General features: G+C 33.6%; 5 protein-coding genes and 2 pseudogenes across 5 annotated transcripts; 5 read left to right on the forward strand and 2 right to left on the reverse strand.

The window, feature by feature from the left end:
* Nucleotides 1-21,029: 21,029 nt before the first annotated feature.
* Nucleotides 21,030-60,932, forward strand: LOC132563405 (mucin-22-like). The gene is made up of 24 exons (XM_060228168.1): nt 21,030-21,111; nt 30,619-31,559; nt 31,997-32,336; nt 32,541-32,729; nt 32,867-33,361; nt 33,827-33,928; nt 34,322-34,903; nt 36,339-36,433; nt 36,894-37,118; nt 38,194-38,374; nt 39,140-39,328; nt 42,888-42,982; nt 44,227-44,427; nt 44,834-44,905; nt 45,004-45,121; nt 45,248-45,367; nt 46,410-46,470; nt 46,784-46,883; nt 51,743-51,828; nt 53,095-53,221; nt 54,359-54,430; nt 55,701-55,731; nt 55,910-55,983; nt 60,864-60,932. Exons 1-24 carry the CDS (start codon nt 21,030-21,032, stop codon nt 60,930-60,932), a joined length of 4,647 nt encoding a protein of 1,548 aa, XP_060084151.1.
* Nucleotides 60,933-64,711: 3,779 nt separating this feature from the next.
* Nucleotides 64,712-65,692, forward strand: LOC132563406 (alpha-(1,3)-fucosyltransferase C-like). Its single transcript, XM_060228169.1, has one exon. The coding sequence runs from the start codon at nt 64,712-64,714 to the stop codon at nt 65,690-65,692; it is 981 nt and encodes a 326-aa protein (XP_060084152.1).
* Nucleotides 65,693-72,341: 6,649 nt separating this feature from the next.
* LOC132563407 (adhesion G protein-coupled receptor B1-like) lies at nt 72,342-86,551 on the forward strand. Its single transcript, XM_060228170.1, has 26 exons — nt 72,342-72,399; nt 73,020-73,268; nt 73,474-73,674; nt 74,104-74,259; nt 74,777-74,881; nt 75,594-75,688; nt 76,565-76,753; nt 77,464-77,535; nt 78,142-78,253; nt 78,744-78,857; nt 79,325-79,388; nt 79,763-79,886; nt 80,501-80,559; nt 81,173-81,275; nt 81,424-81,527; nt 81,885-81,987; nt 82,465-82,615; nt 82,883-82,952; nt 83,193-83,259; nt 83,805-83,890; nt 84,134-84,260; nt 84,579-84,620; nt 84,969-85,046; nt 85,592-85,634; nt 85,958-86,010; nt 86,492-86,551. Exons 1-26 carry the CDS (start codon nt 72,342-72,344, stop codon nt 86,549-86,551), a joined length of 2,685 nt encoding a protein of 894 aa, XP_060084153.1.
* Nucleotides 86,552-89,642: 3,091 nt separating this feature from the next.
* On the forward strand, nt 89,643-117,225 carry LOC132563408 (adhesion G protein-coupled receptor L3-like). The gene is made up of 29 exons (XM_060228171.1): nt 89,643-89,748; nt 96,457-96,729; nt 97,298-97,570; nt 98,155-98,430; nt 100,567-100,650; nt 101,159-101,413; nt 101,652-101,870; nt 102,512-102,667; nt 103,329-103,430; nt 104,399-104,493; nt 104,757-104,951; nt 105,479-105,550; nt 106,438-106,549; nt 107,779-107,892; nt 109,303-109,366; nt 110,773-110,893; nt 111,124-111,179; nt 111,722-111,836; nt 112,058-112,161; nt 112,611-112,717; nt 113,189-113,335; nt 113,984-114,053; nt 114,332-114,398; nt 114,976-115,061; nt 115,382-115,508; nt 115,949-115,990; nt 116,416-116,481; nt 116,898-116,946; nt 117,182-117,225. Exons 1-29 carry the CDS (start codon nt 89,643-89,645, stop codon nt 117,223-117,225), a joined length of 3,597 nt encoding a protein of 1,198 aa, XP_060084154.1.
* A 1,369-nt stretch (nt 117,226-118,594) lies between these two features.
* Nucleotides 118,595-128,770, reverse strand: LOC132563410 (uncharacterized; annotated as a pseudogene).
* A 761-nt stretch (nt 128,771-129,531) lies between these two features.
* Nucleotides 129,532-138,262, forward strand: LOC132563412 (rab-like protein 3). Its single transcript, XM_060228172.1, has 8 exons — nt 129,532-129,673; nt 130,529-130,620; nt 131,503-131,620; nt 132,095-132,197; nt 132,712-132,862; nt 135,548-135,619; nt 136,386-136,427; nt 137,896-138,262. Exons 1-8 carry the CDS (start codon nt 129,628-129,630, stop codon nt 137,956-137,958), a joined length of 687 nt encoding a protein of 228 aa, XP_060084155.1. The 5' UTR covers nt 129,532-129,627; the 3' UTR covers nt 137,959-138,262.
* A 3,176-nt stretch (nt 138,263-141,438) lies between these two features.
* Nucleotides 141,439-144,179, reverse strand: part of LOC132563411 (uncharacterized) — a 2,900-nt pseudogene continuing 159 nt past the window's right edge.

The raw sequence follows: 144,179 nt of genomic DNA on the forward strand, positions 1-144,179 counted from the left end.
GCTCTCTGAACTTTTCTGTCGACTTTTTCTTTTTTCCTTGAAATAAATCACACGAAAAAGACTGGTTTTTCAGTACAGCAGGAAAGTAATTGGTTCTCTGATATACTGTAAAGTTCTTATTTAATAGTCATACTCACAAATTACTTAATTTTCTTTCAAAAAACCAAACAAGATTTTTTTTTTTTTAAATACCGTTTTAACACACGCTAATTAACAATGTTGTATCTAAATTACAGGAACCATATCGTGTCATTTGGGAAGCGAAATAAAGATGTTTCACATAACTATACAACATTTACCCGCTTTGGCCATCACGCCTCTGTCTTTAGCGACAGCGGCAGGTAACCAGGTTAAACTTGAATGTTATTTAGACAACGCGGACAAAGTCAACGTAACTGAATGGACATTCAGCTGGTACCACAATGAATTGGAAATCACGACTGGTAAAGTATTCTATAAAATATTCAAACATCAATATATATATTTATGTGAAGATGATTTGACATCAACAATGAAATATAAAAAATAATTTGAATTTGTTTCACCCTGATATTGATCACAAAATGAATATAAAAAAATACAATATTTAATACGCTCTGAGATACTGTGCAATACTACCGTGTAATTGGAACTTTTCGCTACCGTATTATTTCCGTTGAAATACAAACTGAAAGTTACCGACTTATAATCTTGCCTAACCATAGAGAGAATTCGAATCGGTATGCAAGAGGATTTTTTCTTCGAGAGCGAATATCTCAAAGGTGAACGTTTTCAGAGAAGAAATTGTCCCGAAATACAATATCGACTTTTTGTGTATATGAATTCATCAATATGTGCCTGATGATCTTTCAATAGTTAAATCAACCTACAAAGTAGGTCACGATGGCATGTTTTGCACTACATTATATTTTAAAGCCTTATCTGACATTTAATGGTATGACATTTTCAGGGATTTCAAATCAAGTGTCCAGTTCGTGTTTGACTTTTGATAGCGTTGAATCCTCCAGTGGAAAATACATATGTAAACTATGTCGAAAAAATACACCAGAAAAGTGCCAAACGTCTCGGGGGAGTAATATTCAAGTCTATAAAAATGGTATGTAGATTTTATTAAAACGAACCTCTTTTTCAGTTAGAAACTTGATTGACAACAACTGATATTCGCTACAAGAAATTCGAATTTTGGAATAGATACATAAGTGACGTTGTTAAGTTAGACACCTGTAGTAATGAGATATTAAGTATAGTAACATGATCAACGCCTTTTAGAAGGTGTCATGAAATGTAACTGATGAGATCACCCAAAATGGTAAACATTAAAGTCTGGTCGTTCGACAGCTAATACTTTTTGGTTGTGTACATTTGTTATATGAACCTTGTCAAGTAAAGGGCAATACGTATCGGATATAATGTGTTTTTCATTTTTGTAAGTATATTTGGACGTATTTCTTTTTCCAGCGAAACGTACTTGAATAGATAAAAGAAAGTCTTTTAAGAATTTGATAACCTTTGAGATATACCCTTATTTTGTTCATACTCTAAACAGGTGATTTAGTTTACAGAAACATATATTTCGTTCCGCATTATATAGACAAAATACATCGTTCTGAATATTTAGCTCCATCGAATGATTTCTTCTTTTCAAGCTGAGGCTGTGTTCTGATAATTCAATATTTTGCCACTTGAATACTTGTTCTTTTAGATAAAAAATCTTGCGAAAGGTCTGATGATCAAGGTGTCAACTGGGAGAAAACACCTGTTGGCTACACCTTAGTTAAAGAGTGCCCCGAAGACGACACCGGTAGGTATATTAAAAATTAAACTTAAGTATAATGAGGCAAATTTTCATGAACTGTCATTCCAAATATCAAGACCAACAGATAAGATAGTAGGACAGACACACAATCGAATGACAAATCTTGATACAAACGTAGAGTTAGATACAGTAGAACCAGACAATGAATTAAACTGCATCATACAGACGTTTCACCCTTCTAGAACTCGTCAGTGATGCCAAGGGCCTAAATTTTGAATTCGAGAGCCGATCGAGGAAAACTCAAAATAATGACAAACATGTTAAAATCAAAATGGGGAGATACACTGCCTCAAAACTTCGTACTTTTCATATATCTGACGAGTTTAGAAGAATGTCGAGTTATTCCGAATAGTGCTTCTATTGAAAGGAATTAAAGTGCTGCTCGTGGCTTTGTTAATGGAACTTACTGAAAACCACTGCATTTCTAATTTTGTAGTATTAACTAACTTATTCATGTGCATATTATTGTCTATTCTACTGTCTGAAATTTGAGATTACTTACTTGAAGTTTTGTCAATATTTTATTACCTATAACAGTAGGGACAGCAACACGACGTTGTCAGGAGGATGGAAACTGGGGCATAACAAATATGGTCAACTGTGTTCGAACGGAGATCAGCGACGCATCGCAGAAAGTATGTAGATAATTCATGTACCTTATCAGGAGGCAATATATGGCGTGTTTACGAGTTAATGCAGATGTATGTTAGGCAAATTCCTTGGAGTACCAAGTACAGTTAGAACAAAACTACTTAAATCAATTTAATATGTATATTTGTTATGCTCACTCTTCGTAGAATGTTCTTTTATAAGAAATGGCATAATGATGCGCTATAATTACATGCAAATTTGACTACATCAGGCTATTAACATTGCGGATGCCAATCGCAGACGGATTCGTTCTACTGAATTTTAGAAAGTACCTCTGAAATAATTTTATACTGAATTTTGCCAAAGCTTGATGACATCAAAGGACGATCCGAAGAACAGAAGCAGGAGGTTATAGGTAATGTGTTGGAGAGCATCAAAAGTGTAACGCAAGTAGGAGGGACTACGAACGACAAGACGATTTCTGCAGGAAACCTGAATGCAACAAGTGCTCTACTGGAAACAATGGTTGACATTGGCGAAAACAGCAGCACAGTTTTTGATAACAGCACTACACGAGAGGTGTGTTTTTTTCCTGAGAATTCATAGATATGAATATAGATAGAAAATACATAATGTAATGGAATACAAGATACTTGTTGTGAACTGGATGCATTCACTAGGAACACGTCTTTTCAGGTTTCACGTGTATTTGTACCTACCAATTCATGAGATGCATTTGTAAATAAAACTGGGTTTAAAAGTCTCGTTGTAGATAATTTATATGTATTTTACTCTCCGAGCAGAACTTCGTGGGAGTAATTGACGACATGCTCTCGGTGACAAACAAAGACTCTTGGATGCAAGTAAACAACAACGATGGCCAGGTAAATATTTTATTTGTGTTTATATCCACTAAAAGACAAACTCAAAAGAATCGTTAAAAAATGATCTGCTTCATTCAACTAGAACATCGAAAAATATATGTAGGCCGAATATGCAGTCTTGGCATTTAGTCAGCTGATTTCTCTTTTTCGTGATAATGAAAACACGAAAAAAATAAGCTTATGCAATTTTTACTTTGGAATGTTGTTTAAAACTGAAAATTAATGCCGACATTTGGCTTCTTGCATTGGCCCAGTATTCAAGATTGCATATAGGCAGAGTAACATCTTTGTTCCGAAAATTAAAAAAAAATGAAAAAAATCGAAAATTTTGACATTTTACCATTGAATATCTAAAACTTAACAAAAATCGCAGACATCTTTGCATCAAAATAGCAGATATAAAAACAAGAACATACCAGTGTAATAGTGATAGAGAACTTTAGCAAATGCTAGCTAGATGCAACATTTCTGCCATGCAGATTCCATCGCATTTTCATAGTTTTTTTTTCGTTTGATATCATTTGCATGTATAGTTCCCAGCAGAATATACACATGTACTGTTTTTCATGAGTATGGTGGAAAAATCGATAAAATCTCCACTGATGTTCATGATGATCAGAACTTTACATAATAATTTTTATCTAATACTGAAATTTAGACCAAAGACCATATTTTCTATTTATAGGAAACAAATTCAACTTCTGCAGGTGCCGGTAGTTTGTTGACAACCGTAGAAAAATTTGGTTCCGCTGTCGGGAAAAACCTTCAAACTGGACAATCAATAGATATTGTGAAACCTAACATAGGTAAAGCGATGAAAGAGAATTTCGTTGTTAAGGAAATAAACATGTTGTGTTTACCGATTTTTTTTATATGTATTGCTGACATAGCGTGTGTGAGTGTGTATTATTTGTGAACAGTGATGAAAACACTTACTCTAATTCTTACTGTTATTTGTGTTTGAGAAAGAGTATTTCGTTTTAAGTGAGAAATTGCAACAATGCCAAACCTGTGCAATATTTCTTCATTGTAGATTTGTTTTCAGTGTTTTATAGTAGACGTTATGTCATCGAAACATAATTGAATGGATAATCTTGTTATGAATTTATACTTCGGCTTAACCTTGATTGTCTTTTTTTTTTATCTCATTGTGTAAATTCTATACAACAAAGTTAATTATCACACAACAATAAACTATTTTTCACTGGGATTCTAAAGAGTATTTAAACACTATATCAAAAAGAGTTTAGTGTTTCTACAAAATGAATCAACTTCAACAGCACTGAATATGTGGAATATGAATGTTCAATTTACAGTAGACTGAGACTGTCTGAGTGACCTAATCACCTGAAATGTCATTTAATCACAATGTTGATCCAAATATTTGTATCCATTTTAAGATGGTTTAATTTCTAAATTTTCTGTACAACAGTTGTCAAAATCAAGAATACAGATGACGCCGAAATTAAATTTACACCAAGTAATGCGTCAAGTGGTTCCGGTATAGACTTTGATCTTACTGGAAATAAGCTAAGTAAGTATCAAGGAATACCATAAACTTCTGAGCATATAAAAATATGTATAATTACCACTAATATCACAGAGATAAATTATTGTTACATATTGATAATGAAGAAAACAAAGACATAAGTGACTTCTCTACATAAACCTATAATTAATATATATACTCGGCGTCAATGAAAACGCAACACCTTTAAATTACTGTCAAAATTTACCAGTTATAGTTTTGAATACAATATTTAATAAAATACCTAAATGTTGATTATGTCCATAACAAAATTCACTCAATGCAATCAGCACTACATCATGGGAATACTTTGGTTTCCGGTGACTAATGTCCATACCCCCAAAATCAAAATTACCACGTTCAATATCTAATGTGGCCACCATTTGCAGCGACACAAGCGCGGCATCTTCGAGGCATTGACCGAATAAGGCGTTGAATTTTGATTTGAGGAATGTTCCTCCACTCTTCCTGAAGAGCGATTTCAAGCTGCCGACGCGTCTGGGGCTGTTGTGGTCGCTCTCTCACAGCCCTACCCAATTGGTCCCAAAGATGCTCGATCGGACTAAGATCCGGGTTGCGATGTTCTGATGTTGAAGGTAGTCTGTAGTGATACGAGCGGTATGTGGTCGTGCATTGTCCTGTTGTAATAACGCTACGTTTGGGTGTCCAGCAAAGAATGGAACAACAGCAGGAGTTAAGACCTCGTTGATGTAGCGCTGTGCTGTTAGATTGCCGTCAATAATTACTAGAGGGGTACGGTATGCAAAAGAGATACCTCCCCACACCATCACACTGCCCCCGCCCCACCTATCCGTTTCCGATACACAGCAGTCCAAAAACCTTTCACCTCGACGTCGCCACACTCGAATTCTACCGTCATTTCCTCTGAGGCGGAATCTCGATTCGTCGGTGAAAAGGACGCCAGCCCACCGACGTTGGGTCCATCCTCGGCGCTGTCTTGTCCAATTTAGACGATTTTGACGGCGAATTTGAGTCAATTCGTTTCCTCTAAATGGACGGCGCGACGCCAATCCGGCTGTGCGAAGGCGACGTCTGCCATGACTTCTTATCGCCTTTCTAGCCGTTCTTGTCGCGGTTTGAAAACGATCTCGCAGGTGACTTAGTCGAATGTAACGGTCCTGGTTTGGCGTCGTCACTCTCTGTCGTCCCGGACGAGGTCGATCTCTCACGGATCCGGTTTGTCGCACTCGTTCTGCCAGTCGATTGATTGTGGAAGCAGAACAACCCATTCTCCTGGCAACTTCCCTCTGAGAAAGTCCTCCTGCCAGCATACCCCGAGCTTCGTGTCTTTCATTGTCTGTCAGTCGAGGCATTTGTAGTAATTAATGATGACAATTTAAAAAATTGATGACGGAAAAATGTCTGCCTGTAACTACAGTGTTCACTAGTAGTGACTGAGCAAGGATATAACGCTCTTTAGAGCGCCGACGTGCAAACTCATGCTTTTACGACAATGCCCTGTGGTATGACAAGGAGTTGATATTACTCGACCATTACTTCGTTAGTTTTGTAGTGCATTGTGTTGTGGCTAAATACAGCAGAATAAGAATCTAATCCTTGTTGTGAAGAATATATTATGTCCAAAATTTTAGTGTTGCGTTTTCATTGGCGCCGAGTATAGATATAAATATATATATCTAAAACAAATCAAAAATGATTTAAAAAAAAAAATTCAAAGGAAAAAACGACAAAAAAAACAAAACAACAAAACAAAAAAAAAAAAAAAAAAAAGAAAGAAAAAAAAGAAAAGAAAGGAAAATGAATAATTGAAAATAATTTTTAAAAATTGAATACTAAAATAAATGTATTATACACTTACTTTATTTCGCAGCTGTTTCCCCCATCAGAGGAAGTGTGGCAATGGTTTATAAAATAAACTTTAATAAACTCTCCTAAAAATGGGATTTTATTAAAATTTGGAAAGTAACTCGTATGGGAGTAAAATTACATGTAGTTTATATCAGTATTTAAAGCTCATCGACAAAGTCAAATCACCCTGAATTACAATTTCAACATGTAAATTGCATTCAATTGTTGTTGTTGAACGATGATTCTAAGAATTATTACACATGAAAAAAACTGAATTAACTGCATTTTCTTTGTTTTCAGAACATACAACCTTTACAGCTGCGTTTTACAAAACAATGGGAACTTTACTTCCAGCTCCTGATAGGTAAATCATGCTTGCGAATTTTAGCAAAAACAGACTTGGCCACATGAAATCGGGTTTGATAAAATGTCTTTGAAAAAAGTGATATAATTTGTTTTGAAGTACCATTAATACATTGATTAAGAAAACTCATTATATATGTGAGACGTGCGTTACATTTTTGTATTGTTCTCAACATAAAAAAAAAATCATAAATATATCTAGTTATTTTAAAACACTTACAGACCCGACGGTGTGCGTCAGGTTACCTCCCAGGTTCTGGCACTAACGTTGCACGGTCAAAATACGAAGAAGCTACTTTCACCCGTGGTTCTGACCTTTGACACGGACAATCTGACGCTAGAGGTATGTATTATATAATTTTTGAGTGAAAAACTGTCATTTTCAACGTGTTGATGAACCGTAATCAGCGAAATAATTTCTGAAAAGAAAAAAAATTCAAAGAATCTGAAAAAACCCCACGTGTTTCGCTAAATAAATACATATATGTATTCAGATTAATATTATTTTGATACATTTGAACCAAAACACAAATTGATAAATACATAAACAAATCCATCTGAAAGAGTAAACAAATGTGATAACTTGTACAATGTTAATTTAGTCACTTGTATGTGATGATATTTTGTATACCGCATATTCTTATTGATAAAAATACTAACTTATATATCATTTTAAAACACATTGACTGATGATATGCCATAATCGTTTCTCGGTGTTAAAATACCATTTTTTGTCTTTTAGTATAATCTCACAGACCAGACAAAGAAGGAATGTGTGTTCTGGAATGAGTAAGTGTTTGATAAGCTATATGACTTTCTTACCCTTCCGGAACACATGGTCTTTTTATTCTTTTACTTATTTCAGGAACCACACGTTAAACTTTCTTTTGTGCATATCTCGCCCGAGGTTTCATTAAATTTGAGTTTGAAATAAGACTTATGATACGTTTTCTGTCAACCTATTCAATTGTCATTACACAACTATCAATCAATTGACACGGTCAGCGAGCCAAAATAAATCTACCATTTATACTGACTTTCGGTTACTTTTCTTTAGGTCTTTGATATGGTATTTATTTCTGCACTATCGGATATTTCACAGAAGTAAATCATAAAAACTGATTGTTTTCCTGGGGACCTACATGAAATATTGTCTCGGAATCGTAAGGCCATGAAAGGCGCTGATTAATGATAATTTTATTACAGAACACAGGGCTGGTCATCCCAAGGATGTAGCTGGATAAACGAGTCATGTCAGTGTTCACACCTGACAAATTTCGCAGTTCTTATCAGCCCTGTACATGTTTCCGTATGTATCACTTCATAACTATTGTTTGTTGGGCTTCATCATTTAACGACAAGAAGGCTATTGTCTTAGGATTTAGGTTTTAAGTACTGTAAAATCAATCATTTTCGTGGCGATTTATTTTCGTTGATTTCTTACTTTTACTTAATTGACGAATGCATTTGCCCACAAACTAGTGAAATTATTAGTTTAAGTTAAAGTTATTTTCCTGAAGTGTCCACATTTTGTTTTGAAGAAACAAGAAGTAAAAAGATAATGGATGATTTTGCAGTAATAGGGAATGACTTTTTGTGTTTACGATAGACCTGTTTTTATCACGTTTCCCCTTCTGGAACACGTTTATTTATTCTTCATGTACTTTACTAAGATTCTTCATGTGTAAATCTTTCTTTTTTCATAATATTTCCGCTTAGCTTTGTTTTGTCGACATTTCTTTATTTATCATTTTAAGAGTCTCATTATTTTAAGATCTAAGATTTATCGTAAAGATTTTGATAATAAAAAATTGCAAGGAAAATAGCTTTAATACCGAGATTTATGTTTGTCCTAGATTTTAATGAAATAGAATTAACCCCAGTACGGAAAAAGGGACCTATTCAAGGATCTACAGAACTGCCGTTTGCGGAGCTATTGTATTATCTGTAGGTTGAATTGTTCGTAAATTAACATATGCCTGTAAGTACGAAGCTGTGAGTTTACACAGAACAATAATATTTGTACCATGTGTTTTAGGATGCCTATGTTCTCCGGATAATTAGCTTTGTGGGTTGTGTCCTGTCCGTAATATCTACAGTTACAACAATTATCATATACGTGAAGCTATGGAGGTATGTGATACATATAACACTTTGTAAAATATACTAATGTACGTGTTTATATTAAAAGAACAAAAAGCAAATTAAAATAAACTATTTCCATTATAACAATAGGAATATAATTCAAAAGTCTTATCAGGAAATTAGAATATTAAGAAAAAGAATTTTGAAAAAAAATGTTTAGAATCTGTCCAATATGTCAAATTTTAAAATTTTGATTAAATCATAAAGGCATCTCTATTACGTTAACTGTAAAAATATTTTTGCAACTGGAACAATTTTTTCTTTTTTGTTTATATAAAATAATTTGATTTAAATACAACTATCATTTAAAGGTATTTAAAGAGCGACAGAAATCGTCTACTCCTCAATCTGTGTGCAGCGCTAACCATCAGTTACATTTTGTTCCTGGCTGGAATTGATAAAACAGACTATCATGTATGTATGATTAGATGTAATGTAGCTGTTATTATCAGAGATATTGATTCATCGTAGCAACACTATAATGATATCACGGGAAATGGCATTCTTTGTTAGACTGTGACTCAATGTCATGAAAATGAATATAAGGTAGTAGTAAGTAAGGGGATTATATGAATTCAAAAAACTGTACAGTCAGCTAGGCGTAGATTTAAACTGTATTTATTTTACAACAATTGCGAAAGAGCTCTGGACTTATATTAATCACTCTTGTTGACTCGGATGGAAGCGCGTGAAGGGTCTTACAGTGGAAGGTACCGGGGTGTCTTGGAAAACCCACGTTGTTTGGCTGGTGACTCCATACCTTTTCATGTCCGTTCCGTGAATCGAACCCCTTAGGTAAAAGGTGATTGCGTTATCACTGCGCCACCCGACAATTATGTTTATATAAAGATTACAAAAGGCACACATGTTAATAATATGGTTTAACAAATATTAAGATTCAGAAACAGTGGCGCTAAATGATAAATTAAACTGCAGCATAGTGGTGCTAAGAGCCTAAAGTATGTTTAGAAGTTGGCTGAGGAAGCAGCATACAGCTCGAAATGAATTTCGGAAACTAGTCGGGGAGGTGCATTGACTACATAAAACTATACATTTCTTTGTTTCAGATACTGAATTATCAAATGAGAGCATTATATATCTGTATCTTTGCTAAGCCGTTGTACTAATGATTTCGAAAGACCTTGAAAGGTGATATGCAGGTGCCTCTAATTACTGTTATGTTTTGACATTTTTTTAAAAATCTGTTCATCGATATTTTCGAAAAACCATCTTATAAAGTTGAAATAATATTATCTGAATGATTCGCAAAAGAAGAAACCAGAAAGGAGTCAAAGCGCTTTGACAGATTATTAAGGAATTACTTTATCTGATTTTTTTTCTTTAACAAAAGGGTTTAAGCTTACAAGTGGCTTGAAGCAGATAACCATAATGGCATGACGTCATGAAATTCTTATGTGAAACCCCGTGTAATTCTACAAATGAATTAATCTTTCTATTTTTGACAGATTCTGTGTACAACGGTAGCTGCTTTATTGCACTACTTTTTCCTGGCGACGTTTTGTTTGATGCTGGCCGAGGGCATTCAACTGCTCATATCTGTAACATATGTCTTCCATTCTGTATCCAAGTTACGTTGGTTACTTCTGCTTGGATGGGGTCAGTGAAAATATAAACGACATGATGGAATTTTCAATAGGAACAAAATTTTGATTCAAGTAGTCATATTGATTGAAACTATAATTTCATAATTCTCATCATTTCACAAATAATATATCATCCTCTTGCTGTTGTTTCAATAGATGCAGTTGAATCCTCTTCAATCGAAGTATGCAAAATTGGAAAAAAATATCACATTTGATAAGTAATTTCAAGTCCATGCTATAACTTAAAATGCTCATTGATTGCAGGGTACTACCAACGTCTGTCCGTTAACAATTTGGTTTTCTTATAGGAGTACCATTGGTGATAGTTGGAATATCGGTCGGCATAACATACGATAAAGAGTACCATTCACAAGAATAGTGAGTGTTTTATTTAGAAATATTGATTGAATATGTCCGCTATACAATATGAAATAATAAGGCTATCTACTTTATTGAAAAATACAATATTCCGTTCCAGCAAGTGCTAGAATAAGCAATTTTGGAAAAATCTAATATAGGCTCTGCCTGTTTGTCTAATTTTTTTTCGCGATTTTTACAATAATTTTTGTAGACATGAAGCAAATAATCAAGTACATACTTCAGGATGTACTGTCACTTTCCTTACAAGTATGATGCTGTTTTTGAACATGCAATTTATAAATATATGTACAGTGTCGTTTTTGGAAAAGTATTGCTTTTGAGAACAATACGTCATGGAATAAACTAAAGTAAGAAAAAAATGCATGTAGCATGAATCATACACACAATAAAGTAGATTAAGCTTATTTTCATCTTTTGCCATGTTACAGCTGCTGGCTGTCCTTGTCGAACGGAGTTGTGTATTCCTTTATTGGGCCTGCTGTCTGTATCATCATGGTAAGTTTGAAAAAAAAAATTCTCATTTAACAAAACTTCACATGAAGTTCATTTGTGGTATTTTTCTTAAAAATTCAACTTTTTGATAAGATGAAAAGAGCTACTATGATTTTTTTTAGCTATTTAATTGAATACTATTCAAATGATTTAAAAATGATAAAAGGTTCTGTTGGGATTTTCTTTACAGGTGAACGTCATAATCATATTGTGTGTTATGAAAGCATTATATTCATCCCAGTTCATTGCCACAAAAACGGAAAAACAGAAACTTTTGTAAGTTGATTTTATTTTATATCACATCTAACTGATGACTGCATCAGAACTGAGAATTGTTGTTTACGCTGAAAATGTTTATGAACGCTTGTCAATTTTCACCTTTCCAGCATGCATGTGTTCGTAATTGAGTTGCATTCACTTCTAATAAAAATAATTTTAGGACTAAATCAGCCAATGACTAGGAGAGTCCCTACCAAGAATGAGACTTGGTAAAAGATTGTGACCTCTTGGGATTTAAATATATGATATATGAAGGAAATCTGGATTTATTTGGCTTTCTGAAAATGTATAGTTTTAACACATTTCAATGTATCTGGGGCTGACGTAGACAGGTGTGAAATGTCGGGATTTTTCCCTGGGACGTTAGATTCACTTGTAAACTTACGGTTGTTGACTGACAATGCAAGACGTCATTCCATCTACTTAATTCTGCTATTTTTAGCCTTTGACAGGTATATTTTCTATGGAATCCAGACAGTTGATACTTGTGTTAAACTTCAAACAGTAATGTTGCTGACGTGCATGCTAGGGAATAACCTATTGTGTTTATTTAGTTTTGTGAGGTATTTCTACCTAAGTACCTAAGTAAAATCTAAAAACAAAACAGTTTTGTCTCAAATAAAGTTCAGAAATCTATATCGAATGATGAATGTAAATATAATGTTGAATGGTATAACCACGTAACTTAGTGTCTCAGTAGGTAGCTTTGGGTAGACAAATCTATGCCACAATCAAAATGGGAAAATTTGGACTTCTCAAAGACATTCGTGGAACTTAATTTGAAAGAGTAATAAGAAAGTTCAAGTTCATTATTTCCTTCTTATCTTTATGATTTTGTTATTTTTAAAAATCTTGGTGAGCGTAATAGCATAGATGAAAGCAAAAATGATTGTGATAATTGACGTTAGTCGCTCTTTGAAAAAGTTATAAATATATATTTTTTTAAATGTAATTCGAACTAATAAATAGATAAGTGAAAACAGAAGTACTCACAAAAGCAAAAACTAGAGTACATTTTAAAGATTGAGATTAAATGAGAATGTTTTATGAATTATAGAGCGATTCCTAAACGTTGACATCAGTAATGTCAGTTTTATTGAAACCACGTCATATCAGGTGATTTCACATTGTCTAAATAGGAGTTGGAATATTGACTCAGCAATCATCCCAAACTAGTACATTAAGGTACGCACAGTGATTTGATACATACATGTTACTTGTATTCATGTATTAAACATCTCATTCAATTACTTTTTTGTAGTGCTGGCGTAAGAAGTGTCACTGTTCTTCTTCCGGTGTTGGGAGTCACGTGGTTATTTGGAGTTCTTTCCGTAAACAACGACCTGATTGTGTTTCAATATCTTTTTGCTGTAGCCAATTCACTACAGGCAAGCTGAATTTGTATATACCTGATATTTTATGGTAGAGCGGGGTTATACTTCATCAGAATCCCCATTAACTGTCATTTCTATGACGTCAAAATTCATTATAGTGGATGGTCTTGTTAGTTGCTGATTGGACACGAAGATGTTATATTCAATTAATTTAAAACGTTTTGTAAAAAGGTTAAAGGCGATTTTTGAATTGCTATGAATTATGAATCAATACTAATCAATATGAATTTTAAAAGCAAAAGAGAACATTATCACACTATGAATCGCATCTTCCCGTACTGCTGTCCATATCATCGACTTTGTTTAAACGTTTAACGTATTTCTACATGTTTTTATGGTAAACACATACATTTTCTTATATATATATGCCGTATCAGCGCGTGACCAAACCAGCGATAAAGAACAAACTAAGAATAGCCAGGAATATATATTTTATGATGGAATAAAATCTTTTTCAGGGTTTCTTCATTTTCCTGTTTCACTGTGTATTAAACATGACAGTAAGTTTTTCATTCATATATCACCCATTGATTTTGTTCCTGTTTCACTGTGTATTAAACATGACAGTAAGTTTTTTTATTCATATATCACCCATTGATTTCGTTCCTGTTTCCTGACACTGGACTTGCGTTCATATGAATTCGGTTAAATATCCAGTTGTTTTGATATTCAAGGTAAATTTTAGTCGCATCATATTTAAATATTACACACATATATATGCTTTAAATTCAAAGTAGAAAGGTAGAAATTAATTCCTCATAATTATTATTATTGAATTGTCGTTTTCATAAGTGAGATATACCAACATCCGGATTTCGTATGATGGTTTTATTCAATAACGGTACATAGTTATCATAGCCCTATGAACGCAATCACTCCCAGTTATTTTCAACAAGAAACTGTAAACGGTAAATATAGATATCATTAATAATTCATAATTAATTTATTTTCCATCTATCAACCCAGGTTAAACGAGCTTTCCAGAGGAAAATTAAACGATTTGAATATAGGAACCAGTCTTCCAAAACCGGAAGTAAAGTTCAGGTATGTAACCGCGAAATATTAGTTTCTGTGAATATCTTGTCAGTTTCATAAATGGTGACTATTTTGCGTTATCAGTCTTGTCAATTTCATATATTGTGTGATTTTTTTTAAATTATAGATTTGAATTGATATTTCTATGACTTAGTTTTAGAGTTTTGATTTGGTTTTATTTTCCTATATTTATTTGATAAATTCGTAATGACCTTTTCAGACGCTGAAAACAAAGTCTACTGATAACAGTAATATTAAAGGTAACGTAAACCAGCTCTCAAATAAATTAATATAAAGTTAACTTTTAAACTACCACACGTGTATTCGGCTCTTACGTCGTACCGTGACAGCACTAGACGTGATTCAGCTGAATAGAATTCCCAACACTGCAAACGTCTTCTGCAATATCAATTCTTAGTAACAAAAGAAAAAAAAAAAAAAAAAAAAAAATAAAAAAAAAAATGTCCTCCTGACAAAAAATTTATAATAAATATTGTCTATGTGTCATTTTATAGACTTTTTCTCACTCAAAGTATTACTGACTGAGAATTATGTATTAAGAATATATCGTGATATTCATAAATGATTTTTTTATATGTTGTAACCCAATAAGCATTCATTAATGGTTTGCTTCATGTTTAATATGTGTTCTGAACCTTAACAGTCTCCTTTCCGTGAAATAATATGTTTTGTTGTATCTAGTAGAACACGAAAACTTCCACTTAAATAATGTCTTGTTTCAGATAAGGACAGGCCATCGCTGGAGCATATCAACCCGGTATTTCATCTTCCTCGTTCTTCGATAGATCGTAACATTGAAAATTCACAAAATGTAAGTAGCATGATCGATGATCGATGATCGATGATCGATTTTAAAATCGAAAAAGATTCTGATTGGTTTAGTTAGCAACTAGCTCTCATTATTTATCTTTATTCAAATGGTTAAAAATGTGTAGATATATAATTTTATAATATTTATATTTTTAAAAATAACGAAAATAAATAAATTAATAAATAAAATGAAATAACGAGAAAATTTAATGTCATTAAAATTTTATCTGAATTAAATTTGGGACCATCATGTTTTGATTTCAACTTTGTAGCATTTGACTAAAATTACTATAAAACTATATCACTTTCTAAGATTCAATTTGAACACTATGTAAGCAGGAAAATGAATGTTCTTGTACCAAAATGTTATTTTATTGGAAATTTGTCATTCCAGGTTTTATTATCCGGACTGTCATCAACCGAGTCGCAATCATATGGCGTCGGTGTCGAAAATCGATATCAGTATAGATCTCACCTTTGACAGAAAATGGGACCAAAATATTTTTTAAAGATTATAATGCATTGATTTTTATATACAGGTGATAAAACGACGAAAGGAAAAGCATAATACTTATTTTGACAGAAAAATATCAAATGATATTTAAAAAATCTCAGAAAGGTGCGTATATATTATAATATGAAACGAGAATATGTATGTGTTCTGGTCGATGAACTATGTTTGTCGTCAATAAGATGAGAAAGAAGGACATTCATACGGAATACATTACAGGTATCAAATGTGAACAGTAATCTTATACTGCATGTCTTTCGATTTTTTTCTTTAGTACAAATGTACATTATTAAAAAAATATATATATCAGGATGTCTATTTCTCTTTGTTACCTGAATCATCACTTAAAATATATCTTATGAAATTGTCCTTGTAAAACTAAAAGTTTGATTATTTTCATAAAGACAAGTTACTAGAAATTTTTCCTAACCATGAGATAATAACGTTTTGACTATTAATTATCTATACTTAATAAAAATGTGTTGTGTTCATGCTACTGTTGTTATTTAATTGTCTCTATTAGAGAGGGAATCTGCAGTATCAATTTTTATAAATATCGCGTGTGTTTGTGTGTAGTATTAATGGAAGCGTTCCTTTTGTGAGGTACTTTTCTAACCCAAGAAATAAAATATTGTATTTCCAGAAGGAACAGAATACAGAAAACTATCTCTCTTTTTTTCTTTTTTACTTTTTTATTTATTAATCTTTTTTTTTCTTCTCTTCCTCTTTTGTTTTCAAAATAAGATTATCATTTTCTGTTATCATATTTAGGGCTTATTAATAAAAAAGCAATATTTTTAAATCGTTGTTCTAATTCAGTAAGCATTTTTTTTCTATAATGAAATTTTGAGTGTCTTTGTATATATTAAAATAAGCAACACTCCCTCATTGTAACGCGTTTTGAATTTGTTTTCCTCTACATTAAAAAAAATGTTTTGATCCACAGTTATCAAGTGTGAATATGACAAAAATTCCAGTATTGTTGGCACTTCTTAGCATTTATAACAATAAAACACACGTTGACCTACAAAAGTCATTCTATTTCTACTCAAAATCTACAATGTACTGAATTCGGACCAAAACAAGTTTACAAGTCAATATCTAATTTGTTTCAATTTATATCAAATCGATTTAAGTCCATCTTAGAGGGGAAAATGCACCAGACAGAAGCCTATATTAGACCTCTCATTAACGGGGAAATGAGACATTATGTAATATAGACTCTCATTAGTTTGCCTGCTGGTTCCGTTGTTGTGTATACCTTGTTCTCATTTTAAAACGTCACATGTTTTGCTTGGATCGACCGAGATCTATATTGCGGGTTGCGTCGATGAAGCAGATGACGCATACGCTTCCGGAACACCTGGTCTCATTCACAATGTAATTTTTCAGGAATCTCTTCGTAAATCTTTTTTAGTACATATGTTCCTCTAGTTTTTTTTTATTATTGAATTTGAGTTTGGATTATGATTATCATGACCTATGGATAAGCGAAATAACAAAACATAAATTATTTTAATAGTCGACGTACTTCAACGTTTGAGTAATTGAGAAAATGACATAATCTGATGGCATGCTGAAACCATTCCAATACAGACTCAAATTCAAAAATTCACCAGGAAGCAACAAGTAGCCAAGAGTGTCAGAAAAAACGCAAATGTAAAATCACAAAGGGTACTACTTTTCATGCTAATATTAATGAAACTCAGAGTTAGAGACTGGAAAGAGGTATCTGGACAAATATCTAAACTATTCACGGACAAAGGGTCATTACAGCGTAAAAAGGGCTAGACTTCGAAAAGAGTATCCTTAAATTCGCAGTAGTTGTATATCTATCATATAACAAATGTGTCACTGAAATCGACTGAAACGTGAACGAGGAAATATCCGGACTAGGATTTATATGCTGTTTTTTTTCTTACAAAAGGGCATAAATTAGGAAGACAAAAATCGCAGATGCATGCCCTATGAACAGAGAGGGCCATTTTGAGACGGTGTCTCCTTTAAGTAGTTGCTGGCTCCCTCACTGAACAACATACTGGAGGACCATCGCATGTCATGCGAAGAAATCAGGGTGAAATTTCTTGTCCAAGGGCACAAACACATCAGCACAGAACTGTCCATTTCTCAGCTTCCCGAAAAAATACAAATCGCCACAGAATTGTCCATTTCTCAGCTTCCCTAGAAATACAAAACGCCACATAACTTTGATATTTACCTGAGGCTACGTTCCAACAACTGATTCTACAACGACACCAACCTATCCTACGACAGCTGATCCTACAACAACATCAACCTATCCTACGACAACTGATCCTACAGCAACACCAACATATCTTACCACAACTGATCCTACATCAACATCAACCTATCCTACGACAACTGATCCGACAACAACACCAAACCTATTATTCGACAACTGATCATCCAACACCAACCTATTCTACGACAACTGATCCTTCAACATCAACCTATTCTACGACAACGGATCCTACATCATTAACCTATCCTACGACAACTAATCCTACAACAACATTAACCTATCCTACGACAACTGATCCTACAACAACATTAACCTATCTTACCACAACTGATCCTACAACAACACCAATCTATCCTACGACAACAATCTATCCTACGACAACTGATCCTACAACATCAACCTATCCTACGACAACAACTGATCCTACAGCAACACCAACCTATCCTACGACAGCTGATCCTACAACAACATCAACCTATCCTACGACAGCTGATCCTACAACAACATCAACCTATCCTACGACAACTGATCCTACAACAACATCAACCTATCCTACGACAACTGATCCTATAACAACATCAACCTATCCTACGACAACTGATCCTACAGCAACACCAACATATCTTACCACAACTGATCCTACATCAACATCAACCTATCCTACGACAACTGATCCGACAACAACACCAAACCTATTATTCGACAACTGATCATCCAACACCAACCTATTCTACGACAACTGATCCTTCAACATCAACCTATTCTACGACAACGGATCCTACATCATTAACCTATCCTACGACAACTAATCCTACAACAATATCAACCTATCCTACGAGAACTGATCCTACAGCAACATTAACCTATCTTACCACAACTGATCCTACAACAACACCAATCTATCCTACGACAACAAGCTATCCTACGACAACTGATCATACAGCAACACCAACCTATCCTACCACAACTGATCCTACAACATCAACCTATCCTACGACAACAACTGATCCTACAACAACACCAATCTATCCTACGACAACTGATCCTACAACATCAACCTATCCTACGACAACAACTGATCCTACAGCAACACCAACCTATCCTACGACAACTGATCCTACAACAACATTAACCTATCTTACCACAACTGATCCTACAACACCATTAACTACAACGAGATGTTCAGGTAAACTTAAATCTTTTTCATTTAAATTCATTGTTAAAGGTAACAAACATCTATATCATTAGAGAAATAAAAAGATGGCGACCAATTTTGATATTACCAGGCAACTTTTGGTTTAAAGAAATATTTGAGTATCGTATCTACATGTATGTATTTGTGTAATTGGTATTTGTTTACACTGTTGACTTAAGAAGTAGTATATTGCACGTTTTATCGTAAACGTAATATTATATCGTAATTTATGGTAAACGACAAAACGTGTTTCGGGTGATTTTTTTTTATAGAACTTGTAACCATAAACGGTGCATTTTCGTGGTTAAGGACGTTTTAAAATACAAGTTTTTATTGTGAGGTATGTGTCCTGTCGTTGCCCCAAAAATGTTTTTATTTTTTTTCATGTGTGGGTTACAGATCAAACCGTTCCAAGGTATTTAACATTTTACAGTATTTAAGTGTTTAACCTCAACAGGAATTCGACTGTACGACATACGGTTTCTTCTGACTTACGTCATTCAGTAATTCAGTGATAAATCGATTGATTGTCTGATTGATTTTGTGATTGATTGATTGATTTTGTGACTGATTGATTTTGTGATTTTGTGATTGATTGTCTGATTGATTTTGTGATTGATTGTCTGATTGATTTTGTGATTGATTGATTGATTTTGTGACTGATTGATTTTGTGATTGATTGATTGATTTTGTGATTGATTTTTTGATTGATTGTCTGATTGATTTTGTGATTGATTGATTTTGTGATTGATTGTCTGATTGATTTTGTGATTGATTTTGTCTGATTGATTTTGTGATTGATTGATTGATTTTGTGATTGATTTTGTGATTGATTGTCTGATTGATTTTGTGATTGATTGATTTTGTGATTGATTGTCTGATTGGTTTTGTGATTGATTGATTGATTTTGTGATTTATTGATTGATTTTGTGATTGATTTTGTGATTGATTTTGTGATTGATTGATTGATTTTGTGATTGATTTTGTGATTGATTTTGTGATTGATTGATTGATTTTGTGATTGATTTTGTGATTGATTGTCTGATTGATTTTGTGATTGATTGATTTTGTGATTGATTGTCTGATTGGTTTTGTGATTGATTGATTGATTTTGTGATTGATTGATTGATTTTGTGATTTATTGATTGATTTTGTGATTTATTGATTGATTTTATGATTGATTTTGTGATTGATTGATTGATTTTGTGATTGATTTTGTGATTGATTTTGTGATTGATTGATTTTGTGATTGATTTTGTGATTGATTGATTGATTTTGTGATTGATTTTGTGATTGATTTATTCCTTCATTCATCTATTTAAATGGATGACTATTAAAAGAGAGTATTTTCCGTGTTATCATACTTTTACCCGACCTCGAGATTCGTTTGATTTATATCAAAGGATCAAACTAGTCTTTTTGTGTTGTGCACAAGGTATCACACATGGAACCTTGGATATTGCCATGTTCCAGGGGAGCAGATGGATAGTGATCGTGGTCCATGGAATATCGAGTGAATTAATTGAATTAAACATATTTTGTTGTAAAATTTTTACAAAAGGACACAAGTTATTTCAACTTATAGCTGCCTTTCCTCAATACATTACAAAACAAAAACATCACAATATCATATCAGTTAAACGTTGGAGAAGGACATTTCTGTGGATATTGTAACGCTGGCATTCAAAGAAAACCGACGATATAGGGAATCATTAAGCGTTATAAATTCACAAAATAAATCTTAGTTTTCTACCTCCCCAAAATCTCTATTTCTTCAATATAACTTTGCTTATAATTATTGTCTTGGCTATTATTGTTACAGTCAATGAAAGTTTCGTATTGTTGACGTAAAATTGACCGAAGGAATTCGAAATTCGATCAACAAAGATGACACAGTTGTTTGAAAGCGATTTCCGGAACACAAATCCAAAGTGTTTCTATGAAATGAGAAACGCTAAAGAAGAAAAACGTTAGTAGTGATTTACATATTTAAATGATTACGGTTTCTGTCCTACAAAGTGCAGTCGTTAAAATCATATAATTTCGTGGGGCCAATTTTTGTTTGTTTGTTTATGTTTATTTGCTTTATATTTTGCTGTCATGCTATTTCGATAAATATAACTCAATAAATATACTCATTCTAATGTCAACATTTCATGGATATAAAGCTATACAGTGTATTTGGTACCATATTAAAGTTTTAAAGGTTTTAATGGTAATTAACTGTTTTAACAATAACTTATCAATAAAACGCATCATTAAAAAAATAACAACATGTAATCTAAAATATTTAAACCTTTGCTGTCCATCGTTTTTTTTTACAACATGCAGACCTAATTAAAACCATGAGGTATTTACCGAATGTCTTGTGGATATTTTTTATCACTGACCAACGATATACATTTGATTCAAATTTGTGCATTAAGATAATTTCAACTAAGGGACGTAACTCCTCAAATCAAGACAGCTAGACTTATAAAATGTAATAATTGTTTGTATTGAAGTAAGAGTATTTGTAGTTCGTCTGTCGTTGATAAGTCGACCAAAGTATAAATTATAAAGCTGCAAATTTTGATATATATGTGTTTTATTCTTTTATAGTAGTAATTGAGGCTTGCCTGCGTGGTTACAGGTTTTTCGTCTCGTTACTCTTTCCATTTCTAGGCGTGGTTTCACCAACGAAGAGCAATCAGCGTTTCCTATATCACTAGAACGAAAGATATATCTCGTTATCCGATGGACAGACAGAAAGTTACAGAAGTATCATAAACAGCTATCTTTAAGGTACGGTTTCACATCTATTTATTCAAACTTATTCATAGACGCAAACTTTTTTTTCTATCAACTTATATGCCTTATTTCATCAAATTGGATAATTAGATAGCAAGAATATTTATGAGATTTGAGCTGTATAATTCTAACAAATACATTGGATGTTTTTAAATTTTTCAAGCAGAGAAATTACAAGGAAAAAAAAAAGACTTTTGAACACGATTATTAACAAAATTGTAAAATATTTTGTTTATTTCCAAAAACTATGAAAACCCAAAACAACAACAAAACAAAAAAAAAAAAAAAAAAAAAAGAAAAAAGGGGGATTTAACATTGAGAAAAGCATTTCAAATAACGTTAATTTTCTTAAGAAAAGCATCCATGTGTTGCGTTCCTGTAGTTAGTATAAGGAAACAAAATACAAATATTTTTTCTTTTCAACGATGATGATGACGAACGTAACCACAGCCTCTTAAATGCAATATTTCATCAAACGTTAGAGTCACAAATATGTTGAAAATTGAAATGAAAAGATCACCTCCGTTGTAGATAAATCAGGTCATGTTGGAGAACGTTCTTCTAAAGTTATTGTTAGTAGTAAGCAAAAGCACAGAGCAACGAGGTGCTTTAACTTAATACGTGATTTTCGGATGTGTCATACGTCTTTAGTGTTTATAAAGTTAGATAATTCTGTAGGGTTGAGATAAAAAAAAATCTTTAATACAACTACTTTTTACAGTATGTTTACCTACCGTACAAGGTAATAAATTTAAAGAAATTTTGCCGGAAGTGCAACCCTACGAATTATGGGATATGTAAGATAAAATCAATAAATCTATATGTGAATGTTGTAAAACGGATTTTTATTTGTCTAAAGAGCTATCAAATTATTGCCTTAAAAGTGTACATTTGACGAAAATATTTTTAAGGGAACAATATTTTCAGCCAAAGGTAAGACTTTCAAACAGATAGTGATAATGTATTTTGTAGTAATACTTCGCTTTCTTGAGTTTCTAGTTCATTGTCTGCATTTAAAAGGTATTCGACCAGTGTGCAAGAATCAAAATATTACCTACGTTTTATTTTCATGTGTTTAATTTCTGATTGTTCTGAAGTTTTGACAAAGTTAAATATTCTAATGTTTAAAGTATGTTAAATAGTCACCCATTTTACGAATCGTTTCCTGATTAATTTAAATTGTTTGCTTGTAGGCTGCTTGCTATTAGTAAAGTTCACATAAGAGAATGTAAATATTTTGTAAAGTATTTTAAATATGATATCAAATCGTTGATCAATCTTTACGCAAAATCCTTCTATTCTTTTTGTGTTGGCACTGCAAGTTTAGACAAACACATAAGTATATACTGCCTGGTGATATTTTTATATAACCTTTTTGGTTACCATATAAAGAGTGAAATAAACCTCAACAATTACGATAAAATATAACACAGTTCTGCTCAAATGTTATTTGACGAGAAACGGGGCTTTGGTGGCCAGGTGGTTAAGGCCTCTGAGGGTCTTTATTACTGGGTGGCGAATTCGAGGCCTACGTGATTTAACCGCCAAGTACAGGCCGCAGGTTGGTGGGTTTTCTCGGATTACTCCGGATTTCCTCCACTAATCAAACCTGACACGTCCTTAAATGGCCATGACTGATAATAGGTCGCACAGTCACAATGAACAAATAATGAAAAGCGGTTCAACAGTTTGATAGCATGACAGTTAGTGAAAACCTTATGGAAAGAACTACCCAATATATTCTGAGAGATGCAGGTTCACAGGTTCATGGGCGCCATCCAAATCTCGTTACATGTTTTTTTCTATTTTCTTTGGCAGTACATAGTTCGATCTGATAGTTGCTTGTTAAAAGTCTGAAAATTTCAGTGGGAAATTGTAATTGTGTAGAATATACTATAACATCTAACCCTCCTGATACGTTCAAGAGTTTCACTGTAAAGTTTTATTTTGTTTAATAATGATATCGACCTTGATGTGTTTAACTTATAAATTGCCATTTATACCAACCGTAGTGATTATAACTCTTCCAATGATGATAAATAGTGGAACTTTCATGTTTTTTTTAACCAATCACAGCGGTTCTTTCTAGTCACTGCATTGCAATTCGACAACTGGAACGCATATGAAGCGAAGGTTGAAGAAATTTTTCCATTAGATAATTTCAGTGTACATTTCAAAATGGCGTCGTGTTGTTGTAAAGCGTAACGTCATAATATCTCATGAAAAAACAATTCGCTTATATTTCCAGATTAAAAAAAAAAACTTTTTGAACACCATTTAAATTTATTGTTTTAATCGATTTTTGTTTGTTTGTTTGTTTGTTTCCCTTCATAAATGTAAAGATCCAAAGGATTTCCACACAAGATATATTATACCAATATTTATCCAGCCTCTAAATCCCTATAAGAAGGATCAACATTTACATTTCAATTAAACATGTTTCCATTAGCCAATAACTTACCCAGTGAAATCGTGATTACGTAATGGGTAGCGCGAGGAAAGCGATAAAGATCGAAATTGTATACTTGTATTTTAATCAAAACAGACTTTAATCTGACACCTTTGTAGTAGAACTACCTGCTTATTACCTGTTTACATACTGACATGTTTGTTTTGGGATGGTCTACTTGGTTAATTTCGATTCACAGATATTTGTTAATGTATGAATGAAATATTAACTTAAAGCATTTTAAGGTGTCACTTTTTTTCTTTAATTTGTAGAAATGATACCCTAAGATAAAACCAAGACGATCCCTTGGATGACAAAATGTTGAAAATTTATGAAGAAAAGCTTATAAATATCAGATTATTTCTTGATGCTAATAGTGAAAATGACTTTTAAATTAAAAAAAAAGTTTGTAACATTGAACAGTTTTAATTTGTTGTGTTTAATTTTGCGATAAGAGGCCGTGTATACATATGTATTTCGTTAAAATGCATATAAAAATGAAAACAGGAGATAAAATAAAATAAAATAAATAAATAAATAAATAGACAAATAAATAAATAAATAGACAAATAAATAAATAAATAAATGCAACAAAGATTTCAAATGTAAAAATCTGCGTATCTGTAGGTATGTAGTAATCATCAATTGCTTTATCATAGGAGTGGAATCTTCAGCTTAAATAACAAATTTAATTATTCATTACGTTATATTGATGTATTTACATAAAAAATATACCTGCTATTATTGTTACAGTCAATGAAAGTTTCGTATTGTTGACGTAAAATTGACCGAAGGAAATTCGAAATTCGATCAACAAAGTTGACACAGTTGTTCGAAAGCGATTTCCGGAACACAAATCCAAAGTGTTTCTATGAAATGAGAAACGCCAAAGAGGAAAAGCGTTAGTAGTGATTTACATATTTAAATGATTACGGTTTCTGTCCTACAAAGTGCAGTCGTTAAAATCATATAATTTCGTGGGGCCAATTTTTGTTTGTTTGTTTATGTTTATTTGTTTTATATTTTGCTGTCATGCTATTTCGATAAATGTAGCTCAATAAATATACTCATTCTAATGTCAACATTTCGTGGATATAAAGCTATACAGTGTATTTGGTACCATATTAAAGTTTTAAAGGTTTTAATGGTAGTTAACTGTTTTAACAATAACTTAACAATAAAACGCATCATTAAAAAAATAACAACATGCCATCGAAAACATTTAAACCTTTGCTGTCAATCGGTTTTTTTACAACATGCAGACCTAATTAAAACCATGAGGTATTTACCGAATGTCTTGTGGATATTTTTTATCACTAACCAACGATATACATTTGATTCAAATTTGTGCATTATAGATAATTTCAACTAAGGGACGTAACTCCTCAAATCAAGACAGCTAGACTTATAAAATGTAATAATTGTTTGTATTGAAGTAAGAGTATTTGTAGTTCGTCTGTCGTTGATAAGTCGACCAAAGTATAAATTATAAAGCTACAAATTTTGATATATATGTGTTTTATTCTTTTATAGTAGTAATTGAGGCTTGCCTGCGTGGTTACATGTTTTTCGTCTCGTTACTCTTTCCATTTCTAGGCGTGGTCTCACCAACGAAGAGCAATCAGCGTTTCCTATATATCCGATGGACAGACAGAAAGTTACAGAAGTATCATAAACAGCTATCTTTAAGGTACGGTTTCCAATCTATTTATTCAAACTTAATCATAGACTCAGTCCTTTTTTTCTATCAACTTTTAATTGTATGCCTTATTTCATCAAATTGGATAATTAGATAGCAAGAATATTTATGAGATTTGAGCTGTATAATTCTAACAAATACATTGGATGTTTTTAAATTTTTCAAGCAGAGAAATTACAAGGAAAAAAAAAGACTTTTGAACACGATTATTAACAAAATTGTAAAATATTTTGTTTATTTCCAAAAATTATGAAAACCCAAAACAAGAATAAAAAAAAAAAAAAAAAAAAAGGATTTAACATTGAGAAAAGCATTTCAAATGACGTTAATTTTCTTAAGAAAAGCATCCATGTGTTGCGTTCCTGTATTTAGTAAAAGGAAACACAATACAAATATTTTTCCTTTTCAACGATGATGATGACGAACGTAACCACAGCCTCTTAAATGCAATATTTCATCAAACGTTAGAGTCACAAATATGTTTAAAATTGAAATGAAAAGATCACCTCCGTTGTAGATAAATCAGGTCATGTTGCAGAACGTTCTTCTAAAGTTATTGTTAGTAGTAAGCAAAAGCACAGAGCAACGAGGTGCTTTAACTTAGTACGTTATCTTCGGATGTGTCATACGTCTTTAGTGTTTATAAAGTTAGATAATTCTGTAGGGTTGAGATAAAAAAAAAACTTTAATACAACTACTTTTTACAATATGTTTACCTACCGTACAAGGTAATAAATTTAAAGAAATTTTGCCGGAAGTGCAACCCTACGAATTATGGGATATGTAAGATAAAATCAATAAATCTATATGTGAATGTTGTAAAACGGATTTTTATTTGTCTAAAGGGCTATCAAATTATTGCCTTAAAAGTGTACATTTGACGAAAATATTTTTAAGGGAACAATATTTTCAGCCAAAGGTAAGACTTTCAAACAGATAGTGATAATGTATATTGTAGTAATACTTCGCTTTCTTGAGTTTCTAGTTCATTGTCTGCATTTAAAAGGTATTCGACCAGTGTGCAAGAATCAAAATATTACCTACGTTTTATTTTCATGTGTTTAATTTCTGATTGTTCTGAAGTTTTGACAAAGTTAAATATTCTAATGTTTAATGTATGTTAAATAGTCACCCATTTTGCGAATCGTTTCCTGATTAATTTAAATTGTTTGCTTGTAGGCTGATTGCTATTAGTAAAGTTCACATAAGTGAATGTTAATATTTTGTAAAGTATTTTAAATATGATATCAAATCGTTGATCAATCTTTACGCAAAATCCTTTTATTCTTTTTGTGTTGGCACTGCAAGTTTAGACAAACACATAAGTATATACTGCCTGGTGATATTTTTATATAACCTTTTTGGTTACCATATAAAGAGTGAAATAAACCTCAACAATTACGATAAAATATAACACAGTTCTGCTCAAATGTTATTTGACGAGAAACGGGGCTTTGGTGGCCAGGTGGTTAAGGCCTCTGAGGGTCTTTATTACTGGGTGGCGAATTCGAGGCCTACATGATTTAGCCGCCAATTACAGGCCGCAGGTTGGTGGGTTTTCTCGGATTACTCCGGATTTCCTCCACTAATCAAACCTGACACGTCCTTAAATGGCCATGACTGATAATAGGTCGCACAGTCACAATGAACAAATAATGATAAGCGGTTCAACAGTTTGCTAGCATGACAGTTAGTGAAAACCTGATGGAAAGAACTACCCAATATACTCTGAGAGATGCAGGTTCACAGGTTCATGGGCGCCATCCAAATCTCGTTGCATGTTTTTTCTATTTCCTTTGGCAGTACATAGTTCGATCTGATAGTTGCTTGTTAAAAGTCTGAAAATTTCAGTGGGAAATTGTAATTGTGTAGAATATACTATAACATCTAACTCTCCTGATACGTTCAAGAGTTTCACTGTAAAGTTTTATTTAGTTTCATAATGATATTGACTTTGATGTGTTTAACTTATAAATTGCCATTTATACCAACCGTAGTGATTATAACTCTTCCAATGATGATATATAGTGGAACTTTCATGTTTTTTTTAACCAATCACAGCGGTTCTTTCTAGTCACTGCATTGAAATTCGACAATTGGAACGCATATGAAGCGAAGGTTGAAGAAATTTTTCCATTAGATAATTTCAGTTTCATTTTGAACACCATTTAAATTTACTGTTTTAATCGATTTTTGTTTGTTTGTTTGTTTGTTTCCCTTCATAAATGTAAAGATCCAAAGGATTTCCACACAAGATATATTATACCAATATTTATTCAGCCTATCAATCCCTATAAGAAGGATCAACATTTACATTTCAATTGAACATGTTTTCATTAATCAATAATTTACCCAGTGAAATCGTGATTACGTAATGGGTAGCGCGAGGAAAGCGATAAAGATCGAAATTGTATACTTGTATTTTAATTAAAACAGACTTTAATCTGACACCTTTGTAGTAGAACTACCTGCTTATTACCTGTTTACATACTGACATGTTTGTTTTGGGATGGTCTACTTGGTTAATTTCGATTCACAGATATTTGTTAATGTATGAATGAAATATTAACTTAAAGCATTTTAAGGTGTCACTTTTTTTCTTTAATTTGTAGAAATGATACCCTAAGATAAAACCAAGACGATCCCTTGGATGACAAAATGTTGAAAATTTATGAAGAAAAGCGTATAAATATCAGATTATTTCTTGATGCTAATAGTGAAAATGACTTTTAAATTTTAAAAAAAAGTTTGTAACATTGAACAGTTTTAATTTGTTGTGTTTAATTTTGCGATAAGAGGCCGTGTATACATGTGTATTTCGTTAAAATGCATATAAAAATGAAAACAGGAGATAAAATAAAATAAAATAAATAAATAAATAAATAAATAAATGAATGAATGCAACAAAGATTTCAAATGTAAAAATCTGCGTATCTGTAGGTATGTAGTAATCATCAATTGCTTTATCATAGGAGTGGAATCTTCAGCTTAAATAACAAATTTAATTATTTATTACGTTATATTGATGTATTTACATAAAAAAATATACTGTATGATAAAAAGAAAGGTCATCCTCATGAAAGGGGGACAAAATGTTTATTTATGGACGTAAAAAGATACTTCTCCCGAAAAAACATCATGACATATATAGGTAGATTTTTAGTAATTTAAAAATATTTCCTTAAACTTCATATATTTATTCAAACAGCATTTATTTCCTTTTTTGTGTTTTAAATATGTTTTATTGTTTATAAACAAAAGAATTGGACACAAGTCATATCATCTCATTTAGTTCTAGATGAATACATACATGAATATTTTACACTAGAATCACGTGAAAACAACACAATATGTAAATTACGAATGAGGAGTGAATAATACAAAAATAGATGATAGGAGAAGATAATAGGAGATAAGGTGCTAGGGATAAATAGGTGAGATAGGGACAGGAAAGATGTAGAACATAGATATGTATTGAATATATACATATAAATATATATGAAATGCTGTCCAACTCTTATTATATTCCTCTATTCCACCCAGTCTAAGTATCAAAGTCTCTAATATTTATTCATTCCATAACATTCCAAGTTTCGCTCAGTTCCTCCTCAGTATTTCCAAACCAATGTACTTTCATCATAGTATTGGAGAGCCAACATAACATAACAGTGAACTTTAAATACGCATATTTTAACAGATAACAATAAAGAAGATATTGAGATTTATTTCATTTCATTCAAGCATACAATAAATATGAACAGATGAATAGAATATAGAATAAGTTAGAAACAAATTGTGAAATTTCAAACACTATGATATAATTTAAAAAATATTATGAAGAAACAAATTTTAAAAATAAGTGTATAGATTGATAAATGAATAAATAAATAAAAAATCCTATAATGTGTAAACTTGCAGTATTACGTATATATTGTACAAGCGTAGATTTATAATTCTTTTTGACTATATTTAAAGATAAATGTAATTATGATTAATTAATTACTTTCTCAATTTTTGAAGTTCAAAAAAGTTGAAATTTGTTTAACATCTACAGTGGCTACCTGAAATTCGGATTTTTTCTTCTTTTTTTTTTTTTATCAAAATCAACTTTTCATTGTACAGGAATTACTGCATATTTCTATCTATTGCATGTAAACACAAATGTGTGTAACATCTTTCAATGCAAATATAGAAGTTACAGTGGAGAATGATATATCAAACAGCACCCTACAACTGTTTTATCCTAGGAGTTGTCAGTAATGCTAGGGTTCAATATTGCATATACCTAGGAAGTGACTGTGAACAGGCAAAATTGCTCGAAAGAAATGTCAAAACATATTAGAATCTAACGAAGATTTTTTGTTTTATGTTTTTTAATGTTGATTCAACTTTTGATCAACATAAACATAAGCTTTAATAAATTAATTGCATAAACTAAAACAGTAAAGATTTTAGTCTAAAAACATTTTATTTATCATTTGAGATTGGAAATTATAATATAATAATCATTTATTAGTTTGGATAATATCTGTTTGCAGATTTCCGCAAGAGAGTGGATTCAGCGATGATCAAACATAATTATCTAGCTGTGATGTTTTCGATTTTCTGTCTTACAACAACAGAGGCTCCCAAACCTGAGGCTACCACAGCTGACACTTCAACTGATGGTACACCAACAACTGCTGCCACAATAGATGTTACCACAACTGAACCTACCACTGCTGAGAGTACCACACCTGAGGTTACCACAACAGAGGCTTCCACACCTGAGGCTACTACAACTGAGGTTACCACAATTGAGTCTACCACATCAGAGGCTACCACAGCTGAAACTTCAACTGATGGTACACCAACAACTGCTGCCATAATAGATGTTACCACAACTGAACCTACCATACCTGCGTCTACCACTCCTGAGACTACCACACCTGAGGTTACCACAACAGAGGCTTCCACACCTGAGGCTACTACAACTGATGTTACCACAATTGAGCCTACCACATCTGAGGCTACCACAGCTGACACTTCAACTGATGGTACACCAACAACTGCTTCCACAATATATGTTACCACAACTGAACTTACCACACCTGCGACTACCACTTCTGAGAGTACCACACCTGAGGCTGCTACAACAGAGGCTACCAAACCTGAGGCTAAAACAATTGAAACTACCACAACTGAGGAAACAACAACTGAGGCTACAACAAGTGAGGCTACAACACCTGAGACTATCACAATTAAGTCTACCACATTTGAGGCTACCACAAGTAAGGCTACCACATCAGAGGCTACCACAGCTGAAACTTCAACTGATGGTACATCAACAACTGCTGCCACAATAGATGTTACCACAACTGAACCTACCACACCTGCGACTACCACTGCTGAGAGTACCACAATTGAGTCTACCACATCTGAGGCTACCACAGCTGAAACTTCAACTGAACCTACCACTGCTGAGAGTACCACACCTGAGGTTACCACAACAGAGGCTTCCACACCTGAGGCTACTACAACTGCTCAACAACTGAGTTACCACAACTGAACTACAACACCACAACTGCAACTACCACTGCTGAGATATAACAACTGAGGCTACACAACTGAGGCTACAACAACTGAGGCTACCACAACTGAGGCTACCACAACTGAGGCTATCACACTGAGGCTACCACAACTGAGGCTACCACAACTGAGGCTACAAACAACACTGAGGCACAACAAGGCTACCACAACTGAGGCTACCAACAACTGAGGCTACAACAACTGAGGCTACAACAACTGAGGTACAATGAGGCTACAACAAGTGCTATCACAAGAGATGCTACCACAACTGAGGCTACAACAACTGAGGCAACAACAAGTGAGGCTACAACAACTGAGGCTATCACAACTGAGGCTACAACAACTGAGGCTACAACAACTGAGGCAACAACAACTGAGGCAACAACAAGTGAGTCTATCACAACTGAAACAACAATAACTGAGGCTACAACAACTGAGGCTACAACAACTGAGGCAACAACAACTGAGGCAACAACAAGTGAGGTTACAACAACTGAGGCTACAACAAGTGATGCTACAACAGGTGAGTATATAACATCTGAGGCTATAACAACTGAGGTTACAACAAGTGAGGCTACAATAAGTGAGTCTATCACAACTGAGGCAACTATAAGTGAGGTAACAACAACTGAGGCAACAACAAGTGAGGCTACAACAACTGACGCCACAACAGCTGAGGCTACAACAAGTGAGGCTTATCACATCTCACCTTACAACAAGTGAGTCTCTCACGACTGAGGCTATAACAACTGAGGCTACAACAAGTGAGGCTCACAACTGAGGCAACTGACAACAAGTGAGGCTACAACAACTGGAGCTACAGCAACTGAGGCTACAACAAGTGAGGCTACTGCAAGTGAGGCTACAACAAGTGTGACTATCAAAACTGAAGCTACAACAAGTGAGGCTACAACAAGTGAGGCTACAAGAACAGAAGCTACAACAACTGAGGCTACCACAACTGAGGCAACAACAAGTGAGGCTATCATAACTGAGGCTATCACAACTGAGGCTACAACAACTCATCCAACAACAACTCAGGCAACAACAACTGAGTCTACAACAACTGAGGCTACAACAAGTGAAGCTACAACAACTGAGGCTACAGCAAGTGAGGCAACAACTCAGGCAACAACAACTGAGGCTACAACAACTGAGGCAACAACAAGTGAGGCTACAACAACTGAGGATACAACAACTGAGGCTACAACAACTGAGGCTATCACAACACAACAAATGAGGCAACAATATCTGAGGCCAAAACAACTGAGGCTACAACAAGCGATGTTATCACAATTGCGGCAATAACAACTGAGGCTACAACAAGTGAGGGTAGAAGTGAGACTACAACAACTGAGTCTACAACAAGTAAGGCTATCACAACTGAGGCAACAACAACTGAGGCTACAACAAGTGAGGCTATCACAACTGAGGCTATCACAACTGAGGCTACAACAAGTGAGTTTACAACAAGTGAGTCTATCACAACTGAGGCTATAACAACTGAGGCTACAACAAGTGAGGCTACAACAAGTGAGTCTATAACAACTGAGTCTATCACAACTGAGGCTACAACAAGAGAGGCTACAACAACTGAGGCAACAACAAGTGAGGCAACAACAACTCATCCAACAACAACTCAGGCAACAACAAGTGAGTCTATCACAACTGAGGCTATAACAACTGAGGCTACAACAAGTGAGGCTACAACAAGTGAGTCTATCACAACTGAGGCTACAACAAGTGAGGCTATAACAACTGAGGCTACAACAAGTGAGGCTACAACAAGTGAGGCTACAACAACTGAGGCTACACCAACTGAGGCTACAACAACTGAGGCTACAACAACAGAGGCTACAACAACTCAGGCAACAACAAGTGAGGCTACAACAAGTGAGTCTATCACAACTGAGGCAACAACAAGTGAGGCTACAACAACTGAGGCAACAACAAGTGAGACTACAACAAATGAGGCTACAACAACTGAGGCTACAACAACTGAGGCTACAACAACTGAGGCTACAACAACTGAGGCAACAACAATTGAGGTTACAACAACTGAGGCTACAACAAGTGAGGCTACAACAAGTGAGGCTACAACAAGTGAGGCTACAACAACTGAGGCTACAACAAGTGAGTCTATCACAACTGAGGCTACAACAAGTGAGTCTACAACAGAAGAGTCTATCACAACTGAGGCTACAACAACTGAGGCTACAACAAGTGAGTCTACAACAAGTAAGGCTATCACATCTCAGCCTACAACAAGTGATGCTACAAGTGAGTCTATAACAACTGAGGCTTTAACAACTGAGGCTACAACAACTGAGGCTACAACAACTGAGGCTACAACAAGTGAGTTTACAACAAGTGAGGCTATCACAACTGAGGCTATAACAATTGAGGCAACAACAAGTGAGATTACAACAAGTGAGGCTACAACAAGTGAATATATCACAACTGAGGCTACAACAAGTGAGGCTACAACAAGTGTGACTCTCACAACTGAGGCTACAACAAGTGAGGCTACAACAAGTGAGGCTACAACAACTGAGGCTACAACAACTGAGGCTACACCAACTGAGGCAACAACAACTGACGCCACAACAACTGAGGCTACAACAAGTGAGGATACAACAACTGAGGCAACAACAAGTGAGGCTACAACAACAGAGGCTACAACAACTCAGTCAACAACAAGTGAGACTACAACAAGTGAGGCTACAACAACTGAGGCTACAACAACTGAGGCAACAACAAGTGAGGTTACAACAAGTGAGTCCATCACAACTGAGGCTACAACAACTCAGGCATCAACAAGTGAGGCTATCACAACTGAGGCAACATCAACTGAGGCAACAACAAGTGAGATTACAACAAGTGAGGCTACAACAAGTGAATATATCACAACTGAGGCTATAACAACTGAGGCTACAACAAGTGAGGCTACAACAATTGAGTCTATAACAAGTGAGTCTATCACAACTGAGGCTACAACAAGTGAGGCTACAATAAGTGAGTCTATCACAGCTGAGGCAACAACAAGAGAGGCTACAACAACTGAGGCAACAACAAGTGAGGCAACAACAAGTGAGGTTACAACAACTGAGGCAACAACAAGTGAGGCTACAACAATTGAGGCAACAACAACTCAGGCAACAACAACTGAGTCTACAACAACTGAGGCTACAACAAGTGAAGCTACAATAACTGAGGCTACAACAACTGGAGCTACAGCAACTGAGGCTACAACAAGTGAGGCTACTGCAAGTGAGGCTACAACAAGTGTGACTATCAAAACTGAAGCTACAACAACTGAGGCTACAACAAGTGAATCTATCACAACTGAGGCTATAACAACTGAGGCTACAACAAGTGAGGCTACTGCAAGTGAGGCTACAACAAGTGAATCTATCACAACTGAGGCTATAACAAGTGAGTTTACAACAAGTGAGGCTATCACAACTGAGGCAACATCAACTGAGGCAATTACAACTGAGGCTATCATAAGTGAGGCTACAACAACTGAGGCTACAACAAGTGAGGCTATAACAACTGAGGCTACAACAAGTGAGGCTACAACAAGTGAGGCTACAACAAGTGAGGCTATAACAAGTGAGTTTACAACAAGTGAGGCTATCACAACTGAGGCTATAACAATTGAGGCAACAACAAGTGAGTCTATCAACAACTGAGGCTACAACAACTGAGGCTACAACAACTGAGGCTACAACAACTGAGGCTACAACAACTGAGGCTACAACAACTGAGGCTACAACAAGGCTACAACAACTGCTACAACAACTGGCTACAACAACTGAGGCTACAACAAGTGAGGCTACAACAACTGAAGCAACAACAACTGAAGCAACAACAACTGAAGCTATCAACAACTGAGGCTACAACAAGTGAGGCTACAACAACTGAGGCTACAACAACTGAGGCTACAACAACTGAGGCCAAAACAACTGAGGCTACAACAAGTGAGGCTACTGAGGCTACAACAAGTGAGGCTATAACAAGTGAATCTATCACAACTGAGGCTATAACAACTGAGGCTACAACAAGTGAGTTTACAACAAGTGAGGCTATCACAACTGAGGCTATAACAATTGAGGCAACAACAAGTGAGTCTATCACAACTGAGGCTACAACTGAGGCTACAACAAGTGAGGCTACAACAACTGAGGCTACAACAACAACTGAGGCTACAACAAGTGAGGCTACAACAAGTGAGGCTACAAGGCAACAACAAGTGAGGCTACTATCTACACAACTGAGGCCAAAACAACTGCGGCAACAATAACTGAGGCTATAACAAGTGAGGCTACAATAACTGAGACTACAACAACTGAGGCTACAATAAGTGAGGTTATCACAACTGCGGCAACAACAACTGAGGCAACAACAAGTGAGGCTACAACAAGTGAGTCTATCACAAATGAGGCAACAATAAGTGAGGCTACAACAACTCAGTCAACAATAAGTGAGAATACAACAAGTGAGGCTACAACAACTGAGGCTACAACAACTGAGGCAACAACAAGTGAGGCTACAACAACTGAGGATACAACAACTGAGGCTACAACAACTGAGGCTACAACAAGTGAGGCTACATCAAGTGAGGCTACAACTGAGGCTACAACAACTGAGGCTACAAAAAGTGAAGGTACAACAACTGAGGCTACAGCAAGTGAGGCAACAACTCAGGCAACAACAAGTGAGGCTACAACAACTGAGGCTACAGCAAGTGAGGCTACAGCAACTGAGGCTACAACAACTGAGGCAACAACAAGTGAGGCTACAACAACTGAGGTATCACAACAACTGAACAACAAGTGAGGCAACAACTGAGGCTACAACAACTGAGGCTACAACAACTGAGGCAACAACAAGTGAGGCTACAACAACTGAGGATACAACAACTGAGGCTACAACAACTGAGGCTACAACAAGTGAGGCTAGAACAACTGAGGCTACAGCAAGTGAGGCTACAACAACTGAGGCAACAACAACTGAGGCAACAACAACTGAGGCAACAACAACTGAGGCTACAACAAGTGAGGCTACAACAACTGAAGCAACAACAACTGAAGCAACAACAACTGAAGCAACAACAACTGAGGCAACAACAAGTGAGGCTACAACAACTGAGGCTATAACAACTGAAACTACAACAACTGAGGCTACAACAACTGAGGCTACAAAAAGTGAGGCTACAACAACTGAGACTACAACAACTGAGGCTACATCAAGTAAGGCTACAACTGAGGCTACAACAACTGAGGCAACAACAACTGAGGCAACAACAAGTGAGGTTACAACAACTGAGGCAACAACAAGTGAGGCTACAACAATTGAGGCAACAACAACTCAGGCAACAACAACTGAGGCAACTACTGAGGCTACAATAACTGAGGCAACAACAAGTGAGGCTACAACAGGCTACAACAAGGCTACAACAACTGAGGCTACAACTACAACAAACTGAGGCTACAACAACTGAGGCTACAACAAGTGAGGCTACAACAACTGAGGCTACAACTACACAACTGAGGCTACAACAAGTGAGGCTACAACAACTGAGGCTAACAACAACTGAGGCTACAACAACTGAGGCTACAACAACTGAGGCTACCACAACAGAGGTTACTACAACTGAGGCTACAACAACTCAGGCTACAGCAAGTGAGGCTACAACAACTCAGGCTACAAAAAGTGAGGCTACACAACTGAGGCTACAACAACTGAGGCAACAACAAGTGAGGCTACAACAACTGAGGCTACAGCAAGTGAGGCTACAACAACTGAGGCTACAACAACTGAGGCAACAACAAGTGAGGCTACAACAACTGAGGATACAACAACTGAGGCTACAACAACTGAGGCTACAACAAGTGAGGCTACAACAACTGAGGCTATAACAACTGAGGTTACAACAAGTGAGGCTACAATAAGTGAGTCTATCACAACTGAGGCAACTATAAGTGAGGTAACAACAACTGAGGCAACAACAAGTGAGGTAACAACAAGTGAGGCTACAACAAGTGAGGCTACAAGAACAGAAGCTACAACAACTGAGGCTACAACAACTGAGGCTACAACAAGTGAGGCTACAACAAGTGAGTCTACAACAAGTGAGTCTTTCACAACTGAGGCTACAACAAGTGAGGCTACAACAACTGAGGCTACAACAACTGAGGCTACAACAAGTGAGTCTATCACAACTGAGGCTATATCAACTGAGGCTACAACAACTGCGGCTACAACAAGTGGGGCTATCACACCTGAGGCTAACAACAACTGCGGCTAGAACAAATGTGACTATCAAAACTGAAGCTACAACAAGTGAGGCTACAACAAGTGAGGCTATAACAAGTGAATCTATCACAACTGAGGCTATAACAACTGAGGCTACAACAAGTGAGGCTACAACAAGTGAGGCTACAACAACTGAGGCTACAACAAGTGAGTCTATCACAACTGAGGTTACAAGTGAGGCTACAATATGTGAGTCTATCACAACTGAGGCTACAACAACTCAGGCATCAACAAGTGAGGCTATCACAACAACAACTGAGTCTACAACAAGTAAGGATACAACAACTGAGGCAACAACAAGTGAGGCTACACCACCTGAGGCAACAACAACTGACGCCACAACAACTGAGGCTACAACAAGTGAGAGTATCACACCTGAGGCTATAACAACTGAAACTACAACAAGTGAGGCTACAAGACCTGAGGCTACAACAACTGAGGCTACAACAACTGAGGCTACAACAAGTGAGGCTACAACAACTGAGGCTACAACAACTGAAGCAACAACAACTGAAGCAACAACAACTGAGGCAACAACAAGTGAGGCTACAACAACTAAGGCTACAGCAAGTGAGGCTACAGCAACTGAGGCTACAACAACAGAGGCTACAACAACTGAGGCTACAACAACTGAGGCAACAACAAGTGAGGCTACAACAAGTGAGGCTACAACAACAGAGGCTACAACAACTGAGGCTACAACAACTGAGGCAACAACAAGTGAGGCTCTCACAACTGAGGCTTTCACAACTGAGGCTACAATAACTGAGGCTGCAACAACTGAAGCTACAATAAGTGAGGTTATCACAACTGCGGCAATAACAACTGAAGCTACAACAAGTGAGTCTATCACAACTGAGGCTACAACAACTGAGGCTACAACAACTGAGGCAACAACAAGTGAGGCTATCATAACTGAGGCTATCACAACTGAGGCTACAACAAGAGAGGCTACAACAACTGAGGCAACAACAACTGAGGCAACAACAACTGAGGCTACAACAACTGAGGCTACAACAAGTGAGGCTACAACAACTGAGGCAACAACAACTGAGGTAACAACAATTGAGGCTACAACAATTGAGGTTATCACAACTGTGGCAACAACAATTGGGACTACCAAGTCGGATATAACCACAACAAAGACTACCACTAATGAGGCTGTTACAGCTGATTTTACCACAACTGAATCTGCAAGTGATGGTACATCAACAACTGTTACTACAATAGATGCTATCACTCCTGAGACTACCACAACTGCGGATGCTCCAACAACTGGTACGCCAACAACTGGTGCTCTAACAACTGATGCTCCAACAACTGGTGCTCCAACAACGGACACCGTCACGGAAACAACAGGTAAGTTTACTCGTTGTTTCTATTGTTTGCCCTCACACTATATCTATTGATAATTCATCTACACTCTTTAGCCTTTGATTGATTGTTTCTTTGGTATGCCGCCCCATGAGCAAATAAAGCCATTTTGAGATACGATCTCCTTGTAGTAGCTGATGGTTACCTATGTGAACAAGACATGGTGGGCTCGGCCTCAACCATCCATAATACTTAGGGTAAAGTGTCGTATCCTGGAACAAAACGACCATAGAACACAGACCTGTCATTTTGTCAGATTTCTGAGAAGCCTATATCATCAATTCCATATTCTGAAACACCTGATCATATTCCCTATATATTTCCACAATCATGTATGTGTAAATATTACCTTATACATTTTCTTATCCTTGCACCATAAACACGGTATCACCCGGGCCATCGACCCAGTTATTGACATTCTTAAAAGCTATTTCGGTTTTTATTACAGATGTAATCCAAATAATGTGTTCTTTATGGTGGCGATCAATTCTTGTGGTTTATTATTACGTGGAGTGCATGTACTAATAAATTATTTCTTTCTCTGTCAACACTTCCTCCTTCAGCTGTGATTTAGTAGCTGGGATTTTTGTTTGGGTTTGTGTAATCTAATTTAGTTGTAGTTAAACGTTTGTCGTCTTGGCTTCCAGGATAAGTTATTATTCTTAGCTAGTACATGTGATTATGTGCTTGGCTTTAAAGTTTGAAGAACATTTTAGTAACGAATTTATTTATATGTCGATCTTCGTTCTTGGTTAATACAATCATCATTTTGGCTTCTTGGTTCACTCGTTCATTCCATTATTCCTTCGTCGTTTCTTCCTTCCTCTCTTCCTTTCTTCCTTCCTTCACTCCACCCTCCCTCCTTCCCTCCCTTCGTTCCTTTCTTCCTCCCTCCCTCCCTCTCTCACTTCCTCCCTTCGTTCCTCCCGCCCTCCCGTCCTTCCTCCTTCCCTCCCTTCGTTCCTTCCTCCCTCCCTCTCTCACTTCCTACTTTCCTTTCGTTCCTTCCTTCCTCCCTCCCTTCCGTCCTTCCTCCCTACTTCTTTCTTTCCTTCTTTCCTTCCTTCCTTTATGACCTATTACCTATTTAACATACATTGCTTGTTCGTATTTCGTCAACTTCAACAGTTTAGATATATATTTACAACAGTTTAATATCAAATCTTTCAATCTGTTTCGTTTCATTTATTGTTATTATAGTTTGAATCTTAATTGTTTCGAAATGATGGCATAGTGTCCTTTGTTTGATTATTTTTACTCCAGGCTAATAGGTAAGTGCAGTAAAAAGGCAGGGTAGAAATAAACATTACAGTAATGATATATATCATGTAGTATTATCACTTGGATCGTTTAATTTCTAACTTATTAGGGCCCAGCACGAAAGTGTGGGTACCCTTTAGTAACCACGGTGTCCGTCCGTCCGTCTGTCTGTCTATCAGCACTTTTGTTTCCGTGCGATAACATCAGGTTCCTTGGTCTGGTCAAGCTCAAACTTAATACAGTGCTTCCTGACTGAAAGTGTTTGCCTGTGATTGTTTTTCAGCTTCAAAGTTCAAGATCACTGTTACTTTAAGTAGGAAATTAGTTTCCGTGTAAAAACTAGAGTTTGCTTTCGGCCAATCTAACCCAAACTTCATACAGTACTTCCTTGTTGAAAATGTTTATTTAGGAATGCATTTCAGATTTGAACGTAAAGGGTCAAGGTCACTGTTATAATAATTAAAACAAAGTCAGTTTCTCCGCTATAACTCAACTTTGCTTTGGCAAATCAAACTCAAACCTCGTATCATACTGTCGGATTGCTTTTCTTTATTTCCAACAACATAGAGGGGCCCGTGCTGACCTGTCATTGTGCTGGTTATGTTGCAAATGAAGTTTGATAGAAGAGTGCTAGAATATTAAAACAGCTATATTATCCAGCCGAATTCATTATTTTGTTCTACTGTGTTTAATTCTTAATGTGTATTGAAAGGTTCTATTTACTGGTGTGTCCTGGGAACATGGAGGGTTGTAAGATTTATTATGGGTCTTGGAGTAGTCTCTCAATCTTCAAACATGACTGATGTTCTTGATTTCCACCCAAGTGCTTGCCATATAATGTTAAACTCCTTATGAAAATTTATAGCTACTGTAATGTTCCAGACAAACCCAACTTTGTATCAACGTTGGTTTTAATCATTAATCGTTGTGTACACCTATCCTATATACAATAGGAAGTATGTATTACCTTCGATTTAAAAACAGGTAAAGGGATGCAATCTCTTTAACACGAGTATAATTGTTCTTTGTAGGTAGATTGTGTTATGTAATTTTTGTTTTATCTTGTGTGTTCTTTATTAGAGGACGTTTCTGTGTAGCTGTGTACCCTTTGCAGACCTATCTTACTTTCGGGTTAGCCTTCTGTCAGTCTTAAATTATTTAAATATTTACATGTGACCAACCACAGCTTCACCCCAATATCTCCGTTAGCGAATATTTTGTAGTCGTAGCGACAAAGAATTCGTGTAGTGTTATCGAATTGACACATCGTCTATCTGAACATGTATTAGCCTTTATCACAACATCTGTAGGTATCATATTTAAGAAATGCAGAAATATTATTACGGACCATTTACAACAGGTATTAATCAAATTTATTTTATGAACAAAATATGGGCAAGTGAAACTGATTCATTTTAAATACGATATATATATATTTGAAAAGAATGAAATCAATACAGCAAATGTATTCCGCTAACTTTATTATAACAATACATTTATGTCACAATGTAGGTTACTAAGTAACGTACAGTGTACATGTAATGTAAGCACCTGAAGATGGACGCGAGGCCTGAAAGCGTTAGTGATATATTTGTTTGTCATGTTAAGTGATTAATTTTCTCTCTCTCTCTCTCTCTCTCTCTCTCTCTCTCTCTCTCTCTCTCTCTCTCTCTGTCTCTCTCTCTGTCTGTCTGTCTGTCTGTCTCTCTCTCTCTCTGTCTCTCTCTCTCTCTCTCTCTCTCTCTCTCTCTCTCTCTCTATATATATATATATATTACAAGCGCGTGTTTTATTTATCTTCTAAGTAGGTCAGGGATGTAAAAGTGATAATACAGAAGATGTAGAATGGAATGCCACTAGCAGAGGCTCTTGGGTAACGATGCCGTGTCCCAAGAATTATGGAGGTAAAATCTTTTAAAAATTAATGATGCAAATATTTAAGCTCTACTTTTCCAGACAAATACAAGCTTTTGATTCAAAACAAAATTTTGATTGATCAACTGAATTATTACTACAATTTTTCTTAAGGTCAACAAGACCAAACAGGTCTGAAGGGTTACGGAAAGCAAAAAGCAACTACTGTAAGGAATGAAATGGATAATGATATTTGGATATGCTTCATTTAAACTTTTGACATAGAATAACCTTTTTCACACCACAAATCAATAAACTAGCAAAAGGCATTACAGATACGGACCAAAGAGATAAACGAAATGTTTCTCCGCAACTTTGAATTTTAAATCTTAATCTTTAAAGTTAAGTTAAACTGATGTTCTTTTTGTAGGCACCATCAAACGCTTTTGTAATACTGATGGCGATTGGGATGATCCGGATATGAATGACTGTATGAGAAAGGCATTTAATGACACATTAAATGCAGTAAGTGTAATTTATCAGAGAAACAGCATATTGGTAGTTCATCATTTGAGAAAAGAGGTTCAAACAACACGTTGACTAACAAATGATACAAAAGTTCTTTATCTAGCCAAATTTTCAGTAAATAAAACGTGAATGATATAAAAATAGGAATGACAAATTATCAATTGTTGAAATCCATTAAAAACCTAATTATAATTTTTTTTAAATATGAGACTTTTTTAAATTAAAAGATGTAAATCAAGAATTGACTTGCTTCATTGTCAATTTTATCGGGGAATAGCTACAACATGATCTCGGATAAATTAGATACTGTAAGTCAATTAAATTTCGTGACTATTTTATTTCGTGAACTTACATCTTCAGACATTCGAAATCATATATAACGCCGATCTAGAAATTACTTCGCGAATATTGGGTTATTAGATACATTTCGGTAACCGAATCAGCATGGATGTAATTAAGAAGTATTACTGTACAAATTATCGCGACGGATTTTAATTTCTACATCAGTTATTATTTCCTGATAATTTAAAATAAAAAAGCTAATTGTGATACAGTTTTTCATTGTCCATACCTGATAGCTCCATTGTCATCAATTTCAAAGCTTTCAGACTCAATAAAAAAACAAGCATTTGGTTTGCAGGTCTCCAAGCCTATCCACTCCTTGAACAACAAATTTTAGAATGTAATATACTTATATCACAGTTCTAATGCTTATATTATTGAAATTTCGTAAAACAAACCTGCATTAGTCTTAAGAAAAAGTGAACCAGCACTATAGTGAATTTGAATTCATCATTTGACTCTACTTATCTAAATTGATATCAATTGATGCTATTCACTTGCGTGTCTTTTGTGTACAATCTAAAGTTTAAAAGCTTTTACAATGTATCTTAAACGAACTATATGTTCCAGAGGCATTTTAAACTGCTCTAAATTCAAGCTAACATTGTGTTACGAAAATATTTTGCTGGGAACCATTCATTTATATCATTACGCATGCATATTACGATATTGGAAAATGGTTATTTATTTAATTCCTAGGATCAATCTTTGTATTTTAATGTAGAACTTTGACAGGTATCAAACTGTATGCTTCTTATTACAAGATATAGACCAATGATAATCAAGAAAACAATAATTAAATGAATAGATAAAGATACGAATAAATATGAATAAATAAATAAACTATGTTACCTGAAGATGTTAATTTGTAAACCTATCCATACTGATTTTTATTTCAGCTCAATAAGACCAATTTAACTGCAACTGAAATCGAATCTTCTGTTAACAACGCTGTACACAATATCAACGAAGTCATTTCCAATGATACTGAACCACAGATGACTACTGGAGAACTGAAACAAACGACTGCCATCTTAGATCTCATCACCATTCTTGTCAAGAATAACAGTGGTGTCAATGTTACAAATGAAACTACACAGGCATTAATCGTTTCCAACATAGATCAGGACTATTGATAACAACAATACCATGCATTCAGACTAATGACTAATGAAGTTATTTTCAACCCTTTCTTTTGCATTCTACTTCATACAGACAAATTAGAATATATGTTCACAGTCTCGCTTAATGAAATTCTGCATTGCAGGCTGTGTCTCGATATTGTTTTAATTTCCTCTCAAGATAAAGGAGTATAAGAACATCAATGACACGAGGGTTTTTTTATGATATGAGCTCTTTATGATATTGTGATGCCTTTTATTATGTCCTATTAGCAAGAAACTCCAACTAAGTATCCAATATACAACACTAACAACACGAGGGGTGTGGATCACCCATTATTTATGAATTTAAGCTCATAACAAATAAATTCTCTTATTTCCACAGAATTTTTTCGGTATCCTTGATCACATTCTGTCAGTCGATTACAGCGAAAAATGGGCGAAAGTAGAAATTGACGTAAGTGATACTACAAATTTTATTAGAAAAAATATTCAAAATGTTTCATTACCATTTTTAGCTCAATCAGTTTCTTTACTTAATTGATTATTTTGAAGGGCAAAAAAGGAACAGGCGTTTCCAAGCTCATGCTGACCGTAGAAATATTTGGTGCAGCCTTAGGTCAACGCTTGAACGACACAAGTCTTATAAGAATTGATACAATGGAAAATATAGGTAAGAAATGCGTACACATTGGTAACATGTAATATACTACTATATGCGGTAATATAAAGATTGTGTACAACTCATTATCTAAGATTGAGAAATAACAGTAACGTCTTTTGGTTTGGGTTGTTACAGTCATTGAAATTGGCAGAGTAAGCAACACCGGAATACGTTTCTCTGCTGATGATTCTTCAAATGACGGAAGTGCAGGAAAACTTAACATTGATTTATCGTTAGAAGAGTTCAGTAAACAGAGTAAGTTATCTATTTCAACAATATATTGCTTTGATAACAAAACCTTTCACCTTTGTATGGTTAAATCCACACCTCCTTATAAAATAGTAACTTGAACACATATCTCCCATTTTCCGTCCTCCATGTCTTTGTTTGTCTATCAAAAATTAAATTTTCAATAGTTTTGTTTATCATATATACAAATGATGTACTAAATATGTTATAGAACATTGTAATAGGATGTAACATATTCTTTATCAACCTTTTTCAAGGAGGTAGGGCTTTCTGTTCTTAAATTTTACTTTGGTCATAATTTTGTTTGTGATGTTTTACTGTTCTGTTCAATTTCAATTTCAGTTTGTATGCTGTTTTATCAATGCACTATCCTAATACTTTAATATTGTTTTTGTGTTGTTTTATTGAAATGTAATGTGAAAAATAACATTAATTGAATTTTTTTTATTCACAAAATTGATAATTTGTCTTTCAAGTCCTTTTAACATTCACATATTATTTGATGAAAAATTTGTCTAGGTAAAAAAAAACAACAAAAAAAACCAAGAAAATTCCAACATGTCAACATAACCATAATCCAAATCCAAATTCAATAAAACTAAGGGTAAATACGAAGAAAATGAAGATTTACACGGAGACTACGAAAAAATACTTGGAGAATAAGAGCAGGTGTTTTGGAAGAGTAAGCGTCTGCTGCTTTATCGATGACACCCGCCATATAAATCTTGGTCGATCCAAGTAAGTAATGTTGCGTTCTCAAATAAGACCAAGGTATACAGGTCATTAAGTAAGTTTTACATTTCTACCTTATTTCAAATTCCGGTCGATTAGATCGAAGGGTTACACAACCTAAGATGGAGATATTTTGAAAAGTATAGTAAATAAAGTAACAAGTGTGTATTAAACTAGAATAAATTTTAGAATGCTTAAATTGAAAATAAAATATTCTAGAGAAAAAAACATATTTTTGTTTATTTTTCAGTCAAGGGAGATAACAATCATGGCATCAATTAAAAATGTACTTTTACTTTTTTCTTTTATTTTTCAGGTAACCAAACATTTGTAGCAGCGGTGTATAGAACAATAGCAAAAGCTTTGGCTAACAGCAGGTTGTCTATTTTCTATAGTGACAAAGAATATTTTCATTGTCCATTCTTTTTCGAGTGATTATTTACTATAAATCTACTCTTTATAATGGAAATTTTTTTAACTTAGCCACCAAGCTCTGTAAAAATTTAAAATGCTGATGCCGTTCCTACAAGCGCATATACGAGTATAATAACATCGTTAATGATATAATGATATAATGCAATCAATTTTAATTTTGAAAAAACAAGTCTTAGGTGTTTTACCACCCAACATTTGATAACTGATTGTTTTAGCAGCTATTTTATTCATAAAATTAATGTGATTTGTTTACAGCACAGAGGAAATTTTCTCTCAGGTTTTGTCACTTTCTGTGCCTGATATAAATACCTCTGTTCTGACAGATCCGGTCAAATTAACCTTTAATACCATTGAGGTTTGCAGACATTTTATACGATTTTATTTTACCTCATTTTGAATTTAGCACTTGAAATGGAATTTATATGATGAAATATTTCTACATTCTAACAATTGACGAGCCATCTGAATGTCAAATTGTGCAAAATTTCATCTCATGAATGAATTACAAAAAGACTTACGGTTTATTGCACACTGTATTGCAATAGTTTAGAAATTGAATATTTTTTTCAATCATATTTTCAATAAATGGAATAGAATGAAAATTGAAAAAAAAAAAAATAATAAATGAAAAAAAAAAAAAAAAAAAATAAAAAAATAAATTAATTAAAAAAGTAAAAATTTAATCAAAATTGTACGATGACATGGTATTTTAATTCTTTTTATTTTATTTTATTTTATTATTATTATTATTTTTTTTTTTTTTTTGCAAATGTAGAGTGAAGCTGCTGCTGAATGTGTCTTTTGGGACTTCACTATTGAAAGGTAATCATTATCCAGAACGTGAAAAACCCAAAATGTAAAATAAAATTATGTCAAGAAACTAGTGGCAGTTTGTGTCTATGTGTGCACATTTTCTAAATGGTAAAGTTTATGTAGTATTATTTTATCCTTTTTCTCAGTCACAAAATTAAAAAAAAAAATGTTTTTTCATGTCCCGGTCTGCAACTTACTTTTGAATTCAAATAAGGAAGTCGTCATCATTTTAAAATCATAATTTTCCCAATATAAGATGTGCATATTGGGAATTCCGCGGAAAAAAACCAAAACAAAACAAAAATGCATGAAGGCATGGCCAATTATCCATGGCTGATTTTTGTTCACTTGATAGACGACAACAAAAAATTAGTATCCGAGAATGGATTGGTTGGCTATATTTTATATCTTTGGGAATGTTTGACACGTAGAAATGTTTATTAAGAAAAAATACCCAAATTTGCAAATGAAACGAATACTCCTAATATTTTATAATGAATGAATTTAGTCATTTTTTATTTCTTTTGGTAAGTGTCATAAGTTATAGTAACAAAACAACAAAAGACGCACAAGTAAACAGCATCTCTAAATTCTAATTTAGAATTAAGTACTATAGAGTCAAACGACGACTGATACCTGTTTCTTTCTTCAACGTCTCATGAGTGATGGTAGGGGTCTAAATTTTAAAGCCTAGGGAGCGAATGGTAATCAAAAGAAAAGACAAAACATCGATCAGGATGTGCACAAGTCCCATAATTAGATAAATTTCGCAATCGTAATATAGCTGTTAATTTTTTAACAAAATCAAGTACATGTGTATATGCATAACATTACCACTATTTGAATTAATTAAAGCCTAGCATGCAGTTTACGGCAAACCTAGGGAACTGAAAGTCCACGAGCAGCATTCTCAACCTGGAATCTCGAAGTTTGTACAAAAACACTGGAAATGCTAAAAACAAATAAATAAAATTTAACAATTTTAGATTTCGCATGCAGTGATGATATTTTAGAGAAGCTATATATCATCATAGAACAGTAATAATAACTTTGGCTGAAATCTTATTTATCTATGACTGTATACTTCAAAAGGCGGCGATATGATAAAGTCGTATCCATGATATCATTAGAAAAGAATCCAGTGTTTTGAAGATATTGATTTTTCAATCAATTTAAGGATGTATCTTACAACAAGCAGGATCTTTAAAGTTTTTTTTTGGTAATAATGAAAAAATCAGTACCGAATGTGTGTACATCATGTAAAAAACAAAACAAAGAAAAAAACATACCTATATAATAGAGAGAATAGATTTATATCAGAATAGAATATATCTAACATATGTTATTGGTAATTTTATTTTAGTTGGTCCACGAAAGGATGTAATCTAATCGGCGACCACTGTTCATGCTATCATCTTACTAACTTTGCAGTTCGTTTAAGTCCACCATCTTCGGTAAGTCGGTCACTTGGCTATTTTAAGTTCATGTTAAAAATGGGCACAGACGTCCATTGTTTCAAAGCATTAACGTCTTTCAAACTTTTAAGGTTGTCAGGCTATGAAAGCAAAGATACTAACATAGAACGAGCCATAAATGTTACAATGTACGAAAACAACATGGGAAAATACCGATATTTTAAAATCTTAATTAAAACTAAACTTCAACAAAACTAGGGCAAAATATAAAGCAAAGAAAGGACAAGGAGAATAGATCAAGGTGTTCTGGAAGGGTACGCGTCTGCTGCTTCCTGGACAACAACCAACATGTAATAAAATGTTGCACAAAGAAATAGAAAATTCTAAATGCGATTATCATGACGTTTGTTAAACTTCCCCATTCATTTTAATGGTTTAAGAGTTTTTAGTCTATCGATTGTTGATTATCTTCCACACAATTAGCAATACCAAAATATTTATAAATACATATTAGTAGCAACAAAAATACACGTTTGTTATGTAACATGTTTAAACTTTATGTTTATCTCTCCCAAACTCTCAAATTCAAAACAAATTTTACAGATATATGTGACCTAATGCAAAATTCAAAGACAAGAGAAGCCTCCGATTAAGGTGTTTGTGGCAAGCATTAATCTGTTCCAATGATGATTTTTTTTAGGATTATGTTCTTAGAATAATCAGCTACATTGGATGTATTTTGTCATCAATATCAACGCTCGTCACAATGGCTGTATATTTCAGACTGTGGAGGTAAACACGTCAGTTTTTTTAGCTTTTCTAATACTATCTCTTTATGACGACGTAACGGAACGGTAAAATAATAAAGTGACCATTAAATAAATGATACCAATAATGATAAAGAAAGAAAGGATGGAAGAAAGAAATAAAGAAAAGATGAATAAATAAATAACATAAAATAAAAGAAAAAACAAAAATCAAGTAGTGTGTTACTATCATATATAATCTAAAATCAATATTCTTTTGAGGAATTTTTTCCCGATCGACCTACAAATATTATAAGATATCATATTTCTACAACAAATATCGTTACAAATCTAGAATTTTCTCTTTGAAAAAGGTATGTAAAAAGTGATAGAACCTGGCTGTTGATGAATCTTTGCTCGGCCCTAACAGTTACTTACCTGTTGTTTCTGGGCGGTATAAACAGCACTCATGACGACGTAAGTAGTGACAATACAAAATGCCATCTGACAAAAACTATTAAGAATGTAAATGACTTATTACTTGAAATAACAATTATTTCTTAACTCTTTAAGTGCAGACTGTAATTTTAATAAGGGAATTATTTCCGTATGTTAACGTTGCACAAACAATTATAACCTTCAGTTTTTATAGATTGGAAACCGTTGGTCTAATAATGTTGCAAAATGAAGAAAATTGCGTTGTTTACTGGACATTTAGATATAAAGTATTTTGAAGCCATCTTCTTTCTTAAAACTTGTTTAAGTTTGAAAATAGGAAATACAAGATGAGATAAGTATTAGTCGATTTTGCTTGCTGTACACAAATATGCATCTTGACAACACTATTTATGATGATGTATATATATATTTATATATTTTCCGACAGAATCTATGTACTGCAATAGCTGCACTCCTTCACTATTTTGTCCTTGTGACCTTTTTTCTGATCCTTGCTGAGAGTTTCGATATTCTCATCACCTTGAAAGCTGTCTTTGAATCAAAGTCAAAATTGAAGTGGTATCTTCTATTTGGATGGGGTAAGAAAAATCCATTTGTTATCTTATATTGTATCAAATTACTACTGTGGAGTTAAAGTTATTTAAATTGTGTCCGATCAGATCATGCATGTTACACGAAGATTTTATCAAACATACTGACAGGAGACTTCAGAAAGGTATACAAGAAAAAATAAAGACGAAACGACGAACATTTCAAATGTAAATAAGTAATTTGCAAAAATACTAATTTGTTCCGATGTATCCATTTTTGCTATTTTCATTAGGAGTGCCGGTAGCTGTTGTAGCAGTGACAATTGGAATAACACATGCCAACGAATATCACTCGGAATTGAAGTAAAGACATACTTAAATTATCATACTCGCATGATACGCAAATTTGATAGGAAACACAGTTTTCTTGTGTCAATAAAAATCCGTTATACATTTCTTTTTTGCATTTATACTTTTTCGAACTGTCTCTCATTGACAAGATTTATGAGAAAGTATTTCATGTGTATATCTTTCATGGAGAGAATTATAGAAAAAGTAAATTGACCAAGAAAATACGAAATATATCGAAGTAAGAAACGTGCTGAGTTGTTCAATTTCACACTGACTACTTTTAATAGTTTGGTTAACTTGATCTTGTTCGGAAGGAGTGTTGTTTTTCTATCATCATTAGATATGAAACAAAAAAAATCTAGAAATATATTCCACGAAATAACCATAAGCTATGCGACCTGTTAACGTAAGTCACAAGCCACAATGACGATACCGAATGTAGAAAATGAATCTGTATCAATAATGCCTTATTTTGAACGTGTATTAGATTGTGTTGTATCAAATACTTTCAGTTGCTGGCTGACCTTTTCAAACGGAGTGATATATTCTTTCATTACACCTGTTGGATTATCTGTTCTGGTATGTATTTCAGTAGAAACATATAACACAAGTTCGACATTTCTAAACTATATCTTAAGACTCCCTTAAACGGCGAATGGAACATTTATGAAATGTCAAAATGGTATTCGAAAAAAAAAAAAAAAAAAAAGAAAAAAACGCAGAAAATCAGAACGTTAATTACACGGCAAAAATATTGAATGGAAGTAAATTATATGAAATTATATCGTGTTTATGTCTTTCATGAATAGAACATACTGATTAAAAACACTATACCTAAACAGGTAATACCATATACAAGCCATTAATCAGAAATGTTGATGGAGTTGTTTCTCTTTACAGGTAAATATCATTGTCCTCGGCATTGTTGTTAAGATTGTGTATTCGTCCAAGCAGATACAGACAAAATCAGAAAAGAAGGCAACTATGTAAGCATATTGCAATGTCAAATATAGCCGATATAATTATGAAGTTAGTTAAATTAATTATCATCAAATGGTAAAATTACTCTAAGATGGTCGTAGATTAGGTTGTTTTCCACAAAATAAGTATACAATTACCTTCATGCGAACTGTCTAGATAGGGCTCAGGTAATTACTTATAGAATCAAGGAATGAATTAATATATGGACATGTATAGTAGATCAAGTAACAACACTATGCCTCTGACCACTGGTCGATAGATATACATTTAGCTCGTCTCAATCTGCCGTTTAGATTATGATTAAAAAGTCTGTCTAACTGAACACAATTTTGAATAATTTAATCAACTTTACATATTAATTTTTAATAGTTCAATGTTTCACAGTAATACAATGATGTATTCACCAAATAACTCACAATCTTGTGATTTCAGTTCTGTACTGATTTTCCTTTTGTAACCCTTTTACGGCATATTATGGAGGACATTTTGAAAAACATGCAAACGTGGTTTTGAAACGACTCATTATAGACATTTCATGGTGTCAGTGTCAATGTCCCGCAACATATCTTTTTGTAGGTCTATCTGGTAATGCGTATCAATGTTCAGGAGAAAGTTTCTGTTATGATGAAATTGTATTCGAATTATAAAGACAATATATTTGATACAAATTTAAGGTATTGTGTTCCAGTTTTTTTTTTTTTTTTTTTTTTTAAACTTACTAGCTTCCACAGGCAGAGCTACAAGAGCTGATTTCAAAGAGATAACTGATTGCACAGTAGTTTTAAATCTGTTGACAAACAATCGATTACACCAAGTTGTGCTCGAGTTATGGAAGAGTCTGCATTTGCATTTATCACACTTAACAGGTTATTTCTTAATTACACTCGATATCGATAACAAATTATCTTATCTTCATATCAGATATTATCGCAAATCGTAATGCAGGATAATTTCGATTTGTTGCAATTATAGAAATATTCAGGAAAATATAATTCAGATTATTTCCAAAGCAGCGTTTGAATTCATTACCGTAGTTTTATAAACATTGCCACTAAAACATGTTGAAGAGTATTTATATTCACTCATCACAAAATGGTTTGACAGAATACTGATAATATTAACAACGAACGTGTTCTAAATAATCGCATTTGTCCTAGTTAATGAGCTATTAATATTGAGAAGCATTTAAAAATAGCCAAAAAAGAAAGATAAATAAGAAAAGAACAACAACGCTTTAAATGCATACATTCGAGGACATCTTTCACTTTTAGGGCCGGCATACGGAGTATGTCCATACTACTTCCGGTTCTTGGTATCACGTGGTTATTTGGCACTTTGTCAGTTTATGATAACCTCATGGTGTTTCAGTACTTGTTTGCCTTGACCATCTCGCTTCAGGTAAGCAACATAAATATAGTGAATTTTTCAATTAATGAAGAATTGATTACAATGTTTTACTGGTGTTGCATCAGGAACATGTCCTTTTTAATTAAATCCAGTGCACGAATCAGGAAACAGATGGAAAATCATTTTCAAAGCATATCTGATTTTAAATAAGGCTTCAAATAACACAGAATGGGATGTCGATTCTTTCTTATTCTTTTCTTCGCATAATGCACAAGCAATGAATAAAAATTAATAAATGATTTGCATTCCTTTTCGTGTTCACTTCTTTGGGGGAAAACATGACTTTGTTTTCCTTGTCCTTAATAAACATCAATAAAAAAACCACTGTCCCTTAAGTTAATTGTAGTTGTTGTACGTTTTGCAAACTCTATAAGACCATAACTCTTGTCTATCGTTTTTTCAGGGTTTCTTCATATTTCTGTTGTACTGTGTTTTCAATTCTTCGGTAAGTTCATCGAACGAAATGTTTATAGCAAAAGTGGCACTGCTCAGAGTTTAAACATGTACTTTATGTTCTTTTGAAACTAGCAAATATAGATAAAATGATAAATGTATTCAGTTATTAGGCTAGTGCGTTTCCTCAGTATGTCTTGACATTTCTTATAACTAATATTGATTTCTTTGTGTCCCTTTATAGATTTTAAAATTTAGACCATTAGCATTATTGACGAGGATGAAACAGCTATATGGTGTAGTGTTATTCATGACCTGCTATGACTATGTTCTCCTGATTTTAATTTTTAAACTGTATTAAAAGGTCCTATGTATGCAACAATGTTTATTAATGGAATGTTTTCTTATATAGAATAGGAAAATGAATATAAGCTTTTTGTTTAGATAACGATAAATGAAATTTCCATAAAAGCACACATTCGATAAGAAACATGAATGATAAAATTAATTTAGATGATAATATTCCTTTCTTTACAAAAGGAAAAAAAATGCAAAAATAATTAATCGGAACGATCGAAATCATTGTCTTTTACAAATATTCATATTTCATATTTTTGAAAACCGAAAAAGGATAAAAACATACTAATAATAACCTACATAGTTTTCATTTATTGACTGTTTGTGTGCATGCTGATTGTAGATGATCAATCTATTTCATCTTATCTCATTTAACAGGTTCGAGAAGCTCTTGTGCTGGTAAAGGAAAAAGTGGAATTATCAAAGATGCAACTGTTCAAGTCAGAAAATGTAAGAAATGCGGTACTTAACATGTATCCTCCATTCTACGAGTTTGAAAGAATTATAGATAATTATTTCCGAAATTGAGGGAAATTGTACTATAAAATGAATTCTGACAAAAATTACCAGAAAGGAATGATTTGGAAGTCCCGAGTTTGCCATAACCTGCATGTAACGTTTTAATTCATTCGAAAAGTGACACGGTTCAGAAAATACACGTGTACTTGACACTGTTCCAATATTAACTGATGACACTGTTCCAAAATTAACCGATCACTTTGGATTTCCCTCAGTTGCCTAAATGAGTCCTAGAATGACGACATAGCCGTATGATGTAGCATCACTGACGAGTCCTAAAAGGGCGTAACAGTTGTATGATGTAGAGTTCTAGAATGTCGACACAGCTGAATGATGTAGCATCACTGACGAGTCCCAAAAGGGCGTAACAGCTGTATGATGTAGCATCGCTGACGAGTCCTTAAAGGAAGAATCAGTTCTATAGTGTTTGGCTCTACTTTATCTTATCCAAATTAATATTCGAGAAACAATATTTCCTTGAGAGGTTGTCATTCATGAAGGCTAAGCAAAGATGAGGGACATTTTTTGGTTTCCAATGAAATTTTATTAGCAATACATGTACTAAATAACAAACTATTTTCTGAAATGGTAAGATATATGGATTGGTATGGACTCTTGAACATATTCTAAAGAAACCATCTACTCCAAGGATTTTAAAGCTCCGTAATGTTAACAAATCTGACCAATACCTAATTTATTCGAGATTATAAAATAAAATAATATATAAAATCTAGGTACTTGACGGAAACTATGACATTATATCATTTTACACTTCTCGTAATTCCCGGAATTCTGACAAATATTGTCAGATTTTGACTAATGTTGACTTTATTCAATTTAAAGCAATATATAACTTGCTTCAAATCTGAAAATAAAAATTGAAGTGAATGGAAACGAAAATATCTATTTAAAGGATAGTCCCGTAACTTTGACAAATGCCAATGGAGTTTGACCAATATCAAACTTGTCAGAGATTTCAATAGCATAAAGTAGAACACGCGGTGCCAAATTAGGTAGAGTCCACTGAAAAAGTCTTTCAACGGAAACCTCAAACATATAAGTTGGTCAAATGATCAACCGTTCACCGGTCTATGTCATCAGCTATGGTATCAAATAACTGGGCTTCTCAGCAATATAAAATTTAGTTCATTGTAATTAATATACAAACGTATATATTAATTATTGCTAATTTTATTGGCAGAATGTGATGAAATCGTGGAAAGGTCACCAAGGTAAGACCCGAAGATGTAAATTAATATATATACAGATTAATGCACAATATTTACAATTTAATATTGTAATTCGACATAATGTATTTCTTAAAAAGCTTATGTAGATGATACTTGAAATAATTTATTTTTCCTATGTATAAAATTTATATCATTTGCTTATTTATTTTTATACTTTCAGACGGTAACAGAGATGATTTTGAAATCACAACTGAAACAGATTTCAAACTCCCTCGCCCAAATTTATCTTTTGAGGTAAGATTTTATCTACTGTGTGTTATTGGAATTTTTGGGAAATTCTTGTCTTTCAACTGATGATAGATTTGTCATTAATTTTTCAGGAGATACAACCGTTTTCCTTTCCAAAACGCTTCCCGTCCTTTTCAACAATACATATGAATGAATCATCAACGTGACGACAGGATATATTATTGTCAGTACAAGTGAATCCATCAGGCACCATCCTTTATTGGATAATAGCTTTATTCAACAATTACGGAAATACCACATGAGAAGCAGAGACCTAAACATAAACAAGGGAGATAACTGTTTCATCCATGCAACAAATTTGTTGTAAGGATTAAACTGGGTAATCTTTCTGTCGACTGCATTGTCACAGACAGTAATCAAAAATAATATTATTCTTTCACATAGGTTTATCAATAATTAAAGTTGATAGCTAATTAAAAAAAGAAGTTTAATGAAGAAATTTTGTCAATGGTACACCTTCTATATATATTAAGAGATTTTAGTGCGTACAATGAAATATATGATTTATTCGCAAGAAAGCATGTATCTATAACAAACAAGAGTTGTAAATAAATTGATGGATTAATATGCCAGTGGTTGTCAGTGAAATATTGTTCTCTTCTAGACTTGAGGATTTAAGTATCTGGAGTGGAATATGTCTCTTCTTCTAGTTAACCTTCGAGACAATACATTTGACACTTAAATTGAAGGCATCGCTTTTAAAAGAAAAATGTATGTAGCGATATGATGGCCACATAAGCACATAAGAAAAATGCCATATTTTGTACTTTCTGACATTAATCGATTTTCTTTCTTTCATTATTGTTATGGACTTTTTATTGTTTTTGTTTTCAGTATTAATTAATGTATCATTTCAAGATATTTGTTTTATTATTACAATATTAGATGTTTAGTAAACATTCAGTATATTTATCAATATGTGTTGTCTATCTTAAAGATATGAACAGGAACCAAGATAAAGTTCAGTTTTGGCTTCCTCATCTTATTAAAATGTAGATAACATCAGAAAAAAATCTCGTCTCTATATTTTCCCCAAAGTACCTGTCTCATTTATATTGTTATGCATACATGTATAAGTGTAAGTATTTCTATAGTTCATCTTTTGCCTGGTTTAATTGAATGTTAAAACATAAATATAAAATCAGAATGTCAATTGTTAAAAGCCAAAATAGCAGATTAAACACCAAGAATACAAACAAATGTAAAATATTGTCTAATGTTCAACAAAAATTCATTGATTCGAGAAACTTTGATTCAACTATAATGGATCTGTTGAAAATCGAGAAAACATTTCATGAAATGAGACGAGGTGAAAATGGTAAAAACAAATATTCACATATCTAATTCATTCTTTCATGTTGCGTGCATTATTCACAGATTTTGTTTCAACAACAATCAGTCACGTTTAACTTTAGAAAAATTAAGTATACCCAAATTTTAATTATGTGAGACAAAGGGCAGATGTCCTGATTAAGCATTTAAGTATACTGTAACTTATATATTTTATATCTGTTCGCATAATACATGTATGACTCCTGATAACACACTTTAAGGTGAAAACAAACATTTTGTTTATGTAAATATACACTGTTTTCAAATCATTAGTAAAAATTTATTATGTATATATATATATATGTGACAAAATTGGTACTTGTTTGGGTTAAGATCGTATAATTAATGAAAACAGTATGTAATCAAAAGACTCATGGTTGATCGAGAGTCACATGTCAATAAAAAACTTATAAACAAATATTAACCAAGGGACGTAACTCCTGTAAGACAATTATCAAAGTGTGCCAATATGTTGAAATAACAATGTTTATATCACATTTATAATTGCTCAGTTATTATTAAAATCACCAATGTTAATATATTTGCATTTTGTTATTTTATTCTAGCATTTAAACTTGGTTGTTTCGTGATTGGATTTTCATCTCCATGACTTCCTATGGCTAGGCGTTGTCTCACCAATGAACATCAACTTTCTGTAAACGTGTTCCATAACATGTAAAGAAAGAAACATCTCGTTAATCTGTGGACAATTGTAAAGGGACAGAAGGATTGAAAACAGTTCTCTGAAAGTAGAGTTTCCAATCTATTTTCTAATTTTATACTGACACTCGAAATCTTTTTGCTGGCATCAGTTCCTTGTAAACTACAACAGGGAGATGCCAATATGTGAACAAAATGAATATTCAAATTCAAATTTAATAAAACAAAAACATGAAAAAAATATCAACATATCAACGTTATCATAATCAAGACTTAAATTCAATAAAACCATGTCAAAATATGAAGAAAACAAAGATTTACATGGAGACTTCTATACATGTACATGGAGAATAAGACAAGAATGTGAATAGACGTTTGCTGCTTTATCGACGACATTCACTATGCTAATTTTGGTCAATTCAAGTAAGTTATTATCATTATGACATTCTTAATGACCCGTCAACACATAAATGGTCATTAGGCCCATCAACCGGTAAAACAAACAGCGAACCAAAAATGAAATAAAAAGGTAAAAAACTAATGCAAAAATCTTAAATGGTTATATTATCACAAAAGATTAAAATTGTACGTTATAGTCTATTGCATAGACCAACATATCTCAGATAACCTAGAATTTTACAAATCTCAACAGTTTCAAAAAGGATCTTTAAACTTTAATCCCGAGTAGACAGAAGGTTAATGCAGTCCAATATGCATGTTTACCGGTGAATGGCTCATCACATCCTATGCACCGAGGATTACCGTCGCCGTTCAACATATATAAATGTGTAATGTTCCATCAATGTTAAGCTTTAAGGAATGCAATTTATTATTGGTATATTAATTCCATTCCTCCTGCCATTAAGCTGTAAAATTGTTTAATAAATGGTTTAAAATCGGTAATATGAACAGGTAGAAGCGATAAAGCTTCCTTTGCAGCAAGATCTGCTTTTTTATTGCCTGGTATTCTCATGTGCCAAGGAACCCAGCAAAGAGCAATACATCTTTTAACTGCATTTTCGAGAAGGATGAACAAAAGGTGTCAGTATCTGATTTAATCATTTCATAAAATGAAAAGTCAATTTCAGGTGAATTCAAGAGCAAAGGTGGAATTTCTATCGTTCCAAATGTCTGAATTTGGTCAATATCAATATTTGTGTTTTGTAAAAGAGCAGAAATCCGAATACCGAATGATGGAATGGTGTTTTATTTGTTTTGAAAGATGTTTTATATTTTGGATCAAATACAAGTGAAAAAAACAGGATTTGAAAGATTTGATTTAGCTGAATGGTGTATTGCAAAGCAATTTATTTCGACGGCTATATAGTGATGGTTCGTTAGCATCTAAATATAGAGGCTTGCTGTAGGTGTGGTCTTAAAAGCTCCGAAAGCTATCCTGAGACTCTGGTGATGAACATTGTCTAATAATTTGAGATATGAAGGTCTAACAGATCCATACACAATGGAACCGTAGTCTAATTTTGATCTAATGAGAGCTTTATAAAGTCTTAGCAAAACTTTTCTATCAGCTCAACAACCAGTGTGGACACCAGCTTTAGAATATTCAGTACCTTAAGGCATTTGTCTTTAAAGTATTTCATATGTGGAAGGAAAGACAATTTCTTGTCGAATATTACAACTAAGAATTGGGTATGCTCAACAACCGGAATGGGTACATCACAATGAGATAGATTTGGATCGTCGTGTTGTTTCCGAATTTGATAAAAATGCATACAAACTGTTTTGATTGTTAAAATTTAAATCCATTCACATCTGCCCAAATTTGTAGTCGATTCAAGCATTGTTGTAGTTGTCTTTCGATGATATTCATATGCTTAGATCGATAACATATAATGAAATCATCGACATAAAGAGCGCCCGCCATTGAAGGGGATAATGTTTTGACAAAACTATTAATTTTTAGTACAAAAAGTGTAACCGAGAGAATGCTGCCTTGTGGTAAACCCATTTCCTGCTGATAAATATCGGAAAAGGTCGTTCCATTCCGGACTTGAAATACTCTGTCTGATAGAAAATTTAGAATAAAAATTGGTAGATTACCTTTAATACCTATATCGTGCAGATCTTTTATTATGCCGTATTTCCATGTTGTGTCGTAAGCCTTTTCTAAATCGAATAAAACAGCAACCAAGTGTTCCTTCTTCAGAAAAGCCTCACGCACAAAGGTTTCTAGTCTAACCAAATGATCGTTGGTACCTCGTTTAGACCATTAAATTCACCCAAAAGTGGGGAGGCATTTGCGAAGGAGTTAATCTTATTGGTTGTTCGTAAAATCAGAGTTGGGAGGTAGATAAATAGAGCATACTCTAAGCGTTCTCCGGAGCGTAACACTCAGCAGTTGCCTGGAGATCTGTATATAATGTTATATTTCTGTGAGGAAATTGGTTGTCAAATCCACTGGTTGCTTTGTTGCTTCCAGGATTGAAGCAATTCAACAATGAATATTTTCTTAAATTGATAATTATCTCGGCTCTGGTGAGCGTTTTTTGGAGACATATTATACTATGGTTATGTTCTTGAGACGACAGTCGAAGAACTTCATCAATATTGGATCGAATACCTCTACAATTCCTTTAGATTATTGTATCCATTATTGCTAACATAAATAGATGTAAATGGGCACCATTGATTATTAGCTAGACTACTTGTTTAAGCTAAGGTGGTTCGACAGCTTTAGAGATCTTGGAAGACTTAGATATTCCATATCCTCCAGAAAGGCGAATTTGTTGAAGGTGTGAATTTGGTCGTCAGGCTTTTTTACCTTCTAAATTTGATTTTTTTTCTTTTGGTTCATTTTTCTTTTCTTGATTGAGAGCTGGTTTTGATGATTTTTCTGACTTTGTTTATTGTAGGGTGATGGTGGTGGTTGTGATGACTATGTTGAAGAAAACTTTGATGCAGCAGGCCGTGGGTCAGAATGACTGTTACACACCATGTCAATCTGTGTCCTTGCATCATGTGTCTTTGACAGTATCCTGGATCTGCATGGTCGTAATGTCAGCATTTGCACGACTGGCACATGATGGACCCGACACTGGCGTTTCAACAATTTTCTTTGCCTTAGGAAAAGTGTTGGTGTACTTGACGCGAAGGATTTCTTTTTCCTTGCACTAAGTATGGCAATCTCAAGAATATGATGTATGCCTCCCAAGACGGTTTGCACAGAATGTTTGACCATTACATGCACCATCTGCAGGCCCATTTTCGTGGCCTACCACTCCACACTTTTGCACACATTTTCTGTTTCTTCTACTTATCAGAATGATGACAAAATTGCTGGCAACCAAATCATCATAGTGACTTTGGGATGTTTACATCCACACCAACACTCTCGAAGCCAATCTTTACACGTTTTGGTAATACTGGGATGTTGAAAGTAAGAACGAAAGTGTTGGTGTCACGGTTGCTTCCATCTCGCTTCACCCTGATCCGTTTAACATGTTTGACCAGCTGTTTTTCTTTGAAATAACTGCGTATGTTCTCCTCATTCTCTCCCTGAAAAGATGGACAGAATATAACGCCCTTTGATGTGTTCAGGGAGGAATGAGGGACAATCTCCTCATCTCAGTTAAAAACCGCATCCCACGGCAGACATGTTGCCCCTTTTAGTGGACTTTTAACAGATATATTCTAACCCCTGTCAAATGTCAAATTCACAAATGAGAACAAGGTATACAACAAGGGAACCGGCAAGCAACCTTACAGTCTCACATTTTCAAAGTTAGCACGTTTAATTTAATGACTTTGCTTTTATTTTGTAAAGCGAAAATAAGCCTAAAATATATTTTATAATTTTAATTTATAGAAATCATGATCCCAAGGGGCAGATTGAGTTTATAATTTGGGTTCGTTAACCTGACAATACTGTTATATATTATCAATGCAGTTATCGTGTGAAAATACATTATCAAAAGCTCTTATCACCGTTAGCCCGGCAGACAAACCAATCATATCACACGACACATTGTCACCTGAAGGGAAACGTGTCCTAACCAAACAAAACCGAAGAGAGAACAGATAAATGTAAAATCAATAAGTGCCTATGTACATGGTGTTTTAAGCGGACTTAGTTTTTGTCTAAACAGCATACAAACGAATCATCTTCAGAGTGTAGAATTTGCGAAACTCTTCAAGGGAACAATATTTTCTGCCAAAGGTAAGACATTCAAACACAAATAATTATAATGCTTAGTAAAATCCCTCTCACTTGAATTCCTAGTTGATCGTCTACGGGTCTAATTATATGATGTATGCGAACATCACGAGTTGCGTATTTGCTACATCTCAGTTTCACCAGTTCATTTTCTAATCGTTTCGATTTCAAACAGAATTACAGGTTGCTTTGCAACATTTGTGCAAAGAGGATACCGAAATGTCAACAGAGTCTTAATTCAAAGTCGATGAAACTAGGACAAAGTTTGAACCAAAGAAAGGTTTTCTTCACTCTGAAATGTCATTACATGGAATTATTCTGAAGCATCTCATTCTAATTGGTGTATTTGTAGATCTTTCCTTTGACCGTTTTTTATGATTCAAACGATGCCAAATGATATGGCCTGAGATTCAAGACGAGAGTGACCTTATAAGGTCAACGTAATCACAGACAGGAACGGAATTAAAGAAAAATAAAGCATTGGACCAATAAATATATACAGAACGAAAAATAAGTTTTCATTCCCCACGAAAGTTATTGGAACAGGCCTTGGAAAGTTGAAGTCTTACAGGCCAAGGAAAGTAAAAATCAAAACATCGAGACAATTAAAAAAAATCACTAAAGAATTGAAAATAAATTTGAAATACGTATTACTACATAACTCAGGTTAAATTTTGATGTGATTAAAAGTAAAAAATGTGGAGAACATAATCAAAAATGGGGGCTGGCATTTTGTTGCACAGACAATTCATGACGTAACATGGCGAAGTCAATGAAAAATTCCAAGGGTATATTCACAAGTGACACATAAGCAAAAATAATTAATGGTCGAAATCAATGGGCAACACGCCCATTATGTGATCAATACATATAAAATAAATGAACATAGATGCACAAAACTCATTCTACACTTTTCGTCTGTTCGAAACTCATTAAGATATTCGTCTATATTTACACTTGCAAAGTTTTATCACTATGCCACATTACCACATTCAAATATTTACCTGACTTGCATGGAAACATTGACCTTTCAACTTGCGCATTTAAATGTTACAGGAACTACTTTTGTCAAACACCTGGATGAAAATTTTCAAACGGTTAAAAATCAGCAGTGGCTGTTCTACTCATTAAACCCCCTCCCACAAAACGAGTGACGTTTCCAGAGTGTATTATGTCACGTACTGACAAGGCTGTACAGTATATATATATATATATATATTTTTAAAAAAGACACTTACATGTGAATGTAACGATTGTAAATGGGAGGCTAACATAGAATATCTTCTTAGATGAATTTCTCCATGAAAACATAAAAGTAAAATCCCATTCCTATATATAACATGTTTCCTACAGATAAAACACTATTTAATTGTTCGGCTGATTCAACGTTAAGATATTTCACTATCAATAATATATCACAATGGTGTTTAGGTAGGTCACAGGCTATGTTGATGCCATTAGCAACTAAAACAAACATTAATTATACATCCGCATGCATTTTGGTGTATCAAAGAATTGTAAATAAAAGAATTTAAAAAAAAATCTTTCTCAGCAGGTATTGCTTTGTTAGTGTTTTACTAAGAAATGTAACTTACTATAAATGTTTTTGAAATGATATCAATATCAGACAGACAGAAAATCAGACAGAGAGACAGACAGAGACACAGAGAAGAAGGAGATAGAGACACCTAGTAAATTTGAGATACCAATGATAAAGAATATTTCTGCGTGATTAATAATCTGCCGAATTCCATCGTGCAATCTATTATATACGCAAACTTTTAAAGCCACATCAGAATTACTTTCTGTAAATCTACAACTCCTAAAACGGTGATTAAGCAATGGTTAGCTAGTACAAGGAAGTAAATACTTTCAATGTTAGAGAACTGGTGCACTTAAATAGATCCTCGAATAAATTTTACTTGATCAAACACTTAAGGTAACATGAAACAATTAATGTGCATTTTTCCAGATACTATCAGGCTTGTTTGAAATTACAGGTATATGTATATATATATATGTGACACTATATTTACATATCCATGTATATACGTGTATGAGTAAGCAGGAAAACGGAAAGAAATACAGTCTCCATGGCGATACATAACAATATGCATAGAAGTGTGTTACGAGGAAAAGGACAATCCGTTATGGTGTATGTTGAGAAATGTTTATGTATTTTATTGTCTTACAATTCCATGATGCTCGTATTTCGTAAAGCAAAGATACAATATAAAATATATATTTTATATTTTTTTCAGAAATCATGATCCAAAGGGGCAGATTGAAGATATTATTTGGGCTCATTAACCTGATAATACTGTTATATATCATCTATGCAGTTAGCAAACCTGATTTGAAAATACATTATCGAAAGGTCATATCACAGTTAGCCCATCAGACAAACCTTTTACATCGCACGCCGCAATATCATTTGAAGAGTAATGTGTCGTCACCGAACAAACTGAAGTGCGAACAGGTAAATCAAACGAAAACGCTATTATTGTGGACGCCACAAAACTGGTTCAACGATTGGGTCGGAAATAAATGGACACGTCACGCGTGTTTGATAAGTGTCGCGTGTCGAATTGTGTCCTCACCAAACAACGTCAGTACATGGATAATGCAGATATTGTTTTATTTAGAGCGAGTGATTTAAAAAATTGTCTAAAGAAGACTAAACGTGAGCAAATATGGATGATATTTGAACACGAAGCACCTACTTCCTTCGAAATTCTCAGCAAACTAGATCAACACTGCTATAGAAATGCGTTCAACTGGACGCTAACGTATCGTAGGGATTCTGATTTCACGTTTGTCCATGGACTTTTCTCAAAACGTACCTCCATATTCAATGAAAGTGTTGTAGATAAGATCATCAAGTCCAAGACCAAAACAGCCGTAGCCTTTATCAGCCATTGCCATAGCCAATCTCGAAGACTTGAATACATCCAGAGACTCCGCCAAAACGGTATTGACGTGGACATATACGGAGAGTGTGGAACTTTAAAATGCAAATACGGTCTAGGATATGCAGGCGATTTCAAGATGATATGGAAAGTAGCGTCAGACCTCAAAATGAAAAAAGATTGTTTTGATGTTTTAGACAGTCGGTATAAGTTCTACATCTCATTTGAGAACAGCCTTTGTGATGACTACAACACAGAGAAATCCCACCATCTTGTGCTACAACATAACATTATACCTATCATAAGAGACGCGTCCAATCATAGTTTGTTCCATCCTCCGAAATCGTATCTGGACACAAAGGACTTCAAAACCGTGAAATCATTAGCGGATCGTATTAAACAAATAAATTACAGTTCTGACGAGTACAAGAAATATTTACAATGGAAGAAATATTTCTACTCAGAAACAGTCCGCGGAGTTTTACAATCGAACATGTGCGATATTTGTGAACGACTACACAACCAAGATAAATATCGGAGAATTCATGGAAATATAGTGGATTTTTTATTTACACGCGGAGACAAATCCCCGATTTGTCATAAACCACTTGATCTTTGACGTAAGTTTTTTTTATATAAACATATCAAATTGTTTACAATTGCTGTGTTTCCCCTAATAAAACATAAGAATATCGACTGTGTTTATACTCCAATAAATTTAGTCCAGAACGTGCTAGACGATGACGTAACAATATTGGCGTAGGAATTCATGTTTACGAACAAACACCACGTGTTGCTAGCATCGACCAAACGAGACTTTTAAATAAAAGTTCTGTAGATAAAATTATTACACACAAACAATTCCATTTGTATGACCGATTTCCTTCAGAAAACATTAATAAAATAGTTGAAATCGACGAACTATTTGTTTGGTTTCCAAGGAGAAAAAAGTGGGCGGAGTCTAGCTGTCTTATCACGGTAAATTTACACATAAACGCTTTTCGTTTATGCAATTTACCGCGCGCTCTACTGGATTTATTACCTCATAAACAAAGAAAAAATAAAAGATAATCCTTAAATAACGTAACATAGCTACATTGTTGTTTCTACAGGGTGTTTTTTATTTCATAAAAATGTTTTCATGAACTAACCATACATCTAGCCATGGTAACTTTTTGGGGTTGTTTATGCCGACGTAAATAGCATTTTTAAGTGAGCCGCAGATTTTTTGACAAATCGACGCAACAAAATCTACTAGAAAATGCACATATCTTTGACACATGATTCATGAAAAAACACATAGACTTATCACGGAAATAAAATCGTGCTTTCATTCTATGCACTTAATATGTTTTACATATCGCGGTCAAAATCATGTTTTCCTGTTATTAAACATCAACAAACAATCCATTCAGTGATGATTTTTTTTTCAAAAATGTAGACCTGTGAAAGGTTGTCCTGTTTTATAACTAACATCTACATGTTGGGTTTTTTTTGTGAAAACTTGTAGCAAACTATAGCCGCAAGGGTGTCATGACCAAACTGAAAACAGTACACTTTCTGATATTAGAAATGACACAACGCTTGTGCTTACAAATACAGTATTGCCTGTTCCTATAGATATAGGAACATCTTCTACTATCAATACACCGACGCCTCATCTCACAAACAACACAACTGCTCAGCTTGCAATGCCGTAACGCTTATTCCTACAAATAAACAACACCAGATCCTGCAACAACAACGACATCTCATCTCACAAACATCACAACTGCTCAGCCTGCAATGCCGTAACGCCTATTCCTACAAATAAACAACACCAGATCCTGTAACAACCACAATGCCTTATGTCATACACAGCACAATGCCTGATCTCACAAACATCACAACGCCTAAGTATAACAATATCTGATCTTATAAATACCTCAAGGCCTGAGCTTGTAAATATAACAACGCCTATTCCTACAAACACAACAACAGACCCTACCTATCACAATGCCTGATCTCAAAAACTGCAAAACGCCTGTCCCTATAAATATAATAACACCTTATCCTACGAATATCACAACACTTGAGCCTACCAATACGGTAACACCTGAGCCTACAAATACCCCAACACCTGAGCCTACATTACCCCAACACCTGAGCCTACAAATACCCAACACCTGACCCTACATTACCCCAACACCTGAGCCTATAAATACCCCAACACCTGAGCCTATAAATACCCAACACCTGAGCCTACAAATACCCCAACACCTGAGCCTACATTACCCCAACACCTGAGCCTATAAATACCCCAACACCTGAGCCTATAAATACCCAACACCTGAGCCTACAAATACCCCAACACCTGAGCCTATAAATACCCAACACCTGAGCCTACAAATACCCCAACACCTGAGCCTACATTACCCCCAACACCTGAGCCTACCAGTACCCCAACACCTGAGCCTACAAATTTTAAGGGGATACAGACATTTTCCTCATCAAAACGACCCCCGTCATTTTCAACTACACACAAGGACCTAGCAATGTGGATATAAAATGTGTGTCCGTCAGCACAATGAGATCAACACGCTCTATCTTTCATAACGTAGTGGATGTGCCCGATAATGCATGGAAATACAAACAAGGTGAGATTTATTACATGCATGCAGTGGATTTATATATCATTAACGTTGGGCTGCAAAATTTAATTAACTTTCGACTGTTAAAGACAGTAAAAAAAACAATATTACCAATAAATACAAATTTATAAATAGTGAATAATGAAATGTAATACTGGTTTTAAAAAGGAGTCTTTAAAATCTAATTATATATCTTCTTTATTCCAAAACACATATTTAAATTTGTCACAGATAAAATACAATGTATTTTCTTTTGTTCCGGGATTGTCTTGTATACATAAAGAACAAAATGAAAGTATCGAATATGGATTTTTGAAATAACTATATTAACGTAACAAGAGTTGGCAATGAAAAACAGTTTTCTTCAAAATACATGTGAGTGTAAAAGTTAGGAATGGACAATATCCGATTGCCGTGGAGATTCTAATTACTAAAACATGCATAAAAACGCCATTTTGTTTACATCTGTTGATTTCTGAAGTCATTTCGATATTATTTTTTATAATGTGTTTATATAATATATCATTTCGTGCCATTTTCTTTGTTTTTACTTGATTTCAATGTTATTCGAGATACTGAATGTTTACAAATTCTAAACAAAATATTTTAATTCAGAAATTTTATTTTAAAGTAAAAAGAAAAACTATATCAGTGTACGATGCATGTTTCAAATAAAATGTCTTGATATCTACGATTGTTTGTTTCATATTTTCTACAATTAAAGGTCAAAGTTCAGCAAAGGATAACAAGAAAAGTCCTGATAGCTTTAGATATCAGAATTATATTTACCAATGACGTAAATCAATTTTCGTTCGAAGATTCATGCCCAGGACATTCAGTGTGTTATTTTTCCTCTTCTTTTTGATTGTCACTAATTCAATGAAGGAAGACGATCCATTACTTATATTATAAATTGTTGAAAGTGTTGTTATGCTGTTAATATTATGGTACGAGACATATAATAAACATTTTCTGGAGACCTTTTTACTTGTTTTATCGCCCCATGACAAAACCAAGGTCATATTGAGGCGGATTGTCCATGTGTCATCTGGTGGCTACCTCACTGAACAACATATGGGAGTCCAGGCACCTGCCATCCAGGGCAATTACTTCGCCATTAAGGCAGTTGCTGTTTACAGAGAAACATAAGTCGTGGCTAGGTATGTCGAATTACAATGCACTATGGATTGATTAAACCCGTCCCCTTCTGTTTCAAAACCATCAGTTAATCTAAGATAAATATAAAAATACATCATAAAATAAAAAAAAAAAAACATATAGGTCATGTTGATTTCATTTTAATAGGACCAATAGGAAGATATCACAAATGAAATATATTTCTGACTAAACACCAATATCATGGTTTATACCCGTACGTTTAGGATGATAAACCAAACATTATTCATTGTAAAAAGATCTTCAATGTTATTACTGCGTTATTTGTTGTGAAAGTTATCTTCTTTCTAAAAGGACCCGTTTAGATAACTCCTGATATGTAAGCTTATGTGAAAAACGATAATGGCATGTGTGTGTATTCTTGGATTAATGACACAATGCTTGAAATGTATTTTATGGAAGCATCTCCAATACTGTACATTAATCAGGCTTACATGTTCATTCACTGGTAACTATTTGCACTTTTTTAAAGGGAAAAAAGGAATATGTAAACTTTTGTGAAAGTTTGTAATATTTAGCCATACCAAATTAGATATATGATAAAGAATTCTGCATTCAGAGTTACATTTTTTTCTTCTTGTAAACTGTGTCAGAAGGCATACTTGACTGGCTGAATACCTTAAGAATAAAATCACAAGTTACAAAGTTTCAAAATAATGTAAACATATCATACAAGCCTGTAGGATTTATTACAAGGGAGGGGAACACAAATTTTAACGACTGTATGTATAATCGCTGTCGACATGATAATTCTGTTTACTCACAGCTCTAAATCATGTGAATACGTGATAAATAAACCAATAAAGATTTCAACACAGGACAGTGGAGCCCCAGGTTTTGATAAAGAGGCCATTTATATCTGTGTGTTTGAGAATGCCCATGGCCTGTAATGTTAAGTGATAATTTTGTTAAATCGGTGGAGCATGGTGCGAGAACTTCAGCAAAAGGAACTCATTTGACGATTATCGACATTCAAAAAGTGGTGAAACCTCGTTTGAACTTTATCATTTGTTAATATTCACTAGTTTTAGATGTGAGACACGATCCGCTTCGTTTTATATTCAGAATAGGTGAGTACTACTTAAGATTCATCCTGCAAACCCAGTACCTTCGTGTTGAATTTTAATTAATTTTAACCGTATCACAGCTTACATACAGTTTGCATATGTACTTGATTCCTTTTGAAATTTTGAAAACTACTTCATTTTGAAGCCAGCTAGCTTATCATGTTTTTGCGCATTCATTTGACAATTTTCTTTGCATTTCTTTTAGGTCAAAAAAAAAGTAAAATATCTGTGCGGTTCAGTTTAATTCATTATCCAGTTCTATTTTTCTTAATCTAACTTTTGTATTTAAAGGAGCCCTGGACGAAATTATCGAAGTCTGTCTTTTCTTATTGAACGGGGGTAACATTAATAGGAGATCTCATCAAAGCCTTTGTTTCTATACCTAATCTAAAACGGATTCTGAGGCCTAGTGATCGCTAGATACCGACAACTTATTGAATACATGACTTTTGGTAATCTTATCTGTTTTTCTGGTATATTCAATTACCTCGTGAGGTCTAAAAATTCGACTGTATGACGCGCAATGGTTTCGTTATCAGTTTCCCAATTAAATTTTAAACAACAAAGAATAAAACAACATGTGAAATGCATCCTAATCCATACTGAAATACATTAAGACTAATGCAAAATATGAAAAGAAACAAGAAAACACTATAGATCAAATTGAGAAATGATAGAACAGAACAAGATACACAGATTGGAACATGATAACATAATAGTACTACATTGCTTATTCATTAAAGTCATCATTGAGGGTAGGACAGAGGAATTTCTACCCGAGGAGGAGATTGATATGTCAGATAGATATTTCTCTGTCCTTACCTCATACTAGGGACTTATCCTCTGCTGCACCCACCTGCTATGTAAATCAATTTGAAGTAAGTAGTGTTACATTCCCAACTGAGAGCAACACTTGTACCAACAGGCAAACTAACGAGCATTAAGCAAGTCTTACGTCAGTGAGATCATCACGACGACCTTAAACGTCCCCGTCATTTTATATCAACCTCCATGTGCCTGTATCAAGCTTGTACATATACGAGGACTGTAGTCGATGAAGCAGCTATCTCTGAAATACCCTGTATTCTCCTTGTTTATATCTTATTTCTCCAGTAATTGTCTCGTTTGCATGTTGTAATTTTCTTGTCAAGGAAACAGAAGACGCATAATATTCTGAAACACCAGGTCATATAATCCCTGCTTTTATCAGACATCCTTACATACATTTTTTCACTTAGATTTCATCTATCCTCTCTTTTTTGCAGAATCATAGCCATCCTTTACGCATGCGCAAGTCACACTTAGGATGGATTACTTAGAGCATATCAATATAAAAAATATAGATAAAATGACGTGAAAAAATGTAGACTGTACGAGGAGAGAATATTTAGTTCAAAGCTACGTATTTAATTTCAGTTCGAGAAATATATAAAGATCATGTATATATATATATATATATATATATATATATATATATAATGATACACTATTTAATACAAGATCAAGCTGATAAAATAAAATCTAACTACATAACAGATCTGTTCGAGATAAAGGATCGAAGTGAGATCGTAGAACAAACGAGAAAACAGATTAGATTGAAATAACAGATCGATGTGACATAGCAGAACTAAACGAGAAAACAGACCAGATCGAGATAATAGAGCGATGTAAGATATCATAACTAAACCGGAAAACACTACAGACGAGTTATTGATAACAAATCCATGTGAGATAGCCGAACTAAACAAGAAAACACTATAGATCAAATTGAGAAATGATAGAACAGAACAAGATACACAGATTGGAACATGATAATATAATAGTACTACATTGCTTATTCATTAAAGTCATCATTGAGGGTAGGACAGAGGAATTTCTACCCGAGGAGGAGATTGATATGTCAGATAGATATTTCTCTGTCCTTACCTCATACTAGGGACTTATCCTTTTTCTAACTCTTATCACCAACATTCCACAAATAGAATCACAGAACAAATATATGTTAGCAAAATATGGAAACAGAATGTACATAAAGACTTATGTTTGTACTTTTACTAATTTGTAATCTACATCATACATGCTAAAAAACAATCATAATGATATATATCATTGACCTAATTTATCTTAAATAGATTTGTATACAAAGATAATTATACACAGTCTTACAATAATATTAAACTTATCTTAAACTGTCAACATCAATCAGTCTCTCACGTCCCAAAATCACAATTTAAGTGTTAGTACATGTTAATGTTCTCTGTGTACAGTCTATCTTACCTTGGAAAAACAGATATATCTTACTCTCACTGGAAGTGAGGATATTTCTGTCCGACGGGATAGAAAACTTTATCACGAATACAAGAACATGTTTTAATTGCAGTGAGGAATAACTGACATGAAACTTCATCAAATTGCATTGTGTTTGTTGTGGATCAAAGCCTCTAGAGGCGCAGGTATGGCAAATAATGTAAAAAATAAAGGTTCCTGGCCCCACTTGTATAAATCATCTCAACTTGAGATTTCCTCAAGTCGAGATTTTCCTCAGCTGATATCTCCTTAAAAATATCTTGTATGAAAATTCCTCAAGGAATTTCAGGACATCCTAGCCGATGCCTTCCTCCTGTTCCTTGAGAAAATTTTATACAAGCCGTTTTTGAGGAGATATCAGCTGAGGAAAATCTCGACTTGAGGAAATCTCAAGTTGAGATGTTTTATACAAGTGGGGCCAGATACCTAATATTCCAGATGTAAAACTTAATGCTGATCTGCAAATGTTATACAATCCTACAATTTTGCATACTATATATTTGTTTTATAATGAAACTCGTGATATAATTCTGATTGGATGGAAAAAATAATGAAAATAATGATAAAAATACATACATAAATGAAAAAAAATGTAAATAAACTAATGAATTAATATTCATTATCCGAGCAAGAATTCTGTTAAGAAATTAACATTTCTAAAATGATAGATCAGAACAATTTTTTTAAGTGATCAGCGTATTTTTTTTTTCAAAATACTATAAATATACGTAATGAAACGTTTTTGTGCACAATTATATATTTTTAGAGTGTCCAACCGATGAGATTAGCTTTCTAAGGGAATTTGAAGACCCATTGTATGAAGAAGGACAAAGTGTATCGCTGTTCTGTCACTTTTTTGTGTCTGCCGATTGTGGACCAATCAAATGGGACTTTACATCAGGACGAGAAATATCTATCATCGTTCCATCATCGAGATTTCAAATACATGACGTCACCAACGAAACAGGACTATATTCAACGCTTACGATAAATCCAATAACCGTGCGAGATGAGAGTATGGCAATAACGTTAATTAGAATATAAATTTTCTTCTCTTTTCTCATCAGTGATATTTATTATGTTAGTAAAAGTGTCCTCTGACGTCACAATGTATTAATAAAACAGAATACATAACAGAATATTCTGAAGTCATTATCGCAGGATATTGTTGATTCATCGTATATTGAATAAAAACAATATTTTTTTTACAACCATTTCAGATTCTATCGCTTGCCGCGTTCGAGGAATGACAATACTTTATTCCATCCATATTATACCACTTCCAAAGGTAGTGATCTCCCCTTTATTTAAGGCTGTAGAAAAAGGAAGTGACGCCATCATTGTTTGTAACATCACAAATGAACATCTTCGGCTCTTCAATGATACATTCAAGTGGTGTCATGGCTCCGATGAAATTCAAAGTAAATATATACATAAATGAATAATTTAACATTATATTCTTCGATTAAAATACTTCATAACAGAAGTAAAATTGCAGTGGGTTGATGTCAAGATAACCGATCAAAATATATTAAAGAAAGAAAGAAAGAAAGAAAGAAAGAAAGGGAAAATATTTCAAAAAAAAAAAAAAAAAAAGAAAGAAAAAGACTGGAAGTATAGTTTGATGTCTTTTTCAACGCGATATTTGTCGTAGGGTGATCATTCAGGAACAGTAAGTTAGTTTAGAACTCTCATTTTCCCGAGTTTGAAAAATACACATATAAAGAAATCAAGATCCTTCCTATCACATTGTCATTTATTTTTACAGACATTGCACAAATTGTTTTATGTCAAACTTGCAATCACCCTGGCTCTATAACTCCAATAGTGGCATCAAATCACCTTTTCAGATACGAGTCATATTGATGTTAAGGGTGTATCTACCCTTAACTTAACTAGGGTGACTTTAAGGGACAGTGGACGATACGGATGTGGTGCACGAGGCTATGATGACGCATGTGCAAACATGAAACACGTCAGCAGGTTAGAGGTATATAGAACAAAAGGTAAGCCTAGAAAGTTGAAATGAACGTTTCTTTTTTTGTCCCTTATTGATTTCAGTTCAGCTTTCTGTCGTTCTTTCGCTTATTATTGGGGGAAAATGTGCCCAGGATTCTTAATTTTTTAATGAAGGATCTTCATTCAATACGACGTTTTATAGAAAAAGTCGTTTTTTATGCATGCATGCCTTGACAAGAAAAATTGTAATAGAAGTTTTAGACAAATTTCATAAACTCTGAAGTTATTCGGTTATTTCTTTATTACATAACACGAAAAATTAAATTTTGACATGTTTTAGAATCAAAATGTGAAGATAATATAAACAAAGGGAATCATTTTTAATGTAATTTTTTCTAAAAATTGATATACAAAAACATAAAACAAATGAGAAAAAGACTAAGGTTTATCGACGTTGGTATGGATGAATGAATCATTAGTTTGGTCACAAGCTAATCAATACATAATGTATACACCATGTCTAAATAAGAAATATATGCCAAGAATTCATATATCTTTTTTTAGGTACAACCTTTTGTATAGAAGAATTTGATAACAGAACGGGACTTACTTGGGTTAAAACACCTGCAGGAACTTTAGTAATGCAGCCGTGCAGGTCCAACTTCACAGGTATAATTACATAATCATTAGCTAAATAAACGTTGTTTATAACAATTGTAGAGAAACAAGTATTCGATGACACAACAAATCTCAATCCACTGATACAAAACATGACCGCAAACAAGAATGATGTGTATAATAATTCCCACAAGATAATTTTCAGATACGTTAACTACAGGTCCCGTATAGGTGACTATGTATCCTTAGAAATACAATGTCCGCGTGATTAAATCACATAGAAGTAGGCCAAATATTCCGATGACTGAGATCCTTCAATTAATGTAAAGGAAAATAGTACGGGTTAATTATAACGAAAATGTGTCAATCTCACTTTTATTAAAGTAGGCCACAGCACGCAGCTACAGACTGTAAACTTAAAACGTGCAACCAGACATATGAGGATTCCTTTCGTGGATATATTTAGAAAATAATATCTTGAGTCAATGATTTTGCATGAATTGTTCAGAAAGAACAGCAATGCGGTTTGTAGTACGGGTAGTTTTTCTAATATGTCTTCATCATCTCTTACATTAGCTTTTGTTAAGAACTGCGAAACTTCGTTACATATTTTTTCATCGTGATATTTCAAGACGTCACTCAGTATGCCAAGAGTCACGAAAAGCAAATTGATCGACTTAGTTCAAGAAAGAGCTCAACTTCATAAAATTATTAGTAGAATGTAAATCGTCTTTCTGTTTGCTTTGTTTGATTTTGCTTAAAGGTATTACAGAACGTCTGTGCGAAGACAATGGTGTTTGGGGAATCGTCATCGAAATAGACTGTGTTAGACAGGAGATTCAGTCAGCGCTAGAAGATGTAAGAAACATCCGCTAGAACGTAACAATAAGAAATATAATGTATAGAAAAACAAAGTACACTGATTTCAACTCTTCGATAGAATAGCCATCTCACCAGGGAAAGCATTTTTGACTGATCTTAATTAAGCTATTATTATTTGAACCAATGATTCAAATGTCGCTTTCAAAATAATTCTTGACAGATGATCAAGAAAACACTTTTTAAAAGCTTATTAGCATGACAGATAACAAATATCCATCATAACAAAGGCTTGACCTTTTTGATATTTGAGAAATATCTTACAGTGTAAGTGACGCCAGTTATATAGATTATACAAACGAATGACAGATGAATATCACTTTGGAGTTAGTCACAAAGGTGTTTCATCCTTCAGTGATGCTAGATGCTTAAGTTGCTGGCACTACGACGGCAAATGAGGTAGAAATAAAACTAGATTGGGAAATTTCATGATTGACGATATTCAAATAAATTCCAATATGATATATACATCATTCAAATTGCGATATAGACATCTTTCCAGGTATATGAGTTAGCTATCATAAATCATAAATCGCAAAGGTTTATCAAACGGACATAGTGAGATTGAGCAAAGGAGTCCATGTAGTTAAAGCGTACACGCCCATATGAAAATCGTGAAGTCACACATTAAATTACAGGGGATTCCCCTCTCACATTTCCTTATACACGCTAGGACACTAAAGACTTTATTTAAATACTCTTTCTCATATTGTGTGCTATAATATTCCATTTTAACATGCCTTCTCCACTTCTGAATAATTTTGATGTTCTTTTCTTACTGAAAAATTGATTTTGAAAATCCATTTATTTACTTTTTGGACAATTACGTTTTTATTTCAATTTATTTTTCTCTAGATCCTTCACCTGGAGAGTACACCTGGGAATACAGAATCAGTCATAAATACTGTTATATCAAGTATATCGGCTGTTACAGCAAATTCAGAAAGTTTGACCTCAGGTGACCTCAACTCCACAACAACAATCTTAGAAAGAGTCGTCAGTATCATGAGCAATACTGCTGACAACGTTATCGTAAACGAACAGGTAACGGAATGAAAAACATTCTCACCCTTGTATAATACAGAAAATAGTTGTTGTTGATAACTGTTGACGTTTCGGCTCATTTTTAAATCGTTAGGTGTTTCATATTCAACAACTGTGTCTTACCTTCCTCAGATGATGGACGAACGAACTACTCCAGTCGTAACTTGACAATCTCAGCGCGTGCGATATCAATCACATTGAGTTATCTGTTGAAACTCCAAAATATCAACACTAAAATCATTTTCAAAAAAAAAATTGTACATGAAAAAATGTGACGATTTCCTCACTAAAACATTGCGCTAAAATCACTTAAACTGCCACGGTAAGAATGTCGATTGGTTGTAATATGGGTAGGAAGGATGAAGTGTGAATTCTCTTCTTCTTTGTCTGTTCTATTGCTTGTTTGATGTCAGTTTGGTAGGAGAAAATATCAAATTAAATTTATATAATAAACTTTCTTGTATAAGTGTTTCTAGAAGTATCGACTTATCGAAAAGTGTTTTATAATGTATTGGTATTGATAAATATTGTGACCTGTCGATTCATTAACAACACAAGATCTGAGTGTAGTCATTCATCGTGGAGTACATACATTCATTTTCCATATTCATGTTTTGTCATTTTTCGCCATTTCTTCATTGCATTACAATCAATGCTAATCATTTTCTTATTTGTAATAGCAGAATGGTGTCACTTTGATTTAATTGCAGGTCTTTGTTGGTATCATCAATGACATGCTTGCACCAGATTACCAGGTTACTTGGAGCGAAGTCAACGATAAGGTAACTACACAACGGATACCATTATAGGAAAGTTGTATAGTCAACATCAGGATCTTTGACGGAATGTTCTATCTATGTGCAATATTAAGTTGAAACTGTCTGGTACTTGTTAGTGTGACTGATGGTTCTGTTGTTCTTAACCTTGTTAACATAACTTACTTGACAAAGATTTACATGTTGGGTGTCGTTGATGAAGCAGAAGACACATGTTCTACCGGATTACATGGCTTATTTGCTTTGCACATTTTCCATAAGTCTCCATGTAAATCTTTCCTTTGTTCATATTTTGTCCGTGTAATCGAATTTAACTTTCATTCATGATTCTGGAGAAATTTCAGTATTTTCTTTGTTGTTTTTGTATTTCGCCAGGTAAATAAAAGAAATGCACAACTCAAGCAAAAACGGACAAAACGGAAATGTTAAGGGAAAAAAACAAAATAAAAACTGATGAAATGAGGGGGAAACAGGAACAATAGAAATACTCACGAAGATATTTTTTCGAAAAAATAGCGTCAGTGATTTCAACGTTTGACTTATAAAATAAGTTTTTAAAACAGTATCCTGTTAGTTCAATTCATGGCTATAAACATTTATTTCTATTGCTAGAGTTCTGACGCAGTTGCCGGTAACCTAATGAAAATAATTGAAAATTTTGGATGCATTGTTACACGAAATCTTCCAACAGGCAATCTGATTATTCTGAACAGAAGTAATATCAGTAAGTAATAGATACAATGTATTACAATTTTCTTATCTTGTCACATTTTTTATTTATTTATTTATCTTTATTCATTTATTCATTCAATTATATATTTATATGTTTATTCATTCATTCAATTAATTATTTACTTACCATTTTTATTTGTTCTTATTTTTAAAATGCAGGAATTTTATATATGTTTTTAACTAAATATGGTGAATAAAAACTAAACTATAGACATTCCATAAGACAATGAGGTGCAAATTTTGATTGTGGATATTTTTAGGAAGTTACTTCTCATGTACGTTTCTTATTTTAGGTGAAAACAATATTTCTCCCCAAAATAAGAAATTATAAGAATGAATTATTGATTAAGTGAATCTCCGTATCTTGATTTTGTTTTATTATTCTTTATTGAAAAATAATAAAGCGTTAAATCATCAAAATGTTATATAGCACTGGTATTATGCACGTCAAATGTTTTCCTCTCCTTGTTCTATACTTGTAGATGTGGAATTCAGAAAAATCGATGCAACAGTCCGTATGATTAATTTTTATCCCGAGCAGACATTAACTGGCTCGGATGTTGGTATTTCTCTGAACCTGGACTCCGAATCTGCAAGTATGTATTGCCAAATACCGTGTACTGAGAAACATTTGTTAAGGTCATCTATCGAATTCGCAGACGACTCTTCATTTTCGCCCAGTCTCAACTTCGCGCCTGAAAAACAACAAGAATATATTATGCTTGAGTTTCATCGTAAAATTTAAACTGTTGGAACTTTTTATTTTTCTCCGTAACGACACAGAGGTAGAGGTACCCGGGAAAAAATGTTAAAGCTGAGGAAAATTTATTCTGAATATCACAATTCACCATTAGATTTGGCTTTTTTGCTATACATTTTATATAAAGCAGTATCATAAAGACACTTTTCTCATTTCCATATACATCTTGTATTTAGATAAAAACTTATATGCTTTTTCTGTTTGGTTGATCAGCAGTAACAGTTCAACATTACTTGATATTATCATTTGACATACAAAGTATCATGACTTATTAGTCAGTAAATCTTATTATCTTTATTTTAGGTGATATTACGTACACAGCCGCATTTTACAGAACGATTTCAGGATTCCTTCCTCGGAGTAGCAGGTATATATTTCTTATATAAAGATGACGATCTCTAAAGAATCATGCTGCTCTTACAAGCATTACATTAGGTTACTAACTTCAAATTAGCAAAATGATTAACGATAATCGATACTATTCTAGATGTTTCTTACATAAACAATTATGTTCAAAGGTACGGACTCCATATCAATTATGAAAAAAAACTTCATAAGTGCTATTCAGATTGAAAATTATTCACAATTGAAAATTGATGTATTTCCAGTAAAAGTTCTATGTTGCAATAAGTATTTTTTTCAACAGAAACACAACTTTTTACTATATTGCCAACGTTTTTCTCCAATGAAACCCTGAACTAAAATAATAAAGATTTAAGTATTTGTGGGGTGAATTTTTAGTAACCGTGGTGTACCGGAGTATTCATCCGAAGTTATCTCCCTTTCAATTGGATCTGGAATGACTACCAACCATCTGTCTACGCCTGTTGTTTTGAACTTTGACACAGAAAAGTTGATACGAAAGGTATTTGTCTCCTAAAGAAATTGAAACAATTTCATGTCTTTTCGCACTTAAACCGTTTCTTTGAAATGTTATCGAGCTGATTACTTTTTTTCATGAAGTTATAAAAATAATTTGTGTTTTTGGAAATTTATCAATTTATTATTTGTAAAAGGTGACAATGTATTAAAAGGATAATGCTTCAAATAAAATGCGCCTACAGTAATGCACGATCGAGCTATTTCCATGACAAGTTAACCGTTGCTTGCTCGTACAAGTCGAGTAAAATTTCCATGTTCTAAATATTTCCATCCATAACATCGCTCAAAATTGTTGATTAAATATTTTCATTTCTATTTTTTCTGTATGTTTGGCTATTAAGGTCATATCGAGTTACAACAATACTAAACAATAAGAAACTGTCATACGATTGAAAGGGAGTTTTCAATTGTGGAGTTAATCTGCTTCAAAACTGTTAAAATCTAGGGTACTTGTATTTCGTTAGTTGGATTCTTTCTTTTTTTTAAACTTTCATTAAAATAGGATTTCGAATTTGTTCTCATGATTTGTGTAAGACTACCTTAAGATTTTTCAGTGAATGCTGTATTGTTTAAATAATGTTTAACATTGTCTTCCAGAATAACCTGACTGGTGAGCTGAATACAAAATGCGTATTTTGGGATTTTGGAGCAAAAAAGTTTGTATTTTCTGTATATCATGTAAATAGCATGCTTTGTTTGTACAATTATCAAGTGTGAATATGTCGTTGTTAGTATATATATTGTCTGCAACGTCTCATGCATGAAAATATTGAAAAATGTATGCATGAGTACTTTGATTTTAATAACAGTATGTGGTGCAAATATAAGTTTACTACTTCATTATTTATTTCAGTGCATTCAAGTAAAAATTCAAGTGTAATGTTTATGGAAACTAAATAAGAAATTAGTGTTGGCAAACTATTAACGCTATTGTTAAACAGCAGAATTCAATTTACTTAATGATACTCTAAAATTCCGCTAGCTATATTTTAACTAAAACTGAATTACTATGAAATGAGCTACTTACTCATGTGTTTTTTTTAAAAACAGGTTAACGAGACAGTTAGCAGAAAACGGCACATATTTCTATGAAAATATGTTTTGTAATTCTCCACGCACTTTCTTAGTCATACCCTGTAATAAAACACAATTTACAAACGACAGACATTATCAATAAAGAGCACTACCTGCTGTAAATAGATTCTTTAGTGCAAATTACTAACACTAACTTACTAATTAATACTTACTAACTAAATTACTAACTTACAGGTCTCCAGGCTGGTCAAGTAAAGGCTGTCGACGAGTAAACGATTCATGTCATTGTGAGCATCTGACCAATTTCGCCGTACTGATGAGTCCCATACAAATTCTGGTAAGTGGTGCCAATGGATGTTGAAAAGATCTAAAATTCCCAAGTAAAATAAATAGGAACGAAATTACAAGAAGAGTCGAAACCCCAATGAAAGAAAAGAAACCACGAATCAAGAAACATTTTGATTTGTTTTTTGTTCTATTTATAGGATGAACTGACATTGATAAACCTTAAGATGATCACTATAGTTGGCTGCAGTATATCGGTGGCGGGGACGGTGCTTACCATGTTAACCTACCTAGTATTATGGAGGTATGCAGTAAACATCAAATCTCGTTTTCACCGAGAAGGTGTCAATGACAAACATATCGTAATTATTTTAATTAATATTTTTAAAAATCATAAGTGTCCACATTTACAATGCTCCTTTATCAATATTAAGTATTATCGAGAAGTGAATTAAGCACAGATAACTAAGGTTACACAAATGTGAGGAGAAGGGCATGAATGACGTTCAGCAAACAAACATAAAGCTAAGTATCCGTTGTTTCTGTTCCCTCTTATTATCACTCTCTGCTTCGATCTAACAAAACATTTAAATTTCCATGACATTTTTGTTATAAATTGAATCGTAATATGATGCACAAGTGCCGCCTTTTATATTTACAGGCATGTGAAGAATGACCAAACTCGTCTGCTGATGAACCTCTGTGTAGCGTTGACAGTGTCCTATGTATTGTTTCTTACAGGGATAGACAAAACTGAAAATGATGTATGTATGTTCACACGTTCACTTATTGCCGATTTTTTTTCTCTTTATATGGAATCTTATTTGCAAAGTATGGCATTTCCACGTAATACCACTCATAGTGTGCCTTGCTGGTTTTAAATGAGACAAAAATATGTAAGTAATTCGAATTCAAACCATTTGTCCGTGAAATGGATGAAGCGAATTCGTCCTGATAAACAAGATTCCTTTAGATGCAAAATAGTTCGTACTAAAAATGTTCTAAAGTAGACACAAAGCAAAGTCTCCAGACTAACAGGGTTCTACTTTTCACACACATAAACGTTTTGAGACATACAATTTTCTCTGGATCAAAAGTGTCGAGAGTAGCAAGGTTCTACCATACACACAATCCAGATTATCAGCTATCAAGAACCAATTTTACATGTCCAAACTAACAGGCTTTACTTCGCACATGAATAGGAATTGTAATTCTATATGAATTCTTCTTCCCCTCAACAGGCTGTGTGTACCACGATAGCAGTAATGCTGCACTACTTCTTCCTTGCGACGTTTTGTCTTATGTTGGCAGAAGGCGGTGTTCTTCTGATGTCTGTGACGATAGTATTTTACTCCAAGTCAAAACTCAAATGGCTCCTTGCATTCGGCTGGGGTGGGTATAGATCCATGTTTAAATTCGAGTGTGTTGATTACATATCATATGTGTAATTTGTGAAGTTGCTTATTTCTCAGTTTCCATTCAATTATAAAGTGTTTGTCTCGTTTTAAAAATGTTTGAAAAATAATACATTCTTTAATTTATTTAATGAAGACCACCATTAAAATTAGCACTTTCCGTGATTTGTTCATGATAATCGTCTGAAAATAAGTTATGTCATCATTTTCCATCAAATGATTTCAATTTCGACAATCATCACAGGTACCCCAGCTTTAGTGGTTGGAATCACAGCAGGGATAACAAGAGCCCAGAAATACCATTCTCAGTACCAGTTAGTAAGGATATCTCATATGCGTATATATTCCATATTATCAATTATAAAAAAAAATATAGTCAAACATAAAAAATTTATGTATAAAAGTTTATAAAAACTTTTGATCCGTATCAGTGCAATGTTTTAATTTTGGTATGTCACTGAATTGTTTATTTTAATTCCTTTTCCCATTTTCCGATCTCAAATAATTTCATTTAAATCAGGTTAAAGTAAATTAGTAATGAATTTTAATTTCAGTTGTTGGTTGAATATTTCAAATGGTGTTCTTTATTCATTTGTGGGTCCAGTGATTGCAATAATACTGGTAAGTATTGTTTTTGTTTGTTTGTTTGTATATTAGTTTGTTTTAAACAGCAAAAACAGTAAAATGGTGTTGATATTAAATATACTGAAAGAACAATCTATGGTAGACCGCAGCAGTATTTTACTGCTTCTCTTTCAATGATCTAATAAATGAGTGATGAAAACATATTACCAACACCATAGTAATAACAAAATCTGAAAATAATTGAAGTAAACCGAAAAGACATGAAATAAAAGGGAAAACATCATAAAATGTCGTTCAACATCCTGAAGTATTCTGCCTGAGGTCGATTATAGCACAATTAGTACTAGGATGGTGAATGTGTATTTTGACGCTCCCTTCCCGTTGCGTTTTGTTTTGAAGATTAGAAATGACTGGCCATTTTCCGTTCTCATTTTGTCCTAGGCATCGAGTCAGTTGTTAAATGAGGCAGCTACTATAAAGCGACCCCCACCCCTTAAATTGATCCTGGGACTATAAAGTCAGACATGTTAATATCGATCGTAATTGTACCTTATTTTTTCCTTGAATTTGTTCTCTTCTAGATGAATATTGCTGTTATTGTTCGTGTGCAAAGGGCTATCTATTCGTCACATTTTATTGTTACGAAAACACGCAGACAAAAAATCATGTGAGTACTGTAGTGTAGTTTTCTAACAGAAAATTAATTTTAAAATATTAACAAAAAAAAAACAAAAAAACAAAAAACAAAACAAAACCCAACTTTTAGGTGAAAAATCACGATAGAGCGATTTAAACTAAATATGAATCTTTTTTTGTTGACAAGACGAAATATTTCTTGAGAAAAATATTACAGTAAAACATCATATTTCGTTTGTAATTAATATGTAACTAATCTTTCACCTTTTATAAGGACTGGCGTGCGGAGCATATCAATATTACTTCCGGTTTTGGGGGTCACATGGCTGTTTGGAATACTTGCAGTGAATGCCGATTTTGTTGTGTTCCAGTACATCTTCGCAATAGCTAACTCCTTACAGGTAATGTACAAAAACATACATTTTACTTGTAGAGTTTCTGAGTTTTCTTATCAATCAATTCAACTCTTTCATCAAAGAGTAAAATATTGCAGACGAATTCATTTGTTCAGAATATTAGTAGAAAATAACTATAAGGAAATTTATACATGTATGATTCAGAAATTAATCTAAAAAAAAAAACCCTTTTCGCCAATAATTATTATCATCAAGAAACAGTTTAGATTAAGTAATTCTTATTTTCGTTCGAGATCCAAGAATTATTTCAAACAATACTTGTGGATATTATTTTAATTGGAAATATTTTTTGGTTCTTTGCAGGGCTTCTTTATATTCTTGTGTTATTGTGTATTTAGCGTACCGGTAAGTGATAGACATTTTTTATTTTCTGTTTTCGATCTCGATATCCGTCAGAAAATCCGTTTTATATGATGTATGTAAATACAGAAGCTATGATCTGAGAGCTAGCACGAGTGAAAGGTAGACAGATTTCGACAACGCTTTATCAGATTAATTTACACCGCATTAAATATTATTTTCAATTGTAAACGATTTGACAAAAAAATATTCGTTTAAAGTAGTTTATCTATGAAAATTGAGGGAAATAGCGCTGTTTCTACCTAGTTACTTGCGACAAGTTATGATTTCTGTTTTAATCAACATGAAACAATTATGTTATTATATTCTTTTCTGTTATTGTATTATCAACAGATTCGCCGAGCGTTGGAAAACAAAATAAAAATGTTAACATCAGGTGTTCTTTCTTCAAAGGAGGATTACAAATTAAAGGTAATATGTTGACATAAAAGTTGTCTGAATTATATATTATTGTTCAGGATTCAAACGTACTACAGTGCTTTCAATACTGTATCGAGATACTAAATTTGCATTAAAAGGTGCTATTCACTCGTGTTCCACCTGTACAATCTTCTATAATGCAGTTGGCAGATAACGCTGGTGGACTTCTAGTCTCCGAGATTTGCAGCAGTAACATGCATGCCAAATTTAATTTCATTCTAATAGTAGCACGGTTCCGAATATTCACATGTACTTAACATCCTTTGAAAACTGTCAGATTACAAAATTTATTGAATCTTTGGACTAGAGCAATCCCCAAACCTCCTACCCTTCCCTTTTATCTTGACATTTGACAGTTTTAAAATTCAATCCTCAGCATCCCTCCTGACGAGTTCTAAGAGGACGATACAGTTCTATGATGCAGTTAAATTCATTGTTTAACTCTACTATATCTGAACTGTTTGTCTTTCGCTCAGTCTCCAAGAAGTTAAATTTGAATTATTGAACGTTGATTTTAAAACATTTTTTTACTCTAGGTTATCAAAACGAAGCCCAGCAACGTCACTACAGACAAATATGGTATGTATAATGTTATATTTTTCCTCGAGCACCTCTAAGACACTCAGCATCTGTAATGAGTCCTAGATAGACGAAACAACTGAATGATAAAATTCTTAAGATGTATTAAAAGAGATTATCCACCTGGACAGTATATGTAGCAGACTGTCAATCTAAGGTTCATTTTGTTAAAACATACACATTCTGGTATATCCCTATGGTATTTACCATTGATTTGTTTATCGGCATTGCAATTAATTAATAGATATACTATTTTTCTATGCTTATATATTGTATATGCTATGATGTTTATAATAAAAAATACTTTATTATGTATTTCACAGCACTGACCAATGGAGTTCCTACACCATTTAAAAAAGCAACCAGCTATCAGCAAGTACGTTAATCATTTCTAAGCTCTGACGCAGTTTTTATTGTGGTTAATGGTATCGAAACCATTTTAATAGAATACATCTTCTTTATTTATGTAAAAATATCATGCGGGACAAAATAAGAAAATAAAAAGAATAATCGAATTTCGACAACTTAATGAAATCTGGAAAACGAACTCAATATTGAAAAAAAAACATTCAAACTATGAACAAAATAAATATTTAGTAAAAGAACAAAGTTGCGAGGAGAATTAGACCAAGGGTTCCAGAAAAGTAAGCGTCTTCTGCTTCGTAGACAATCGAAATCAAGAATGCTACATTCTCAGACAGGAATACAGGTTGATAGAAACGAAACCAGCAGGCATTCCAACAATCATTGGATAATTCAATGTCATAGACAAATATCAAACAAGAAAGTGTAACGTATTGCATTTTCAAATGAAATCCTGATAGAGTCCTATATCTAAATTTTCTCTTTTATAACAGGCAAGCGTGCTCAGACGTTTCGATTCCTTTACAGCATTTCCTAATAAGGCTTCCAGGTGATAAAGACAAACTGCGCGCAAAGAAAGGACGACAATTTAGAACAATTGGTGCGAGAAATTCTGATGGAGAATGAATGTGATAAACAGAGATTTAGTATAATGTAACAGATTAAGAGAATGCCGAAGTACTGTTTGTATCGTTTGTACTGTTGATATCAAATATGGTCAGTTTATCATTACATGGATGATATCAGTTATTAGAAGAGTGTGATTTCTAATTTTTTTCGGCATCATTGCAGATTTTGATTCCGGTCTTCCGATTGGACGAAATCAATTGTATAGCCTAACAATGAAACAGATGTGCTATAACAACTATATTTAAGTTATAGAAAGTGACAGAAAAGGGTTGTTGCGATACAGGTTGTTTTTTTTATGACAAATGACTTCTCATATTATTGATTTTTCTCAAATAACTATTCATAAGATAATATAAGACTCTTTTCTATATGGGTATGTAGGATAGGGATATTCCACCCGAGGGGTCACAAAATATGGTAAAACCCGAGGCTTGCCGAGGGTTTTTACCACATTTTGTGATCCCGAGGGTGGAATATCCCTATCCTACAAACCCATATAGAAAAGAGTTTTTTTTTCTCTCATTTTTAATCTCATATTATCAAATATTTGCACTCACCTCGCGGTAGCCACCACTGGATGCCGCCATTTTTCAGAATTCTATTTTTCCCCTTGGGTTATATACGTAAAAAATTGCTGAAATAGATTCTCCATCCCCAAATTTTGCAAACTATGTTTGCGGTCGTAAACATAATATGGACTGTGAATGTAAACATCCAACGTCAGTGTTTAACTGTTTTTTCTTCAAGCGGGCCGGGTCAAATATCCTGTCAAATATGTCACCCTGAGACACGCATACGTGTTCAAATATAGTGCCTTAAAACACGCAATAAAACAACATTTTTCTTTTTGATATTTACTATTGTTCAATGCATAATATACCATAAACACATTTAACATCTTTGAACATGTTGTTCAAGTTATAATACTACTTTACTGTCAATAGTAATCTTACAAATCTTACACATTTATGAATGGAATTCTTGGTTTGCTTGTGAGATGACGTCACTTACGTCACACATTTCGCGCCATACCGACAGGAGGAAAGTTAGTCACTGTCACTTTCAATCACACGTGGACGACGGTGGAAAGGCTGAGTCCCAGGGTTGGTGATGTTGATATTTATAGAACAATTTTGTAAATACGACCCTGCAAACAACGACTCCATTCGACTATGCGTGTTTGTGGATGAAGCGGTTGACGAGGACATAGTCGATGAGTGCGAGGGAAAAAACTATGAATTACTCCGCGCGCGAGGCTTTATTACACAGGCGCCTGTGTAATAAACGTCTATCATGACCATGTTTATTACCCTGGACAGGCCTATCTGACACAGGTGGAAATGAGAGAAAATGATGTCTTTGTTGTGTTATGTCAGCATTGATAGTTTCCGAGTTATCAGAATAATGATTTCATTTTGGTACAAAATAATTACAATTAGTATTTTTAACGTTTACAATTTAATTATGGACACTCATTACACATCCTTCGAAAGTTCTGTAATTGTTCTGTTATTACAAATATAGTTCATGTCATATCATTCTTCCGAGTGACAACCACCCTCCGTATTAAGATACCACAATATGTTTATTGGATTTTAATGTAAATTGGGGATTTTCACATTCATTAGTTATTTGCTACGGCATCCTCAAACCACCGTCATAAGATGGTGGGTTATTTTTTATTCGCCTTTTGACCTTTGTCGTTTGTAACATCTAACATCGGCCCAACAGAACACACGACTTAACACCACAAGAGTAAAAAAAATAACTTTATTTTGGAACTCTTCACTCAGATTGTCAATATTAATTCACTAGATCATTCTTTCCGTCCGTCTATATAATGCTTGTTATCGCTATTTCTTGCAAAGTGTTAAAGGGTGTTTTTCTTTCTGTTTCCATATGTAAATTTCCCTTGGTCCCTAATTGTGCCCTTTTGTTTTTGGAATTGTTTCAGAAAACGAACATTGTTGATTGGCTAGTTACCATCTTGGATTTGGCAGTCAACGATCATAATGATTATTTCTTTAAGTTTATTTTTTTTAATTTCCTGTAAAACAGAGGAAAGAACAGAAAAGATCCAACTTTGAAAGAACGCCAAGATCACTCAGAGATTTCTTCATTGGTATATATATGCATGTGTATATTAAATAGAAATAGCATGTTAAGTGGTAAAGATTGAAACGACTGCTATGCGTTTCTGTGTGTGTTTACACTGACACCGGAAAGAAGACCAGCTTAAAAGGAATGAAAATAATAGCTTTTAAGAGAAAATTACTTTCGAATCTTAGTTTTGATACATGGTAACCGCTTTTGATCCCTTTATAATCATATATTGTTCAAAATACAGTTTCCATTTTAAATGAATCACTAAATTCCTTTTAAAGATGAGTGGTCAAAATTCATTTCACTGACAAAAATATGATGCCATTTCGACACCATTTTAACACAAAAAATCCACACTGATCGACTGACAATTGACATTCTGATAAAAAGCTTCCTCAAGCACGTGTTTCCTGTATTAAACCACACTGCATAGTGTCTCATGGGGCTAGATAAACTCAGTTATCTTTTTTTTTTTTTTTTTGCACATGACAAAAACGGAGATGATAAGTCACTGTTCAGATAAAGCAGTTTTCGTCATTGAATGTCACCTGTGATTCTTCTGATCCTCGATGACCTTTTATCTTGTTGACCTTCCTTTGATATTTTTAGTCGTAGGAAGATAACAAAACTAGTTAATCGATTGGTCATGATTGTCAACTTGTCTCCTTTTTTTTTTATCCCGCTAGAATTAAATGATTAGTTAAAGAGAAGAAAATTGTGTATCAAATAAGCTTTCGTGCACATTGTTTTTAAGTGATTTCATACGTACGAATGGTATCTTTCTGTATGCTTGAAAATCAGTTCTCGGATCAACAAAACTTCGACCCTTTTTGATGTCAACTTGGCGGAAAAACGAATATATAATATGTTTTTTTCAAAGATATGAATATAAACTTGATTTATTTTACAAAAATGGTGAAACAGGTTATGTACCTTACACTAATCAGTCTTAACGTGCCAAGAGGGGAGCCCACGAAGACTGTTACTGAGGGACGAAACCGTTTACCAAGGCGGTCGGGCAAGTGAACAATACCTTATAGCCTCCGAATCTTCTCCCAGGTTACAGTTGTAGTCAGTATGTTGGGAATTTTTTAGCATAAAGGACAACGACATGTACGAGTTCAGTAACCAGGGTTTTACGTGATCATAAGAAGCATGAATGAAAACTTGTAACACATTTATGCTTGAATTTACATTCTCATGCATAGGCAAGTGCAAACAAGGGAAATAACTCTTACTAGTTTTAAATTATTTATATGGTGTTGTTATGTAAGATAAGGAAGTCATAAATTACAATTAATGTTACTAATCAATGATACTAAACGGTCATTATTCATCAAACTTGTCAGACCTACAGGTAAGAGAGTTACATGTAGAAATATCACAACACTCTCTTAAACTCGCGTTTAACATTACGTATAGAGACAAAATACTACTTAAAAGTCACAGGAAAAATCCGTAAATGAGTGTAAATACATTTGATAGATCAATGTTCAACACAAACAGTTATAATAATTATTACTATTGTGTTGGAATAGGAGAAATAGTGAATTAAGGAATTCATTGGTAAGATTTCTCACATTCTCCGTTTTGTTATATCCATGTCTGACTGTCATCCCGCCAATGATCCGCTACACTACACAGTGATCACAACAAACTAGCCAATCAGCACACAAGACGACCACAATAACCAATATAACGTAAAGGGACATTAAAGTCATTTAACAGAACCACACCATGAAATACGGACGAGCTTATGAAAAACGCACTTTCGTGACGGCAATAGCAATGCGAGCCGGAAAATAAACTTTCGTCATAGACAGTATAATAATGAAAAATAGCATACATTATATAACATATTAAAGCCGTTCCTTCTACAACTGCGCCACATAACCACACTGTAATTCTTTCTTTTTACCTTTACAAAGTCATAAAAAATAATTTCCCAATACGTCACCTTTACAAGCTGCTTTTCAAAATTAATTCCAAATAATCATTAATTCTATGATGTTGCAGTTTGACACATCAACATGTACGTGAAAGAAAGTTCGACTGAAAGTTACACTATGTCAATAAACGTCATATCCGGTATGTGACCGACAGGTGAGTCAAGGGTTATCAGTGTCAACAACAGAATGCGGACATGCTACACATAGTTTCCTGTCCTCTAAGCATTATTCACACGTCAAGCCTTTGATAAAGAGATATGATGTAAAGATAGCTTTATTGTCTTGTTGATATTTAAATCAATAGACAATCGTCCTCCTTAGACAAATATTAACAATCATCGAGAAAGAAGGAAATGAATCAAAATATATCAAACGACGGCCCAACGTTTCATTTTCGCTATATACTGTAAAATGAATCCTATCTGTGACTTTTCGTCAACATAAAATGAAGCCAATGTTATAAATGTGGATAATCAAGCAAAACAAAAACAAAACAAATAAGAGAATAACGACATTACCATACATATGCATCATGGAGCTGCTTCGACCTTCTAGGACTCGTCAGTGATGCTACATCATACAGCCCGTTTCGTCCTTTTAGGACTCGTCAGTGATGCTACATCTTACAGCCCGTTTCGTCCTTCTAGGACTCGTCAGCGATGCTACATCATACAGCTGCTTCGACCTTCTAGGACTCGTCAGTGATGCTACATCATACAGCCCGTTTCGTCCTTCTAGGACTCGTCAGCGATGCTACATCATACAGCCTGTATCGTCCTTCTAGGACTCGTCAGCGATGCTTCATTATACAAACTGTTTCGTCCTTGATGCTAGGGGCCTAAAACGTTGAAATCAGGGAAGAAAATCAGAATTTGTCAAAAACTAGACATGGAGACTCAAAAGACACATGTTTAGATAAATTGAACAAATTTTAGTACGACGAAAATCATCGTTTATAAGACAAATCTAGTATCTAAACGACAAAATGTTTCCATTTTCGCTGCTCTTTTTTATTAACTATACCGTGTTATTTTACACAATATTGATGCAGTCTAAAAAGTGTATTTTGGATCGCTTAAAATTGACTTTTATCGATTTCCTCTTGACAAAACAAGTACTACAACTTTAGCTATAAATGGACACGGGGATAACTTGCCTCTATGTCCATATCAAAATCAGTGTTTGACAAATTTCTCATGAAATTATACTTTTGGTGCTAATTTTGTCATATCATTGTCTTTTATTGCGTAGTTGTTTCATGATTTATCAGTTGATACAACTATATCGGCAACTTATCAAGAAAGGCAGCCCTTCTGTTTTGTTAGAAGTACAACCTTTCTTTTCCATGTCATGCCTTGAAATCAATGTTACAGGTTCCTCTTACTGTGTTTCTACTGTATTTCTGTTATCATTTCGGTGCTGTTTTTCTATTTGATTGTGTTAAGAATGTAGGAAGATAACATATTGATATTAAAAGAGCATTTCTTGTATTAAACTTGCCGTCGTGTTCAGTGATACAGCTTTACGTATTTTTCTCATTATTGACCAAAAGTGAAATATTATTCAGCTGGAATATAATGTTATTAGTGCTATTTAACTTCACTGTTGTACGAGCTACGATATCAACATTGTTTACACGAAAATCCCATTACTATCACAGTAAACAAATAAGGAAGATAGACAAACAGAGCTAGTGATGATATAGATAAAAGCGAGCAATATTAAAATCCAATGTCTTGGATATATCCCATCTTTGGACGCTAATTTGGAGCTTGTCCGTCAACTTAACCGCTTGTTCGTGTTATCGCTTCAAGTATTAGGGTTGAATTCCAAAACTGTAGGCAAGTTTTCTTCAATCACAATTTCAGGGGACCAGACATGATTTTATACTCGTATCTTGAGATAACGGAGAAGAAAAATACCATTGCTGGAAAAGGGTATTATGTTAAGTTTGCATGAAAGGCAGTGTGTGAAGTGATACATGTACCTACCAGCAATTATCTCGCGATAAGTAATAGCTCTTCAGTATAGATTGAAATTGACTGGTCTAAACCATCATATCACCACGACAGAGGATGATTGAACAGCACTGATGCTTCTATACTGAGTTGAATGTATAATCTAATCTTAAAAATGACAATGGATTAATAAAACACTATGGGGAATATGCCAGTGTGCAATGAAATGTTGAAATAAATCACACCAGTTTTCTCGTAATATTGAACGGATTACAAATAATTTCGTCATCTCTGGGAGATGTAAGTATAGTAGTTTATTTTAACTATCGTCTTTATCGGTTGTATCGTTGCACTAGAAAAAATATAGGAACAGTATGTACCTGTCATTCTTATTATTTTTATCCTGTTTCGACCCATATATGCAAATTACATGATATCGTCAAGTTTATTGACATAAAGGTGACTTCCATTCATCTTGTTGCGCAGGTACACCTTCGTGAAGGATATCTAGTCCAAGCATTCGTTATCGGCGTGAAACAGGATTTTAAACCTCCGACCACCTCCTACAAAAGATATTATACGTATGAAATAAAATATATTTCAGTGGTAAAGATGGAGACAAGGATGACGAGATATGTTCTTTTTATTACCTTGGTAAGTATTAAAATATGAAATGTGACTTTCGTATATTATTTTGGTTTTCAAATTTATCATTTATATAATCGTTTAGGAAAATGATTTTTACATTACGTGCATTTTGATAGTATATACGAAGAGAGAAAAATCTTTGGCACAGCTTAAAACGTATTCTACACTAAAACACTAGTATTTGGTAGACAATGCTTGTGGACTTGCATGCCAAGTTTGAATTCATTCACGATTTTCTTCTTTTCTGACATTAAATCTCTTGCCATACCGGCAAGTCATGATGATTTATTCAAATTGATAAACGATACCTAATTTATATCTTTCTTCAAAACTAAAGCAGATAATTGTGATTTTAATTTAACACGTTTATTATCTTATAATTGGTAACTATAGCTATGTCACTTTTGAGAGTTTTATTAGTGATACAGTGTATATTTCTGTGACAACAGAACAACAGAAAAGTTTTCGTATTTCCTAATGTATCTTATAACATATAGTCCATGCGTAGATATACTAAGGTTTACAGGGTGGGTGTGGTCGCTTACTCTTCCGGAACACCTTGTCTTTTTAATGACATCTTTAAGAGTTTTACACATGTTCTTTTTTGCAGTGTTTCCTTGATTTACGTTTGCATAACAATGCTGTTACTATGTCAATATAATATGGTTGCATATTGATTTTATAATGAAGTTTACCCTGTCGTATCGAACCAAGTGTATCTGTCCTGAAGTCATTATGATATATGCTCTATCTTTGTGTATTTGTGAACGTTTGTTTCTGTTGTGGTTATTCATATCATGGTGACGGTTATATTTATCAATTTATTTATTTATCTATAAGTGTTTATAAACTGAGGGATGGCTAAAGTTATGTTCCGTTTACTTTTTATGGGTATTGCTACTGGAAACGAAGTAAAAACAATAAAAGATAACTACATATACAGCTTAATGAAGGTACATTAAAAGTACTAGACTTTATTGTTGATACAACATTTCATTGTCAAATACATTTTCTGGATATACCTGTACATATACAAACTTTAAAAAAAAAAATACAATATCCAAATCTTTGTATTCACCTATTACTGTTCTGTCATACTGTGAGACATGTATCCAGTAAACAACCGAGGAAAATAGGATCAATAATTATTCTCAATGCCTCTTGTCATAGAAACACGGCTAAGTCGAACCATCGGATAAGTCGAATATATCTTTCGGTTCCGTCGACTTCGACTTATCTGTGTTAATTGAACATTCACAGAGTCGACTGCTGTCTTTGATATTACTTGTGTCTCTTACTTTTTAAGTCAAGCTCTGACTTTCTGAGAACACCTCAGCATGAAGTGTTTGCTACAGTTGTAGCTTATTAATTATCACTAAATTGATTTGCTACAGCATATGCTCAATTGATTTAAAATGCTACCTTCTAGTCAAAAGAAACCATTCGAATTTTCATTGCTTTGGTTTGAAAGTTAAATGTACAGAAAATATTGCCCATGGTGTGAATATCGTAACGTGGTAATTGTTATCTACCAGTTCAGATAAATATACACGCAATATGCTTTAATTATCTTTGATAAAATGTATGATCGTATATCTGGTCTATTGCTCGAAATATGTTTGGTATCTCAACCATTAGTATTAAAAATACGCCGGTATATGACTTATACCAGTCATCTACAAATAAAATGTACCGTTACTCATATGGTGAATGAAAAGTTACAGTTCGCTCACGCTGAATGATGATGGCTAGCATACTTAATATGCTCACCATTGAACATGTTGTAAGTTTCAAATTAATTCATACATTTATTGAATTAAAGAAAAAAATACTGATATGTCAACAGAGCTGAATTCAAAATGAAAATCGGTGCAACAAGGGTCAAATATTAACAAAATATTAACATAGGCAAGGAAAAAGGACAATGACAATAAGGGAAGGTGATCAGGAAGAGTAAGCGTTTTTTGCTTCATCGACGACTTAGTCGTGTTAATTTTGGTTTGTCCAAGTAAGTAATGTCCCGTTCCCCAATGAGAACAAGGTTAACAACAATAAAACCCCACATTATAAGATCCATTATATGCAGGATATATTTGCGCTATTTTACGGTACAGTAAAGTGGACACGAGAATGCACTCTGTGAAATAATGAGACACTTGTACATTAAAAGTAATTTACATCCAAATTGCTAAAATTTAATGAGGTCAATACAAATCGGTCATTTTAAAAGAAAATCGCGAAAATTTTGACTCACGAAAATTTCCACCTATACGTTATTTTCCCATCGTGTTATAATTTTATTGTCAACCATTCTTCTATTTTAGTGTCAAGTTTTTCTAGTGCATGGTAATAATGATACGACACCAGTGATCCGTGAGTATTGAAAACTATAATACTATTCACGAAAAAATTGACGTTATAACGTGTTAAATGGTTTCTCATAAATACATAATTCTGGTAGCTTAAATCATCTGATATAGTGTGTTTATACAAAAAGCTATTTCATAATACGCTTATATTTGTGTTTGTGGAGATCTTTGACAGTATCAAAACAAGTGAAGATACTTAATTTTCTGTTACAATTTTAGATATCTAACGATCATCACCGAGATGTCATTCAACGTGTTGTCGCTATAATTGTATATAGTTCTGAATTTGTATTGAATGTGGCATTCCCTGAATTGTCTTTTGCACAATCTTCATATCGATCAACTGATAAAAAAAGAAACTTTCATTTTTCAATTTCGGGATATGAGGAGAATATTACTCTTTATTTACCTTACTATTAATACTACATGTACCCCAGCTTGTTTGTTTTGTTTATTTATGAAAACAATATTACAGGGGGAAAATGTTATGTTCCGTGACGTTACTTTCTTCATGTTACATTATATTAAGTCTTGAACTACAACGGATATCAATATAAAATGCCTATAAAATAATGATATAAAATAATTATTTTGGTAACTTTGAAATGCAAGTTTATTTGAAATATAAAATATTTTAGAACACGGCTTATCATAATTTTATCCTGAACAATCACATCCAAGTATTCCCATTAATTCATTACTTTTACTTTGCAAATTTTACTTTCATATTTACTTTATTCAGTAGAGGGAATTACGAAGGCATTATTGTATATTCAACTTCTTCAATTCTTTTTCAAACTAGTGCCAAGCCCACCAACCAATGTCACTGTGTTGGAGAGGCAGACAACAAGTGTTGTTCTCAAAGTGACACCAGGAGCAGGACAGCATGACACGTTCTGTGCAGAATATTTCAACATGTCACATCCTGATCTGATGACAAAAATATGCAATGACAGTGTTTTACTATCTTTAACCGGATTACAGCCAGGAACTTCTTACAACGTATCTGTTTACACTATTGCCAACAATCAACGAAATCCCGAATCAATGTTTGATGGGATCCTTATCTCAACATGTAGGTTAAAATACTTTTTTTAACGTTATCCAATTATTAAAGAACTATAATTGCAAAAATTGGATGTAAACGGATGTTTACAGAACAGATTTTATTGGAAGGGGTAGTGAGTGGATATTAACTGTGTGATTTCTTGTGCTTGCCATTTTCGGTTTAACAATAATTTTTTTTTTATCTTTTTGCACATATATATTAACTATGTATCGCTGAATTCTACATAAAGTACGGTGAAAGTAGTCGGTTGTATATACATTTTATATTGTATAGAAAGTGAAATATTATTTTTTTCCGAACGTTGTTTATCTTCTTTACAAGTAAGTTAAGAAAGCTATATTGGTGTTAGATAATGCATATAACATACAATCTTTAGAACAAAACTGCCGACTGCAATTTACGATAATGGCGAAATATTGACCTTATTTAAATTTTGCTTCAGATTAATGTTTTAGGATTGGAACTCTTCAACGTCATAGATATTATTACAATTTGCGAAGCCTGTTTGTAGCTAAAACACATCACCGCTCCTTAAATGAACCTTTCCATTATAATTTTTGATTTTGTTTTATAGTACCCTCTGATCCACAAAAATTGACGATTTTGGAATATACATCTACCAGTATTGACCTACAAGTTACACCTGGGATCGGCAGCTATGACGGATTCAAATTAATCTACTTCAGCACTCAACATCCAGCAAAATATGTCCAGATGACATACAGCAATCAGAACATTTCGATAGAAAGTCTAGACGCAGGATCTACATACAATATATCAGTCTTTACATTATCAAACAATATTCAAAGTGCTGTGTCCATTTTTGCTGGGAAGCTAGTATTGACACGTAAGTCTATATACTACTGTTATGAAAATAAACTTAAAATTGTTTATAAGCTTAATCACAATAGAATGTCAAGAATGATTCTAGTAAATTGTATAAATTTTTCGAAACAGATTAAAAGACTGTGTCGGAATGTAGGGTAGGGATATTCCAACTGAGCGGTATCAACATAGCATAAAACCCGAGCCTTTACCGAGGGTTTTACCATAGCTTGTGATCCCGAGGTTGAAATATCCCATCCTTCACCTATGAAAGCGTATCTTTCCTTCATTTCTCATTCTAACTGATTGAGAAAATGATAGCTTCAGACGTCGAGAATATACTACAAAGAGCTTCCCTAAAAATGAAAACAAAATTTAAACAGTCACTGCAAATAACAATTCATATACATGTGTGTACTGAGTATCATGCGACGACGTCAGTCGGGAAGAGATACGTCACACTTCTACGCACGCGTGCCGGTATTGCATGGGTGGGAGTGTAATACAAGAACATCGTAGTGCATTGTTCTGGACAGACCAGTATTACAAAGATAAAAATCAAAGAGAAAATAAGACATTTCACCTATAACGTTTCTATGTTTACAGTACCGGCCTCTCCATCTAGTGTGGTAGTAACAGCAAGGACAAATACCAGTCTCAATATCACGATAAACCCTGGAGAAGGAGCTCATGATGAACTATTAGTTGTCTACTCCGGGGCAGGTATTTCTCGTCAATACGCGGTCAATACAACAGAAGGCAGCTGGACCTTTTTCCTCGGCGAATTACAGCCAGAGACAGTGTATAACATATCTGCATTCGCAATTGCAAACAATCAACGAAGTATGGCGTATGTCGTTCCTAGAAATGTTTCCTGGACAGGTACGTCTGGAATGATATTTCTTATAATTATACAAATATGAATTTGTTTCTGTGTGTTTTAATGCATTTAACTTTAAGATATTGGAGGCTCATTGCTTTTAAATTGTATTTTAAAAGTATATATATATGTTGTGCATATTTGCTCTTGCAAGACTAGCCAGGAAAATGTGGATTTTTCACAATGGACATTCATAAAAAATTTCTCTTTTTTGTATCATTGAATTAAAAACCGAATCTTGTCATTACTCATCCACTGATATGTCTATTACGACACCCAAGGGAATACAAACGTCACACCTGTCAATGAGGAACCAGGCGGTAGGCTATTGTACTACCTACACTTATTCCTATTTAGAAGTTGTATCATTTACCACAATGATACTCTTCTATTTGTCAACCATGCATGATTAGGATGTTCTCTTAACCATTCATTCTATTCCTTCAAGAGTTATCAGTAATAAATGATATATTGTAAAAACACATATCTAAGAATTCTTCTTAATTTAGAGCTTGAAAGATACGCATTAAAATATGATCGCGCAAATTGCACTTCTGTTATACTGTTATATAGCCATTATTGTGGATCCGCGAATTTTTCATTGCGCTAATTCAAAAAAGTGAAAAGTGACAATCTGCTAAAATTTTATTGTGCCAAACTAATTATGTTTGAAATAGTATTTTTCTTAATGCGAATATTTATTTAAAGGTCAAATTTATAAGATAGATAAATTTCATAATCTCGACGGTATGGTCCAGCATAGTTACTGGATTCTTGCAAACAAATGTTCGCTGCATGCGTATTACTGTAAAAGATAAATGATTAATTAAGTTATAATGACAGCACGGACAGAACAATTTGTGTAATTTTCGGAAGGCAGATTACCAACTTGTTCTATCCTTTTAATATGTTTCTATTCACTATATTTTTCTTTCTTAAAAATATAACTTCTTTGAATCTTTGAATTTCCGGAAATATTTCCAAGTTCAATATTTTCATTTACTACGAAATAAGTACTTGTTTTCTTTTCATACCTGAGGTGGAAAGATGGTTATGTTTTTCTGTAACCGCTTGTTAGGTATCCTCCTATTTTTCTAGTGTCCAAGTAGTACAAAAACCACAACAAAGAATGTTTGAAATACAGTTAATATTGAAGTTTTTGGTTCAGATCAAAGAAATATTTTAGTCCTCCAAGTTAGTCTGAACCTCTAAGCCGTGTTTTTATCATTTGAATAAAGCTATTTCCGAATACCCACAAGCACTCTCTACCTCATGTACTTTTGGAATGAAAATAATAGAATAATCTGAATTATTGAAATTCCCCACATCTTGATTACATGGTGTTTATATGCCGCAGCGGATTCGATATTCAAGAGTCTGTTCCCATTATCACGATTTTCGTGCAAGAAGTCGTCAACTGACGGACAAACCTGTATTACAGGCTTTCCAAACACGCAGGTTGATAACAAAAATATGGGGAAGTTTAACGGTCGTCAAAATGATCACAATGAGAAACATTCAATTTCTTTGTGTGATATGATGACCGGATATGATTGATGCTCGTTAGTTTGGTTGCGTTGTATTACACCTTGTTCTCATATGGGAACGTGGCAGAAGACTCTTACTCCTTCGGAACACCTGGTCATTTTAAGGAGTCTCCGCGTAAATCTGTCTTCTGTTCATATTTTGCTTTTATTTCATTGGGTTTCAGTTTAGATTATGTTCATCCTGACATGTCTGTATTTGCTAGATTTTGACATTGTTTTCGATCAATTCTGAATTTCCTCAGACGCCCCCATTTCAAAATTTAGGTCCTTAGTATTGCCGACTTATCCTAGAAGGACGAAACAGTTGCCCAGTGTGGTTTCATTCATGATTTAGCCCTACTATACCTAATTCATCATTTCTTACGGAGAAAGTGTGAGTTGACCTAGAAATAACTCAAATTACCGTAGGATTTTGTCCGACCTTTTTGGCTGATGTTGCACTTTCACCTATCACTATACAATTAGCTCCCTAATAATTGTCAAAAAGACATCAACATATCAACGCTATGATGTAAAAGTAATACGCGTTTGTGGATTGTATAATTAATTCCTTGCCGTTTATATTATTCAAATTTTTGTTGCTCTTTGTAGATCCGACAATTGACAGTCAAGTTACTGTAACGACGTCCGAGGGACTCCTTTTCAACGTCACCATGCAAGATGAGAAATTGGACGGTAGGCCTTTTTTTTTTTACACATTGTGCTGATACTTGTTATCTAAACGACACACTACAGCATTGACACATATTGATGTTTGCGTGATTCTAACCAATCCATTTAGGAGATTCAATATGTTCAGTATATCTGCCCCATCCTATCCTATCACGTCTTCCTGCTAGCGACTACTTTTCTGAAGGAAATTTAATCCAACTGTTCTTAAAAGTCATACAATAACAATGATACAAAATGATACAGAAAAGTATGAGTGAAGTGAGCAAGCATTTCTTACAGAAATATTCAAATTTCATTTGAGACAAAAAAGAACATCATTTCTATTAAAGACAGATTTTTCATCGGAACTTGACTGAACACAAAACGGTAAAACTACTAATCACGAAATTACAAGAATTACGTACAACATCCCGCTATTGGGTACCGTACTATGATAAAGTTTTCGGATTTTCGAATACATTCATCCCATTTACATATTCATAACTTGAAAATATTATTATTATTATTACAGATGTGTGCCCCATATCCGGATACGTTAACGGGCCTTCCATGGCCATAGAAGGCAGCACTGTACAGTTTTTAGCAATATTTTCAGTTGACCGCGAGTGTTTGTCGTCCTCATCGTTGGATGAAATAGAATGGTTCATCAATGATATAAATATCACGAATAAAAGCTCATCCCGAGTACAAATTCAGTCAAACTACACACAGGCGGAAATCCCCTGGTCCTATTTGACATTTCGTGATCTATCAGTTCTTGATCAAAGTAAGTCATCTTAATTTTTTTTATTATCGTTATCTTAGTTGAAATTTACTTTTCTTGTTACTCTCTCAGCAAACTGCTGGCGTACAACTTCACTCTAAAAATGGGTAAAGAAAGGATCGAGGGCATTGTAAGCTTGTTTAAATGACAACCATTGACAATACTCAATGTATTTAAAAGGAAATTGAATATCCAATGACAAATTTTATCTGTAGTCTTTCTTTTATAATTGTATTGATAGAGCCTTTGCGAGCATGCTATCTTGGGCGATGTTTTACTAAATCTGCCATTGAAATCCAGCTGTTGCCAAAAGTAATGCTCGATCCTATATCAGTTTCTGTGGAAGTTGGAGGCCGAATCAACCTCACTTGTACAATAACTGAGTATGATGAAATTTACGATCTTGAGTTTACATGGACTTTTAGAGGAATAACACAGTCGAACAAATCATCATTGCCAGGTAATGTTGTATTCTTACCTTTTTCATATTTAAGACATAATTACGTTGTTGTTTGTTTTAATTTTTGTTTTTTGGGTTTTTTTAATTAATTAATTTTTTAAAATCTTTCTAAGTAAGCTTTATATCAAAATCATATTTCAGCACATCGTCATATAGGTTTTTAGATTTTATGTCGAAAACGACAATAAGAACGTATACCGAAATCAAACTTAAAAAAAAAAAATAAATAAATAAGATAGCCCGTTTAATATCATAAAAGTTCAATTAATCTTTTGCCAAATATTAGGCATGAATACAAAATAACTAATTCTATTGCTTTACAATGGAGACAAATTTCTTGTATCTCCTTTTTATCTTTGTTACGCAATGTAACTAAAAATACAATACAAAGGAAATTTACAAAGCTTTGACAAAACATCATCATGATTTCGATACCAAAAATATCTTTTCTTGCAAGGAAGATATTAGCCGTTCTAAACACATGATATAATTTTCCTAGTATTTTCATCTTGTAAATTGTTCCATTGTTAATGTCAAATCCTTCTTAAGTTATTTTGTATAAGGGCTGGGGTTTTGCTTATAGGTGATATTCATGTTTGTTCTATTTTCGCAATTTTGATATTTTTCTATACTCATTTTAGGTTTACAATCAACACAAAATTCAACGTCGATTCTTCAGCTCCGAAATATAACAAAGCAGGACAGTGGAAACTACACATGTGCCGTTATGCTATTCAATATCAACAGCACCACAATCAAAGGAAATTCAACAAGTTTTCTGTCTGTGATAGCTGACGGTAATTAAATAATTCGAATCTGATTGGAAAAATATATAATTTCATGTAAATTATTCACATGAATGAATATCTGTAGACGGTTGACACAGGTAGAACATGTGTCCGTGTTATAAGATCACTAGTAAACTTCCGGTTGTTGATCTCTGAAGTGGTGATGAGGATAATTTTGGTGTAATAACATATAGTATCTGGTTTCATTGAGTGAGTCCTATTGAATTTATGAAACTTTATCCGTTTGATTTAATGATGTTAAAAATCTAATGTATTGTGTAATTAGATATTATACCATTTGTATAAAGCTGAATAATAAGGATGCAAACTATTTTCTGAAACGTGTTCGACATACACCTGTTTCAAAGAACAATCCATTTGTGACGCCTACCACGGAAGAAAATAGAATATATGGATACATTTTAAACCTAATAGAACACAAAACAATTTATAATTCATACTTTAACTACGTTTTGTTAAAGAAGTTAAATTGAGTCTTTCGGAATAGGCTGAACAAAAATGTTATCCGATTTATCTGAAGTGGGCATGCGGTAAATGTTGCGTTCCTTTTTTTTTATGTTTTTTTCTTATCTGGAAAAAAAACGCCTAGTCTTTGCCTTGTGTGCTAATTGTTTTGTTCTAATTCATCGTCTCACGATGTCGTTAAAAGGAGAGGAAGCCTGTCCCTCGATTACTGATAAAAGCGGTTTAATGTGGTCTGTGACACCAGTAGGACACACGCAGATCCTTGTTTGTCCATCCTCATTCACAGGTACATGTATATATTATCATATAAATGTGTCTGAATACTAGCTCTTGCACGACGAAATGACGTCATAACCATAACCATGGAAACAGCAGACGAATGCCGAAAGTCAAGATAGCGTTGTTGTATATACATGTTAAAAGCTTAGATGCATTTTGTTTTTCAAAAAAACTTTGTAAATGTCAATGAACATAGAAAAAAAATGGTTTAAGGTTTCTGTGTTTGTCACATTTAAACCCAATTGCTTTTGTAGTTTTACTCGACCTAAATGACATATCCAAACGTATTGCAATATCGTTCAGTATGAGCAATATCACTTTGTAAACGAAGATACATGTACACAAAAGCATTCCGATTGCTTTTTCGTAATTGTAGTAAAGGATTTATGAAGTTTATATAGTTAGATAGTCGATACATGCTCAAGATCATGCATAATACACATTAAACCTCAACAAATTAAGCTTCAATTCGGTCTAACAGAAACATAATTTAGAACATATTCATGTCTTTGGCATTCCTTGAAAGTATTCATTAGGGGAATTTTATTCTTTAATGAAATATGAGATATGATAATATGAGCTCAGTATACCTCATCAGCTCTATTTTGATAGTAATTTAGACCATTTTGGATTTTCTAGATTTAAATAAAGCATCATTAACGAGTCGTAAAAGGACGGAACAGTTGTTTAATGCAATGCCGTTAATTATCTAGTTTAAACTTTTCATTGAAAATACCTTTCACTTTAATAACATTTTTACATTGTTTGTATTTGTAATGATTATGAATGATAATGAGACAGAAAAGATGTAGGAACAAAGGAAAAGATTTTGATGTTGATCTGAAAAGCTGTGTTAAGTTTATCAACCAGAATCATCCTTACAAATTAAAATGAACCTACAAAATGCAATTTGTTTCTTAATCTATAATGAATGAAATTTCATGATTTTTATCAATGACCTCGCTTACCTTGTAGGTACTGCTACTAAAACTTGCGGTGAAGATGGACTTTGGACAAAAACAAATCTGATCAACTGTGTAAGAAAGGAAATAGACGCTGCTTTACAACAGGTTTCTATATTTACCACAAATATGTAAACGTTACCAGAAGATAATTCAAAATTATTTTTTCTTTATTTACTTGAAGATTATAACGCAGAATAATTCATTTACGAACAAAAATTGCTTTACTTGATCCTGGCTCTGAAATAATAAACAATGGTTCATTTCATTGAGATATATTGTCTTATATACTGTCTTATTTATCAAACGTACAATGTAATTTACAATTCAATGATAAAAGCTAAAGCAGTAACATACATTTATTTCGTCAGATTAATGGTATAAAAGAAGGACTTGTTGATGCTAGTGAGATCCACAACGTTCTTTACAGTATGGAAAATGTCACTACAACTTCAAACTTCAAAATCCACGCGCTATCATCTGGGGACTTGAGCAAGACTTCAGTTGTTCTAAGCGCATTGGTAGATGTAATAGATGAATCCAAAGCACCTCCGAATTTAACACAGGTATGTTATGACTATTGTTGATGACACATATAACATCATACATAAAAGATTACACAATCGTAAAATTGCCACAACAATACATTAGTGAAAAATACCAACACACGTAAGTTACACAGGGTTACAAAAGATGCAGGTTGTTGAAAATCATGGGGAGATTTTACAGACGTCATTGAAAAAATATTCTGTTTTCTTATGTGGTATGAAGCTGGGCGTTTTCAATGCTGGTTAGTTGACCTGTTGGATTCGTTTTTGCATCCCTCTCTTTTAAGAAACTGACATTTCTTACTTTGATTGACCAAGATTTATATGGCAGGTGTCGTCAGTAAAACATGATGTGCTTACCCCTTCGAAACATTTGGTCTTATTCTCACTGTACTTTTTATGAGCTTCCTTGCAAACATATATATATCAAAATGACAATTAATAAGCATAATACTATAGGGATCATTTCGTCTCATTGCATTGTTTAAATCAGATACGGTGTCTTGTTACCAGTTTAATACTGAATAAAATATATCTGATTTCAGAATTTTGTTAATATCATCGACAATATTTTGTCACCGGTAAATCAGCACACATGGACTGATGTAAACAAAGAGGTAAGAATGCAATATTGTTATTTTTTCTATGTACAATAGACTTAATTATTTATCAAGACTTTCAGTACAATAAAAAAGCCACATTGATAGATTAATAATACCGACTTTTGATATGTAATATTTTCTCTCCGTTCGTTAATAATGTAATAAGATGCAACTACGATGGATAACTTATTTGATGGTAACAGAAAACAATGTTTCGTCGAAGTTCCGGTATAATCTATTGACAATCCTAAAAAAATCTCACATCATGATATGTGAAATTAATGTACATATATTTACAACTTATTCTATCTAAAAGTTTATGATATTGCAAATAAAAAACTGTTCAAAGATTCAAACAACTAAATCAATCACTATATGTTATTATCTAGCATTTAAGCTAATGACATTAATATTAGAAGATCCATAGAAACACACCTGTCATAGGCTACAAATGATATGTTTTAGTTGGTTGAATGGCATCTCGGACTGTCATCACTTTAAGAATTCAACGACCGGAAATTTACAAGTGCAACTAACTACCCACGTTTTACAATCTAAATCCGCCCGGATACACTGTAATGTGCTAAACTATATATTTCCATGAACCCAAATAAATGCAGATTTCTTTCTTATGTTATGAATTGTGAATTTGAACCAAGAGATCACCGTCTTTTACCAAATTTCAATTTAGGCAGGGACTCTAACAGGTAGAACAGAATTCTTGTCTCTCATTGGCTGTTTCAGTTTCGTGAGTCCTTCAAACAAAAAGTTATTTATAACATTGATGCCACATTGATTCGTGATTTTTTGCAATTGCTACAAAAACAAATTTATCATGTAACAATGGTGGATTATTGATGGAGATCAAAATTTTGACGATAACGTTGACGTTTTGTTCCCAGTCCTCTACAACTGATGCAAGCAGTCTAATGGAAACGGTGGAAAAGTTAGGACATACTGTAGGGAAACACGTTAACATAGATTCACCTATCGCCATCGAGGGAAACAACATTGGTAAATATATTCATTAGCTTATTTTAGATATAACTCATTTCATTAACTGACTAAATCAGGGGGAAATGTGAACTGAAACGGAAAAATGAAAAGGTTTTGAATAGGTAAACTTCTCTTCGACGCATTTTAAAACCATGTTTTTTACTTTAAAAAAAGAAGATGTTTTTCAATCAGTCTATTCATGTGTCTTGCTTGCGATTTCGTCGTATATCTTTTATGCTGTTTAAACATGAGAAAGTGTAAAACTATGTCTGTCTTACCGGAAGTTGGTCACTGTGACTATTCTACGTTTGACTGTTGAAAGAACTGGAAAGTCATTAAAAGCATTTCATGCAAAAAGTGACATTCCACAAGGAAGCTTCTTGGTACGATTTTATTTGCCGTTTTTATCAACGACTTACCTTAAGTACTCATCTCTTTATATGTTTTATTCACCAATCACACAAAGTTATACAGACAAATCAAAAGTGGAGAGATGTACATATTCTACAGAATGATCTGGGTAAATTGCAATATTTGTCAGCAAATTAGCTACTTCAGTCCTACTAGAAAAATGTAAGATTCTGTCAGTCAAGCCTACTAGAAGAAGGAACCTTCGTATGTCAGGAACTGGAGACGAGCAAATTACTATAAGAAACATTGCATCAAAAAGCATACCTCGATACAACAACCCACGAGGATCAAACTTTCAGTATCCATAGCAAACCGTGAATAAGGCAAACAACATAGCAGAATTTACACGCAGATACTCTTACTAGTTTGACCGCACCTAGAATACACTTTTAGTTTGGAGAATCCATACAAGGCCCAAGATATTGATACTGAAAATGATCAAAGAAGAGCTACATAAATGATTTTTAAAATCTGACATATGAGCAGCGTTAACAACGACACTGCTTACCAACCATAAATTGTCGTCGCGCAAGAGGAGATCTTATCAACACCCTTAAAATCACAAAAAAAAACTTACAGCAAAAGGGTTACCAGGCACGTTTTCTTTACCGATTGGTGAACGTTGAATTATTGTTATTTTGCATGAAATTCCTTAAAAAGACCGAAAAAATTCAAATTGACGCAAAAGCAAATTTATCATATTTATTCTTAACCATTACTGGATTACTGATGGAGTAGTTAAATTTAAACTTGCAGTATAAGATATTGGACATGTATGAACATATTTGAAAGTATCAGTTTTATTTTGAATTGAAGTAAAATGCTTCTTTTTTCAGCTGTTGAAATAAGACGTGTTCAGAATCACGACATTCTTTCTAGACCAAAGATATCAAAAAGTCGTTCTAATTTTCAACATGAAATAGCGCTAAATCTGGGGACCGGATTCAAAGGTATGTACGTTTATTTCTCAATATCATTGCATGCTTTTCTTTATTATCGATATGAAATTTCAGAAGTCATTAGTAATGAGAATAAACGAGAAAAAATATTCAGAACAAGACGGATTACTGGAATCGGTATACAGGATGGACAACCCTGGATTAATTTACAAGCTGGCGAAGTATTCGTTATGAGTACTGGATACGTTCTGATCGCAGATGTTGACGAACCGCCGTTACATTTATATATATGTTTTACATGTTCTGATAAAAACATGTATTTTGGCATTATGTTTGTTTTTTAGAGAGAGCTTATTGATAGATCCATGCCAAATGCCAATGATTATATTTATTTGCAAAAATGTCACAGTACTCTTAGTAAGACAGACTTATGAGGTAAAACACAAATGCTTTGTCACATTGTAAATTTTGTTTAATTTGGTAACACAAAACAAAAAAACAAACAAAAAACTACACAAAACAAAATAATTTTTTTAAAAAGCATCTTTATATTCGACGATTCATTTATTTGTTCCAATTATTTCAAACATATACATGGGAGAAATTTAGAGTCAAACTTCGTTGTTTCGAAGTCGTCGGAGAAGTGAAAAAACACTCGAGTTAGACGAGTTTCAACGTTTGCTATATGATTGCGTGTATTATATAGCATTCGGAGACAAAATGAGGCTATTTGGGATCATTGACTTACCGACATGCCTGCTAATTTGTAGTTACTGAAAGGCGAGAATAACGATAAACAATTTCAGCAAAAAACGTTCACTATTAGATTAATAAATATTTACTTATAGCTACCAGTCATACACTTGCAATAAACATCATCGGTGAAACATGACAGTTAAAAATGTGACACCTTCTCGACCGCCCGTTGTGACCCTTATTTTTGTGTCATATTGTCGTGAGCTTTTACTTTGCCGTTTTACTGGTAATCAAAGTAAACGAAATCGTGAACGTATTTTTATTGTAATAATAGCCAGACATATATCCTCTTCAAAAAGTTGTACCAAGGCATTAAGGTGTCCTATGATAATAATGTACTACAACACAGTCTTGTATCACTACATTAGAAGTGCTATTTATGATTAAAATTTAGAACTTCGGGTTAAGATGTTTTATAATGGAGGATTTTTTAACTTCGAGTTATCAGTTTATCTCCTTTTCCAAATCAGATTTTTTCGAGTCTTCGTTACTGAGACAAAAAGAGAATATTGCCGGTACCGACAAAATTACTGCGAGTTAAGTGGGGTTTTCGAGTTTTCCGTGTTCGAATAAACTATGTTTGACTGCAGCTTAACATTACTGGAAATCTTATCTGCAATTTTTTTGAAATTATAGACAAACTTTTAAAAAAACTTCTCCTCACGAATCGTATTACTGATACATGATTTGCTTAATCTATTACAGGTGACGTAACATTCACATCTGCTCTGTATGCAACTATTTCGACTATTCTCCCTAACAATGACAAGTAAGTGATAGTATAAAAGATGTTACTAGATTTTGTAGTGGAATCCATGTACATTGTACATTGTTATCCACTTAATTCAGTAATATATGAGTGACACAAACAACATTGAATAAAGAAAAGAGGAAATAATGGCAAGGGAAAATGATGTGATATCAAGAAAATTGATAAAATGTGCGAAATAGTTTTGCGATGTATATCATATTGTTAGTATCCTTGTTTCGAATTCAAACTTAAGAATGAGTGCACCAATTGAGCTCGGTGTGCGAAGTGTGGCACACTTTAAATAATATACTGGATAGAAAAGAATAATACACGGTGTTTCGTTCTTTCTAAAACTGAACATAAAATGCACTGGGCTAAACATCAGGTTCCTTAAGTATAATAGGAATCAGTTTGTTATTGTGTTTTATGATCATCGTGGTAGCACGCGATAAACACTGCTGGCGGATTTTTTGTCCCCAAAGTTTGCTTAACCTACATGACACGTTTAACTCGTTCTAATAGTGGCATGATCAAAATATCCACATGTCCCTAACGTAAAATTACCAGATATATCAAAATTTCAAAATTAATTGAATTTATTGACATACTGCACCTCAAAATCTAGATTTTGACATTCTTTTTCGATCATTTTGGGTTTTCTTATGTCGCCTCCTATGCTTCAAATCTTAGTTCCATACTTACGAGTCCGTGAAGGAGGAACCAACCGTATGATGCAGTGTAATTCATCACTTGGCATTATTGTATCTAACTCTTAGTTTGTAATAAATAATTTGTTTCTTGTGTACAGTCTTCATGAAAAAATGCTTTACAAGTATTTAACATAGAGGATGCTTTTAGTATTTGTATTGAAGAACAACTAAGAAAATACCGACATACAGAATTATTATAATACAATCTCAACTTTGAGGAACTAAGCAAAAAATGAACAAAATATATTTTTACGCGGAGATTCATGAAAATATGCAAGGAGTATATAGAATACAGAAGAATAATGATAGGTTTGATACTATGGAAAAACTTTTGTTTAACAAAAATATCTTATTTGCTATTTCTGAATGACACCAACTTACAATACCATAGGATGGAGCCATTTCATGGCATTGCATATTTGAATTGACCTAGATTTATTTTGCGGATGTCGAGAATGAAGCAGAAGACGCTTGCCCTTCCGGAAACCTGGCCTGTTTATCTTTTTTGTCATGTTACTGTGAGAAATTGCCTCATGAAACCCTTATTATATATTTATTTCTCCCGTGTTTGAATAGAGTGTTAAATGTGTTTTTTTTTTTCACTGAGAAAAAGACTGATATTGATAGCATTGGTTTCCTATAATCTTCCTGAAATATGGTTTGCTGGAATAATACATTCTTGAATTAAAGCTGTTTATTTTGTGATTGGTTTAGTGTGATCAGCGGATATCCATCTGAACTTCTGGCTTTATCAGTTATCAACGGTTACTCCAGTCATGGCAATCTTCCGTTCAATGTCAGCCTGAAGTTTGATACTAAGACTTTACGGTCCCATGTACGTTATTTATTTATTTTCAATTTCTATTTGTTTATTTATTGTTCATTTGTAATACCTCATTCAATCTTTCAGTGTCTTAAACGGTTATATAATGCATTCTTGTATCACTGACTACAATCGTGTATGTAATTCTTAATTAATAATGTATTATTTGCTTTTATCCCATTCGTTCAATAATCGTTCTATTATTTTGTATATCTGTTTTGTCTTTTTTTAATGTTGTGCAGAACAACTTGACAGGGGACGTCAATATATCATGTGTTTTCTGGAACTTCAACGAAACGTAAGATCATTTCAAAGTAAACAAACAGTATAAGATTTGGAAATAATTTAATATATTATTTCAGTTTCATAACGTTTATAAACAAAAATAAAAACAAACAAACAATAACAAAAATACCTATAGTAAACAATTATTCAAAATCATTTTAAGACTTTCTATAGTAAATTATTCGATAGTTGGTCTCATTAACATATTTTTCTAATTCACAAACACATAACAATTTTCTTGAAGCATATCATCTTCAATTATAATAAGGAACAAGGTGGAAACAAACAAACGACAGGTCATTTCGGCTGAAACATAATCAAATATACATTTATTGCAAACTGCAACCGAATTAGTAAAAATGCCGTATTCGAAATTAAGTCAATCCGGTTACATTTGAAAATAATAAGTATTTATAATATGATGAGACTGCTTATATCTGTCTTATATCTGGAAGTATAAGTAAAAGAATATGTTCCATTATGTGGTGTCACCTATGAAAACGCCTAAGAATTACACAATACTTATCATTTAAGCCGTTTTAAATGTTATTACAGGTTTGGTCCTATCGGTTGGTCAGACGATGGATGTATGTGGTCAGCAGAGAAAAAGACATGTATCTGCAACCATCTAACTAATTTTGCTGTTCTGATGAGTCCCATAGAAATAACAGTGAGCATTTAGTTATAGTGATAGCAATTTTCAATGTTCACGGTAATATTATCGTAAATTGTAATTCCGCAGTATCTGTGGACAAATTTAAAGTTTAAAATAAAAAATTGATTAACAAAAATGAATATAAAAATGAAAATGATTATAAAAAATATCAGCATCACACATAACATAATTTTCAGTGCCTAATTTTTATCTTATGGTAGAATTTTGTTGTTTAGAATGAGTTGGATATCGCACGTCTTCAAGTTATAACCATTGCAGGATGTAGCCTGTCCATCGCCTCCACGATTATAACGATGGTGGTGTATATTATGCTGTGGAGGTAGGCTATAGCTTGCACTATAAAAGTTTTGCTATACATATAAATCATAGAGAGTTGAAACAGTACAGTTCGTAATTTCTTCTAAATTCATGTTGAAAGATGAAATTCACTTTTTGTTCACAATCTTTAAAAACGTTCCCAAAATTATATAGATACAAGAGCAATTCAGTGTACAGTGATATCATATCCTGCTAAATGAATTATATATGCTTTCAGCATCTTTCTACAGCGGGTCAAAAATGAACAATGCTATAATAAACATGTCATTTTTGCAATGATTTTCGCTATAAGGTCATCGCATTCATAGATTATATGAATGCCACCGTATCTATACAGAATTATACTGTAATATTTATACCATATACTTTTGTAAAACGTTGTATATTTTGATAAATGTTTATTATAGGAAAACATCCACTGGTTTTGAGAAAAAACATTTTATTTGATAGGTATATAAAGAATGATAGAAGTAAATTAGTGATGAATCTGTGTGTTGCCGTCACAGTCGCTTACATCTTGTTCTTAGTTGGACTCGATCACACAGATAATAATGTAAGTAACAGTGCTCCATGTGATCGTCGTTGGAATTTTGTCTCGATATGAAAGAGTTGAAATATATCAAAATCATAAGTTAGACATAACGTTTATTGAAGAAATATAACTTGGAAAAAATCGCGAAATTTGAAGATTTACAAAATATCATCTTATTGGTCGCGTTATGAAATATTCATCGCGTTTTTATAATAAGGTCATATTGCATATCCAATAGAACACTAACGTGTAGAAAAAAAACACTAATTTAATATCAACAAGTAAAAACGGTTCCTTAGTGAACAAAGATAACAAAAACATCGAAAATGTAAACCCCAAAGTTAATCAAAGAAAGATAACGCTCTAAATTGTAGCGTCGGAATAGTACCATGAAACCTGTAATGTCAATATCCCACACAAGAAAGTGTGAGACATCACGATTAAATAATGAAATCATGATATGCTTACAATATGCCTTTTTTCCCCATACAGGTAGTATGTACAGTCATTACAGCTTTCCTACATTTCTTCTTTCTGGCTATATTTTGTTTGATGCTTGCGGATGGTATACAGCTCCTTCGACGAACAACAGTAGTAATGAATGTAAAGTCAAGACTAAAATGGCTTTTACTGATTGGCTGGGGTAAGAATGTCGACATTCCTACGAAATGTTTTCTACAGCATACTTTCAATAAATATTAAAGATTATCTATATTGCGGTCAGGTGATTTTATTTCCAAGCCACAAACCAGTCCGTCTTCATGTGATTATGAAAATATCTATACTGTATTAATTCTTTCTGTTTCACTATCAAGAAAACGTCATACAACTAGACTTGATGGAGAAAATTCATATTTAATCAAATGCATGATATATTTCGTTTCGATAGAGGCCGTGTTTAACTTTAGTAACATATCACGCAGGCAACCTTTTTAACCCAGTAGTTTCCTTCCGCTTTCTATTTGTTTGCTATGAAAAAGAAAGACATACAGTAAAACCCCACTTACTCGAACCCGCATTCCTCGAGCTATTGACACAGGCCCGAGGAGTTCGACTTAGCGGGGTTTTACTGTATTTAGCAAAAGCAATATACGTAAGTCCATCATACATTAAATTCGTCCAAAAGATCGAAATGTGGTGTAAAACTGTTAAAGTATAGAGTACTATTTTGTGCTTAACAAACACAGCATATGTTTAAAACTATATAAAAACCTTTTTTTTCATCTCGGCGTCGAACAATATAGATATGTATATAAAATGGCATTTTATTAATGCTGTTTTCATTTTTAAGGTTTACCAGTCATCATCGTTGGGATAACAATTGGAGTAAAACATAATGGCGGATACCATTCAACGAAATAGTAAGTAACAGTAAACTTCGAGCAAACATGTCTGCTTGTAATAAAAAAAATCTGTTACGAAATTATCAAACTTTGCTGCTTCTTTGCTCCATTTTTATACTCTTAAATATAAAATATTTTTAAAAGTTTTTTTTCGAATGAGCGTTCATATTTTATGATTGTGTATGTTCTATAATTTTCAGGTTTTGTTACTTTTCTTATACTGATAAAAAAGATAAAAAAAAGCAATTATATTGAGACAATTCCATAAATACATTGGTTTACGTTAATTGTTTCAGTTGCTGGCTCACAATTACAGACGGTGTAATATATTCGTTTGTTGGACCGGTTTTGGCTGTGATTGTGGTCAGTGGTTATGGACGTTTATCTATTGCATCGTTAACTAAAAACTCAAAATTAAGTTGAATCTTGAAAATAAGCCTGTAGTTTCTTACATGAAATAATCTGCAATCCGTTTTTTTTTTTTTTTTTTTTTTTCTGTTTATATATTTTGGTTTTCATATATGGTAATTTGATTTTTCCTTAAAGTCGGTGCTTCAATAAATTTGCATTTCTTCTTCCGTTCATTGTGGTTGCACATGCATAGTGTTAACAACATTTTGGTTCAAAATTATTTAAACATTATATATGTGTTTTTTCCGTTTATGTATATGCTTCCATTGGTTTCATATAAACCGAAGATTGAATCAAATTAGATTTACATAGGTAATGGAATTCTTTATAAGCGATGATTGTACTCTAAACGCATAGTATCACTTTTTGGAAAATTATCGCAATGTCAGGCATCTATAGTATATACAAAAACTTCAATAAACGCTACCGCTAAGACATGTATATTTACAGTTTGTTTTCTGTTTGGTAAAACAGTTTTAAAGCTTTTGGACAGTAATACAAGGCAGTGATATTTGATATTTGTTTCCAGGTCAATGTTATTGTCATGGTCCTGGTGTTGAAGGCACTGTTAACGTCTCAGTTTATCATGACGAAGACACAAAGGCAGAAAATTGTGTAAGTTATATGTGTGTTAAAGCTTATATACAATGAATATGTAAAACAAATTAAGATTTGGTTGTCACTTACTAGCATCTAACATTTATAAATTTTTGCTTTCAGGTGATTCGCGAAATTAAAATCAGCAAATAAGCTCCAATGATAAAATCAAATAGACCTTTTCCTCTCGCTGAATTAATCACATTTACAGTATGTGGATGGTTTCTTAAAACCTAACGTGTATGTATAAGCTAAGCATCTTGTGTGTTTATAAGTATAGATGTGAGATTGTTGTCTAGATTTTTCTCGGTGCAGTGTGTTGCTATTTTTTTTATCAGATCTGCTATACGAAGTGTGTGTGTTCTACTTCCGGTTTTGGGTATCACGTGGTTTTTCGGAATCCTCTCTATTAACGATGATACTATAGTATTCCAGTACCTCTTCGCAGTCAGCAATTCATTACAGGTAAAGAAACATATTCTATATAACATATAACAAATGATATACCTAGGCCAATTATAAAGTCTGTGGTTCGATACCAGATATTTCTGATGTGTGATCCAGCTGCAAGCATACCATATTTTACTGTGAAATTGGATGATTAATTGAAGCTAGAGAAAATTTTGAATTAAATGTGATACAAACAGGTTAGAAATGTTTCTGTATTGGTTCGATATCAATGAAAAACTACACAAATATACCCATTTTTGGAACATTTTCTTCACTTTGATAATGACAACAGAATAGAAGTTCTTATCACACAACCAGTAGAGGGTCTTCTACCGGTTGTGCAATAAGAATTTTTATTCTATAGAATATACCCCCTGATAATCTAACAAAATGTATATTGTTTGTAAATAAGACTACATGTAAGTTATTTACGTCAGATTAATTCCTACTTGCAGGGGTTCTTTATCTTCCTGTTCCATTGTGTCTTCAGTGTTCCGGTAAGTCGCTGTTGGAATCGTCATTAATATGGTGTATCACGTATGAAAAAAAGTGACGTAACATATATTTGTTAGTAAGATAACGGGTATTGTGTACTGTGATGGTATGAAGATAATCATTATTTCCCTTGTGACACCATATGTGTAGCTTTATGGCGTCATATGTGTAGTGACGTCAGCAATAAAGAGATGTATCGTCAATTATGATTTTCTAGAAGTGAAATAAAATGTTACCACAAATGTTTGCAAATATATATATAAGATATGTGAGCAGAATCTCGCATCTATTTCTGTTTCAGATAATGTTAATAAAATTCGCCGTAGGCTTGGTAAAATGAAAACAATCTAAAGACTTGTGGCGTAAACCTCGTATGAGTTTTCGCCAACAATGAAAATCGTAACTTCGATGTGCTATATTTTTTTAGGTGCGTCGCGCCATGAAACAAAAGTATAAAAAAGCTGACTCAGCTTCAAAGTCGAACAAATCTCAGGTAAAAATTCTGCAAACTGAATGATGTTATGGCATTAATATTTTGTAACAAATTCATTCACGGCAAGACTGCAACTTACATCTTATAGTCATGTGACCTTACGTTCATCTATTCAAACTTTTAAGTTTTCAATTCCATTTTAATGCAGAAACAATAAACGTGTTAGGCTAATACCGTTATACTTCTCAATGGCTACAAATGAGAAAGCGAACCCCACGTGACTTTGTTCTAAAATGGAGTCTCTTATTTTGTAATATAAAAATATGTAATAAATATATCTCTCGTGGAAACATGTATGAATATTTTTCCAATTGGACAAACATTATTATTGTTAAGCATTTATAAACAGCATTGTGTAAACCTGTAAACGTTTTACGATGTTCTAGAATGAGGCATACTTCTGGTTTTCTTCACAGGCAACATCAACGACGCACTCGTCAAGATACAGTGTAGACAATGTTATTGGTAAGTATAACAATATTTTTGTCATGGTCATTGATGTTAAAAAATAAAAATAACGATTGAAAGGTCAAACTAGCATCGGAACACCACACACACAAGTGGATCAATAAGCTAAAAATAAGGTATTCCAAGTCGGAATTTTTGTTATACTGTTTCAGATAATACAAATTAAACAAAGAACAATGTTATAAAGTTTTGACTTGTATGAAATATGTGGATATGATTTTTATTTTGACAGTTTATGAAAATCGCAAAAAATATGGAAATGTTACTATGAAATGACTTTTTAGAAATATCATCGTTTTAAGTTATGCACATATTTTATTTTTAAACATTTGTCGTACCAGTACAAGATATTTATTAAAAAAAGATACATTCTTATTTCTTTTTACAGATAAGCAGTATACAAGTGAGAGATTTAAACAACAGTCAGCTTCACAATTATCACTACGTTCTATGCAATCATCAACTTTTAACGTAAATATAATTTTATTGTGAGCTATTTGCAAAGTATCACAAAATATAACATAGTTAAATCATATCGTATAAAGTATTTTAAATAATAACACCAAACCATGATAATTTTAATTTTAGCACAAATTACTTTAATAAAAAGAAAGAAAACACAGATAAAAAAAAAGACAGATATCGGCGTCCATAATGTCGAATATTTCAGATTTTTTTTTTGTTCTGTTTTGTTTTTTTTCCCTGTAGCAGGTTTTTTATCCCTTCAGAAATGGTTTATTTATTTTTCAGTAAGAGGCTGAGAAAAACTCATGACTGGCGTCAGGATATTGGCCTCCAATGAAGTCTTTCCTCGTTTCTTCGCTGTCTATAGCATAACACTTCTCCATCTTGTCCGAGTTTTCAATGAAGATGAAGTAATATCATAAACGGGACTGACATTGTATTATCGTCAATTAAATTTCATGATAAAAAAAGGAAATGTATATATGGGGCTTTTTGGTGCTATTTAAACTGAAATTGATTAAAATTTGATTTTAAAAAAAATCTTCATTCTTTAAAGTTGTGTTTTGAAAGTTGTTCTTTGGAATTCTAGATACGATCAAAACATCAAGAAAATATCAAAATGGCAACATAATCGTACTCCAAACTCCATTTCCATAACACTAGGGCAAAATATTAACAAAAGAAATATTTACACGGAGATACCTGAAAAGGTCCAAGGATCAGAAGTTCCGGAAGAGTAAGAGTTTTTGGCTTCATCGACGACATCCGCCATGTGTAACTTTCTCATATGAGAACAATGTAAAAATGGACGTTTAAATGTTAGTGTAGACATGAATGATTAAGTTTAACAAACGAATATACTTGATTTAGCAAAACGACTAGTTGATGAATTGTCACTGTTTTACAAATGAAATTTAACGACGAAGTTTAAACCCAGACACAATACTTAATTATAAACTATGCCTTTATGTAACTTATTTCAAATTTGTATTTAAATGCATTATTCTGTTGTGTGTCTTTTGTACAATTTTCGAGATTTCACGTGGTAGACACCGCTGGTGGATATTTCAGTCCTCGGTGTTTTCCGTAATCTTCCTGCTTCGTTTCAATTTACGTGTACATACAATTACCACACATGAAAATTATGGAATTTATTGAATTATTGTGCCACTACACCTCCCTATATAGATTTTGACATTTCTTTCCATGAATTTTGATTACCCTCAATAGCCTCACCGGTTTTACAATTTAGGCCTTCAGCATCGCTGACATGACCTGGAAGGACGGAACATATGTGTGATGCGTTATATTCTAATTTCATATTAAGAAGCGATATTCCCTTGTGTGTCATTTGCATAATCTTTCACCTACCCGAGTAAAACTATTATGTGAAGATTGCGCAAAAGACACATATATGAATTGTAATTTCTAATAAAAAATTTAGAATCGAATATGTTAAAGCCGTGTAAGCAATAAGCTATATCATAAATCTGTTTCGTTATTCTTGGAAGCCAATGAAGTCTACATATAGGAGGCGATTGAGGAAAACCAAATTAAAAATTGTCGCAAGAAATAATAGAACCCAGAAAGCAGTGTGGGCGGTGTTTTGCACTTACCCAAACTTTTCGTTAATTTCATAAAATAAGATTCCAAGACAGTCGGTAGAGTTGATGATGATAATGATGATGATGATGATGATGATATTGACTGATTGATGAAATGGAAAGATGATGATGATGAACATGATGATGATGATAAATGACTGATTTCATACAAAATGATGATGATGATGATTGAAACCTGTGGAAAACAAGAATTGAACTTAAAATGGGTTGTAAATATGAAAGGCAAAAATCTCTGACATAATAAAAAAGGATGAAAAAATACTCAATATGAAATTCAACGTAACCTCGTAAAGTGGATTCTACAAGACTTGTCTTTCGATGTTTTTTTTTTTTTTTTTTTTTTTGAAAAGTCTCTAGAATGTATGAGGAGTTCAGGAAACGTTTTATCAGCTAACAAGGAGATCATAATTATTCAAATTTCTTGCAGATTTGGAATCGAAACACCGATACACTTAAAACAGAAATTTTTTTATTACTGACATCCAACGTAATATGTAATAACAATTTTTACGCCACGAACTTAAGATGATTGAAAGAAATTCTTATCGAAGTAAAACAAAATGATCTTTCCAATGAATTTGAAAGTCAAACCCACTTTAGGCTATTTTATTCATAGCCTCCTTTTCCTTAACTTAAAACGGCAATGATGTTTTAACACCTGAAAGATATTTACCGAACTGTTCTACCGCCTTTGCAGTTGTAATGACAAAGCTATGGAATCGGAAATATTTTGCGATTCTGTCACCATCAGATATCAGAGTACCAATAGTACACGGGGTTTCATCCGGCAACTGCTTTTCATTACCACCACTTTTGTCTGCAAATATGACAGTTAAAAAGCAAAATATGAGTCAACGAAATCATGAATCCAACACAAAATGGATAAAATTAGGGCAAAATATGTATAAAAATTAAAGAGACTCAAGAAATTAAAAGAATAAGACCAGGTGTGTCGGACGGGTAAGTGTCTTCTGCTTCATCAACGATAACTTCTATGAAAATATTGGCCAACCAAAGTAAGTAATATCATGTTTCCAGTTGAGAAAAAATGTAAACAACTACGGAACCACTATTCATGCTAAGAAGTATCAAACACACACAACTTCATAAGACAAAGGGATATTTCTCAGTGAGATCTCTACAGTGACCGTAAAACTACCCTATAACCTTCGTCAACCCGCATCTCTTGAAACCTTGTGTTGTGAGTTTGATACTATACAGAATTCATCATAGTAGTAAAACAATTGATATAACAGATATATATATATATATATATAGATATAGAGAGAGAGAGAGAGAGAGAGAGAGAGAGAGAGAGAGAGAGAGAGAGAGAGATTATTTCCCAACAGAATGTTTCTATGATTTTCATTGTGAACGGGATTCAACTTAAAATTATTCATTTGACTATCAATCATCAATTATCATTTAATTCACTCCTGTATAGTAAATTTATTTCATTTGATTCGGAAGATGCGTAAGAGTAACTATAAAAATGTTAATTATAGAACAGAAATGGAAAAAAAAGAACCGTGCTGGTTTTGTAACCTATGGTCTGCATGCTGACCGCGGTAGTTCTTGGCCGTACAGACTTTCTAGTCCTTCTGTACAATCAAATGCCAAAAAGAGTTTACTCATCCAGATTCCTTTTTTGCATTTGACTGATATGTATTGATTGTATAAAACATCGCATTCATCTAGCTTCACAGGGATAATCTAGCGATGGAGATCAAGGAGAGTGCGACATTCAGTTCGTGTTCGACCCATTGAGATGCTAGTGATGATTTTAACAAAAGAATGAATATTTTAAGTGATTGTTGAAGAAATAAATCGTTATTGTCAACTATTGACAAGCCGGGTATAAATGGTCTATCCTGGAGACAACATCTGAACCCATATTCATCCACTAGAACAGTTGCTATATCGAAAGCAATGCCGGTGTCTCTTTTTGAATCTTTCCTGTACACTAGGTAAGCATGGTAACGCTTCGCCGGTGGTAGTTCGGCCAACGATGACAAATCGGAAGCGCTATAAATAAAATATATACATATATGTACACGTAAACTACGTTTGCGATATAAATTTTTGTATTTACCTACTTAAACAATAAGATTGAAGCTCTTCGGATCCCATTGGAACCCATGTGAATCTTCATACCAGTAACATGTGCGAGACATTTCGTCTACATAGCAGTATTTGATGCAATAGAGAAAAGTTCATTTGGAAAGGGAAAGGCCTCTTCCACAGTAATCGAGGCTAATGTTTAATACAAATTCTATGACATCATTTCTGCTTTTTCTGAATTAGTTTGACATACTTTTGATTTCTCCCAAACATGATTGTACATAAATAAATGAAATTAGCATGAAATGAAATGTCTGTATTCTTCCGAGAACCCGGCGTATAACGTCGACCATATGATACAAAACAATGAAACATCAACGTCACAAAGATTGCGCGATTGACCACTCGCCGGAGAAATGCTTTATTTCTTAGAGTACTAACCAGTAAAGCAAAATTTATTGTCGTTTGAATTTCTTGATATTCTCAACTGAGAGTATCTTTGTAGCATGGAAGCTTCGCTTTTTTCATGCCCTGCCTGGCTCATATTAGCTAACGTAGCTCGAGCGGCTCCGCTAATTAAACCCTTAAGATAACACGTGCGAAGAAAAAAAAACCCTGAAGACGAAAGAGGAAGCCCTAGCTATCCTTTGTGCCAAAGGCGGTTAGCAACATAGCAAACATAGCATCAAATAATCTCGTTCACCGCGACGCTTGATCACTTAGTAATTATTGACGTAGAGTGTGCGGACAACGATGGTCTGATTGAACGAGACTAAGCGATTAGTATTTTACCCGGCACACTTTCCGAGGTTGTCAGAAAAAAAAAACCACAAAAAACGAAACAACATGAATTAGTAAAGAACACAAAATGACAGCAGTTCAGGAAGGAGATCCTGGAACTTTAGATTTGATAAATCTTAGCGCCAAATATCTGTTCACAATTGTTTACCATACTAAAATACAACGTAATAATTCGATTGCTATATATGGCCTTGCCGTTATTCATATTTGCGAAACGTCATTGTGTTTTTCATGAAAATTAAATTAAAAGTAGTTAAAAACGGAACCAAACAAAAATGTATTTGTATGTGATGCATTTCGTTGGTTTTTGTATATATATATATATATATACGTATATATTTGTATCTGATCAGCTTTGGACAACTGGTTCGCCAGAACTTTCTGCAGCACGGACTTAAAAATGCAGATTGGTTAAGACTAGTATCTTATCTTACAAAATATTATTCATGAAGAAATAAAAACAAAACAAAAGGTTGAATCTTTGCAAAAAAAAATTAAGAAGAAAAAGTACAAGGAGAATAAGACCAGATGATCTGGGGGAGAAAGCGTCTTCTGCTTCATAGAGAACATCCGCCCTGTGAATTCTGGTCAACTCAAGTAAGAAACGTCACGTTCTCAAATGAGAACTATGTATACAACGGAACCAACAACCAAACTAACGAGTATCAAACACGTCCAGCTTTATAACACACAATGAAATAGATTATTTGTCTTTTATATCACTATGACGACCGGAAAACTTCTTCATATTATCCTTAACGTGTGTCTTTTGAAACCTTGTGTTGTTATTTGTTCGTCAATTACGACTTTTACCATAAAAATCGTGATAATGATAACAGGGCATTGCATATCGAATCAATTGCGACATGCACATACCATAGGTTGCTAATGCAGGAATGTTGCTATCCAGAAATGGAAAATCAACGATAGAGAAGTTGAAATCATCACGCTTATATAGGTTGGTGGAAAGCTGTCCAAGTGTCTTATGTCAATTATATCAGAGAGTGATATTAAATGACTTTGCAAGATCTTTGTGTCCATATAGCAGATTAAGCTCGCTCACTTAATTTGTACATCCGCCATCTTGGTTTTTGAACATACTAAAAAGGTATAGCAGGAGAAAAAAGAACGTGTGCATTATTAAAATTAACGGGGCCGGGCACATTTTCACCGGTCAATTATTACACCTGACACCGTTCCGTATGCAGCCGTTTTTTTTTCAATAATAATTAGATTGCTACCGTAAGACTATGAGAGGAGCTATCACAATGAGTAGCATAAATTTACATGTTCATGCCTTAAATTACAAATAAAACGAAGTTAAGTTTTGTTTTGCCTCTTAATCTGATACTGGATACAGAGTCAAAAATAAAGACGAATATATGTGTACCCCCTCTTACCACCGTTTGCATGCTTGCCGCGTCACAAATATTTTGACGTCATGAATATTAATGAGTTGAGCGATCCTGTTTCTCCGCTTGCTGTTATGATAAACAAGTCAGCTAAGACAGGGCCAGTTCCCATCGGTATCTCAATCTTACCATCACACTTGACGATGTTATCAACCAGAAACTCGATCAGTTTTATAATTTCCTCTTCCATATGTTTTTCTTTCATTTTGACGTATATTTTTACGAAATGCACTTCAGTATAGTTCACAACCATATACTAAACAAAAAAGAAAGGTAACACTACTTTATTCTGTGATTGATTAATTAACCCCTTCATAAATCCTTACCAATCATGTACGAATAAAGTAATTGATCAATTCTGATAAAACTGCAGTCATGGTTCATTATAAAACTTTGCGTTCAGTTGATTTTATTCGACTGCAAAGGACGTTGGGGTCAATTTCAAAGGTAACACCATTAGTAACGGGTATGGCCACCGTTTGCGAAGTAAACAGCATTGCAGCGTCGTCGCATGGAACTCGTAAACCGGCGGATACTTCGAGGAGAGATATTGTTCCATTCAGCGATCAAGGCTTGGGCCGGCTCCTGCAAGTTTGACGGCTGATTTTGACATTCTCTCACGCGTCGCCCAAGAACGTCCCAGACATGCTCAACCGGTGACAAATTAGGTGATTTAGATGGCCAATCTAAAACCTGTATGTTATTCTGCTGCAAGAAAGTTCTGCTGACGCGACTGGTGTGCGCTGGTGCGTTATCCTGTTGAAAAATGGCGCTAACGCCATGGCGTCTTAAGAATGGCAGAACCACTGGTCTTAAAATTTCGTCCCGATATCGAATGCCGGTTAAATTGCCATTTAACACAACAAGCCTGGTACGAGTCCCCCCACAAATACCACTCCAAACCATTACACTTCCGCCGCCAAAGCGGTCCCGTTCTGCGACGCAGCAGTTCGCAAAACGCTCCCCTCGTCGCCTCCACACTCTGCGCCTTCCGTCACCGTGTTGCAGACAAAACCTGGACTCATCTGAAAACAGAACATTGTTCCATTGTCGTAAGGCCCAACGACGGTGAACACGGGTCCAATTACGCAGATTATTACGTTGACGTCGCAACAAATTGGGTCCCGTGTAGGGACGTCGCGCTTTCAATTGGTAGGCCCTCAACCTGTTGCGGACTGTTTGGGGAGACACACGACGCCCAAACAATGTCCTTGTAGTCCCTACTGCGGTTACGAATCGATTGCACAAGTGTATCAATCGTATACGACGGTCATCCCTGGCGGTCGTTTTACGGGGTCGGCCGCTTCGGGGACGATCGGATGTTGACCCAGTTTGGTTTAAACGACTTACCAACTGGCAAATTGTCTTAACACTGCAACCAAAATGCCGTGCAACTCGACGGCGAGACTCCCCAGCCTGGATCATGCCTACAGCCCTTTCTCTCTGTACTGGTGACAGCCGGGGCATAATGATAAAGTTGATAGATAGCAAGATTCGGTGATTTCTAAGTCCTTAGAATCTAAGGAACAGTTGTCAGTTTGAATGTTTATGAAATTCAAGCGAAGATACAAGTTAGTCGCAGAAAACCTCTTACAGCTATTTCGCTAATACAGACTTTCACGCTTGAATGATTTTGGTAACCCCCTTGGATTTTGTAATGTAAAACATTACCAATATTGCACAAACGTCATTTTGTTTTCACTCATTTACAAGTATTCGTCAAGGAAACATGTTTACCTTTCTTTTTTGTTGAGTATATATATCTGTACCGGCGTTCACCTTTCACGGAAAAGAAAGCTCCCATATCAAGAGAACGAATTCGTCCTTTGATTAAAAACTTGAAATCGGTAATGTCAATAACTTTATTCAATACAATAGGTGTTAACCAATCAATATAAACCACAATCTATTTCCTGTTTCAATCGCGGGACATACTATAATACGGAACAAGGTGATACTAAAAATAAGCGAGTCAAGACTGTCCATATAAAGTCATCACTACAATTACTACACGGATAACTCTAAATTGTGGAGACGCAAAAATAGACTCAGAAAACGTATAGTTTCATAAATTTACGTTTCCTAGTATTAAACATGTCGGTAATTTTCTGAATTGTTCAGAATAGTTTGAATTTCGTGACAGGAAGATGAAGAGAATTGAAGAGATGCTGAATTAAATACATCTGCAATATCATTAATATAGATAAGAACTAATAACGGACCTATGATATAACCTTGGGGAACCCCAGCAGCAATAAAACCCAATTTAGATAGAGATTCATTAACACATACCTGTTGTTGCCTTTGACGTAAATAATTTTTCAACCAGGCCAACAACTCTCCTTCTATACCATAGGATCTTAACTTAATACACAAACCATTATGCCAAACACGATCAAAAGCTTTCGATATGTCACAAAAGACTATACATGTATGCTTTTTTTTTCTTCAAGAGATAAACAAATATTATGATACATTTCAATAAGCTGAAACACTGTAGAATGGCCAGGTAAAAACCTGATTGATATTTATAGAACAAGAAATATTCAATAAAATAATTGTGGATATGTTTGAATATGACACGTTCAAAACTTTGCCAACGGTAGAAAAGAGAGATATTGGACGATAATTTGATGGCGAATGTCTATCACCCTTTTTGAATAGTGGCATAACTTTTGCTAATTTCCATAATTTAGGATAAATACAAGTAGACAATGACATATTAAATAATAACTCAAGAGGTTTACAAACTGCATTACAGACATTCTTTAATATATGATGACTTTGCTAAGTTTCAATATTTCAAAGACATCTTTAAATTTGGTATAGTTCACTCTGATAGAATTAAACTTTTTATTATTTTTGGGGCTATGATGGGATCTGGGACATTATCCTCATCAATACGACTTCTACTACAAAAATAATCATTAAGTACATCAGCTTTATCCTTATCACTCATAATTATTTCATCCGTCATTGGATCTATAAGAGTTGGAATTGTATCAGATGAACCACTAGATTTCATTAGACGTTTAATTAATCTCCAACATGCTTTTGGGTCGGACGAAGAATATTTATCTATTAGCCCATGGACATTTTCGTCAAATATTAGTCTGTAGTACTTCTTCATATTGTTGACCTTGTTTTTCTAGATGTTTTATGTAAATTATCTCTAATTTACCAAAATCTGCTCGTTTATACAACCAAACTTTGCGTTTGTAAACTGATTTAAAAGAAAATGGAAGTTTAACACTAACCGTACAACCATCATGATCACTGATTGACCTATCAATATCTATTACATATATTCTATACAGGAAAGAGATTCACTTAAAAGAATTGGATCAAGTAAACTTGATCTCGTATGACCTACTCGAGTGGGTTCTAATATAACATTTGACAAACTGGGGGAATTCATTATATCTACAAACGTATGCGTTGGTGAAACAGTTAATAAATCTACATTGAAATCCCCTGTAATAATAATATTTGGTGACATATCAAACGTATTATGAATAGCTGATCTAAAATTGTCCCAAAATGGTAAAACAGAATTTTCAGGTCTATAAATGGTGCCAACTATATAAGTGAAGTTACGAAAAGTAATTTTTAGCCAGATGGTTTCATCGCTATTATATTCAAGGTCTGTTAATCTAGTTACTTTTAGTAAATTATTTACGTGAACAATAACGCCCCCACCAGCAACATTTCTATCACGCCTAAAAGGAGAATGAAATCCCGGTATAAGTAGGTCATCTATGGAAACATTTTCGTCTAAGTGACTTTCAGTAAAACATAAAACATCAAATTCACCATCAAAATCATCAATAAAATCTAGCTTATTTCTGATACTTTTTACATTTAGATGAAATATTGAAAGCTCTTCAGAACCAGGGCCAGGATTCGATTCAACATCCATGCACAGCAATATCAAAAATATCAGCATGATAAAGAAATGGAAATTCCTAACACAGGAAACGATAAAGATACTAACTAAATTGATTGATTTCATCAATCTGTGAAAATTTATCACTTTAAAGTGGGATGTATAAAAACATGTATTCAAGATAGAATAACAATTTGAATTGTTATCACACAATACAAACTTCCGAATTAAAAAAGGACTATATTGTTTTGTTTTATCAATGCTTACATACTTGCTAAGTATGCAAATAATATGCATGAATTTACAACGGTTTTAAAAAAGGAAAGAAATGAGTCAGACTTATCAATGAAATGCAATTTCTTACTAAAAGCAAGTGACTTACAATAAAATACACATATGGCACACCTCCATATATCAATACAACAACCCATCATGGAGGGTAAACGGCATAATATCTATGAAAACGTGTGACAAGGTGGTCAGGGGTAACAATATGTTCATAAAGGTATGACGTCATCTGAAGATATAGAATTAATGGAAGATAGCAAAGGAGACAAGGATGGGATAAAAGTGATAGGTAAAAGAAGATAAGAGTGCAAATTGAAGGTAAGAAGAAGCACATTTTGAACTCTCGTGGTTTGGAGGGGGAACCTTTCCACACAAAAATAAAATACAAGAGGAAAAAATTACGATGATAGATAAAAGAATGTAGTTGTCTGTATGGAACACAAAAATATTGTAGCAACAATATTATTAATGACCAACATGAACAAGGATGTATTTACTTCATAGGGGAAAAAGATTAATTTAACTTGAATAATGATGAAAATAATGCAAGGCATAAATAAATGATAAAGTAAAATTACAGAGAGAAAAAGAAAGAAAGCTACACGACACAATGACATGTAAAAATGTTAAACTTGTAATGACATGGATATTCGAAAACGTCAGTCTCAGAAATGAGAGTGAAATAAATACGAGTAACCCGACTTCATAACTTACGATCAACATACATCATAATTATACAAACAACCTATAAATCACACGATACGACTCGTAGAAAACTTAATGACTCGATTCGACTCGGAATCACACGACGCAAGATATCTTAACTATAATTAATAGAGAAAAAAAAACTTATGACACTTTGTTTTTTCTAAATTCAGCTAATACCATTATCTGACAACTATTATCTGGATAAGTATACACGGAGGGTCGAAATCCGTCAAAATTATAAGGACTTAAAATCCAGTGTCATGCGAGATAATCTACTCCACAACTATGTTTATAACTATTTCGTGTCACAAAACCATTGAGCTCACGGCGAGACGTCAAGCGGAAATAACGGTATACGGTACAAAAACGCGGGTAACACATTTTGAAAGATTAAACGTGCCTTACGTATAACACGTACATTTTATATTGTATGAAATGGATAAGTATACACGGACCGTCAAAAAATGTATATGTGATAGATCATAATATCGTTTATTATAATACGTACATCGTTCAATACCAAAATTTCCCTTTTGTTAAAACAAAGGGCTAGGTAAGGAAGGTACTCACGCCATTTTGGCAGTTCCTGGCAAATCCGGACACTACCTTATCGCATGATAACCTAATTGATAGACTGGGTACCCGGAACACTGAAACAGCATCAAAATATAGAAGTGTGCATTATTAAAGAAGAAAACGGAAGAACGAAGCTATCCGAACTTAGGGGGCAATGTTGCATGTTTCAAGGATTGTGTCTCACACCATGGTCTCAATATGGCAAGCAATGTGGCCATTTACATGTATTCATGAAACGAAGTTGAATTATATACTTTATCTATTATGAAAAATAAACATTAAATTTCTTACAATATTATAAAGGTCATGATTTTTTTACTTTTATCTTTTATGATGTAATCGTTGCATGTGATGCTATTTTTGCATGTGTGTAACTTTTCTGTGGTGCTTGTGTTGTGTGTGTTTTAAGTGATGGTACTTTTGTATCTTGTGTAACTAATATTGATGTGTTCGGTGCTGCTATTATATGTGACGTTCGTGATGGTCACTGATCTGGTACCTGCATGAGTGTTGATCCCGGTTCCATCTACAGCGTAAAGCTACACAAGTTATCGTTGCTGTTTGGTCCACCTTTCTTAATACAAGATACTAGTGACTTACTTAATTACCTGTTCTGACATAATTTGATTAAGAGATACGTAACTATTTGCCCTTTAAACTATTCGGTAATGTTTAAAATTATCCGACATAATTATCTTTAGTTTAGTTTACGCCACGCTGACAGTTGTGCTTAGAATAGTCTCCCCTGTTCCGAGCATAAACTTCCTGGTGTATCACACATGAAATCGTGTATGTTCTATCGTCAGCTGATAGATATTTAGATGTCACTCAAAGCCGACACTAGCTGGTCAAACTGATGGCTGCCGTGGACAAAATCAAGATCGTAGTTGTAGGAGACTCTGGTGCGTAAAATTTGGTTAATCGGTGCAAATGACCAATAGATATTGAATCCTGAGATAAGACAGATTCAAAGTTCAGCACAAAAGAAGTTTTCATACGCCAGAAGAAGACGGGTCGTATTATACTATGTGAGCGGGCGGGCGGGCAAGTAAACGCGGTGTCCGCTTGATAACTTTAGAAGCTATCAACGCATCAACTTTGAATTTCATAAAGGTTTCAATACTGTGATACATGTAGCTCCGACAAGTTTGAATTTGATCACCATAATTTTCATATTGTAATTCAAAGAGTTCGGGTCCCTTATTCAATTACCAGAACAGTGTCCGCTCAATATCACAAATAGTTATCAACAGATCAACTTCAAATATGATTCGAAGATTCATTTTCATGTTTTGAAAATTTCGCTCTTTTTTTTTTGTGCCAAAGTTGAAAGAACTTCATGTGTTTCTATTTAAGAAATTTAGTTATTCCCCATGTAATTAACAAGAATAACAGAATAGTCACCAGGTTGCCTCCATGTGACCTGTTACCACTTGCACATATCTATAGGTGTGTTAGCCCAAAACTGTATATTGTTTTTTTATCATTACATGTACGTGTGCTGTATATATACCTGGAAATGATGGTGATATTTGCAGCTGACTTCAACCTTTTTGGCCTGTCACTTGATTTTCCAGTTTCAATTGATTAAATTCATCTTAAACAGCTTGTGTTTAAATAATTTTCAGTTTTACTCAAATTTTGATGATGGCTTACTTTCTGAAACACCTGTTTTTCAGATGCTTAAATATGATAAAGGGAAATTATTTATACAAAAGTGTTCAATGTGAAAATGTTTATTTTTCATTGATTTGTAGGAGTTGGGAAGACATCACTAGTTCACCTGATTTGTCACAATGAGACAACAAGCAATCCTGGCTGGACCATCGGATGTTCAGTAGAAGTCAAGGTGAGGTAGAACTGACTTTTAGTAACAATGATTTTTTTTTTTTTTTTGCAAGTAAACTCTTTTTTTTTTTTAGAATGGGGATCAAAACTAACTTGACACCTTTCCAGGAACCTTTAAGAAGAAAAAGTCAACAAGCTGTGGTATCAATCAATATGACAAAATTATCAATATGCTTTGGACATCTCATTTCCTCAAGACAAAAGATAATGAGACTTGAGGCATGTTGGAGAGTTACAGTGTTGGGTTGCATATTATTTATATGTATTGTCAATCAAAGCAATTAACCAATCACAATGTCTTTGAAGTATTCATCAGATAAGCTATCCTCTTGCTACAGTAAATAATATTCAAATGAGTCCAATCTTTTTGTAAAAGAACAAACTTACAGTTGTACAAGCTTCATGAACAAAGGCTTATTCTCCAGGCAGTAGGCAATATGATTATGTCCATGACAGGACAAAATGGATATTTTTGCTTATCTATAAACTCTGTCAGATTTGCTTTACCAGTTATATTGTTCTGCCTTCTTAACAAATAACCAGTGAGGATTGACTCGATCCATCAATCTGTAAAATAGCTCCCATTTTCTTTCAAGAATGAATTGATTTTGACGCTGAGAAAAATTTCAAGTCCACAACACAATTTCTGAGTCTCATTAATTAAAGATAAAATTTTGGATGAGTATCGCAGTAAAAGCATGATTCAGATACTATAATGTCAAAAATATTGATGGATATCTTTGTGCCTATTTCATTTCAGATAAATTCTGATCTTGGGAAACGATAGTGAAGGGAACATCTATATGTTTCATTGACAGTCACTTTAGTCTAATATATTTCATAAACTAAGATATACAAAACTATTTATTATATATCATTACAGTTCCATGAATACAAAGCTGGAACGCCTTTACAGAAGACATACTTTGCAGAATTGTGGGATGTTGGTGGGTCAACAAGCCATGAAAATAGTCGTGCAATATTTTATAATCCAGTACATGGTAAGAAAATAGAAAGAAAATAGTTGTGAAATATTTTATAATCCAGTACATGGTAAGAAGATAGCAGCAGAAAATTTTATGATTCAGTACATGGTAAAATTGCACAATTATATTATTATCAAAAACATGGTGAAAAACTAACCTATTAATTTAATTTAGATAAGAAACTATGTCAACATATATTTCTGCTGATCATAAGAAAGATTTTTTCCAGAATAGTGGACTAATATCAAGGACAAGTAATGAATTCAATGAATAAATATTTTTGCTTTTCTTTCCATTTTTACAATATTGAAGAAAATTTCTTTAAGAATAAGATGCTTCATAAAATCTTTTTGAATACAAAGCTCTGAGCTGAAGGATGTCTTTTATGATATGCATTCTGTGAATTTGCATTCTTTTGCTTTTCTTTTGTAGAAAATGTAATTATTAGTTTCAGTAATTTTAGTTTTCAACATTTCATTGTTTTTGTAGGTATTGTTCTAGTCCATGACCTCACAAACCGAAAATCTCATCATAATTTACGTAAATGGTTACAGGAAGTTCTTAACCGCGACAGTCCGAAAGAAAATAACGGGTAAGATACTGTGGTGTATTCTAGGAATCACTTAACCGTGATTGTCCCAGGAAAAATAATGATTAAGAAACTGAGATGGTTTTTAGAAATTACTTAACCATGACAGTCCTAAGGATAAAAATTGGTAAAATACTGTGGTGGGTTTTAGAAATCCCTTGACTGTGACAGTTCCAGGGAAAATAAAGGGAAAGATACTGAGATTGTTTCTAGGAATCACTTAACCATGCTGTATAATGGGAGAATGGATATGATGTTATAGTGGGTCAAGGAATCACTTAACCATTACAGTCCCAGTGAATACTTTTGTGAATCTTTCAGTCTTTCATTTTATGTTTTAAAGTTGCCATGTTCGTGGGGATTGAACCAAAATAAATTGCTCAAAAATGTGGGTTTTTTTTGCAGTATATAATATACATTAGATACAGTTATGTAATGTCAAGTCAATCTGCATGCTTGTATTAAATATTGTTTTACAGTTGAAACAGAATTTTTTTGTTTGTTTTGTGGGCTTTAGTTATGAATATGACCCTGAACAATTTGCTGGAAACCAGATTCCAATCTTAGTCGTCGGAACAAAAGCTGATCTGGCCCAAAGTCTCAGAGAAAATTTCCTTACCAAGGCATCCAGCATGGCAGAGGAATGTGGAGCAGAGGAACTTAATCTTGTAAGTGGGTCCTATTACAGTGGAACTTACAGAAACAACGGTAAAAATACTATGGAGTTGATTTCATAGTGTGTGTAACCATAATTGTTATTTAAAAAAACGAGGGAAAGTTTAAGTCTATATTTATAATGTAGAAATATTACTTAACAGAATAAGTATTGTAAACGCAATAATCTTTGTTAACAGAATAATTATTGTTAACAGAATAAGTATTGTAAATGATGTTTTATTGGGGAAATAATTTCAATTGTCATTATTTTAACTTTAAGTACAGACTTTAGCTTATGGATGTATGCTATGTTTCTATGCCTCTCTACATCTATTCAAGTAGAATTTTTCTCCAAGGTGTCTGTAAAACATCTTTATCAAAAATTTAAAAGGTTTTACCTATAAAATGTACAGGTACACACTAACTGATTACAAATCGGTGAATCAAGAACAAGCACAGGAATTGATGACACATCATTTGATGTGTGCAAAGCAGAAAATGCTTTCATTGTAACCTTAAATTGAAATAAATGATGGAAGAGTAGATCCTTTTATAGATATATTCAATTTGATAAAAAATAATTGTTTTAGAAAATGTTTTATTAGAGAAATAATTTCATCTGTGAGATTTGTTATTTTTTCTGTGTGAGTAGACTTGGGCTTAAGGATGTGTGGTACTATTTCATCAAAACGAAATAACCAAAACATAGTTCTTCACTCTGGAGCCTGTAAGATATCTTTCTTGAAAATAAAAAAAGCCTATGGAATATGCAGGTACACACTAATCTATTACACATCATTGATATAATAATGAGCGCAGGAATTGATGACTCAGTCATTTGATGTGTATATAACAGAGTATGCTTTCATATAAATGATAACTGAGTAAGTTTGAATCAGATTCAAACATGATTATTATAAACAGGAATTTACATAGTAAACTGACAATTATACAATGCACAATTATATTTCCAAACTCTAAAAGTATATATTTGTAATAAGAAGAAGTAATGAAAATTTCCTGCCACAGCTGGGATTCAAACTTGCGATCTTTTGGCTTCTAGCCAGACATTCCAGCACTTTTTGAAGGAAAATTCCCACTATCCTTGGATCCTAGTGCCAAGGCTAATAAGGTGACTAGTACTGGACTCCCTCCTTCACAAAATCTTGGACCCTGGTCCTGAAAACAGCAACAACCCTGGTTTGGTAACTCCAAGGAAGCATCATATTGTCCCGTAGCTTTTAATCTCTTAGTGGTCAACAGCACCAGTCGTAGGAAGGAGTTGTAAAACCCTAACCATACCATGATTTTATGTAGTGACACGTAGGTCTCTAGTCGGACACTCTACCACTCGACTAAAGGAAAATTCCTACTAGCTGAGGCTAAGGTGACCTGTACTCTCAACTTGTACATATTGATATTTGGTATTGTATGTATTTGTATAACAACACCCAGATAGGGCAAAGTCAAATGCTCTTCATAGGTGAAAGCATCTTAAGGTGCTTTACCACTATTCTGTATCATAAAGACGAGAATTATTGAACTTCCAAAGACCCTTCCCTCTTTTAAATTCACTAAATCTCAGTACTACCTTTGTGAAAGAATAATCATACTTATAGCTAGGTTCTATCAAAGATGTAACAAAAAATAATGTTGTGTCAATGAACAAAAAATAGTCCAATCTGGATTGCTTAAGAGGATGTTATTTTCTCCATGTGTATCTTTTTTTATGTTTGGATGATATTCTCTAAAAATATCTACCAAATTATATTCCTCCATAGTCAAGCTGAAGATTTAGAACAAGATTGAAATCACCACTAATGATGGAACTATTGTTGTCAAACTCTTCAATTTTGTTTCTGAGATGATATTATAGAAGTCAGGTTCGTCTTTATTTCGACCATATACTGTTATTAAAGTCAAACTTACAGAGTCAATTTCAATCTCTAGGCCTAAAAAATTATCAGCTTGATCTTTTTTAAGTTTCTGGAATTTAAATTCAAAATTATTTTTGAACAATATTGTGACCCCTCTGGCATTTGATTTATAGGAGCTGAAAAAAAAAATTCATAACCCCATTCTGTTCTGATTTGATTTTCTTATTCTACTGTGAAGTACCGTAAATATTTGCGTGTAGTGCACACTTCTTTAAGCTGAAACTGTCGTGTCAAAAAGGGGGTGCGCACTATAGGCAGGTACATGCCATTCCTGGGGTTATCATTCCCGAGTTCTGCATCCGCCATATTGGATTACCTCCCTTCACATTGTTATATGTAAAAGTCGTCGGTCTTATATGATAATTTGGAGATAAAAACAACAAAAAAATAAAAGAAAATAAATTTTGAATGTTTTAATCATCTGCCATTCATGCTAGCATTACAGTGAATCTAATTTTTTTTCGTATTTTTTTCTGTAGATTTTTTTTTTTTTAATCTGATCTCCAAAAAGTACCTGCGCACTATACGCGAATATTTACGGTATGTGGCCTGAATGCAAGCAAGATGTGTTATAATTTTTATTTCTCACTAGCTGAGGCTAGGATGACCTGTACTCTGAACTTGTACATATTAATATTTGGTATCATTGAAATTTATTAATTACACATCCAGGTAATAAAAAAATCATGACTTGGAGTAAAGCTTCATATTACATGTATCTTAACAATGATATAACGTTTTTTGCTTTTGTATCTTCAGAGTTGTCACAATGTCAAACATCTGTCACCAGGGTCAACAAATGCTGTAAAAATATCACGATTCTTTGACAAGGTAATTATGTTAGATTAGGGCCTATTAGGTTATTACAGTTGTTAAATTTCCAGTTAAAAGTATAGATCTGTTAACTATACATGTATATGTATATTTCAGATGAGATTTCATGTTCTGTGACAAAATATTACACAATGTTAAATTGAGATGAATTCATTTTGCAAAAATACAAGTTATAGATTCTTTTTCTCGCATGTTATTGTTGAAAATGTACATACAATCTAAATGATACATTTTATCTGTCCAAAATATCAAAATTTGACAAAATTACCTCCCTTGCATTGTGTGCATTTAGATGTGATAGGAAATCACTTTGGGCAAAATGACCCATTAGTAAGGAGTATACATCTCTGAGACACTCACTGGACAAGACAGAAAAATGTAGCACAGATTACGTTACTTCTTGGATATATACAACCAGACTTATTTATGTCCATGTTTTGTTGATGGCCTATTTAAGACTCATTTCAACTTATTCATCAATTTTTGTTTTTATTTTCTTCGTAATTCATCGTTAATAATTTTTCATATAACTTTACTATAAGAAACAGTATTGTGTCAAAATGAGAAATTACCTTGTATGTAACAATGATTTTACTCAAGGATGTGTGTATAGTTATCACTGTAATCACTTCTCCTTTGGATAATAGTTGTATCTTCTAAAAGCGTGTTTACCAGAGACCTATATAATATATTCATCTCTACTTTTTTCAAATATGGTTTTAATTTTGACAAAAGTGTAACAAATATACATAAACATTTACAGGTGATAGAGAGGCGGTACTACAGTCGAGATGGTGTTGGTCAGGTCAGTATCTCATGATACAGAATTGTCTAACAGACATGCATATCCTTTCCACTAATCAAGAACCATTAGTTTTATACTTTCACTATAACATAATTAAGTCTTCCATCGATCTTTAGGATGTCTTGCTGAGGCTTTGAATTTCTATCACTCCGATATTAGGAGTCTGGCGGATGTCACATTTAATATATGGGTATATCTTCAGTAGAATTACATAAATGTATCAATTTGAAAGTCACTGTGATAATTATTTTAGGTCACCTAAGCCCGAGACAAAGTCTCATGGTGACCAATTGCGATCCACTAAATGGAGAATTATGTTGTTTCCACCACTCAGGGGCATAAGGGGAAGGACAAATTTCAAAAACCTTCTTCTCAAAACCCAGATAAGGTATTCAAGCATCTTAAGGTGCTTTACCATTGTTTTGAATTTAATGGTCCCAGGGTCACACATTCCCTCCTTGGGAGGGGATATACTTTACTGTTTTTTATAAATTATTTTGAAAATACATGTAAAGCTCTCCAAATTTCTATTAATAATTTTTCATGGTATCATTTTCCAAACCAATAAGTCTTTTACTTTAAAGTATTATCTTATATAGTAACTGGTGTGAAAAGTTATCTATTTAGACGAAAAAATGAAATCCAGTTAAGTACTGAACTGCTGATTATAGTACCGTCTCCTCTTCAGTGATTAGGTCTTTTGTAAGAATATCTCTGACAAAATTTCGAAAGTGATGTCTCTAAATGGTGACCAGGGTAAATGAAGTTATAAATAAAAAAACAAAATTTTTGTTCGATAGAATTTTTTTTTCTATATTGAAAGCACCAGGACTTGGCACAAATTCCCAACCCAAGCTCTGTATATATGTATTATAGTGACTATAATACATATATATGGACCATGGGTTAAAAGTTTGTGCCAAGTCCCTGTGAAATATACTGATAATAAATTTACTCTGATAAAATTATACTGAAAGTGAACCCATCTAAAGTTTGAAATGTCATTTTTTCACCCAAACTCATCATCAGATAGATTTACATACAGACATAACTGGTTATTTCAGTCATAACTATTGTTTCTTTGATACTGGAATATTAATTTAAGACGATATAGGACCCTAATTTCAAATTTAAGATACTTTTTATCACAAAACTCAGAAAAGGTACATTTTGACAGGATTTAAAGTAAAGATGTGGAGGACAAAATCAAATGGATGCAGCCATGTTACTGCACTATTTTTAATTCGCGACATAATATCATTTATATTATGACATCACAATATATTTCTGACTGCAGCCAATGAAAAACATTTCAGGGTATATTACTCTTGTGATATGTATGAAGGTAAAAGATAATACATTTGATTATAATTATTTTACACTTGTTACAGTTATATCTGAAGCCTGATGGAAAATGAAACATAAATCTGACCGATATGAAATATCAGCATTTATTTTGCTATTACAGAGTCATGTGACCACACCAACCATGGACAGACGCCGACCAATGAAAAATTTCCATAATGACTGACATGGAGTGAAATGTTTGTGATCACTTTAAGTTTCTCTGAACTATTTGAGGATTTCCCAGTAGTGTTCAGCGATTGATTATTGATTCCAAAGTAAATTTATATCTTGTAATGCTAATACATGTATAAGTACATGTTAGGAACTTTATCATATGAATGGTTTGCAATAAGTGCATTAGGCAATATTTGATTTTTCAGATATGTGATATGTAAATATTATACACAAGGTAGCCATTTCTCTTGATGTAATCGACTAGTGATGTAGATATGTGTAGTATGTCTAATTAAACAAAGTGGGGATAAGCCAGGAAACAAATGGAGTTGAGTTATTTCTTTACGAAAACTTAGGAACATGTTTATCAGTCAGTCTTTTTATACATGTTTAATTTTAAGAATGATTGCAAAAAGAAGTGATCATTAGCCGCTGCTGGCAGAATGAGAAGTCTCACCATCCCCATTTTAATAATAACCTGTAAATTAAAGGGAAATTAAGAAAAAAATTGACTGGAAACAGATTTATTTACATCGAATATATGGCTTCACTGTTTTCTTTATAAGATGTTTTCAAAACAATTAAAGTATCAGGAAGCTATTTATAGGGTTTTGACCCATTCTAAATCACCATCAAAATTAAATGGTTTTCATCTCTAAAACAAATTGTACAAAAATTGCAGTATTCAAATTTTTGTTGTTGGTATTTTTTTTTTTTTTTTTTTTGGTCTTTGATTTCAATGTTGATCCCAATTTAAGTCCTTCGCAGACATATACAATGTATGTTATGTACATTCTAAATTTGGTTGCTAGAATACTTACGCTTGCTGAGAAACTGATTTAAATGCTACATATTTTATGACTTTGAACCGAGCCTTCATTGATCCTAAATAAAACTAATGCAGATGGACATAATTGGTGCCCAATAGGAGGAAATGATACTAACCCTCTCTGTCTCCAGTCTTTGTCGGTCTTTTTCTGTTGATAAGTGTTTTTAAGATTCCTACATTCTGTGTAGCTTATATACATGTCTCACATTAGATTCGACTCATTTAACAAAAAAAAAATCAAAATACGTTTTTTTGCTGTGTTTATATTAATATTGTCAACACAATAAGGAGCAATTTTCTCAAAAATTTGTAAAAGAGGAGAGTCCCATGCATATCAAGCCAAGTCCTGTAGAATGGATTTATTTGCATTTTCTTGAGAGGTGTACTGAATGGATCTTTCTAAATTTCATATGAAGGTTCTCTTGTTCCCAGTTTTGTCCTTTTAATTTTCTAACTGATTAGAAAAATAACCTGTTGGACAGGCAGCCATCTTTGATTCTAACAAAGAAAGTTTGTTATCATTTTGTAACCCCAGAAGTACTGGAGCGTTTTCAAATTTCATGTGTAGGTTTCTCCTGGCTCGTACTTGTGCCTTGTGGATCTTTTTGCAATAAAACTCATCTTTGCACTCTGGTGAAATGCATATCATGCATTCAAATATGCTTTCAAGTTCTGTGCCAGTTGATTTCTGATGTCATCTATGAAATACATATCTATGGTCAGCAATGAAGTTTTGAACTTTAGGAGGAATATTCTGATTTTCTTTTTTAAAGTTTGTGTTTGACCCTTGGTACCTTTCAATCATATTCACTTATATTGATAAAAACTTGAAAGCATTACCTCCCAAGTACCAGTATACTAGCTCTGCTGAATCAGTTGCTTGAGCATTTTTTCAGATCCTTCTCCATATCAAAACAGGACACTCAGTCTACTTATAACTCCAATAAATATTAAGAGGCATGTGTTCTTTACAATCCTGACAAGTTTAATTTCACATTTACAAATATTCATAATGCATTTGTTTTCACAATATTCAAATATATAGATATCATGTGTATACATGCTTGAATACAATATCATTTACATACCATACTTTTACATTTTAAAAATATGGAAATTGTTTTCTGTACCATGTTGTGATAACTAAAATATTTATACAAAGTATTGATATTAAACAAGAATACATTATTTCATTGTTTACATTTATGGAAAAACAATACAGAATCAAAATACAACACATTCTGACAACATCTTCATAGCTGCCCCATCCACGATACTCCAGGGGTTATGATCATTTTCACTCACTGCACCCCATCCAGGAACAAACAAAGTAATTTGATTGGTTCCAGGAGGAAAAAAACTCACCAATTAAAGGCTAAAACACTCCTTTTATAGATTAAAAAAGAGCTCCTTTCCTGGAAAGTAATGAAACCTAAGGACTATTCAACTACAGCTGTACCACAATAATTATTCTAGAGAGACCAAACATGGGAAGCTACATACCTGAAAAGTAGCAGAGAATGAGGACAAAGGATAACACCTACAGGTGTTTTACAAAAAATGTATATCGCCTACAGGTGTATTTAACTATCGTTCTGTTGAAACATAGAGAAGTACCAGAGGGAGGATCTGTCCCTGAAAATTGACAGAGCTTTAGAACAAAAGATATTAGATGTATTATAACAATGTATCAGAGAGATGAATTGGAGGGAAGATTTGTCGCTGAAAAGTAACAGAACTAGAGCTCTGGGACAAAAGATATCACCTACAGGTGTATTCTAACTATGGAGCCTTGGGACAAAAGATATCACCTACAGGTGTATTATAACAGCATGTTTATCATATTGACCTCTACCATACATATAAGTATTACACAGTTTTACATCAATAAATCAAGTAATGTCACCGTGACAAGTGAATATTCTATACAAAATACAATTTGTACACACAAAGTAAACAAATCCTCATCACCTCCAAGGACTTCATCACAGGGAAATCAATTTTCTTTTCTTCAAACTAAATGACAAATCAAGCAAAATTCTACAATTTCTGCTGAACAATGATTTTCTAAATAAAACCTTAAAAAACATGTTCTTGTGTGAAAACATAGGAAAAATAATCTTAAACAATTATTTAACAATGAAACAAAAATTGTGAAAATTCAAACCAATCAGAACTTTAGGTTTGCCAGTCTTTCAATTATTCAATTTTAAATATTATAAAAACCGGAACTATTAAAAAAAAAATGGAAAAAAATGTGAAAATTTTGTCAATTCAAAACAAAAATTGAATTTTTAAAATTATTTTTTTGTACAAAATCATCAATATTTCTATTGGAATTTACAAATCAATGAAACCTGTTTGGTATGCCATGAATAATGTATCATTAGAATTGTTACAACTTTCAAAATTACTGAATGTACATTAACAATGAAATATTCATAACCGCTGTTTTGTCATGCAAGTAAATCCCCCTCACCTATATGGTCTATTTAAAAAACATTCACACCTACAACCTACATAGGGTTCCTAATATTTACATGTAGTTTTATTGAATTTGGTTCACAACTTAAAAGGTTAGGAATTAAAGTTTGGAAAAATTTGGTCCCATCATAAGTTTTCTTTTGGTTACCATGGCAAGAAAGGGAGAACCAATATTTTTTAAAAAACAGTACCAACATATATCTGTTTCCATAGTGACAATTCTGGAAACATCTGATGTTTCAGACTTTGATAAGCTACACAATTCAATAAACTTTGAATAAAATTGATAGGAAAGAAAAGAAAAACTGACTGCACATTTACAAATGGCCCAAAATATTTCGGTGTAGTTGCTTAAGAAAAATGCGTGCACACCAACATACAGTCAGCAAAATCAGTTCACAAGTGTTGCATGAGTTGACCGGACAAGATTTGTATACAGACACACAGATGGACAATCTGATTCCAGTATAACCCCCTAACTTTGTAGGGGTATGATTGTCTAATTCCTTCATGCTACTAAGATCACTAAAAGTATACAATATTATCCCCACAGTTTAACAAGGGTAATAAATCCTTCAAGTCTTCAGAAACATCTAGAGTAAGACACATCCAAGCATTCAAAATCTATTACAAGATACCTTCTTTACAGAAAGTTCATAATCATGTCATGTACCAAATATGGATAAGAATCACACAACATGGTCACCATCTCGTTTCTCTCATACTGACATGCCTTATGTAGGGCATTGTCATTGTTACCATCCCTCGATGTTGGAATGATGCCATACTGCAGTAGTTTCCTAAACAAATTTACACTCCCTCCCTTTGCCACATGCAACATTGTGTTTTTGTCAGGTTGGACTCCCTCATTCAGAAGATACAAAGCACATTCTTCTGAACCACTAACACATGCATTTTTCAACAAGTCAAGTTTTATCTCTTCATTCAGGTATGCAACAACTTTTTTGAGTACAGCCACATCTCCCTTACCTCCATACCTACCTCCTGTAATCAAAGATCACCTTATGTCTTTGCCCCTGGTTTGACTCCCTCACTTAGAAGATATAGAGCACATTCTTGTGAACCAGAAGCACAAGCTCTATTCAACAAGACAAGTTTGTTCTCATCATTCAAGTATGTAACAACTTTCTTCAGTACATCCACATCTCCCTTACCATCACCATTCCTATCTCCTGTAATCAAAGACCACCATGATGTGTCTTTGTCTGGTTCGACTCCCTCACTTAGAAGATATAGAGCACATTCTTGTGAACCAGAATGACATGCATTCTTCAACAAGTCAAGTTTTATCTCTTCATTCAGGTATGTAACAACTTTTTTGAGTACATCCACATCTCCCTTACCATCACCATTCCTATCTCCTGAAATCAAAGACCACCATGATGTGTCTTTGTCAGGTTTGACTCCTTCTCTTAGAAGATATAAAGCACATTCTTGTGAACCAGAAGCACAAGCATTATTCAACAAGACAAGTTTTATCTCTTCATTCAAGTATGTAACAACTTCCTTAAGTACATCCACATCTCCCTTACCATCACCATTCCTACCTAATCAAAGACCACCATGATGTAACCTCACTAAAGATATAGAGCACATTCTTGTGTGCTCTATTCAACAAGACAAGTTTGTTCTCATCATTCAAGTATGTAACAACTTCCTTAAGTACATTCACATCTCCCTTATGATAACCATACCTATCTCCTCTAATCAAATTCCACAATGGTGTATCTTTGTCAGGTTTGACTCCTTCACTCAGAAGATATAGAGCACATTCTTTTGAAGCATAACATGCTTTATTTAAAATATCAAGCTTATCACTTTTTCTCTCAGTCAACAATCGGTCAATTTTTTTAACAAATACCTGATCCTTCCAAACATCTACTGAGCCAATAATAACATATGTGTCATACCCAAATTCTCGGAGTAGGCGTTCACACAAACATGTATAATGATCAGGTAATATGACAACCATGTTTGAGGATGTTTCTGAGGTTGTTAGATACCTTAGGAATTCCCTGGGACAATACTTTATGTAACCAAATGGTGTTTTCTTTCCATACAAAAGAGCTACTGTGACATGGATAGCAGAATGACTAAATCTATATACTTCATCATCAAAATGCCATGCTCTCCCTTTCACCACCCAAGATCCTGATAATTTGTCTAAATGTTCTTTGACAGATCCTAGTTTTTGTTTGTCTGTCAATGTGGTTGGGACATCACCATCACTCAAATTAATATCAAATGATTCCTCTAACCATGTTTTGTTGATTTCATCACTGTTTGGATCTAGATCTGTTACTTTTATCTCTCCTTCATTGAGGAAGAGAAACAAAAGAGCAGAACATCCTGCTGATAATTTTGACAATGCATCATTTAAAACTTCAAAAGGTTTCATAAAAAACACAACACGTTTTTTTTTGAAATTCTTTGTAGTCACGAAAAAGTTCGCAACACTTTGGAAATCCAATTTTCGGTGTAAAACGTATAATCATTGTTATTTCTTCCTGTGTCCATGAAAAATTTCCATCTGGTTTATACAACTCTAAAAGGCTTTTTCTTTCCCCAAAAATATTGTACCGATCTGAACTTAGATCAATGATATTTTCTTTAATGACAACTTTTCCCAAAGAAGATTTTTTCAAAGCATTAAATATTTCATTTCGGATTGTAATAAGCAAAAAATTGGGCTCAGTTTGTTCATAAAAAAAAATTGTTTTTACATCTGTGATTCTTTCGTCCCACTCATCAATTCTACCTAAATCTTTCTTTCTAAAAATATCATCAATAAAAGTAATCAGATTTGAACTTGGTGACATTAAATCTAAATTCTCTATTTTGTGAAGCTGAAGTGGATTTCTGCATTGCTGCTCCTCGACCAGCCAGTCCATGAGTCG

Source organism: Ylistrum balloti, unplaced genomic scaffold, assembly GCF_031769215.1.
Source record: "Ylistrum balloti isolate Yb309-2 unplaced genomic scaffold, AGI_CSIRO_Ybal_v1 Utg371710, whole genome shotgun sequence".
NCBI classification, from domain to species: Eukaryota; Metazoa; Mollusca; class Bivalvia; order Pectinida; family Pectinidae; genus Ylistrum; species Ylistrum balloti.

Excerpts from the sequence above, each read along its gene's own strand:
- LOC132563406 (XM_060228169.1), top strand. The coding sequence starts at position 64,712 with ATGGACACGTCACGCGTGTTTGATAAGTGTCGCGTGTCGAATTGTGTC.
- LOC132563412 (XM_060228172.1), top strand. The coding sequence starts at position 129,628 with ATGGCTGCCGTGGACAAAATCAAGATCGTAGTTGTAGGAGACTCTG. Across the intron at positions 130,621-131,502 it reads GATGTTCAGTAGAAGTCAAG|TTCCATGAATACAAAGCTGG; the intron begins GTGAGGTAGAAC and ends ATATCATTACAG. Across the intron at positions 135,620-136,385 it reads TATCACGATTCTTTGACAAG|GTGATAGAGAGGCGGTACTA; the intron begins GTAATTATGTTA and ends AAACATTTACAG.
- LOC132563405 (XM_060228168.1), top strand. The coding sequence starts at position 21,030 with ATGACACAGTTGTTTGAAAGCGATTTCCGGAACACAAATCCAAAGTGT. Across the intron at positions 32,337-32,540 it reads AACAGCTGAGGCTACAACAA|CTACAACAAGTGAGGCTACA; the intron begins GTGAGGCTTATC and ends TCAAAACTGAAG. Across the intron at positions 33,929-34,321 it reads TACAACAAGTGATGCTACAA|AGGCTACAACAACTCAGTCA; the intron begins GTGAGTCTATAA and ends CTACAACAACAG.
- LOC132563407 (XM_060228170.1), top strand. The coding sequence starts at position 72,342 with ATGAAACTTCATCAAATTGCATTGTGTTTGTTGTGGATCAAAGCCTCT. Across the intron at positions 82,953-83,192 it reads AAATACCATTCTCAGTACCA|TTGTTGGTTGAATATTTCAA; the intron begins GTTAGTAAGGAT and ends TTTTAATTTCAG. Across the intron at positions 86,011-86,491 it reads AAGCAACCAGCTATCAGCAA|GCAAGCGTGCTCAGACGTTT; the intron begins GTACGTTAATCA and ends CTTTTATAACAG.
- LOC132563408 (XM_060228171.1), top strand. The coding sequence starts at position 89,643 with ATGGTGAAACAGGTTATGTACCTTACACTAATCAGTCTTAACGTGCCA. Across the intron at positions 103,431-104,398 it reads TTGTCCATCCTCATTCACAG|GTACTGCTACTAAAACTTGC; the intron begins GTACATGTATAT and ends CTTACCTTGTAG. Across the intron at positions 109,367-110,772 it reads ATTCTCCCTAACAATGACAA|TGTGATCAGCGGATATCCAT; the intron begins GTAAGTGATAGT and ends TGATTGGTTTAG.